Here is a 144,179-nt window from a genome sequence, read left to right as displayed (position 1 = left end):
GAACACTTGATCACGGATCTCCTAGATCACTTCTTCTTCCTCTTCCAGTTCAAACTGCAGTTTCCAACCTGTCAACAACGATCACGACATGCTCAATTTCGTCAATCTATCTTTTTTATGAAAAATATCATAACTAGTTGAAAAAGCCACTTGCTTTTTACATGCCATCCTAATCTAGAAGCTTTTCTAACTTCTTCAAATTTGTATAATAAATAATATAAAAAATAAGCTAAAATTATCCAAAAATCTAGTATTTTTGGATAATTCATGCAACTCACACTAGTATTAATGGCTCAGATCACATTAACTCTCTAGATCAATAAAGAAGTCAGATGATGATGCATTCCATGCTTTTTCACATTGTGTCCACATAGCGTCACAACATCCACCCCCTCTAAACCTGCACATCCTCCGGTATGTGTCAAAATCCTAGTTGTCAATGAATGCTAAGTCATCCTCATCCTCTTTACCCTTATCCTTTGCTTCTTCATCTTCCATATCTTCCTAGCTATCCCCTATATCATGGCCATCATTTTCTTTCAATTCTGGTAACTCATAGGTAGTAGATTCTTGACTCTTGAATAATTTGATTATTTTCCATGCTACCGAAAGTTTTATGGTTGTCCCATCCAATTCATTTAATGCATAAGTAGCATTATCAAACACCTGTCTTACCACATAGGGTCCAAACCATCTTTTGTAAACTTTACACATGGCACTATGTTGGTTGTCTAAACTGCTATCATAAACCAATACCCAATCCCATCTTGTATGGTTTTTGGTCTCAATCTATATCTTTTGTCGAACCGTTTCTTATTATGTATCCTTGCTGCCCTTAATTTTGCAACTGCTACCTCTATGTCTTCTAACTTCTTTCCAACTATCTAATGCACAAGGCCAACAACTCCTCTTGATTCAACTCCTCCTCCCAAGGTAGCACACTCCATGTGACTGTCATCTCTTCTATTGGCATGATAGGTTTTTGACCATACATCAATTCTGTTGGCATATGTCCTATAACAACACTATAAGTTGTTCTGTTAGCCCACAAAGCATAAGGGAGCAATCGTGGCCACTCTTTTACCTTCTCTCCACATACTTTTGCCAATGCCTTCACAATAGGTGGATGATCTCTTTCATTTTTCCATTTCCTTCAGGGTTATAGACTGAAGTTAAAGCAAGCTTTATCCCCAACCGTGCAAAGAAATCATGAGCTTCATCTACATCCAACTCACCCCTATGTGTTGTAATTTTTCCCACACAACCATACCTACAAAAGATCTCTTCTAAGAGAAAAGTACACACAGCATTTGTTGTCTTAGTACGTAAATCTCTCCCTTCCACTTGATTAGTCAAGTCTTCACGGGCAAGCACAAGATACCTCATTTGCCAAAGACCTGTAGGCATTGTGACCAAATCCACCACCCACTTAAAATGAAGAGACAATGGATATGTGGACTGCAATCCATCCCTATGTCTCACAAATGAATACATTTGACATGTCGTACATGTTTCCACAAAGTGAGCAACATCCTTATACATACCCTGCCACTAATATCTTTCTTTGATCTTTGCAAAAGTATCCCAAACACCTCTATGACTAGCCCACAAGCTTTCATGAAATTCTTGCATAACATTTACTTATGAAGCTTTGTCATCCAAAACTCGCAATGGCATATCCTGTTTCTTTTTAGCATGTTTCCATAAGTATCCATCTTTTAAGAAAAACCCATAGGCTTTCCTCTTGATATTCTCAAACTCCTCATTTGACCGTTCATCTCTCTTTGTTAATGTACTGAGGTATTGACCAATTCTCAGCCACTCTCCTGCATATTTGTCTTCCAGAAACACTTCTACACAAGATGCAAAACATCTAAAGTGTCTTCTGTTTGTTGTCCAAGCTTCTATTAATGTTATAGCAACACCTTGCATTGCTAAATTCACTCTTGCAACACCATTTTCAGCCGCAAGAAAGACATGTTCTTCCTCCTCATCCATCATCCCATCTTCATTCTCGCATGCTCAAGATAACATGTCTGCCACTAGGTTATCTCTTCCTGCAATATGTTGAAATTTAGGGTTCAAAGATTTAATGTATGCAATCCATCAGAGCATAGCAATGTTCAGGGTAGCACAACTAGTAATCATACCCAATACTGGCAAACAATCAATCTCAATGACTACATGAGCACCCATAAAATACTCCTTATCACATTTAAGGGTTGTCACAATTCCCCATAATTCTCTTTTAACCTGTGGATACCTTCTCTGTCGTTTAGTCAATACTTTAGCACCAAAGCATATTGTATATCTTTGACCTTCCTCATCATCTTGCCCGATTGCCCATCCAATCCCGATTGGACTTGTATCCACAGTAATAATGATAGGCTTTCCATGTGAATAGTCAGCCTTTCTCAATGTAGGAGCAGATTTTAAGAGTTGCTTCAATTTCTTCATTGCTTTCTGATGCTTCCTTTCCCAATGAAATCTCTAACCTTTCCTCAGAAGTTGATATAGAGCATCGGCTACATGTACGCTACATGTGCAAAGTGAGGAATCCATATCAAATAGAACACACATGCCCCCAAGAATCTACGCACCTCTGATACATTCATGCATACATCTTGCATTCTATCAATCCCATCTATTTTTGGTGGTGATGGTATTCGCCCATAGGGCCCACACATATGCCCAACAATCAAAACCTCTTCAACTCCAAAGACAAAATTTTGTCCAGAAAGAGCTAAATGCACCTCTTCTAGACATGTCAAAATCCTTTCACAATCCACAATATGATCTACAACAAACTATTTGCATCCATGAGCATCCATCTTTGCATTCTTTTCATCCATTGCACACCCTTTGATTGGAACATCATCCAAGAAGGGCATTGTCAATTGTGGTATAAAATCCCTGAGTACCCTATTCATAGCATTTGTCATGTGTGCCACTGAGTTTGTTGCGCCCTCTGGGAGAGTACACATCCGTACTAACCCCAAGGGAATCTTCATGGTTGTGATATCCCTGCTTTCAATTGCAAGCTAAAATTGATCATACCCCGAGTAAAGATCACCCAAAGAATAGATCACTCTGCCTTCAAAAGCCTATGCAAATTCATCAACCACAGGACTTGCACCCACATTTCTTATGGTCACTTTATTGACCGGTTGCATGTCTTGAATAAATCTCAAAGCCCCATTCTTTTTGGACATAGTAAACTAATGATTTGAGCACAGGGCTGAAGAGGGCTCCAAGATCTTCATGCAAATCTTTTCATTTAGCAAATCCATCAGCTTTGGCAAGTAAGCTTTAGGCACTGGAATAGGCCTCAAGTTCTATGGTACATGTGGCACAGTAAATATGACCATAGGAGAGACAATATTTGGATCCATACAACCTATTTCACTTGGCTGAAATGCAAATGCCTTTCCATGCCTAGCCAACATCCACATAAAATAGTCTCTCTCAGTAGGCAAAAGAAACCCTTCTGCACCAACTTTCAATTCATGTAATGTTTCAGATGTAAACAAATGACCTATATCTTTAGGATCCCATAAGCTTGGCTGCCTTGACACTTTTTCATACAAACCCTCACTCTCTGGTGGAAGTGGCAAAGCAATTGGTGTCACCTTTTTTTCAACTGTCTTATACTTTGTCTCCACAAGTGCTTCAGCCCATTGTAATCCTTCCTGCTGAGCAAACAATGCTATAACATCATATAAATCCAAAGAACATATTGACAACGCTCTGTTTTCAGCCTCATTTTTTGCATGTATAGTTGCTGAAATTTCAGCTATAGTGTCATCAATATTCAGCCCATAAAAGATACCTGAAATGCCTTGATTTTCAGCTAACGGTCCCAATGCTTTCAGTTCCTTAATAGCATGTTTCATAGATATGCGTTCAGCCTTGCACATAGCTTCCATAGGCTTAAACCAACATGGACTATTTGCTGTAAAGTGAGAATAACCAATAGTAAATACATGCTTCATTCCATCAAGAGGTGAGTACATCCTGTGAACAACACTACTATAGCCCCGCATTACAGCAGTACTTAATGAAATTTCAAGTCTTTGAATTCCCTCGCATTTGGAGCCAAAGGAGACTCTCGAAGTGTATCTCAATTTCTAGGACGATTAACACAAACAATAAGAAATTGGACTGCTTTTTTCCCATCCTTGCTTCTGACTCTTGCATAAGCAAAACCATCATCAAGCACCTTTGTTTCCATATGCACTCCTATAATATAGGGTTGTCCCAAAATCACTGCATATGAGGAATTATCTTGCACAAAGAAGTGTTGCTCTTCTTGTACATCACCAATTGTCACTTTTACATTAGGACATGCAGCATAGAGCTCTCCCGAAGAATTATTTGCAGCCCTCATACACCAACCATGATCAGTGTCTACAGGCCATGCACCATTTTCATACAATCCACACTCAATGACATTTATCTTAGACCCATGGTCAAGTAAAGCAACACAAGGAGTTTTACGTTCCCCTATTTTCACTACCGTTTCAGTGGTAGCCCTAGCCTAATGATTTCTTGTGTAATGACTTCGAGGAATAAATCCTAGAGTCTCTTCCCCATATTGTTGCATCTGTCTTACTCCACCATACATATTGCTACAAGATAATGCATTTTCAGCCACTTTCTTCTCTTTTTCACATGTTGTCCCACTGATTAGTCTCATCTTGCATAGATAATCCAATATTTACTTCATGCTCATATTTAGCCCAAATACCCAACAAACCGGTTTCCTCTTCAAATTACAGTAATGCACTAGTGGTATCACCAAGAAACTGACGCTTGCTCTTAATTATATCAATGATCTCATCATGAAATTCTTGCTTGGCGATGCCAAGCACCTCTCCCAAGGTTAATTCCACCTGACTGTTTAAGATCCATTCTTCAAGAACCTTCTTAAGATTTGTGGCTGTCTCAATGTCGGATTGCAACTTATATCATGGTTGCTTGCATTTCTTTTTGCTCTCTTGTTTGCTATCCTATTTTTTCTCCTGACTGACCTCTTCCATAACATGCTCGTCAGGAGGTGGCTGATTTGTAGCTTTAGGCTGATCCACACTTCTTCTTGTCATTCTTTTAGATGTCCCTGCAATATCTTCATCTCTTTTTCATTTTTCTTCCACAAGTACATCCGTGTTTTGTACCTTTGCTAAATATGCATACACTGAATATGCATCTACTGGTGATTCCTAACCAATTACACCACGAATGTCTTGCCCTACATGAGACATTTCACTATCAGTGACCTTTCTCCTTTCAACTGCATGTAAAGCATGTGTCCATATTTCAGCCTTTGGACCAACATCACTTGGTCATGCATTCTATCCAACTATAGACCGAAAGTAGAAGCATGTACCACTGCATAAGCATTTCGAACTGCCAAGTCTTCCAACAACTTCTACATACCTCCCTTTTCGAAATTCAAAGTAAGAGGCAATCCCGTTTCTTGTGCATGGATCTTGCCATCTTTCCAAAAGATGAGCTGTTGTGCCAAGGCCTCCTGATAGGCAGCACAATCCTTTCTCTCATGCTGCAAACTATCACATATATCTTTTTCCTGGCTTAGGTTCTGCTGCTCATCTCCTTTCCTCTTGTCCTTTTTCATCAAATTTTGCAACCTTCAATTGAAGATCCTGCATGCCTTTGACCAATTCATTTAAGACATCTTTTCTAACAGAGGGAACAATAGCACGTATAGCCATAGGGTTAGCCACAGAAGTAGGTGGCTTACTGGATACATCAACTGTCTTACCCATAACAGTGGGCAAGCTAGAGACATACAATCTTTCTCTTCTTCTATGCTTCTTCACAAGTGCAATAACAGCTTCCTTGACATGTCTCCACTCTGTCTTCAGACCTGTATCTGCAGTTTGATCCTCCAGCAAATCATCAAGCTTCTCTTGAAGCTCAAGATCAGCTGCCTATATAAACAATTCAAATTTCTAACTTGCAAGAGCTTGTTGTTCTGCAAGTTCCAACTGCTCAAATCGACTTTCAAATTCTCTTAACAATTTTGTAGCCAGAAGACCCTTATTGGGTTGTAAAACCCACTCCTGAAAAGTCTTGCGCATAATCAAACTAGTATCTTCAATGTAAAATTATTCCTTGAGTGTCTTGTTGAAAGCTACCCAGTCAACATCTTGCAAGTATAATTCAGTAATCCGTGCTTTCAGTTCATGTATAGTAACACATACAAAATACCGGCTCCATGCAAGTTGAGCCATTCCAAAGAATTCCGTCTTTTGAGCATAATGCAGATACATTTCTACCATTGAATAACTTCACCTCATGCTCAATTGCTTGCAAAGCATTCATCACAACACTATTTGAGCAGAAGCTTGCATCACCTGTTGTTGTTGTTGTACTTACATAAGCATATTCATGTTTTGCACCAATTGTTGCAAAACATCATTGGAGATTGTGTTCAAAGGTTCTCCCATCTTGTCTTTCCTTCTTCTGACGACCTTTCACATTGGGTTCACCAATGTTGGAGGGGTTTTTCTTGAGAGGTCGAATCCACTGGGAATCTAAGGTAGAAGGAAGTAGAGATAGGAGATGGAAGAGAAGATAAAGAATGCACAAGAGATAAACACAACAATGACAAAGAACAATGAATCAAATCAATATGTATTGATAGAACTTGAAATCCTTTGTCTGGCACTACTTAGAAGCACTCTCCAGGCATTAGATCTCCTGGAGCTCCCTCGTAGAACAAAAACATGGATCAGAAATAACAACTCCTTCTCTATTGCTCAGAACCCAAATCTGATGGATCAGAAATAACAACTCCCTTGTAGAACAAAAACATGGATCAGAAATAACAACTCCTTCTCTGTTGCTTAGAACCCAAATCCGATGGCTCCGTTGGCTCCGAAAGGGGGGTAAAACTTCAGGACACTTGACCACGGATCTCCTAGATCACTTCTTCTTCCTCTTCCAATTCAAACTGCAGTTTTCAGCCTGTCAATAGTGATCGCGACACACACGATTTCGTCAATCTGTCTTTTTTATGAAAAATCTCATAACTGGCTGAAAAAGCCACTTGCTTTTTGCATGCCATCCTTATCTAGAAGCTTTTCTAACTTTTTCGAATTTTTAGAATAAATACTATAAAAAATAGGCTAAAATTATTCAAAAATCTAGTATTTTTGGATAATCCATGCAACTCACACTAGTACTAATGACTCGGATTACATTGACTCTCTAGATCAATAAATAAGTCGGATGATGATGCATTCCATGCTTTTTCACACTATGTCTGCATAGCATCATGACAACGGACCACGGCATATCAACCATGCAATATCCAAGTGAAGAAGATCCTGATCTCAGAAGACTCAAAACTCAATAGCATAAACCACCTACTCAATGTATGTCAAACATCCAACAATACTCCCACTGGCACAAAAGCCGTATGGATCAAGCCAAGAAGCTCAAGAAAGGCATATGAGAGTACCAGTGGACAAAAGATCCAAGACCAGACATCAATAAGTCATCATGAGCATATAGGCTATATAGCCTCCAATTAGAGCATCCATAGATATCAATTGTATCCCAAATACAACTCTAGCATGCCAAGAAATATCCTAAGTAAGTTCTGGGATGCCATATGCAAGCCAAGACAAGGCACTAGTAGCAATCAGCTCCAAACAATGTGACTAGCATGTAGTAGTAGCATAGGCCAAACATGTCAAGACAGGTCAAACATAGGTAACACACATGCCATATGTACATCCAAGACGGAGCATCAAATGCATTCCAAAGCCGAGCTCCTAGGGGTAAAGGCGCCTTTGCCTAGTCGCTCGTGTATTACTACACTAACAGTACTTGCCACTGCACATTGCAGGTGGCGGGCGCCCGTCACTGTCACTTTGTTCTTTATTCTTTGAGTGACAGTTTGAATAAAGGAAGGCCCAGTCACACATTGTGACTATTGGAGTTCCCATTGGTGTCTCTCTCTCTTCTTGCTTTTGCTCTCCGCCATAGCTCACTTCCAAGCAAGCTTCGATCCTTCTCACCTTTCAATTATTAGGAGCATCGGAGAGAGCATGTATCAGATTATGTCTAACTCTAGGAGCACAATCCATAGTAGCTCTCTATTGCTTATCAACATTTTGACCATGTCTCTTGGTTAGCTCAATCATGGCCTTATTGCATTCTAGCCAAGCCTCTGATGGCTCTAGGGAGTTCCTCTTAATCTCATCCCTCACACTTTAGTCTCATCATACAAAGGGTGGTGACTCTAGAAAGGACCTATTCATTTGAGATAGAGGTGGGCTTTCCCTTGTGCCTAAGGTAATGATTGGCGAAAAGGAAAATTGGGGGATGGTGACTAGGGAATGAGATTTCTATCACCAAGCTAAATTTGAGTCAAGCACTACTCACCGAACACTATCATTGGGGTAAACTCTATCTAAGCAACCGACCCTCCACCACTCGCCTATTTGGTGGTTGTGCAAAGTATACAACTTGTCCCTTTTTCCAAAGGTGCATGCTACATCAACCAACCCATGCATGCTCTGTATGTTCTCCCAATTCCATTTCTTGTCCACCAACATCACTTCTTTTCCGTGAGAGCATCATCCTCGTCCATTGTCATAACATCATAAAATAAGACCAGAAGCAAACAATCACCATGCATTCCGCCTCCATGGCAACTAATGAGCCATGCTCATTGGCCCAAGTCAGTTTTCAAGGCCATGTAATCTCAAAAACCATTATCATGGAGCCACCTCTCCCTCATAGACAATTCTTTGCAAAGTAGATGTAACCAAGGTAAGTGAGACTCATGGCCTCTTGGTCCCCTACTTTGATCCCTTGAAGCATCAGGACGTTTGGCCTCAAGCACCAGAGGACCCCATATAACATCTCCTTCCTCCTATCTGAGCTTAGGCCTTGAACATTCCAAGCCAAAGATGTGATTTTCTTCATTCTTCCAATGAGTTAGGTTGGCCATGGCCATAAGCTCGACCTCTTTACCCAAAACTGCATAGCAATCGTGATCCACTACCAGTGAGCTAGCTAAATGTTTGAGAGATACCTTACTTGGCTTCTACATCTTGCTCTTCCAACCTCGAGGATCAATATTTTCCTTCTCCTTGCCTTCGCTCTCCTTTGTGCTCAAGCTTAGAACTAGGTTTTCTTTGTACTTGACCATGCATCCTAGTACCCAAGCTCTATTAGCTAATGAGCTAAGGAGTGCCATGAAGAAGCCCCTTCCAACAAATTCAAAGTGATGAATGAAGGCTCTCTCTTAATAGGTAGTTGTAAACCAACAATTGAACTCGTCTTCTGCTAGGGGACATCTCATGAAATAAAAGAAAATACCATAAGAAGCGTAATCATCATATCTCTGGAAAATCCATTGAATGGATAATGGGACAATTGCCTTGAAGCACTTTTCTTGCCTGCCACCTTTGCCTCTACTCTTCTCCAAGTGTTGATGGTAGCTTGCTCATTCTTGACAGTGTGCTCCAACTCTGCCATGTCTTGTCTCCCTAATCTAATGGCCAAGGTATAATCCGTCTCCATCCCTCCTTCATCATTGGAGTTTGCTACCCTATTCACAAACTAGTTCTCCTCCCCATCACACGATCTAGCTCTCTTCCTCACCCCAAAACCCTCTTGCATGCATGCAAGGGGGAGGGAGCCACCACGTGCTAGTTGGCCTTAACAGCCCTTAACAACATGCTAGGCCAATTAAAAATGTTGTTGCTTTAACGATGTGTCAGCTCATTGATGTTTACCTTGTTCTTACCACCAAGAGTTTCCAAATGATGTGTATCAATTCTTTTCTTTCTTGTAATTTGCGTTCTCTTCAATTTTGAGTTAATTTATGCAATTGTATATGGAAGGACTACAATAGCTCTATCCAAGTTTCTCTTTAATTTTCGCCATATTGGTGTTCCCCAAAATGAATATGCCATTGTTTCTTCTTTTCTATCACAAAACAAGCACAACACGGTGATACTTTTAAACAAACTTACATCGATTCATCTTAACAAGAACATTAACAAGAAACTTATCAAATCAATATGTGCCATCAAAATAGAATGTGAGTGGATGGAGTTGATAACCATACCCTAATCACTCTCTTTCTCCATTGCTCCAATGAGTCCTTAAGTTTCATTTAGGCTTCCCCACATTTTAGGATCCATCCGTGTGACTCTTTTGTTGAAATCCGCCCGCTTTTTGAGCTTCACCGAGGGCTTTTCTTTATGGTTCTTCCTGAACCACAAGGGGTGTCTAAGGGTAGCCGTGCGGCGCTACCCTGAATAGTCACATCATTGTGCAATATGTCTATTGAAATGTTTGCACACTTAGCATGCCTAGGGAGAATACAAAAGGACGAATGGCTTAGTGGATCTAAAGCTTTCCCTCCGTGCTATTGGCAAGGGACTCAAACCCTACAGAATTACACACGTACTTTTTCGTAATGAAGGTCTTGTTTGTAGTGGGTTGGGCACAAATAAAGTTCGAGGTGGGGAAAAGTGGCCATCACTTGACAAAAGTGGACCCAATGAAATTGTGACACATCACTTGAGGGAAACCTCCATTTTTTAGAGAACTTTGTCCTAGTGGTAGTGTGTGACTGGCCTAATGTCCTAGTGGCAGTGTACTGGGGGCCGACCCCTGCCTGCCCTCAAAACAATCCAATTACATGTTTAAACGTTAAATGGCACCCAAGTCATCAAAAAGTGTGTCCATCCATACTTTCTTTCTTCGTCTGTCCATCCGAGCTGGTGTGTAACTGGCCTAAGTTATCGTTCAACTTGGGAATGTTATGGCCTGCCCCGATATGGTCTGGGAAAGGCCTGCAGCCACCATAGCCAGCCCTTTGACGAGCTCCCTTGTCCCCAAAACGAGCCTTATCCATTCGGCCTCCGCTTCGTCTCCTCCATTGCGCCTGCCCTCCTCGCACAGAATCGCATTCCATGGCACCCTCGCCACCACGAAGCAGCAGCAGCAAAAGAAGAAGAAGGGTTCCACAGCGCGCGACTGGAGCTACGAGCACCTCATGGTCGTGTGGGACGAAGTGTTCGAGAGGTGCTGCTCCGACCCCGCCAAAGCGTCCTGCATCCAGGAAGTGTCCCGGAGAGGCCTTGCCGAACATGGCCGTGGCTGTGTGTTCGTATTTGAGTCTGTGCAGACCAAGCTGCGCGGCCGCGCAACTGGCTTCACTTCCAAGCCCCCCAGGACTTCCCTAGAGGTTCCCGAGTTCACCACCATATCGTGGTACGCCCTGTACACACCGAGACATTTCCTTCTTGATCCGAGACAAGCCCCCACTAACAGCATCAAGCCTCATGATGCAACTGCTATAGATGTATCATCCAGCATTGTGTCTTCAAATGTGTCGATCGAATGCGGTGAAGAACAGGTTAGTAGTCTGTCAAATAACCTTTGGCATATGCTAACCAGAGTCTCCAGGTTTGCATGCTGTACCTCCTTCCATCCATATGTGCACAGGCACATCACATAGGAGTAGTTTTTTTTCTACTCAACATACAATTGCTTAATAAGAGAGCATGGAAGCATGATTTTTTTCTGTAATTATTTTTGGATGGTCTGGTTATCCTTGCAGTCTCAAAGCCACATGGCTCCTCACCAGATCCTAACCTAGTAAACTTACGACAGGATGAAATATCACCTTGTAGGCATGTCACTGAGACCCAAGGTTGTTCTGAAATGTTGAAAAGCGTAGATTGCCACCCTTGAGAACTGCTCTAATGGCTAAATACCTGTTCCAATTGCTGCTAGAAATGGTCCAACTGCTCTTTGACTACTATGGCCATGAACTTGCCCTATGTCAGTCCTATTCATCCCCTACTGGAGTCAACTGCTTTGTATTAGCACTCGATACAGTTCGATAGTACTGTTTGGCTGAGCCTATTATGAAAATAGACAATTGTGCACCTAATCTGCCAACTTGATAGCTTTATTTCGGAGAGTGGAGGTGCTAAAGATAAAAATAGGGAGTTTTTAATGGTGATCTTTTCTTTTTTAGGGGTTGTCATTACAGATGAACATCATTCTTGATCAAGGGAAAGTGCGTGGTGGAGGTGGCAAGCATGTTCAGACATGTGAACATGGTTAGTATTATGTTGTGAAATCACAATTCAGCCGCCTTGTGTGTGGAAGATATAAGGCTTTTGAAATGTCCACAGTCCATCTAGTATCCAACTTGCACACGACACTATTCGTATCCACAAACATAAGAGGAATGGACATCAGACTCACCTCAAAGCCATAGTACCAAACAGGCTCATTGCCAAGCATGTAAGCTAGCAACAAATCGGGTAATGGCCACATCCTAAGAGTTGGCATCCCATATCAATAGCCCACACCACTCGAGTGTATGGATGCATTGGCTTATAGGCCAAGAGTCCTAAAGTGGTGATCACACAATTGTGCACAATAGGGCCTTGAGTCCTATAAGTATGACCAATTGTCCTAACCTTGAAGCACCCCTAGTGCATTCATATAAGTCACCCCATAACCACTATGACCAACGTTGCTAGCACCCTTCTGGATGTGCAAGGATGTAACAGCCGGCTTGCAAGGTGCACACCACACGGAGAAGAAATAGTGATGGGAAACTTATACTTGTGTAGCAGAAAAGAGAAGTGAAGGTCCTAAATATCAAAACAAACCATCTGTGCTACATACATAGTCTCTAGCAATCTCTCCCTCAAATAGATACAAGATTGCAGAATGTAGAACCAACTAGGACTAGTAGGTCAATCCATCTTATTGAAGATTTGTTGAATTACCATGTGGTGCAGTAGGTAGCTTAGTGGTCCAGCTACACCTCGCCTCATAGAAGTCCTCAATGTTGAGAGACAGGTCCCAAGATCATGCTAGTAGGGACCAGTAGTAGGACTAGTGCCAACTGCAAGAATCCAACCCAAGGGTGAAGGCTTGAAGTAGAGGGCAGAGCATAGGGATTAGGAATACTCCAACAGGCAGCTTGAGGGCTGTGAGCAGCTTGCTGCAGTCGTATGCCACAAACAGTGGGATAGAGTGTCGTCACTCACATGGCTCTTGCAAGAGAGAAACAAGTCAGCACCTGAAAAGGATGCTAGGATGTCAGACCGCACAAGTGAGTGCTGATGCAGAGGGAGCTGTCTGAGAGCAGCAATGGCTCTGCTTGATGGCATAGAGGCTGTTCTCACTAGCAGGGATGGCAGGGTGAATGGCGGAGCAGCCTCACGGGCAGCACATGTCTTTGCACAGGTGTAATGGCTGCATTCGATGGCACAAAGGCTGTGTTCACTAGCAGCAATGGCAGTATGAATAGCTGCGGCAGCTGCATGGGCAGCAAAACCTGCATTTGGCACAGGCAGCTTTGTGGACTTTTGGAGCAATAGTGTGGTGGCTGGAATCAGCAATTTGACCTGGTACAGCAGGGTAGACAGCTGGCACAGCACTCCAATCAGGAAAAACTGCATTTTGGGCATTTCACAATAGTGTGACAGCAGTTGGTGATTATGTGGCAGCTGGAGAAGGCATCATGAAAGCCTTGGATCAGTTGTGCAGCAGCAGGGTCAGGTTTGGTAGCAGGATGCATCATGGAGAGGCAGATGATAGTGGTGATGGAAATTGGGTGCCCAAATGTGAGTAAAAGAGATGAAAGTGGGGTTGGGCAGGTGGCCTAATGGAAATTCTTCAATGTTAATGTGCTTTTTTGGGGGTGTATGAGAGCCTAATAATTGGCCAACAATGGAAGAATTTATTGAGGCCTAATTTTTATTCCTTGCAGCAACAAGTTACAACACCTGCAGCAAGGGCTGGGGCCACCAATGATGTAGTCAAGACTTTTGATAGATGTGCTATTCAAGATGTATCATGCCAAGTTGTTGGTTATGATCAGCAATACAAGGGCGAGGGGTTGAAACATTGCTGTGCAATGCTCAAGAAGAATGGAACTTGGTGCAAGAATGCACACTGCTCCCACACCCATCCGGAGTTGCTGCTGGTCGATCTTAGCCTGCTGCCCATGTAGTGGACATCGCTAGTAATGGGATCTTCACACGACCGCTGCAATATGAGTCTTTTGCAGTTAATGACATGTCCTAGCTGCCACAAGCTCTCAAAAGGCTGCCAGAGCATATTGACAGCATCTACAGCCTGGTGATTAAAGTCAACCTGATTGGAGATTGTGTTCACCATTATCAGAGAGCATACTAGTTGATTCCATCCAGCCAGTCATCTACCCTTTCCAGCTTGTGATCTGTGCTGATACAGGGTGCCTGGCTGTCAAGAAGCCTTGTGCCATCATTCGGAGAGCTGATGTCATCAGTGAATTGATCAGGATTTTGTTTTGCACCTGCTGGACCTGTGTCTTCTGTTGCCATCTCATTTGACATTGATAGAGACATTGGTGGATTGGTGCTGTGTTTCAGGATTGTCTCAAGTATGTCACACTCTGATATTGCTCTTAGACACCTTTTTGTCTTGATATGGTGGTTGCTGCACTCCGGATCTATCATTGGAGTACGACGAAACCCGAAACCCTAGGCGCTGACGCTTCTGAGTCTTTGGTGGCCCATAGGTTGTAGATTCCAAAGGGAATCTAATAAATTTGCTACACCCTAGACTTTTCCTTCTCCTAGAGGTTAGAATCATTGGGATTGCACACCACCAGCATGTCTTTGTTTGTATTTGTTTAGAGGAGTTGATAGGAAAGCACTAAGGTTTGCATTATGTGATGGTATTTTTGACTTTCAAACTAGTAGTGAAATTGAGTAAGTCATTGGACCCTTGGAGTTCTTTTTGGATGATTTAAAGAAGTGAGCGAGTTTATTGTAGTGTTTGTTGAGCTTGGATGATGAATTCATATGCCTAAAGCACGGTCTTCTTTCAATGGTGTAGTACTGAGCAAGTATTGTGTCACATTTATATGTGACTACCAATGGACTGATTGGCAAGATGAAGTCTGTGCTTCCGTCACAATGATTGCATATTTCTATGTATTGTCTTGTTTTCAAAAGTCTAGTTAGTGTTGGTTGGGGTGGAACCATATGGACTGAATGGTACATGTTTGGTATGTTAGATACGTGATTTAGGTTAGTCTGAGGTTTTAGGTACATAGGTACATGCTAGAAAACATAAAAACATAATATTTTTAGTATAGAGCATGCGCATGCTTTCACAGAGACACTAACCCGGAGAGACATGCATGCATGCGAAAAAAAAGAGATTAGAAATATTCAAAAACGTTAAACCAATTATAGCAGGGGCAAAGGGGCAATTTTCTTAATAATTGAGTGATCAGCTACAGATTCTTCTGTAAGGGTAGATAATGTACTGTACATAAATACATTCAGAAAGGATCCATATGCTGTGCAGATCCTACCTTATCTTGGTTTCTAGGTGGTAACATTTTTGTGACACATCAGCACAATCTATGGGCCTTCTTTTGATTCTCACTGGGGTATACATGACCAAGAGTTTTTTGGTAGGGATTTTTCCCATAAGAGATGTCAAAAGTGGCTGCCCAAAGTTGCTAGCAACACCCAATCCTACAGGAGTGATCAATAGAGAACTAAGACTAAATTTTTTAAATGAATGTACCTAGGAAAAGCACCATGTTTGCTATCTTTCTGTTAATATTACTTCTTTGTCTTCGTGTCAATACATATTTTTTTGCCTCAAAAATGCTTATGGGTGCCATTTTTGTTATTAGCTTGTATGCTTGCTCACAGCTTTTGGTTGCTAAGGAAGATCATTATGGTCTACAGGAGGAGCATGTGGAGCTTATTAACCAGGAAATACTTATCCCATCTCTCAGAGGAATGGACGTGACAAGGCTGCTAAGCCTAACTGCCAATTTTGATCCAGAAGTGAGCGAGTTTAGGTCCACAAGCAAGGCATCCTTAATCAACTCAAGAACTGTGGATGCTGGGGGCGAGGATCCTTACAATCCAACTAAAGATGAGCTGGTTTTGTTGCTTCATTTAGTTGTAGATGGGAGACTTGCTGTTGGGGCAGATGTTTTAGTAGCTGAGAGTGAGCTTGATGCTAATGGTCTTGAAATAGAAGGCAGGTGCAAATTGAGGCTGAAGTATTCTTTGTAAAAAGCCCATATATCAATTTGTTGAAGATAGGTGGAGTTTGTGCAATCCAACTATACATTTGTTCTTGAAAAGCTCAAAGAATAATAACCAAAACGTTTCTGCAAATCCAGCTTAAGCTATTTGTTAGTATTATGCCTACTGTTGATTATCTCGAGTGACAAGCATTAATAGGGGGACATGAAAAATCATGTAAAATTAAGCATAACTAGAATATAACAGATGAAGAGAATGCCAGGAACCTGTTACTTGGCAGAGCTGTATCCCCAAGAAAGTGAATCCCTATTATTGCACTCAAGCAAGAATTTGAATGCTAGTACCAAATAAGCATTATCTCTAAGGGATCATTTCCCTCGTTGCAACTTTCAGGAGTAATGCTGCAGTTGTATGCCACAAACAGTGGGATAGAGTGTTGTCACTTACATGGCTCTTGCAAGAGAGCAACAAGTCAGCACCTGAAAAGGATGCTAGGATGTCAGACTGCACAAGTGAGTGCTGATGTAGAGGGAGCTGCCTGAGAGCAGCAATGGCTCTGCTTGATGGCACAGAGGTTGTGCTCACTAGCAGGGATGGCAGGGTGAATGGCTGAGCAGCCTCATGGGCAGCACATGTCTTTGCACAGGTGTAATGGCTGCATTCGATGGCACAAAGGCTGTGTTCACTAGCAGCAATGGCAGTATGAATAGCTGTGGCAACTGCATGGGCAGCAAAACCTGCATTTCGGCACGGGCAGCTTTGTGGACTTTTGGAGCAATAGTGTGGTGGCTGGAATCAGCAATTTGACCTGGTACAGCAGGGTAGACAGCTGGCACAACACTCCAAACAGGAAAAACTGTATTTTGGGCAGTTCTTCACAACAGTGTGACAGCAGTTGGTGATTATGTGGTAGCTGGAGGAGGCATCATGAAAGCCTTGGATCAGTTGTGCAGCAGCAGGGTCAGGTTTGGTAGCAGGATGCATCATGGAGAGGCAGATGATAGTGGTGATGGAAATTGGGTGCCCAAATGTGAGTAAAAGAGATGAAAGTGGGGTTGGGCAGGTGGCCTAATGGAAATTCTTCAATGTTAATGTGCTTTTTTGGGAGTGTATGAGAGCCTAATAATTGGCCAACAATGGAAGAATTTATTGAGGCCTAATTTTTATTCCTTGCAGCAACAAGTTACAACACCTGCAGCAAGGGCTGGGGCCACCAATGATGTAGTCAAGACTTTTGATAGATGTGCTATTCAAGATGTATCATGCCAAGTTGTTGGTTATGATCAGCAATACAAGGGCGAGGGGTTGAAACATTGCTGTGCAATGCTCAAGAAGAATGGAACTTGGTGCAAGATTGCACACTGCTCCCACACCCATCCAAAGTTGCTGCTTGTCGATCTTAGCCTGTTGGCCATGTGATGGACATCACTAGTAATGGGATCTTCACACAACTGCTGCAATATGAGTCTTCTGCAGTTAATGACATGTCCTAGCTGCCACAAGCTCTTAAAAAGGCTGTCAGAGCATATTGACAGCATCTACAGCCTGGTGATTAAAGTCAACCTGATTGGAGATTGTGTTCGCCGTTATCAGAGAGCATACTAGTTGATTGCATCCAGCCAGTCATCTACCCTTTCTAGCATTTGATCTGTGCTGATACAGGGTGCCTGGCTGTCGAGAAGCCTCGTGCCATCATTCGGAGAGCTGATGTCATCAGTGAATTGATCAGGATTTTGTTTTGCACCTGCTGGACCTGTGTCTTCTGTTGCCATCTCATTTGACATTGATAGAGACATTGGTGGATTGGTGCTGTGTTTCAGGATTGTCTCAAGTATGTCACACTCTGATATTGCTCTTAGACACCTTTTTGTCTTGATATGGTGGTTGCTGCACTCCGGATCTGTCATTGGAGTACGACATTCTCCAACGTGATTCATTTGCTATTGGATCGCTCTACCTCTGAGGATTGTGTACATTTATTCATTCATTATTTGACTCCATCATTCATTTAGTGTCATCTTCTTTCTTGAGTTTTGCCTTTTGCGTCAGTGCCTTTGTTTATTGTGTTTCAGTCATGTTCATACACTTTGTGTTTTGCTTTTGCGAACCCTAGCATATCTCCACAGATTTGGCTTTAGGCCCCATTCATTCTCTTGATGAGCAAGAACCATGGAGTGATTGGAAATGTAGGGATTCAAAAGCCCTCATGTGGTGGATCTTATAAGGTGATTTATGTCATGTTGGTGTGAAATAAGCATTGGCTAAGTAACAAAGCAAATATGACTAGGATGCTCAAATGTCAAGCATTCTTGTATGTAGATGCATTTGAATTGGCATATAAGGTCACACAAGGGAACCCTTTTGATTGTTGTAAGAGGACTCCAAAGAGATAACTAAGGGTCACCTTGGCTACTTGCAACAAGCCAAAGTCCCCCAACAAGAAACTCGAAACCCTAGGCGTTGACGCTTCTGAGTCTTTGGTGGCCCATAGGTTGTAGATTCCAAAGGGAATCTAATAAATTTGCTACACCCTAGACTTTTCCTTCTCCTAGAGGTTAGGATCTTTGGGATTGCACACCACCAGCATGTCTTTGTTTGTATTTGTTTAGAGGAGTTGATAGAAAAGCAATAAGGGTTGCATTATGTGATGGTATTTTTGGCTTTCAAACTAGTAGTGAAATGGAGTAAGTCATTGGACCCTTGGAGTCATTTTTGGATGATTTAAAGAAGTGAGCGAGTTTATTGTAGTGTTCGCTGAGCTTGGATGATGAATTCATATGCCTAAAGCAAGGACTTCTTTCAATGGTGTAGTACTGAGCAAGTATTGTGTCACATTTGTATGTGACTACCAATGGACTGATTGGCAAGATGAAGTTTGCACTTGTCACAATGATTGCATATTTTTATTTATTGTCTTGTTTTCAAAAGTCTAGTTAGTGTTGGTTGGGGTGGAACCATATAAATTGTATGGTACATGTTTGGTATGTTAGATATGGGATTTAGGTTAGTTTGAGGTTTTAGGTACATTTTAGAAAACATAAAAACATAATATTTCTAGTGTAGAGCATGCACATGCTTTCACACAGACACTAACCCGGAGAGACATGCATGCATGCAGAAAAAAAGAGATTAGAAATATTCAAAAACCTTAAACCAATTATAGTAGTGGCAAAGGGGGAATTTTCTTAATAATTGAGTGATTAGCTACAGATTCTTCTGTAAGGGTAGATAATGGACGGTACATAAATACCTTCAAAAAGGATCCATATGCTGTGTAGATCCTACCTGATCTTTGTTTCTAGGTGGTAAACATTTTTGTGACACATCAGCACAATCCATGGGCCTTCTTTTGATTCTTATTGGGGTATACATGACCAAGAGCTTTTTGGTAGGGATTTCCCATAAGAGATGTCAAAAGTGGCTGCCCAAAGTTGCTAGCAACACCTAGTCCTACAGGATTGATCAATAGAGAACTAAGACTAACTTTTTAAATGAATGTAGCTAGGAAAAGCACCACATTTGCTATCTTTTTGTTAATATTATTTTTTGTCTTCTTGTCAATACATATTTTTATGCCTCAAAAATGCTTATGGGTGCCATTTTCGTCATTAGCTTGTATGCTTGCTCACAGCTTTTGGTTGCTAAGGAAGATCAACATGGTCTACAGGAGGAGCAGGTGGAGCTTATTAACCAGGAAATACTTATCCCATCTCTTAGAGGAATGGACGTGACGAGGTTGCCAAGCCTAACTGCCAATTTTGATCCAGAAGTGAGCGAGTTTAGGTCCACAAGCAAGGCATCCTTGATCAACTCAAGAACTATGGATGCTGGGGGCGAGGATCCTTACAATCCAACTAAAGATGAGCTGGTTTTGTTACTTCATTTAGTTGTAGATGGGAGACTTGCTGTTGGGGCAGATGTTTTAGTAGCTGAGAGTGAGCTTGATGCTAATGGTCTTGAAATAGAAGGCAGGTGCAAATTGAGGCTGAAGTATTCTTTGTAAAAAGCCCATATAGCCTTGATATCTTGAAACTTGTCTCAACTATTTCAGGCATTTTGATTTAATTAACCAACAAGATTGGTATAAGCCAGGAAAATGCAATTCAAGGAAGCCCATCCAATGTTAAGAAAAGTAAAATTGACTTTAATCTTGTGTGTGGATTCGGCATTATAAGTAGTAAAAGTTACAAAATTAGAGCTCTAAGCAAAAATGAAGAATCTATTTTCAACTTGTTGAAAAGGTAGGTAGGGTTTTGATATCCATTAAATTTGGGATAATTATCTTGTATGTATCAAGTTCTCAATTATCAATTCAAAACTTTTACAAATTATATGCATGCTCTCTCTCTCTCTCTCTCTCTCTCTCTCTCTCTCTCTCTCTCTCTCTCTCTCTCTCTCTCTCTCTGTGCACACAAATTGGGGATTTGATATGTTGAAGCATGTCTTGAAGCTTATGATCTTTTTATTTAGCATTTGAGAAGCAAATGAACAAGTGAATCTCTTCAAATCTTGATAAATAATTGAAGGCAAAATCTCAGTCATATGGAGGAGTTTAAGAGTTTTTGCTTGCACAAGGTTTGTAAAATTAATCATTTTCATATCCAAATTTAGTATGATGTGAGTACCATCAAGTCTCCCTAAATATGAGGAGCATTGAGTTTCCATTTTCTAGGAACACGAAAGAAATAAAATAGTTCTTTGCTATTGAAAACTATTAGGTGACCAAACCTAGATGCCTTCTTATGTATTTCTTATTAACAAGCCAACTATTGAATGTAAGAAAAGATTATGTCCTTAGTTTTTTGTTGTATGAATCACACACACACACACACACACACACACACACACACACACACACACACACATACACACATGTATGCATGCATGCACACCCTTGAAATGGACATGGAGATAAAAGAATGAGTACTTTAGGAGAAGAAGACGAGTAGCATTGAGAAATTGTGTAAGGTACTCGCCCATTAGCTGTCCAGGCACGCTTTTAGCGGTCTATCGAGAAACGAATCTAAGCGTTGTTGCCTGGCACTCCTAGGGAATGTTTCGAGTTTTGTCGCCTAGGATTTCTCGAATCCGCCTCGCAACAGAACGTTCTCGGTTGAAACCCACTAGGATCTACCTAAAATTTAGGCTCCTAGTGGCCAATGTCTCCTATCAGCATTCTAGCGTTGGATCTTGGACATCCTACTTTACGTAGAGATATCCAAGCCGAAGCAAACCCATTCTGCAGTTGGTTCAAAGAGAATGGGAAACAAGAGGAATGCGCCGCTCAACCTCTCCGTGCGTAAGGCATAGTCCCATTTCGGTCCCCTAAAACGGCATGAATCGAGTTCTAACCTAACAATACCTAAAGGTCAAACGACGATAAAATCTTGTGAGAAGCCTCCCAGTTCTCTGGGACCACCCTGTCGTAGGACAGACCCGTCGCGGATTCCACCCACCCGCTTCCCTTAATAGCTTTAGTTTTCTAATTAGGTCCTATCACATTTATGTGTGACACTTAAAGTCAGCTTCATTAATTAAGCCTTTTAGGGAACATGGTTCGTTCGCATAACTTATAGCACAAACACGAAAACATAGCAAGCAATCTATTGACAAACAAGTTCAAACAAGTTCCTTAACTTATCTTCAAGTTAATCTTTGTCTCCCGCCCATACAAGAGAAATTATGTATCCCTTCTGTCCAATAGAAGTATCTCTTCTGCCCTTCAAAAGTAACTGGTCTAAATCTCATGGCACTACAAATTCAATCCTTTATCTAGAATAGGATCTTCCAATATACCCAGACGTTGGGGGCCATGAAGGTCTTCAACTCCATTCTAGACCTAGCAAGGGGTGTTCAGATCTCCACCTGACCCACAAGCTATCTAGGAGCGAAACAACATTCCCGCGGTTGGCCTTTTCACCACTCGACCTTCAGCCCATGAATCGAGCAGTGCTCTCTTTGGGTTAATCCACGGTGCGATCATGGAGGTGATCCACCCGTGCAATATATCGTTCCTTAATTAAATCCTTTAGAAGTCCAGCACAACACGGCATTCAACCCTAATATCATTTTTTAGAAAAACATTCATTTATCTCCTTGGCAATTTATCATCACAGACCCTTACCATGCATTTAGCATAAATCACAAGCACTTGGAACAATCATCCAAACAACAAACTAACAACTAGTTGAATGTAAAAGCATTTAGGATGTTGTTAGATCAACCAACAAAAAAACCAATTGTATTCTTGCCAAACAATGCAAAAATAGTCATGATAATATTACCATTGCATATATGTTCTTCCCCTTGGGATCAAAGGGCGATTCTATGTAAAATTTACTTAACACTTGTATGCATAATTTTTAATGTCATGATTATGCCATTCATAACCCTTGACCGATTCCTCCTTGTAATTGCTCTATCAATGAACAAGCCATATGCAACTAGGTGCAATTAACTTTTCCTGATGCATGCACTTTGCAAGCTCGATCTTTTGAATATGTGAGATAAAATTTATCCCTTCCGATGACCTATACTCGAGCATCATAATATGGGGCCTAACGTATCTCATACGAGAATCAAAACAAGCATCTATCAATTTGGAAATACATTACTTACAACTGGAACCGCTGTTGGATTGATAATGATGCCTTTGCCCGAAGCTTCGTTGCTGGTTGTGGAATTGCCATCCACACGTGACATTCTTCGCTTGGAGAGCATCGTCCACAAGTAGATTCAAGAGATAAAGAAGGTGGAATAGATTCGAGATGGGAGAGTGTAAGAGAAGATGGTTAAGTCGAGGATCGAGATAGAGGGAATTGAGCTAACTCTCTTCCTTGCAGCCTCTCGGGACAACTCTTCTCTCTCTCTCTCTCTCTTTCAAGCTCTCCCTCATAATCTCTTGGAGAGGTATCATTCTCTCTATCTCTCTCTCGCAGCCTCTTGAGGTCTCCTTATGCTCTTTGTGTCTCCCCATGCCTCATATTATAGTGAATTAGAGAAGAGGGCTTGTGGCTGAGAAGTGGAGCTCTATGGAGGGGCATCTTGGAAAGATCAGTGATCTGATACTTAGATCATAAATCTGATGGCTGCATTGGCTTCGAAAGGGGGGGGGGGGGGGGGGGGTAAAACCCCAAGACACTTACTTAGAAAGCTCTTAGTTCACTCCTTTTCTCTGTTCGAAGTGTTGTTTTCTATTTGTAGACTACATCACGACGCGCGCGATTTTACAAATCCCTCTCTTTATTTTTCCTTTAGAAAAAATCTCCAAAACTAACTAAAATATTACTTGTCTTTTCTTTTAAATAATATCCAGTTCTAAAAATCTCGATATCTTTTTAGGATAATATCTAAAATATACTAGTTTTGCCTAAAATTTAATATTTTTGGACCATCCAAACTATACACATTCATACTAGTGATTAATATAGCTCATAAGTCTCGTTCACGTTGTAACTTCCGTGAAGGGTGGTTACGGTCCTTGTCAATCCGAGAAAAATATTAGATTTATGACTCTTGATTTTTTAAATACATATTTTTAATTAAATAAAAATCCTTAATTATTAACGTAATTAGTTTTTTTTTTAAAAGTTAGTAATCTTACTAACTTATTAATTGACTAACTAACTTTCGAACTAACCAACTAGCTTTTATTGTGTGGAAATATTACATCCTTCTCCCCTTAGAGAAATTGAGATGTCCTCATCTCGAGAAAAACTGGGGGTATCATTTTGGAACATGTGGGTTATGGGCCCACCATGCTTTCGCTGCGCTACTCTGATCACTCACAGGCATACAGTCTTTTGAAACAACAACCTATTGTATTTGATATATGCAAGTCTTGAGTACAAGAGAAAATTTATTGTAGTTACATCTTAAAAGTATCAGATAATTTTCTGGTACGTTCTAGATCACTTGAGCTTGTATAACTTCATTCCTCGTAAGCTCGTTCTCTTCGAGCTATGTTGGGACAATTGATGTAGTTATGTCCAATGTTATGGCACTCGGAGCATCGGTGTTTAGGGTGCTTTGGACATTTCCTTTTGAAATGACCTAACTCCCTACAATAGAAACATTGCGGAACTTTATCACTTGTGGTCACAAGGTTCTTAGTTGTCCTTGGCAGGATTTTCTTCTTTAGACCAAAGTGTCCTAGGATTCTTTTAGCAGATTGGAGTGGTCATTTATCTTGGAAACTATGTTCCCAGATTGTCCTCTTCTTAGTTCGGGACTGAGCTCCTTGGACTAAAGAATACTTCCAAGCTTCGACATTCTGGTAAGACCCAATCTATATTAGTTGAGAAGGAACGACTAAATAAAAATTCATTGTAAGTTATAACTGTCATTTACTTGCTAGAGTATCTCTAATCATTTGCAAGTTCTAGGCTCAAAATAGATGCAACTCATATGATACAAATTAATTGTAGGTATAAGAGTAGGATTTATTAGGGTATTCTCAATACCAAATGTATTACATTTTTGAAAGATATCTAGAGTTTCTAATCATCCTGAAGAGGTGTTGTAGGTTCCAAGTCTTCATCTTCATCTGATTCTTCTATATATCCGAAGACTGCACTTGTGTACCTTCGTTTTCTTGGAGACTCAATGTCTTTCAGACTTAGATCAGGGCAGTCTGCTTGGATGTGTCCTAGCTCATTACAATGGAAGCATTGACGGTAGAGACATCTCCTACGGATGTGCCCTATCTTTCTACACGTATGGTATCTCTTACCATGATCTCAGGAGTCATCTTTGCTACAATTACTCGATTTAAGTTCTTGGATGATTGGATTCGCTCGGAGTAATGTATCTTGCAAGTTCATTGGACGCATTACTTCAAGACGGTGGTTCAGAGGAGTGTTTAGGCCATGTCAAAACTTGGATACATCCATTGGTGGCGCATATTTTAGTAGGGTTATAAACTTTGAGTAGTAAGCTTCCAAGGTTAATTCGAGCTGCTTGAGCTTGAAAAATTCATTCATCCTCAATCTATGGTAGGTTGGCGGAAGGTATCGTCCATGTACAGCATCTTTCAACTGAGCCCAAGTGATAGCGGCTTCGAAAATACATTGATCCTTGCACCATTCCTTCCACCATAACCGAGCCCGACCAACTAGCTTAAGTTTGGCTATCATTGCTTGATTGGTAGAAGCAGTTCGCAAAGCAGCAAAATAAGCGTCCATCGACTCAATTCATATCTCTGCCTCAGCTACGACCTCTATTTCTTCTCCATTAAACTCGGGTGCCTTAATTTGCTTAAGAAGAAATTTTTTCTCTCGCATGTCGCATTTGTGGATGCAGGAGGTGCCTAGCAATCAAGTCATACCATTTAGGTTATTCTATTTAGGATATGTCTATGAACCGTACATTAATCGATCACGCATCATTACGAAGTTTCGCTCTGATACCAACTGTAAGGTGCCCGCCCATCGGCTGTCCAGGCACGCTTTTAGCGGTCTATCGAGAAACGAATCTAAGCGTCGCTGCACGGCACTCCCAGGGAATGTTTCGAGTTTTGTCACCTAAGATTTCTCGAATCCACCTCACAACGGAACGTTCACGATCGAAAGCCACTAGGATCTACCTAAAATTTGGGCTCCTAGTGGCCAAGGTCTCCTATCAGCATTCTAGAGTCGGATCTTAAACATCCTACTTTACGCAAAGATATCCAAGCCGAAGCAGACCCATGCCGCACTTGGTTCAAAGAGAATGGAAAACGAGAGGGATGCACCGCTCAACCTCTTCGCTCGTAGGGCATAGTCCCATTACGGTCCCCTAAAACGGCATGAATCGGGTTCTAACCTAACAATACCTAAAGGTCAAACTATGGTAAAATCTTGTGAGAAGCCTCCCAGTTCTCTCGGACCACCTTGCCATAGGACAAACCCGTTGTGGGTTCTGCCCACCCATTTCCCTTAATAGCTTTAGTTTTCTAATTAGATCCTACCACATCTATGTGTGACAAAGTCAGCTTCATTAATTAAGCCTTTTAGGGAACATGGTTCTTTCGCATAACTTATAGCACAGACACGAAAACAAAGCAAGCAATATATTGACAAACAAGTTCAAACAAGTTCCTTAACTTATCTTCAAGTTAATCTTTGTCTCCTGCCCATACAAGAGAAATTATATATCCCTTCTGTCCAACAGAAATATCTCTTCTGCCCTTCAGAAGTAACTGGTCCAAATCTCATGGCACCACAAATTCAATCCTTTATCTAGAATATGATCTCCCAACATACCCAGACGTTGGGGGCCACGGAGGTCTTCAACTCCATTCTAAACCTAGCAAGAGGTGTTCAGAGCTCCACTTGACCCGCAAGCTGTCTAGGAGCGAAACATCATTCCTGTGGTTGGCCTTTTCACCACTTGACCTTAGGCCCATGTGCCCTCTTTGGGTTAATTCGCGGTGCGATCATGGAGGTGATCCACCCGTGCAATATATTATTCCTTAATTAAATCCTTTAGAAATCCAGCTTAACAAGGTATTCAATCCTAATATCATTTTCTAAGAAAACATTCATTTATCCCCATGGCAACTTGTCATCACAGGCCCTTGCCATACATTTAGCATAAATCATAAGCACTTGGAACAATCATCCAAACAACAAACTAACAACTAGTTGAACGTAAAAGCATTTAAGATGTTGCTAGATCAACCAACAAAAAAACCAATTGTATTCTTGCCAAACAATGCAAGAATAGTCGCGACAACATTACATCGCATATATGTTCTTTCCCTTGGGATCAAAGAGTGATTCTATATAAAATTTACTTAACACTTGTATGCATAATTTTTAATGTCATGATTATACCATTCATAACCCTCGACTGATTCCTCCTTGTAATTACTCTATCAACGAACAGGCCATATGCAACTAGGTACAATTAACTTTCCTTAATACATATATTTTGCAAGCTCGATCTTTTGAATATGTGAGATAAAATTTATCACTTCTGAAGACCTATACTCATGCATTGGTATGGGGCTTGACATATCTTATACGAGAATCAAAACAAGCATCTATCAATTTGGAAATACATTACTTATGACCAGAACTGTGTTGGATTGACAATGATGCCTTTGCTCGAAGCTTCGTTGCTGGTTGTGGGATTGCCATCCACACGTGACATTCTTCGCTTGGAGGGCATCGTCCGTAAGTAGATTCAAGAGATAAAGAAGGTGGAATAGATTCGAGATGGGAGAGTGTAAGAGAAGATTGTTAAGTCGAGGATCGAGATAGAGGGAATTGAGCTAACTCTCTTCCTTGCAAACTCTCGGGTTGACTCTTCTCTCTCTCTCTCTCTCTCTCTCTCTCTCTCTCTCTCTCTCTCTCTCTCTCTCTCTCTCTCTCTCTCTCTCTCTTCAAGATCTCCCTCATAATCTCTTGGAGAGGTATCATTCTCTCTACCTCTCTCTTGCAGGCTCTCGGGGTCTCCTTATGCTCTCTTGTGCCTCCTCATACCTCATATTTATAGTGAATTAGAGAAGAGAGCTTGTGGCTGAGAAGTGGAGCTCTTTGTGGAGGAGGATCTTGAAAAGATCAGTGATCTGATGCTCAGATCATAAATCTGATGGTGCCATTAGCTCCGAAAGGGGGGTAAAACATCACGACGCTTAGTTAGAGAGCTCTTAGTTTACTCCTCCTTCTTTTCTCTGTTCGAAGTGTTGTTTTCTATCTGTAGACTGCGATCGCGGTGCACGCGATTTTCGCAAATCCCTCTCTTTATTTTTTCTTCTGATAAAATCTCCAAAACTAACTAAAATATCACTTATCTTTTCTTTTAAATGACATCCAGTTTTAGAAATCTCGATATCTTTTTAGGATAATATCTAAAATATACTAGTTTTGCCCAAAATCTAATATTTTTGGACCATCCAAACTATACACATTAATACTAGTGATTAATATAGCTCATAAGTCTCGTTCACATTGTAACTTCCGTAAAGGGTGGCTACTGTCCTTGTCAATCCGAGAAAAAGATCAAATTTACGACTCTCAATTTTTTAAAACATATATTTTTAATTAAATAAAAATTCGTAATTATTAACGTTGTCAAGTGTTTTTCTGAAAACTGAAACGCCCTAGTCAAATTGTAGTTAGGTTTGATTTTTGCCAGCTTAGTTATTTGCATGACAGTTTATTTTGATGTTTCGTAATTCGATTTCTTGTGTTTGTTTAGCCTAGGATTTATTTTTGACATTTTGTTTGATTTGTTGAGTGTGAAACTTGATAGCCTTGGTCGAGCTTGGTATTTTTTTGGACAGGATGAAGCTTGTGTTTGTCAATAGCTACTGAACATTGAGGAGCTAGGCATGTTTTCTTGGCGAGACTTTTGCACATCACGGGGATAATAGGTTCACGAGCACTTTACGTTGCACTTGTTGATACACTGTACTCGGGGGTCATCTCCTGTTCTTATCAAATACTTCCATGCCATGGGGTGAAATTATGCACGTTTTGCACCATCATTGAGCACTAGCACGGCATGAGATCCGCTGCAACTATATGCAGTAAATCTTAGATACACGCGCACATGAGAAAGCACCTGTCATTGAACACGCACATTTCTTGCATGCACAATATTTGGGATGCTCATCACAAAGTTAAGAACCTCTGGTTGAGTGTATAAGGAGGTTGAGTGAGTTAGAGGGTTGTGAAGGACACCACCAATTGTGAGATGGGTTGTTCTTATCTGGTCAACATCTTAAGGACCATCATTTTTTAGAGTGATTGTGAGATTTTGGATGGGTGGAGCGGAGTATATCATATCTTTTTTATGAGAGTTAAGAGGTGAATATAAGGAATTTTAAATTAATCAAGAAGCTTTGTTTGCATTTTGTATGACGCACAATCACATGTAGATAGATTAGACACAATTTCTTCAATGCACACATTATTTTTGTGTGTAGCATCGATTGATTGGTTGCATATCATGAATCTAACATTGCATATTTTTTCAAATCATGAATGATTGGGCACGAAGTTCATTTCAAAAAACCATATTCCTGCTAGGGCACATTGCATAAAAAACAGGTTTATATCCAGAGAATGCTTATTTTGAAGACTTGAGGATCAAAGGAAAAAATCGTACGTTTTACATCGTCATCAAGTATTTCTTGAAGGAAAAGAGGACATGTGTGGTGAAAGTGTGTGCAATTACAATAACAATAGGCCAAGAAAGGGAATAAGTCGTCCAAGATAAAAGATGGAGAAAAATGATGTGATTTACGAAAATCAATATTTTTGTCTATTTTTTATGGATTTTCATAATTCTGCCCGTACTGGCTTGTCGACCAAATGCATTTCGATCGTTTTAAGTACCCGAACAACTATATTCGGAGTTCAAATGACGAAATTATGATCCAAACAAGTTGCAAACAGACATAGGGCAGAAAAAACGAAAATAGTGAAAAGCAGTAGAAAAGCAAAAGCCAAAAGCTGAAAGCAAAAAGCCTAATGTATGTGAGTATGGATAGAAAACTATATAAGGAGATGAGAATGGAGAGTTAAGGGCCTTCCCCCTTGATTACAATTGTATTTTGTGAGAGAGGAGAGTGGAGGGTCGCATGCTAGAGTGAGCTCTTGTCATGCCAATTTGGAAGTTGGAGCTTTTGGGTGTCAAAGCGCCGAGCATCGGCTCAAGGTCGTTAAGGTACGAAAATATATCTCAGTTGGTTTGTTTTCGAATTGTTGGTATTTTCGTTGTGTTGTAGTGTGATGCTCTACCCACATTCGGATTTTTAGTTGCTTTGAGTTTCAAGAGGCATTGTGTTTTATCTTGTTTTTATATGTAGCTTGTGGCATGTTATCGAATATTTGAATTTTTCAAGTTGTGTTGTGCATTCGACAAAGTCAATTACCCCAACTGGCACTCCTTAACATCTCGTTATCAGGTTGTGAGTGAGGCTTGCTCTCAATCACCGCTCACGTAATATCTCTTTTTTGGTGCCCTCGCTGAGGAGTGCCAAAATTGACATTGTTGTTATTTTGAATGGGAGTTCGTTTTGATTTCTTGTGATTGTTGAAATGACTGATGAATTTCCTGAGTTCCATGATAATCATACTGAAGATCCCGAAAGATTTTTAGAAAAAATAGAGCTATGTTGTTAGAGAGAGTGACTAATCTTGAGGATAAACTCTAGATTCTTAGATATCAATTGCAGGGAGAAACACGAAATTGGTTACTTGACTTTGAGAGAAGCTTGAAATTTAGGAGACAAAATTTGGACTATGAGACTATTAAAAATGCTTTTCTATCTAGGTTAAAAAAAAGAGAAAGTCAAAGTGAGATTTGGGCGAAAATAGAAACTTGTGTTCAAAAAGATGATCAGTGTGTTGAGGATTTTGCTAGGGAGTGTGAAAGATTGTGGAATCGATGGAGTTTAGCATTGTTGTTAGGTGAGATAGCCCCAGTTATGTTGAAGATAATGTATTTTGTAAATGGGTTAAAATTAGAAGATTGGAGAGTGAAATTAGATGTAAAAAACCCTAAGACTTTTGAGGAAGCGGTGAAGATAGCTCAATATCAAGAGAGGAAGACCAAAAGAAAAAAAGAGTTAGCGTTTGATGAACCAAGGGAAAGGTTGAGTTCAAGGCGAATTGAGAGAAAAGTTTTTGAGGAGAAAAGAGTTAGTTATGCCTATCCTGAGAGAGGTATACTATATTCTCTGTTTAGAAGAGATGAGTTGGCTTGTGAGAAATCAATTGAAGTCTGTGAGGAGAAACTCCCTAGGGTGGTTGAGGAGAAAAATACTTGTTTGACTGATTGGAGTGAAGAGTCTAGGAGTGTGAATTCATACCCATTGACCACGAATACTTCTAGTTCAGTTATTAGTGATTTAACTAAAGAAGAGGGATCGACTTATGATACTTTGGAGCTTGAGGACTATAGAGATGAGCTAGAGATGGATCTGAGTTGTAAAGAAGAAAATGAGAGACCATATTGTTTTAAGAACAAGAGTTTTCATGTTCTTTGGGAGAGGATGAGAGTCTAGAAAGTTTTGATATTTCTGATGAGGGAAGGTGTGATGAAAATTCTGATAGTCATGGCAGTGTTGAAGAGAGTAAAGACAATTTAAATAGTGAGCTTGTTTGCCTTGGTGATAGTATAGATGGATCTGATTGTTTGAAAGATGAAGAGAGAATTAAGGATGATTTTTTGAGTCTTTTGGAAAACTATGAAGGGGAGGGCTTAGAAACTATAAGTTTTTAAGATGAAGTTAAGGGTTCGAATTTGTTGCCTAATGAGTTTGTGGAGATTTGTTGTGAGTTTGGTTATGAGTTTGTTGATCAAGAGAGTATTGAGGTTTTAAGTTCTGACTCTTGTTGTGATTCTAGTATTGGTGTTGTTGACTTTGATGAGTCTTGTGAGTTGGTTGTTGATGGTTTGAGTAGCCCTGGAGAGGCTTTTGTTTGTGGTGTTGATGATGTTGTGTTGAGTAGACCTAACCTCATGCTTCTTGATAGTTGTGTAGATAATTGTTTGGTTGATTTAGGCAACAATGACGAAGAGAAAACTTCATTTGATAGTCTTTTAGTTTCTTTGAGTTCTCTTAAAGGTTTTGATATTGTTCATGATGATTTTGATTGGATCTTGAGAGTGACATTGATGAGGATATGAGAGAGAATTTTAGTAAGGCTTTAAAAAGGATTGAGAATTTGAGGAAAGAGCGGATTAAAATCAAGAAAATAGAGTTGGAAGAGGTTTATGAGAAGGTAGTTGGGGATTTGGTAGTTAAGGAGTCTTTGGCTGAGGTTTTAGACCCAAAATTGTTGTATTGTGAAGATGTTATTTGTGATGATGTAGAGGTGAAAGTTTCTTCAGTTTCTTGTGAGGTTTCTTGTAAGGATACTATGGAAGGTATTTACCACTCTTTGTGTGTGAAAGACTTGATGGAGTCTTGTATTATTGATGAGTTAAGTGATGTGGCTGGGTGTCCTAGAGTGACCCCATTTGTGGATGTTGTTGGTTTTTGTGGTGTTATGAGTCCGGAGTTGACTCCTTTTGATGTTGTGTTTGATTTGGATATTGAGTTGGGAGATCCTTACATAGTATCTTTAGGAGAAGTTGTAGATGAATCAGCGGATGAATTTGAGATTGGCAACAAAGAAAGGGTCAAAACTTTATTTAGAGACTCTAGAAGTAATATGGTTTTTCCTAGGGAGGATGGGTGGGATATGAAGATTTTGGATTATGAAGAATTTGGAGAATGATGTATTTTTCTTAGATGGAGAGGATTTTCTCAAGGATTTTGATGAGAATTTCATGGATGATTTTTGTCTACCTACAAAGGAGTTGTTTGAGAGAAATGTACCATTTGTGTTTATTGAGAAGATCTCAGAGATAGATCGTTGGTTTCGATTTTTGATTGGCTTATAAATGTTGCATCGTTTTATGAAAACAACTGCTGCACATGAATGTTTATAAACTAGGGGAAGGGCTAAATATGTCAAGTGTTTTTCTGAAAACTGAAAAGCCCTAGTCAAATTGTAGTTAGGTTTGATTTTTGCCAGCTTAGTTATTTGCGTGACAATTTGTTTTGATATTTCGTAATTCGATTTCTTGTATTTGTTTAACCTAGGATTTATTTTTGACATTTTCTTTGATTTGTTGAGTGTGAAACTTGATAGCCTTGGACGAGCTTGGTATTTTTTTGGACAGGATGAAGCTTGTGTTTGTCAATAGCTACTGAACATTGAGGAGCTAGGTATGTTTTCTTGTCGAGACTTTTGCGCATCACGGGGACAATGGATTCACGAGCACTTCACGTTGCACTTGATGCACTGCACTCAGGGGTCGTCTCATGTTCTTATCAAATACTTCCATGCCATGGGGTGGCATTATGCATGTTTTACACCATCATTGAGCACTAGTATGGCATGAGGTCCGATGCAATTATATGCAGTAAATCTTAGATACACGCACACATGAGAGAGCACCTGTCTCATTGAACACACACATTTCTTGCACGCACGATATTTGGGATGCTCATCACAAAGTTAGGAACCTCTGGTTGAGTGTGTAAGGAGGTTGAGTGAGTTAGAGGGTCGTGAAGGACACCACCAATTGTGAGATGGGTTGTTCTTATCTGGTCAACATCTTAAGGACCATCATTTTTTAAAGTGATTTTGAGATTTTGGATGGGTAGAGCGGAGTATATCATATCTTTTTTATGAGAGTTAAGAGGTGAATATAAGGAATTTTAAATTAATCAAGAAGTTTTGTTTGCATTTTGCATGACGCACAATCACATGTAGATAGATTAGACACAATTTCTTCAATGCATACATTATTTTTGTGTGTAGCATCGATTGATTGGTTGCATATCATGAATCCAACATTGCATATTTTTCCAAATCATGAATGATTGGACACGGAGTTCATTTCAAAAAACCATATTCCTGCTAGGGCACATTGCATAAAAAACAGGTTTATATCCAGAGAATGCTTATTTTGAAGACTCGAGGATCAAAGGAAAAAATTGTACGTTTTACATCGTCATCAAGTATTTCTTGAAGGAAAAGAGGATATGTGTGGTGAAAGTGTGTGTAATTACAATAATAATAGGCCAAGGAAGGGAATAAGTCATCCAAGATAAAAGATGGAGAAAAATGATGTGATTTACGAAAATCAATATTTTTGTCCATTTTTTATGGATTTTCGTAATTCTGCCCGTACCAGCTTGTCGACCAAATGCATTTCGATCGTTTTAAGTACCCGAACAAATATATTCCGAGTTCAAATGACGAAATTATGATCCAAACAAGTTGCAAACAGACATAGGGCAAAAAAAACGAAAATAGTGAAAAGCAGTAGAAAAGCAAAAGCCAAAAGCTGAAAGCAAAAAGCCTAAGGTATGTGAGTATGGATAGAAAACTATATAAGGAGATGAGAATGGAGAGTTGAGGGCCTTCCCCGTGATTACAATTGTATTTTGTGAGAGAGGAGAGTGGAGGATCGCATGCTAGAGTGAGCTCTTATCATGCCAATTTGGAAGTTGGAGCTTTTGGGTGTCAAAGTGCCGAACATTGACTCAAGGTCGTTAAGGTACGAAAATATATCTCAGTTGGTTTGTTTTCGAATTGTTGGTATTTTCGTTGTGTTGTGGTTTTGTGATGCTCTACCCACATTTGGGTTTTAGTTGTTTTGAGTTTCAAGAGGCATTGTGTTTTATCTTGTTTTTATATGTAGCTTGTGGTGTGTTATCGAATATTTGAATTTTTCAAGTTGTGTTGTGCATTCGACAAAGTTGATTACCCCAACCGGCACTCCTTAACATCTCGTTATCGGGTTGTGAGTGAGGCTTGCTCGCGTAATAACGTTAGTTAGTTTTTTTTCTTTCTTTAGTTAGTAATCTCACTAACTTATTAATTGACTAACTAACTTTTATTGTGTGGAAATATTACAAATTGATATACATTTGTAATTTGTACAAGAATTAGGGTCCCTTGGATCATGGAGCATGGAGGCATAAGCATGGAAGTGTGTCTTGAAGTGCGTAGACATAGGGGTGGGAGACATGGACCATGCTAAAGGAGGGCTTGTTAATTGACATTGGACCAATTGCAGACTCCAAGGGATGGAGGATAAAGAAGTGTGTGATGGTGAAGTCATGCATGAGTAGCACATCTAGGAGTGGGACAAGTGCTTCATCAACTATCCTATCAACCAACATACAAGAGATGCTAAAGGGTGGGAGGCTAGATTTATCTTGAAGGCCATCGTCTCTCCTGTCCCTAGGTGGAGGGATATTGCGATGGTTATATAACAAGATGAAGATGAAAGCAACTATAATCACCGAAGATCAATGCAAGTACCCATGAAAGGTGATAATGTAGAGGAGAAATAGTCAATGATAGTACGGGGCTTCCCCTAAACAATATCAATGGCAAGGATTTTAGAGGTCTAGAATGCTTGGTTATCAATTAAGATCGGAGACAAATGAAGGTGTTCAAGGCTCCACGCTATAACTCAACTATGTCGGAAAGGATGATGTATGAACAATAAATAATTCAGTAATACTATGGCGAGAAGGAAAAGGCGAGGTGGTGGAACATGAGGATGATGAAGGATCTCCATTGAAGGAGGGGTGGTATGCCTTGATCACTTCATTGAAGATATTACAATGTCTATGATATGCTCATGTTTGCTTGGTCTTGCAAGTGGCTACCTGCGAGTTCAACCTTTGGTGTGATGGGCTTTAATTCTCTCCTAGCTTTCTTAAGAAGAAAGATTAATCTACTGTCAAATTGTGCATCAATTAATCTCCTAGGCTTGTATTTCATGATAAGATATTTTATTAATTTTGTAATGGTTCTTTCTAATATCATAGACATTGAATATATTTAGAAGACATGAATGTGTAGGTGTATCTTATAAATTGAATGCACATACCTATGACACAAGTTTGACACACAAACATATGAACAAACAAGCATATAGACTAAAAGATTTGGAACCCATACTGACAAGTAAAATTCCTCCCCTTCCCTACTAGCAATTTTTTTAAAAAAAAGACACCCTATAAAGTAAGTCTATGGTTGCAAATGCCATCCACATCGGTAGCAACAAAAAAATGTACATAGTGCCATAGCCACTTTAGCTTTATTGCCCCGACAACCCTCTCCCATGAGTTCAACCAAAGCCCTATATGTGTAATGATGATGAATCCGAAATTTTCTTTAACTAACAACATATTCTTTAAATAAGGCTTATCAAACGAAGGCCATATCTTCTTTAATGAAGCCCTATCATTAAAATTGACATTCAAATCCATAAAAGCATAATTTCGAAGCACCAAAACAATTAAAGGAAGCTACTTACTTTTCTTTCAAAGAGTCATAAGGCTGAACACTAAGCCCTATCTCACCTTAACTTTATGAACAATGAGGTGAGGCTAATGGAGACTCAAGCAAGCAAAGCCTTCATAAAAGCACATGTAAATATTCTAATCCTCTAACAACATCAAATCTTATTCCAATGTTCCTTTATACTCTAAACTAGATCTAGATTTTGCTCTCAAATTTTATTAAACAACAATAATAAAATCTTGGAATCATTGAATTCTAAAACTTATTTTGATGATACTTTAATTAAATAAATACATAAATTTATTATAATATTGTAAGGGGTGTGTCAAGTCAAATGTTTGAACCTGGTCTGCTAAATACCCTTATGTAACTTGGAATAAGCAACATCGAAGGACTTGCCATACTAAGGACTCCCTATTCGTGTCCCATCTTGGCCCATTACATTTAGGTAGGCGATGGGCAATTGTCTCATCCTTTGTTTTTGTTTCTTTCTTGCTTTTGTGATGGGTTTTCCCTTTGACACAAGATACATAGTCCTTGAGATGTAGAATTGTTGTATGTTGGCATAGCCACTCAATGCTTCATATGTATCCACATTTGAGATGATGCCAATTTTAGATACATAATCCCTTAATTATTCACATGTAAGAAACACATTTTCTCCCCTAAGAGGGGAGGTGCAAGGGGTGCGGTCAAAGTCAGGTGTCAATACCCTTACGTACCTTCCAATGCACTAATATAAGGAGAGGCCCTCCCATAGTAAGGACACCCTGTTTCCATTTCGTCTTAGCCAATTACAATATTAAAAAAAAAGTTACAAATAATTACCTTAGGAGTTAAAATACCCCCTAAGAGAAAAAAGGTTAATTTTTGAATATCTTAAACAAAGATTAATAAGAGAAAAAATAACATGCTTATTTTTTAAAAAAATTATTAACTTATCAAATTGGATTTACTTAATAGTAATTAATAAAATATTGATATTGTATTATTTATTTTTTAATAATTTAATCATTTCAATCCATGATTAAAAAAATTATGAACATAAATAATAGTTATTATTTAAAAATTATGCATTTAATTTATTTTAGTTGAACCTAGGAATAAGCTAAGTAAAGCCACGAAGAAGAATTGACGACAATAATTATTAGATTAAACTGAGCATTTTATACTTGACTCTAGAGACTACGTTCTAGGAAAACTAAGCCTAAAAGTTATTAACTAGAGAGATGGTGCATTGCGGAGTAAAACAACATAAGAACACTAGAAGAAAAAATACCCCGATTGGAGGGAAGAAGCAATGATGAAGACAATTAAGAAGCTTTGGTTTGGAACCCCCTTTCACAGAATTGATATTTTATTTTGTTAAGAGGGTGACCTTGAAGAAATCATTTTTTCATGATGTAATCACTTGGACACAAGCACTTTTAAGAGTCAGAAGGTAGAACGTCCCTAGGTTTTACTTCATTCTAAAATGTGATTAGAGGAGTTATCTAACTGCCTATTTGGGATGTTAGGAACAAGAAGATCTTCAATGGTGTTGGCTAAGTACTAGTAAACCCAATTGATAGGTTTGGTTTAATGACTAACTAGTGCCTTAAGCTACTAGTTAATATTTTTCAATACTATCAAGCTTAAATACTTATATTTGTTTCATGATTCTAGCACCATTATGGGTAAAAAAAACCCCCTAAATATCTTTCTTCTAATGTTATATCACATCTCATGCCTTCTTAGACTACTAAGTTAGTCTTATTGAAATTTGATATATTAGATGACCTCATTGAACAAGACCATTTATTCATCTTACCTCAAGTCCAGGGCATAATTATTAAAATCTAGCAATCCTACATATCTTCTTCGACTTAGAAGAGTTTCATATTGAAAAAAGAGGAGGCTAAAATATTTTAAAAAACATCTAAAGATACATGAGATTGAAGGCTATTATGCATTATTTATAAGATCAATGATAATGCATGCAGATTGGGCATTCCTTATCATTAGCAAATTCATAATCTGTTCTATAGTAGTCTAGTAAGACCTTTAAAGGGAACATCACTTGTGACTTCAACCGTAGATCATTCTTCATTGCTAGAGGAAGATATTGAAATCCTAGTGCTAAAACTTATCCTTAAATCGCACGAGGTAGTGTTTCAAGAAAATCTATAGATGCCCTATTTTCATTGGGTATATATAGATTCACCACATGAGACAATTGTCATGTGGCTAGCCACCCATGTTGTTTGTTTTTCATCAATTGAGGACAATTACTTTTTAACCCCCACGATAATTAATTTATTCATTGCTATAACAATAATGTGTTTTTTTTTTAAATTTGATTTTTCTATTTGTCTCGCATGATTAATAACATTATGCAAGGTATCATGTGTACACTGGTCACATCATGCTTGGTAGATATATGGCAAAGAACTAATGTGTCTTGTGTTTTTGGTGCGCAGATTATCAAATGGAGTTATGCATATATTTTATAATAATTATTAAAGCACATTTTGGGACATGGAATTATTATAATTGGATGCTACACTTCCATGAATCTATTTATGTGCACACAAATGAATTTCTGTATTATGGGTATATGTGCACATGTGTAGATATATTTACTACGGTTGTAATCTTTGTATGAAAGCCTAAGTGTTAGGCAATTATTTTTGTAGCATTGAATAGATTATTGGATAGGAGTTAGAAAAATTAGGCCCAAAAGCATGTCCTTCATGCAAGGAAAACAAAAAGCAAAAAAGAAAGTTTTTCATGATTTTTGAGCATAAAAGGTAATAATACAAATTCACAAATAGATGCATAAGGGAGGTGTTCACTCATACATAATTACATGTACTAAGCTGGCTCGCCCATGCATGAGGGAGGTGTTCTCTATTGCATTCTTGAGGTTTTGCACAGAATTACACGTACTAAGCTGGCTCACAACAATGAGAGCAAGGCCCATATATTTTATGTTCAAAAGGATAAATTTTTTCAAAAAGATACTAAGACTCCCTATACAAGTGAGGTAGATGAATCGGGTCTATCCTTGGGAATAGAACGCGCACACACATTGCTACTGAAAACCACTCGCCCCCCTTGAGTTCGTTTTTAAAAAAAAAAACGACAATTTTTGATATGCTTTATTTTTTATTTGGCAAACCCACCCGTCTCCGTTGGCGCATATGCAAAGCATCCCCCATGCTGCCCAGCCCAAGAATGGAACTTGTAATTGCCCAGGGCAGACCCAATATTTCTCCCAACTTAGCTGCCCTTCAGGAAGTCCTTGGTAAGGCCCTACCGTAGGAACTACTCATTGGGACACTTTAGAACAAAGGAGGTTTCAAATTCAAGCATTGGAAGCAAAGACGGGAAGAGACATGGATCAATGGATCGCCATCGCTTACATTGGCATCATAGTCCTCTCCCTCATGATATTTTGCTGCGGGGATTGGCCAATCTTTGAAGGGACACTCATCCAGTCGATCAACCATTGCTGCACTGGCGGAGGTTTTGAGTTGCTCGAGTAAGCCCTCCCTCTTCCCTGTAAACACAATGGCGGTCCTTCGTTTGTAATTCGTTGAAAAAATTCCGCCTCCCTGCATGCAGAAAGGTCGCGGGCCTCGTCTGCGGAGAATCAGGCAGACGAGCTGTCGTTTCTGCGGAGCATTACTGCTGTGAACGTCCTAACCCGATCCTGCAGGTTTAGTATCTTCATCACCTGTTGCATTTTTTCATTCTATGAGCATCTTATTTCCCTTGGCAGCATCAACTACGAGTAATCTAATGGATGCCTTATTTTCTTACGGATGGCTTATTTTCTGAGTGATCTTATGTATGCCTTGTTTTGGAAACTGGATGGCTATGGAAGGAGAAAGATACTATTCACGATGTCTACTACTTCCAATCAACTCTATTGAGCACACGACTACTTGACAGCATCCAATACGTCATTAATCTCGGTACTAGGAATGTATTTAGGGCTTGTTGAACCATTCGCACATAGAATAAGTTAGAAGGGGAAGAACTTGAGCTTACTAATCTTTTTCCCCAAAGTGCATTGGCTTGTTCCATGTTATTGATCCTCTTTAAAAAAAAAAAACCGCGTTCAAGGCAAGAATTGGTGTTTCATATAACCAACCCACACTATTTTGATGTATTGATGAGATTGTCAAAGTGGCTAGAGTTTGCTTTACAAGAAGGAGATTGTGTGTGGCTAAAATTTGACAAGCTCATCTAAGAAACTCTAACAAGTGTTTATCACAAGTTACTAAGCTGGTAGCTAGATATTATGGGCCATTTCAAGTTAGTGAAAGGATTAATGATATTTGTTTCAAGTTGCAATTGGTAAAGCATTGGCAAATCCACAATGCTTTTCATGTTCATCTTTTGAAGTCTTATGAAGGGCTTTCGCCATTGGAATGTGTAGTAGAGGATCCATTTGAAGATAGAAGTAGATGAATATGAAGAGATACTTCCACTAGAATAAAGAGTTTTTCATATGACTAGGAAATGAGAAATAAACACTTCCAAAAAGTTCATTTTGAATTTTAAAAATTACTCTAATTTAGATTCTAAATATTGGGTATTTTACCATGCTGCCTCACTTACGCTTACGCTCACACAGTAGTGTCAATGATGCGTAGGACACTTGGGCACTTTTTACTCTCGGTAGGAGGGGTTTTTTTCCCCAAACTTGTGGTATTATTTCGTATATGCTTATGACACATACTTACGGGCACTTACCGTGTTCGGGTACGAATATCCTCCTACAACCCTAAGGTTTAAGGGTTGTACCTTGTACTTTCAGTTTACACTCTTTCAGTCTATCGTATTGGGTGTCGTGGTTCACTCTCATACTATCTACTAGTTTTTTGTACTGAGCTTCGATCCTGTCATTCCTTACATTTGGTATCAGAGCAGCATTGGCTCTGCACAGCTTAGCTCCGCTCAGCATTCGGGAGATTCTTGCTCAGTCCAACTTTGTCTTGGTTCTGTTCAGTCTTTGTGGTGCAGCTTCTGTCCTTACTTAGCTCGCCAGCACTAGCGCTACCCGTCTCCTGCAGCTCCTCGCTCAACGCCACTGCCCTGCTTGCCCTCTGGCCATCGTACCTGTGCCTTGTTAGTGTTCCGCCACTAGTCTTGTTGCGACACCCCAGCCCTGTCAGCGCCCTCACACTAGCTATTGCACACCCCGCCATATCATCACCTGTCGTGCCGCGCCAAACGTCCCGTCAAACACATCGTCCGTGTCACACGCTAGTCGTTGCGTCCGTCAAGTCGCTAGTCGTTGCGCTCATCAACCGTTGCTAGCTCAGCTTGATTGAAGTGCCGCTAGTAAACCGTAATTTGTATGGTATTTTTTAATTTTTAATTTCTTGCAATTTTTGAAAGCAAGGGTTCCCATGCCACAAACACAGAAGTCAGGAAATGTGTCTGGGACATATTAAATGCAATTTTTGGACACATCCATAGATTTTTTTTGAGGCTTTTATGTTTTCTAGGAACATTGGCATACGCACTGCAGTTACAGTCATTGACAGACTGTTTTGACAAACCTGAGACAATAAATTTTGGGGATTTTGCTGGTACAGTGTTGCTGAACACTGATTGTACGTTGGACTGTGTGTATAACAGACAGTTTTGATAGAGTGCACCTCTGTACACTAATTGCAGAAAGTTATTTTTTGCAAATTTTAAAAATTTTCAGATTTTCAATGTAGTCTTGTTTCGACATTGCTCTTTTGTATTTTTTGATAATTGAAAATCATGGCAAATTAGGGAGGAGATGTTTTCACCTATGTATCCAAGGAGAACAGATTGGATGGAAAGAACTATTCACTTTGGTCCTTCATGATGAAGAATGTACTTGTGGCAAAAAATCTTTGGGATTATGTCAGTGGAAAAGAAGCTCGACTTGGAGTTGTGGCTCGAGCTATTCCTCCTCCAGGAGGATGTGCACCACGGGCACCTCAACCGCTCCACTTCAGCCACTTTCCCAAAGAAGAGCAGCTCAAAAAGCATGGGATACACGGGATGCATATGCTTTGTCATTGATTGCATTGGCAGTTCAGTAATCAATCATCCCCCACATTCGTTCAACAACTTCTTCACGAGAAACTTGGCTAACTTTGGAGCAGATGTTTGCAGGCAAGAATGAGACTCGCATCTCTTTCTTAAAGAAAGAGCTAGAGACATTGAAAATGGATGAAGGTGATTCTATTCAGGATCACTTGAACAAAATTCAAGACTTGCGAGAGCAACTCATGAATGTTGATGAGTACTATTCGGATGCACAGATGATACCTACCACTTTGAACTCATTACCTCCTTTGTACTTGGCTTTTTATACGGCCTTAAACCTCACCATGAGGATTGCCGCGTAGCCAATCACTTTTCTTCAGTTAGTCAGTTTGCTTCTAGAGGAGGAGCAAACACGGAGGAATAGTGGTGTGGATACGATAGCCTCTGAGCAGGCTTTTATGGCTAGATAGAAGGTAAAGGCAGCCAAGTGAAGAATGCTCCGCAGAGTTTTGAGACTTCTGGCATATCACAGGCAAACAAAAAACAAGGGGACACGCAAGCCAAAAAGGGCTATAGTGATATCTTATTTTGAAAATTATACATAGCATCCGACCTATCCTATCGATGCTCATGTATCTCTACTTGTAAACATCTGTCATTTGTAAATATCCCTTACTTGTAACAATCATAGCTTATAGCTATTGATAATAAAAGATAACAATAGTTAGATTTTGTAAAAATATTGTGTTCTTTGGCCCATCATTATTTTACAAAACTAGTAAGATATGTTAATGTGGAAACGAAGCTAAAAAGTTTGAGCACTAAACTAATTCGTGAAACTTATGATAACCCAGGGTAATACAACTATCGCTAGTTTGATTGAAATTCAGCAGAACAAGTATCTCCTTAAGCAGGTTAAGCCACTGGAATTTGATGGCAAGGGCAAATTTGAAGAGCTGCTGCCCATTACATTTGGTGATTCAGCTAGAGTTTCAGCAAGTGAACTCAATGTTCAGCCAGCTACTCCTTTTGAAAATGCAGAAAATCAGCCATTGGCTGATCTGAATATTCAGCAAAGTGCTGAAACTGAAATTCAACAAGAGCTTATGCACAGTTAGGAGGCAAGACAAATGCCTAGATGGTATTTACAGACTATGAAAGATAGTCATCTGGATGCACCCATGGCTGGTCGTACTAGAAAGCAAGCTTGTATACATGATACTGCACATACCATGGAGTTCGTTATGGCAGCAAGTACCTTTGATGATGAGGAGCCTGAATGTTTTGAAGATGCACAACAGAGTGTGCATTGGTTGGCAGCAATGAAAGCTGAATTGGATTCTATCACTAAGAATCAAACATGGGATTTGGTGTCTTTGCCATTTGGGAAGAAAGCCATTGGAATAAAGTGGGTCTACAGGCTGAAACAGAATGCAGATGGATCCATTGACAAATACAAGGCAAGGCTTGTAGCTAAAGGCTATGCACAGAAAAAAGGCATTGACTATGAGGAGACATTTGCTCCTACTTCCCGTATGATGACCATTAGGTCTATGGTTGCTTTGGCTGCTCATTATGGATGGATTGTGCATTAGTTGGATATTAAAATTATATTTTTACATGGGGAACTTCATGAGGAAGTATATGTATAGCAGCCCATTGGTTTTGCAGAGTTGAGGGCTTGGAACACTTGGTCTGCAAGCTGAAAAAAGCTTTGTATGGTTTAAAACAAGCTCCTAGAGCTTGGTATGCAAAGATAGATGCTTTCTTGCTTAGCCAAGGGTTCATAAACAGCTCATCTGAGTCTACCCTTTACGTATATAAAGAGGGGGGATCCATACTGATCATTTGTCTTTATGTTGATGATCTCTTGCTTATAGGGACACATGCTGATCAGATTTCAGCATTTAAATAAAATTTGCAACAAACTTTTGACATGTTAGACTTGGGGTCTTTGCATTATTACTTGGGCATTCAGTTCATACATGATGCTAGAGGTATTGGGTTATCATAGTCAAGATACATTGGTAAACTTCTTGAGGAGTTTGGCTTACAGGATTGTAAGCCAGTTTGTACACCAATGGAACCTGGACTTAAATTGTCATTACATGATGCCAACGATTTGTTTGATATACACACATATGCTTCAACAGTTGGATGTCTTATTTACTTATGCAACACTAGGCTAGACATACAGTTTACAGTTTTAGCCTTGAGCAGATATATGCATAAGCCACGCATGTCACATTGGCAAGCTGTTAAGCGTGTTTTCCGTTACTTATAGGGTACTAGATCTCTTGGATTGCTTTATGCCAAGGGGGGACCACTACAGTTATATGCTTACAGTGATTCTGATTGGGCTGATAATTATGATTCATGTTACTTCACTAGTGGTAATTGTTTCTTTCTTGGTTCGTCTTGTATATCATGGCTTAGCAAGAAATAGTCCACTGTTGCCACACCATAATGTGAAGCTGAATACAAGACAGCTTTCACTACCACAATTGAATGCGTATGGATTAGACGCTTGCTTGCTGATTTGGATGTATCTATTACGGAGCCTACTCCTTTGTTCATTGACAGTCAGAGTGCCATTGCAGTAGCACGGAACCCAGTGTTTTATGCACGCACAAAACACATTGAGATACATTATCACTTTGTTAGAGAGAGGCTACATGCAAGTGATATCAGCCTTGTCTATTGTCCTACCACTAGTAATGTGGTAGATATCTTCACCAAAGCTCTTCCTCGTGAAAAATTTGAAGCATTTCGCCATGCTTTAAATTTGATCTCCTTTGGTGGCAGATGATCCTTTTACTCTTGATCACTCTTTACTCTAGGGGGGTTTGTTGGGTATTTCACTCACGCCTTACTTACGCCTACGCTCACATAGGAGTGTCAGTGATCAATAGGACACTAGGGCACTTTTTACTCTTGGTAAGAGAGGTTTTTTCCCCCAGACTTATGGTATTATTTCATATGTGCTTATGACACACACTTACGGGGACTTACCGTGTTCGGGTGTGAACACCCCCCTGCAACCTTTAAGGGTTGTATCTTGTACTTTCAGTTTACACTCTTTCAGTCTATCGTATTGGGTGTCGTGCTTCACTCTCACACTGTCTACTGGTTTTCTGTGCTGAGCTTCGATCCTATCCTTCCTTACACTAAATAGATACCAAAAGAGTATTTTAAAGACTACTCAAAAATACTTGTAGCTTATGAAGAAGCTGTAGGACTAGAAGTACTTCAAGCAACATCTTGAGGATAAGATGGATTTCAAGAGAGAGAATGTAAGCACCTTTTGTATATAGATATTATCAAGATGTATTGCCTCAATGATTCAAATGAATATGATGCTTATAGAGCTTAAAATATGATTTGTATATACTTTGAGTATTTATGAATTATGATTAAATGCTCATCTTTATTTTCAAGGGTAGTTGATTGCTAGAATGCCATGTATTGTAATTGGATTGTCATAAATAAGATGCCCAAGAGAATCAAAGACTTAGTCGGATGTCAAATTGACTAGAAAGCCCAAATGACTTTTCAACTTAGGTGGTCACATTGATTAGAAGTCCATAGATTGAGTGGTTTTAAAAGGTGAAATGAGATGGCCATGATCAAAGAGACAAACCATGAATCGGGGAACTTATATGATTAAGCTCTCTTGAATCCAAATTTGGCGGCTCCTAAAATATAGAGGTTAATGTTTTTGGGAGTTATTCTTATGGAAATTCTATTTGCATCAAAAGCTTTGGAATTTTGCAGGGAACAATCTTGTCTTTAGTAGCCATTTTCAAATTTTAACCACTTGAGATATTTCTAGAGTGGAAGGTTTAGAAGTTTCTTTTATTAGGAAATTGTCATGTGGCATCTAGAATGGAATATTTGTCTTTTTGAAAGTGAGAAGTGTCCCTATACTTATCATTTTCGTTTTCAGCAGTCACTTGTCTTTTGTAGCCTCCACTTTCCACTTTTGAGCACCTAACAAAACTTCTATATAAATGGAGGTCTCTTTCTTCACTTCCACAAGCTCTATTATTAAAATTTCAGCCACATGTTTTGTACGCTCCTATCTAATATTGAACCAATAAGCACTTTTTGCTTGACTTAATCATATGAAAGCATAAATAAAGAAAATTTACTTGTTGCTTAGTATATGTAGAAATTAAGATTTTAAAATCTTAATTATTAGATCTATAACAAATTACTACCATGGTATATGGTTTAGGTGCTATGTGCTTGTGGTTTGTTTAAAAATAAAGTCCTATAAAGGGAGAGGGGTCGGTTTCCCTCTCATCGTAGTATCATCTTTCTTTGTTTGTTCACCTTGTCACCATGGAGTTCCTCATCAGTACATGTCCCATCCACCGTCCACAACTAGCCAACAATCCAGGTAGCCTAACCTCTCTCTCTCTCTCTCTCTCTCTCTCCCCCCCCAACCCCCTTCTTTTTCCTTGTAAAGAAATGCTAGTCTATAAAATACAAGCATAATTATATGCTCAAACACATAGATTGATAAAGAAACATAGTTAGGGTTAGGGTTAACATAAAGACAATGAATACATAAGATAATGAAATCTAAATATTGAATGATGCAACAAATACACTATGCAAGGTGAAAAATGATTCCCAAACTCCAGTGTCTTGTGAGGACTAGGTAGAGAGTATGAGTGGAAGAGTGTGTTATACTTTGGCAGATCCCGAAATGTAGCAAATAGCTTCCATGAGTGTTTGGTAGCAGCAAACACAATAGTAGGATGTTGAATCAACAAAGTAATGGAATTCAGTCAGTAGGATCAAGGCGGTAGACAGCTAGCAATAGTAGTTAATGATCATATGTATGCAACAAGTGATGAAGAACAATAAAACATGGCTTGGGATAGATGTCTGGCAGTGTAGGCTGGCTAGTAGTAGTCACCAAGAGTAGATGGAGGGTTGAAGACAAGTGCATGGAGGTAGACAATAGTGTGTAGTAGCTTCAGCTGAGATATCCTCCACGAATAGGGTGTGGACAGCAGTGAGAAGGCACATGCAAGTTGGTCTTCCCGAATTAGGGTTCGGCTTACGAGACACTTGCTCTAGAATTGCGTTTCGTTTGATGAAAGTTTCGGTAATTAGATTAATTAAGATTGTTTTGGTATTGTTTTAAGTGGCTAATTAGCAAATAATGCATTTTTAGCTTTACACCACCTCTTAGGCTCAAAACTGGAACTAGAAAGGGATTGTACTAGCCCAAGCCCGTATACTATCTTTTTCCCAAAGCGTCTCACTCTAACGTAGCTATGACATTGGACAAAGGGTACATGTTGGCTACCCAATGGCCTAGCGAGACTACAAAGGTGATGGTTATCTTACCAAGGGAGCCCAAGTGATCATCTTAGAAAGGCTAAGGCATTGGACAAAGGGTACTGGTCGGTTGCTTAGTGGCCTACCATGACTTGCAAAGGTGGATGGAACCACAGTGGACTTGCTTTTTGTTTTGTTTTCTTTTCTTTTTGGAAGGGCTTTTAACCTTTGATTTGATTTAACATTAAGTGTTTGTTTTCAATCAAATTTTGTTCTATTGAGTAATCTATGTTCCTAGGGGAGAATAAAGGGATTGTCAGATCAAATACATCACAAAACGGACAAGCTAGCCCGACCACCATTGGATGCCAATTATCAAGAAATCTATACAGAGTATGCGGTGAAGCAAAAAAAAAAGGTGAAAGCAAAGTGAGACTACTCTAGGAGATTGCTATGTGAGTTACCATGAATATGGTGGATCCAGAGTTGATCACTTTTTGACTAAAAATGAAAAAATGCATATAGATTTTTACGTACAAGAACAAAATGCCAATGCATGGGGTTATTCAAGAGGCAATGCAAATCATTATACTTATGTAAAATTCTATACAATGGTGCCACTTGGATAGTGCGCTCGCTAGGTAATTGTTCACTTGCCCGAGTACCCCTTTATAATCATGGATGCAGATAATTATATAGTATACAAATAATAAATGTTTGTGAGGCAATGATGAATCAAAATCCTGTCACCCTCAAGAAAAAAAGGCTACCCTCTCTTGAAGTAGAAGGGAAAACTAGAGGGGATTACCCTCTCTTTGTTAATCTAAAGAAGTAGGGGAGGGTGTACCCATGGGTAGTAAGTACTAAAGAATCAATCAGTTGATCACCTTGGTCAATATGTCTACAAAATTGTTTGATGTAAACACAAACTTGAGGCGGATGGTTTCTAGCTCAACCTGCTCTTTGACGAAGTGGAAGTGAACATCAACATGTTGTGTTTGTGGATTGATAATTGGGTTACAAGCTAGTGCAATGGCACTCTAGTTGTAGCAGTAGAGGACATTCGGTGAAGCATATGAAAAATAGAGTGCTGCTAATAATTTCCTCAAGAAGATAGCCTCTTTGGTGCTGTCAAAAAGGGTCCGATACTTTGCCTCGATTGTGAAAGCAACCATCATCTCTTGCTTATAGGTTTACCAAGAAATGGGAGTTGTGCCAAAGAAAAGTTGAAGATGTCGTGAAAATGCTAGGTGTTGGGTATTGAGCTAAAATTGCATTAGTTTTTTTAAAATAGCTCCAAAACATACTTAATTAGTGAACTTTACTTAACTTTATTTAAAGAAACACGACCTTAGAGAGTTTATTTCCCACCTGCAAACCCTAATTTGGGAGGCCCTAAACTTTCTATAAATAGACATGCTGCCCTCCATTCAACCAATCTCATTTTTGCAGTTTGTAAGTATCGGAGCTTTGCTATCCACACCCCGTTCATGGAGGATATCTTAGTCAGAGCTATCCGTCGTCATTATCTACCATTTGGTGCTTGTTTACTAGCTTTCTCTTGTAGTTTGCTACCCCCATTTATTGTCGCTTGGTGTCTACCAAACCAAGAAGTTGCATTTGTTGTTGGCGGCCCATCTATTGCTGCATTCACTGCCTTGGAGGAGTCCCCAGTACTGGTTGCCTTTTCACTCTTGAGCTGCTACCTTTACCAGATTAGTTGTCATTCTACTTTAGACACACAAAATTTGTGTTTTGTTGATTTGACACTTTGGCAAGTTGCCACGTCATCTTCCACATTTGCGTTTACATTTTTCTATCTCTTCTCATTGCCAGTCTAACATTGATCTAGCTTCACTCTATTGCGTTTGCTGCTGCCAGACACCTTCGGAGGCTGCCTTGTTGCGTTTTAGATGCTTTCTTGCACATTACACTGTCAGATAAGCCTCCACCAGGTAATGCCCCACAGAATGCCTGGTATGATGATGAGTGCAAAGAAACACAAGTATGTTTTTAGTAAGAATTTGCACTTGGCATATGTACACAAAAGCATGTTTGGACACTCTTTAGACGATTGGTATGCAAAAAGAAGTGGGAATATCTGAGCTGACTAGAAACAGAAATGTATTCCATGTTCTTGGGACAGGACAGGAAGAGAGCATGGAAAAGGATGCATGAGAGCCATCTACCTATACAGATTACTAGACCGAATGATTGGCATGGATAGGCTTGCACACTTTATGATGTTCGCGGCAAAGAGTCAATGCTACTCTCCTCAACCCCAAGACCAACAAATTGCATATTTTTCACAGAAAAAAAAGTAAGGAATGCCATATGGAAATTGAAAAACGGGAAAGCCCAAGATCATGATGGTTTAGTAGCAGAACACTTCACTCATACTTGTGATATCTTGGCACCAATGCTGGCTCACATCTTTAATAGGCAGTTTGTGAGGGATTTCCAACCAGTTGATCAGACCATACTATTGTGCCGCTCTTTAAGAATGGAGACCTCCCGTTACTTAGTAACTATCGAAACATCATGATTGGACACGCCACACATGTTGGCCAAAATATATGGCTCTATTGTGGAACAAGCATTGAGTGGATGGACCGAGATGCATGGCCTGAGATCAAAAGGTTAGGTTGGCTTTGGGAGGGGATATACAACTCTAGACCATATCTTTACATTGAGGGCAATTATCGAAGAAGGCAAGGCATTCAAGAAAAAGATCTATTGCTGTTTTGTGTACTTTTGCAAGGCCTTTGACACAATGTCACGTGCTAGACTCATGCGAAGAATGCAAGACATTGATGTGCCCATAGAGATACAGTAGAGTATCTATGCCTTGTATGAGGCAGTGACAGGCAGAGTACAGATACCTGACGACATCTCAGATACAATCAATAGGACCATTGGGGTGAAACAAGACTGCCCACTTTCATTGACACTATTTGGGTTGTACATAGATGAAATTTCGGAATATGTGGACAGAATTGGTGGGGCCGAGGTGTGTTGATATCATTACTGCTTTATGCAAACGATATTGTACTCATATCTGACTCACCTGAGGGACTAAATAGACACTTGGATGCATTATCAACTTTTTGTAGAGACGGAGACATTAAGGTGAACCTTCGGAAAACTGAAGTTATGGTACTTAACACTTCAGCTGCTTGGGCGATGAGAATTGAGCACCGGTTTACTTTTGATGGAGAGCAAGTGGAGATGGTTAGGCAATAAGTTTATTTGCGGGTCACATTGAAGGGATCACAGTTCTCTTGGAGAGAGACTGCTGACATTAGAGGCTCATTTGGTAAAAGCATATGCAGTCGTAGGTGCATTGGAGAGGCAATGTGCTCACATACAATTTCATGAACCGTGCACCAAACTATGGCTTTTTGACACCGTGGTTACACCCAGACTTTTATATGGGGCAGCTATTTGGGGTCTGAGTCTCTTCCATATGAGGAGACAGCCTTTGGGAGGCCAGGATAGACTAGAGAAGAAATATTATGACGGGCAGAAGCGTATGGAAAAACCACTGGTCATGATGATCTTACGTATGATATGAGCAAAGAGCTTAACCCCACATGAGATTATCAGAGTTGAGTTGGAAGCATCGCCCATGGTGGTTGAGGCCTTGGTCCAGGCAGCAACGACTTTCATACATAGACTATGGTGTTGAGAAACCTTTCACCCTTCACCCGCAGTATGCGTTTCTGTGTTTTGCGTTTAGGGTTTGCAGCCCCAAAAAGGGGTGTCATCCTAGACTAACTGTGCCTATTTATAGGCCACTCTCTCATTCATTCCTTTGTTATGACAGAGAGCGCAAGGATCGAGACACACAATGCTTTCTCACCACAGAGAGAGAGAGAAAAAGAAAGAAAGAAAGAAAGTTATATTAACGTCTACAATAGGCCAAGTTGGCCTATGAGACCAAAATGTTGCATACAAAATGTTTGGGAGATTTCAAAAGTCCTAGTGAAGCTAACGTTTATGCTATGTTGAACTAAATTGAGTAGGTACAAAATGATATCTAGACTAGATACAATCTAGAGGTACTCCTAGCGCTGTGTGGAATTGCTCTTGGGGTGTTCATCCTAGGCGCATGGGTCGGTCTAACATGGAGAGACTAAAGCGGTGGGGCAGGGCCCTCCGATGGCGGCGTAGTATTCCTTGTATCTTCGACATGTGTCTTCTGCGGGGACGGGGGCCGGCGGGGCGTGGGCGCCGGGCTTTACCTCTCGCTGTGGCTATTTCGAAGGTGGTCCCCGGGGGTCGAGAGGCCGGTTGGGCTGGTGGGGGCTCGGTGGTGGGGAGGGTAGCTGGTATTTGGTAGAATTCGTTGAGTGTGCGTTGGTTGGTGGCTCCTTGTCTTTGCTTCGTGGTTCGTAGGAGGTGGTCTCTGTGGCGTCGTATTTCCAGTAGAAAGAGCCCCAGGCATCTCTGGTCTTTGAATAGAGAGAGAGTATAGAGTAGTAGAAAGGAGAGTGTGAGCATGACATTCTTGGATACACCATACAATGAAGAGTGTACCTCTTTAGGTTTTTGGATAGATATATATATAAAACTACAAATGTGCTAAGGGATGTATTCACACTCGTGCACATATAAAGGCACGATGACCCTTTATTCCCAACAACCTCCCATCTAAAGGCAATGTGCCTTAAGAGGAGAAAAGAATAAGCTAAGTCTAGGTATGTACAAAGTTGAAATACATATATCTATCCAACTCTCAGCATGTGTCGGCAATGAGCAAACCACTCTGCTGGAAGACCCTTCGTGAGAAGGTTTGCAGGATTATCATCTGTATGCACTTTGACAAGCTCAATGCTCTTGTTGTCAAGTACATCTCTGATTAAGTGATACTTCGCCTGTATGTGCTTCGTCCTTGCATGAAATACGGGATTCCGTGCTAGCATGATAGCACTTTGACTATCACAATGGAGAATAGGTAACTTTGTAATGCCAAGCTCTCCCACCAGTCGTGAAAGCCATAAAGCCTCCTTGCATGCCTCAGTGGCAGCCACATACTCTGCCTTTGTAGTAGACAGTGCAACACACTTTTGTAGCCTGGAGATCCAAGAGACTGCTCCTCCTGTGAAGGTAAACGCATACCTAGAAGTGGACTTTCTGCAGTCCGCATGACCAACATAGTTTGCATCCGTAAAGCCAATGACAGATGCATTCTGCTTTCCAAAGCAGACGCACAAATCCTTTGTGCCTTTGAGGTGTCTCATAATACCTTTCACTGCTTCCCACTGCTTCTTGCAAGGGTTTGCCATGTATCTGCTAACCGCTCCCACTACAAAGGCAATGTTAGGACGTGTAGCGACCATAGCATACATCAAACTGCCAAGAGGTGAAGCATATGGTATCTTGGCCATTTCAGCCTTCTCATCATCAAATGTAGGGGTGTCATCTGCACTGAGTTTCACATATGGAGGCAATGGAACCCCAATTGTTTCCCCCCCCCTCCATATTGAAACACTGCAAAACCTTGGAGATATTCTCTTGCTGAGATAGATAGAGTAATCCTTTTGACCTATCTTTGAGTATTCACATGCCTAGAATGTGATTTGCATCACCAAGATCCTTCATGTCAAAGCTGCCATTAGGACTTTGCTTCAGCGAGTCCAAGGCATGAGTATCCCTGCCAACAATCAGCATGCCATCAACATACAGAAACAAGATAATCAGGCTGCCATCTGTTGCCTTTTTGGTGTACAAGCAGTGATCCACGTGACTTCTATAAAAACCTTGGGACTACATAAATGTATTAGACTTATGATACCATTCTCTTGGTGCTTGTTTCAGCCCATACAAACTCCTTTTGAGTTTACATACCATCTTCTCTTTCCCTTGTGCCATAAACTCTTCAGGCTGCTGCATATATATGTCTTCATGCAGATCACCATGTAAGAATGTAGTCTTTACATCCATCTGGATGAGCTCCGTATCCTCAGCTGCAACCAAGCCCAAAATGGTTCTCAATGTAGTCATCTTGACTACAGGAGAGAAGATCTCATCAAAGTCAACTCCATGTTCTTGCTTGTACCCCTTCACAACCAATCTTGCTTTGTACTCTGGCGAGGAACCAAAAGTGACCTTCATCTTGTAAACCCATTTGCATGGAAGGGTTTTCTGCCCTTTAGGCAACTGCGCCAAGTCCCAAGTACCATTTTTCTCAAGAGATTCCATCTTTGACAACATGGCTTTATACCATTTCTTGCTGTCCTGTCTGTCCATTGCTTCCTTGAAGCAGGATAGTTCAGCATAGTCTGTCAACATGACATAATCAGCCACATTGTTCGCACTAGGAACGAATCTATCAGGTTGTCTAGTAGCCGTAGATGATCTCCTAACCCAATGATCATTGTTTGCTGGGTGTCAAGTTTGCAAATTTCCATTTTCAGCTTGTTGTCCTGACATTTCAGCCTGCAAATCAGCATTAACAGCTTGCTGTCCTGGCTGTTCGTGCACATCCAGTGGCTCATCATTATGGGCAATGGTTGGCTGATCATTTCTAGCATTATTTTTTGCATTTACAAGCTCATTTACATCAGGTATTTGCTGCTGTACAATGGGCACATTTTGCTGTGCAAAAGGTATTTCTTTCCGGAATACAACCCTATGGACTTCCTCTGTTCTTTCGGGCTGTTTGTGCATGTGATCTTCCCGGAAGATAACATCATTGCTGTGCATTACTTTTCTTTTCTCGAGATTCCATAATCTATAACCCATTTCACCTTCGTGTCACCATATCCTAGGAAAATGCATTTACAGGACTTTCGCTCAAGTTTGCTGCGTTCTTCTTCATGAATGTGTACAAAAGCCTCATAGCCAAACGCTTTCAAGTGTGCATACGAAGGTGGCTTGCTCGACCACGCTTCTTGGGGAACTCCCTCTCCCAAAGACTTGTTTGGCGACCGATTAATCAAGTGTACGCCTGTTATAACAGCCTCTGCCCAAAAACCATGGGGTAATACAACATGAGACAACATCGTACGGACCTTATCTTGTATGGTCGGATTCATACGCTTTGCTACTCCATTTTGGGGTGGATTATGAGGGGCAGTGAGCTCCCTCTTTATCCTTTTGCTGTCACAAAATGCTTGAAAGGCTTTGGACACATATTCCCTATCATTGTCAGAGCGAAGACACTTAAGTGTCTTATCAGGTTGATTTTCAACCAATGCCAAGAATTTTTTAAACTTGTCAAGCACTTCGTCCTTGCTACGAATAGAGTAAACCCATACCTTCTGTGTAGCATCATCGACAAATGTGACAAAGTATTTCATTCCCCCTAAAGATAACCCTGGCATTTGACATATATCAGAATGTACTAACTCTAGAGAAGATTTCAGCGAAAGAGACTTTTTATGAGACGCCTATGCATGTTTACCATAAACTCAATTATCACAATGCTCAAAATGACCATAACGAAGACAAGGCAAGTAACCCAAATAAGAAAGCACTTTCATTCTAGTTTGACTCATGTGTCCCAACCGGCCATGCCATAAAGAAACACTTGGCTGCTCGGTCACGGCAACAACATGGTCACACACACTAGATACATGGAGAGGATACAAGGTATCACTTTTATAACCTCTGGCAATCACTCTAGATTCCTTACAGATCTTCCATTTCCCATTACCAAAGGTGGTATGAAATCCATCGTTATCTAGTTGCCCTGTGCTAATCAAGCTCTTCTTGAGCTGAGATACATGTTGTACATGTTGAAGTTGTTCCCAAGATGGACATAATGTTGAGTCCTTGTATAGTTAGAAAACCACTCATGACGAGGGGTGACATGAAAGGCAGCACTTGAATCTAGAATCCAAGTGTGCACGTCATCATCCATATTTGCAATTAAAGCATGTGTACTAAAGTGTGAAGAGACAAAGAGTACGTCATTCCCACTGTCACTATCATGAGTGACTACATTCACCTCTTCAATTTTGACATTGCTCTCCTTAGGTTAACTCTCTTTTTTCTCTTCCTTGCTATCATCCGTCTTCTTGTCCTTTCCTTTCTCTTTCTTCCATTTATAGCAGTCACGTTTAAAGTGACCCTTCTTGCCACAATGATGGCATTCAACATCCTTACCACGTGATTTACTGCGTCCCTTGCTATAAGATTTGCCTTTCTGTTGTGATTTACCCCTAGTATGCAAAGCAATGGAAGACTTATTGGATGCATTGTTCCGATTAAGACCAAAGGGGCAAAGCTCGCAAATATGGAACCGGAAGATTGGGATGAGTTAAATGAGCTTGCACGCTCAACCATTGAGCTATAGATTTCTGATGCCTTGCTGTTTAACATTGAAAGTTTGGATTCTGCCTATACTATTTGGACTCGATTGGAAGAAGTGTATGCACAAAAGAGTGCCGCAAGCAAAGTTTATTGGGTGAAAAAGATTATGGATTTGCGTATGAAAGAGGGTACATCAATGTCTACCCACTTGAGTGAGTTTAACTCCATTTTCAGCCAGCTGGTTCCCTTGGAGTTCAAGATTGATGAACAATTTAAGGCTATGTTCTTGCTTTGCACTCTAGTGGAGAGTTGGGATACGTTCAGTACTGCTATGAGCAATTCTAATGCAATGCTTTTGTATGGTGATGTAGAGAGTGCTCTACTCATGGAAGAAATGAAGGAAGATTGGATAAAGGCAAGGAAAAATTTCTTGATGATGTTACTGGTCCGCTTATGACGCCTAGTGTAAGGCAGAAGCAGGTACGTGCCGCCTCATGAGAGGCAATCGTATAATGAATAGCAGTTGAGAAGATCTAAAAGGGTCACAAAACCAATTGATAGGTTGACATGCAGTGGGTATTTAGCCAGACATAATTGTCAAGCTACAGAGAGTCTACGAAATTCAGTGAGGCAGTTAGAGATAAAAACTAGTGTGCTACCATGGATGAGGAATATGCAGCATTGACTAAAAATAACACATGGAAATTGGTCAATCTGCCTGAGGGCAAAGTACCCATTAGCTGTAAATGGGGTTGCCTGCTTCTTTTGCAACAAGATATTATAGCACTGTTTTTGCCAGACTGCAAAGTTATGTGCTCCTAGCTTCTTAATGTGCATGAGATTACTGTTGTCACTGCTGCCAGCCATGATTTTCAGCTCAAATGTGACAAAAAAATTCAGTAAATCCAGGCCCAAACTATCACACAAGTGACCAAGGTACAGACAAGTACCAACTAGCAATAAATAACCACGTAAAAGCAGAAATCTTAGATCTGCAGATAAATTTCGAGAAGCACTAAACCTTGTGCTACAGCACTCCACAACTGATTACAGCTGTTCCAAGGACAAATACATCACATTACATGAGAAGTCCCAAATTTTAGCTGCAATTTCTATTGTACATATACCCATGGGCACAAAATTTGACACACACGGTCAAAAGCCCCAAAATTTTTGTGCTCAAAGCATCAACCATACATCTGCATTGTCTCTGATATGCTTAGAATAGGCCAATTTTGCCAAAATAGAGCAGTTTCAGCAAAACCCCCAAAATTTTCAATTGCTAGGTGTCCAAATTTCATGGAATTAAACCCACATGTACATGAAATGACCAAATGGCACACAAATTTTGCCCAAACAGCAAAAGCCCCAAATTGCACAGGGTCCAAAGTGCATCAATGTCGAGGAATTGGGTAAATTTCAGTCCAATTCTTGCATGTACATGAAAAGCCCCAAATGTCAGAGGCAAAATGTCACAAATTCCTGCAATTTTTGAGACAAATATCACTATTATGTCTTGTTCGCATCAAATTTGGACAAATCCCCAAATTTCTGGCACAAATCTGCCCAAAATCTTGAACTGTGCTTACATGCACGAACGCTCGTCAGTGAGCAAATTGCTTGCAGGGAACCTTTGAAAAATAAAAAAATAAAATTTGCAAAAGAAAAAAAATGCAGCCTGTCGCCTGCTCGTGTGACCTACGCTTGACGTTTTGACTTACGTGCAGCGTATCGAATCCAGTCCGCTGCGTCCTTGCAGCTTGTTCTGTCAACAATGTTCGTCTTCACAGAATCTATCGACTACTTCTCTTGCACACGAGCCTGCTTGCGACTTGTCTTTTACGCTTGCCTGACTGTACGAATGATGTTTTGACTTGCTCGCTACCTGGAACTATCGCCTGGTTCTGCCCAACTGCCACTCTTCTCCTGTTTGCCGACGGTCACACACTCAGCAGCTGTACGTGAGCTGCCTTTGATCTCGGGAAGCTTGCACTCTGTGCTTTGATACCAGTTTGTTGTGATAGAGAGCGTGAGGATCGGGACACACAATGCTTTCTCACCGCAAAGAGAGAGAGAGAGCGAGAGAGCGAGAGCATAGTAGAAAGGAGAGTGTGAGCACGACGTTCTCGGGTACAATGAAGAGTGTACCTCTTTAGGTTTTTGGATATATATATATATATATATATATATATATATATATATATATATATATATATATACAAATGTGCTAAGGTTGTGTTCACACCCGTGCACATATAAAGGCACGATGGCCCTTTATTCCCAACATCCTCACGGTTGATTCATTTAGTCCGTCACCTCTTCTCTCCAATCTCTCCACTACCCTCACACCTCTTCAGGAGGACAGTGTGGTTCGTGGTTCGTGGCTGTCTTCATCATCTTTCTTGTGCTACGGCACCCTTGTTCCCTTGTATCACATTCACTCTATGATTCAGAACTTCATCATTCCATTCATTAGAGAACCCTACTGTCTTGCTGGTACGCCATCTTTTGACATGGTATTGGAGCTGGATCTGCTCAAATGGCGGTAAAGATCCTCCCCTCCAGTGACGGCAAAGATCGGTGCGGGTTCTCCATCCACTTCTCTTCTTTTTCCACTGCATCAAAATGTTGTTTTTGCAGGTTTCAGGTGTTTTCAGCTTGCTGCCCACACCCCTTTTGCGGAAGACATTGCACTCTCAGTTGTCCCTTGCTATCATCTACAGTTTGGCGCCTGTTTTTAGCCTTCCACCCGTAGTTTGCAGCTGTTTACAGCAGAGCGACTATTGTTGATCACTCTCCATTCAAAACACAATCTCGTTTTTGTAGATTTCAGGTATTTCAGCTTGCTGTCCACACCTCGGATGCGGAGGACATCGCGGTCCAAGCTGGCCATTGCTCTCTACAATAGTGTGGCGCTTGTTTTTAGCCTTCCACACACTGTTCGGAGCTGATTTCAGCATATTGACTGTTGCTGCTGGTTTTTCCTGCGTTTTTAGTCTTTCTCTCTCCTCACTTGCGTTTTTCTACTGGTTGCAATCTCTTATTGCTAGTTGCATCCTCCTCCCACTGGTAGCTCACTTCCAGCCCTTCCACCCCCTTGCCGCAAACATTGCGGTTCGTGCTTCACATTGCCCTCATACCCCTTGAGGCGGACATTGCGGTTCGTGGTTCATGGTTGATCTCTTCCTTCTTTAGCAAGGCACACTGGTACCCATGGCTTCTTTACCAACTGATGACCAGACTATTGGGTGCTTCTACTGTGGCATCACCAGATACACCACCAATGCTTGCCGACTTCGACCTTTGCTCCCCACCCTCTCAAAGTATATGTGTCTTCCACCAGGCACTCCTTGTGCCACCTCTCCTTTTTGGGCCATAGAGATTGTTCTATATTGGCTATCAGAGTACTATGCTCATGGCAATAAGACGCATTCGATGCGCACCAAGTCATTTTCGAGCACATGGAGGATCAATTGACACTACGACCTCTTGGAGATCGCCGCAATGCTAGCGGCAATCTTCTCCCATCTATTTTCGGGTGCAGTGGCTACCACGGCCCGTTGTTCTGCAGTCCGCTCCATCGAGAGACAATGATTGTTTGATACCGTCTCCTCTTCAATTTGCTCATTTGAGAGAGAGTGGCTGCTCGAGTCCTTTCTCTTCTTCAGCTTTCCGGTCTGCTCCATCGAGAAGAAGCGACTCATTGCTCAGTCTAAGCCCCACCCTTCACCCTTGCCTACTCAGGTTCGAGAGGCCACCTTTGGGAGTTCTTCACTACCCCAGATACCTTCTTTGGTGTGACCGGTGGCACGTACTTCATCCTCAGACATTTTAGAGTCCGTGATCCATGAGTTTTTGGATTTCCTATCTACCTTAGAGAAGGATTCAGAGAGGGATGATTTTTCTTTGCCCTCCGAGGGGCATCTACATCTACTGCGACTTTAGAGGGGGCTCCTATATCTCCAGTTTCTAAGGGGATCCCCACCTACTGCTCCATTCTTTGCACACCTTGGTGGAGGCCTTTTACCTTCTTCTTCTACCCTTGGATGGGGTGGCTTCCTTCCAGTGGTCATCTCACCTATTGATACCCAAGATTTCAAGGATCTACCTAGATCGGGGCCTTGAAGGTTTAGCTGCCGCGACTTGGTGATGAGGCCTTCGTATTCCTTCCCGCATGGATGAATGGAGCTAGTAGCTTCTCTCCCGAGGTTGAGTTTCGGATTCTCTAGTTCACTCTGTCTACTGTTCTTTACTGCAGGTTATCTTTTAGGTGGAAATCTTGGATCTTAGGGATTCTCTACATCTTCTTCCTCCTCTTCTTCTTGCCTTGGTCACTTGGTTAGCATGGAGCCAACTCTCGAGATCAAGTACGGGCATATCCTTATGGTTCTCGACACCACACAAAGTCCGACATTCCTCTTATGCATTGCATGTTTTCATGATCTTTGTATTAGGGCGCTTAGGCAAGTGAACAATTTCCCCACGAGGGACATTGTCCAATTGGCACTTGATGCATGAGCGTTCTTTAACTTGTAGCATTGCATCTCCACCTCACTTTTCTCTTGTTCCCCTTTTTGGGTCTGAGAGGGGGTGTTGAGAAACCCTTCACCCTTCACCCTTCACCTGCAGTTTGTGTTTTTGTGTTTAGGGTTTGCAGCCCCAAAAAGGGGCGCCATCCTAGACTAACTGTGCCTATTTATAAGCCACTCTCTCATTCATTCCTCACGGTTGATTCATTCAATCTGTCACCTCTTCTCTCCAACCTCGCCACTACCCTGACACCCCTTCAGGAGGACATTGCGGTTCGTGGTTCGTGACTGTCTTCATCTTCCTCCTTGTGTTATGGCACCCTTGTTTCCTTGTATCACATACACTCCATGATTCAAAACTTCATCAAAGTTTCTTCTCTCTTCTTTTCTCTTCTCCATGTTTGCCGAGTGCACTCCTTGTTCCTCTCCGTAGACCCTACTCTCTCGCTAGTACGCCATCTTTTGAAAATTGACATATGGGAGCTTCCCCAAGATAGATACCCATATCTAGCCCTAGCCTCTTCTAGACGGCTAGGAGTAGATGGTGAAAGACATTGTTGGTATGCTCCGATGAGCACATGGATGAGTTTACATGGGTTGCAGATTGATAGACTACCCCCTACCCCCCTTTGACTATAGCTTAGATTGCCCTATACTTTGACTTAAGCCAGTCAGAGCTGAACTATGTGATCAGAGTAGACATATTGAAGCTAGATATGGAGAAGACTTGGATATGATCCCCCTCTCCCCATGGCATGAGGATGGCACACTACTAGAGCCACTTCTGAGGATTGTTTCATCACCTGACCCAATTACATTGATTCAAAGTTTTGCCTCATGGATTGCATATAGTTATTGGTTAGATCCGCACCTCATCCCATCACTTGAAGATTGAGACAGGCAGATGGGAGGGCATATAGATAGAGGAACACATATGCCCAATGTGCGACAGAGAGCCAAAGACAGAGGAACACTACATCTACTGATGCATGGTATATTATGATATATGAGGCAGATACCACTGTCTCTTTCGAGAGGGAGTAGGACAACTCGGCTCACATAGACAGAGAGCGGTCACTGACTTTTTCACTGCTACATGACGGAGTATGGCACATACCACTACTACTACCACATAGCCTACAAGAGTACATCATCATTGGACCTCATCTTCTGTAGGTGTCCCTTTGAATAGAGCAATGACATTGAGCCATTCTAGGCACCCACGTCCACTTAGACGAATGCCTAGACATCACTAAAACTATAGAATCTACTCACTAAAACTATAAAATCTACTATAGGAGAAATGGCTGAAATGGTTGAAGCATTTTGCTCTATGCAAATAGAGCTACATTCCCTGTATAAAAGCTTGAAGTGCACAGTAAGAGCCCAAAAGCACATAGCACAAGCCACAACTAATATCCTAAAAGAATTAGCCACCTCATTACCTTCCTCATCTGGCATGGATTCATCCCCAAAACCAATCAATCCCATCAATCCTATTCGTACCATAGGATCTAGACACGTTGTTAATGCTCACGTGCTGAATTTGCTAGAAGGAGGTTCCATTACTGTGGATCTCTCTAATAACAAAAGGTTGACTTTGACTAAGATTGTCAAAGCTTTTCTCGATCTAGGAGAAGTCAAATTGACCATTGAAATCCAATTAATGCACCAGATACGCTATGATTTGCTCATTGGAACTGATATCTTGCAACGGCTTGCCCCTTATACCTCCTGACAAGATCATATAATCTTTTCATTTCAAGGGTAGAAAACCCATGTTTCCTTATTGGAAAAGTTTGGTAGAAGTATCTATTCTATTACCCCTTCTACTTCGTCATAGAAAATCCAACAAATAGAAGAGTGGCTTCAACAAGAAATGAAAAAACAGCAAGCAGAAATCCAATAGCTGACTAACAAACTCAAAATGTTCATGCATGATAATCCGTTAATGTTTCAGGAGAAACGGCAAAGATTCTTTATTGTTTTGCCTCTAAAAGAAAATGCTATTCCTACCAAGGCAGTCCATAAAGGAATGAAAGAAGAAGATATGGCATTACGTAAGGCTGAAATAACAGAGTTCCTCGACAAAAGGCTTATTGAACCCACTACATGAGAATGGAATTGTCAAGCATTTTATGTCAACAAACACTTTGAACAAAAACGGGGTAAGAAGCACTTGGTGATTAACTATAAGCCCTTGAATAAATATCTCCTTGGCCATGGTCATTATATTCCTCTAAAAGATGTATTGATCAAACACATTAAGAAAGCTAAGATTTTTAGCAAGTTTGATCTTAAATCTGGGTTTTGGCAACTCCTTATTAAATAAAAGGATAGGTACAAAACTGCCTTCTGCATTCCTCAAGGAGACTACCAATGGACAATGCTTCCTTTTGGCATTAAAACTGCACCAACATATTTCCAGGGGTGGACTGACTCGGTGTTTGCAAAATTTCCATTTTGTCTTGTATATATTAGTGATATCCTAGTTTTCTCTGAGACCATCAAATAGCATTTAGACCACCTAACGTGTTGGGAATAAAGGGCCATCGGGCCTTTATATGTGCACGGGTGTGAACACACCCTTAGCACATTTGTACTTTCATATATATATCTATCTAAAAACCTAAAGAGGTATACTCATCATTATACCCACAAGTCGTGCTCACTCTCCTCTCTACTCTGCACTCTCTCTCTCTCTCTCTCTCTCTCTCTCTCTCTCTGTCTCTCTGGTGTGTGAAAGCAGTGCATGTCTCGATCCTCACACCACAGGGCTTAACAAACTGGTATCAGAGCAGGCAAGGAGTGCACGCTTCTCGAGACGTCAAGAGAGAGCCAATGGTTCACACAAGTATGCAGTCGTGATGACTGGCAGTCACCGTTGACTGTACAGTCGTCATCATTGGACTAACAGGCGGCAGTTGTGTTAACGCCTGATGCAGGCATAATGTTGGTGATGAGTGACACGACAAGTCAAGCGTGACTGCACAATGGATCAGGCGGGCTTTTGGGGAGTAGGTGATAGGCATAGGTCAGGTGACAGGTCGACAAGGGGTTAGGTGGGACCTGCACGCGACCAGGACCAGCGCTCGGGACTTGGACGTGACCAAGAAGGTCGACAGCGCTATGACCGGATGTAGCGAGCTGGCACCACGCGACGGGCTGGTGACGGGCGACGACTTGCACGGCGAGTCAATGGACCCCCCATCACGTTTCTTTTTCAAAAAAAAGAGAGGGGAAAATTAGTTTTTACCCCTCTTTCTTGACGGGGGTTCGCGCGCATAAGCACAGAGTTCAGATTTGTGCAATGTTGGCAACAGAAATTTGGGGCTTTTCCCAAATTTGGGGATTGTGATGCAGAACAAGACCATTTGTCTCAAAAATTGCAGAAATTTGTGACATTTTGCCTCTGACATTTGGGGCTTTTCATGTACATGCAAGATTTGGGCTGAAATTTACCCAATTTCTCGACATTGATGCGCATTGGACCCTGTGCAATTTGGGGCTTTTGTTGTTTGGGCAAAATTTGTGCACCATTTGGTCATTTTATGTACATGTGGATTTAATTCCATGCAATTTGGACATCTAGCACTTGGAAAAATTTCGGGATTTTGCTGATATTGCTCTATTTTGGCCAAATTGGCCTGTTCTATGCATGTCAGAGACAGTGCAGATGTATGGTTGATGCTTTGAGCATAAAAATTTTGGGGCTTTTTGACAGTGCGTGTCAAATTTTGTGCCCGTGAGTACATGTACAACAGAAATTACAGCAGCTAAAATTTGGAACTTCTCATGTAATGTGATGTATTTTCCCCTGAAATAGCTGTAATCAGTTGTGGAGTGCTGTAGCACAAGGTTTAGTGCTTCTGAAATTTATTTGCAGATCTGAAATTTCTGCTTCTATGTGGTTATTTTTTACTGGTTGATACTTGTTTGTACCTTGGTCACTTGTGTGATAGTTTGGGCCTGCATTTGCTGAATTTTTGGTCACATTTGGGCTGAAAATTATGGCTGGCAGCAGTGACAGCAGTAATCTCATGCACATTAAGAAGCTTGAATCAGCGCATAACTTTGCAGTTTGGCAAAAACAACACTATAATATTTTGTTATAGAAGAAGCATGCAAAGCCGATTCAAAGGGGCAAAGCTTGCAGATATGGAACAGGAAGACTGGGATGAGGTAAATGAGCTTGCACGTTTAACCATCGAGCTATCAATTTCTGATGCCTTGCTGTTTAACATTGAAGGTTTGGATTTTGCCTATGCTATTTGGACTCGACTGGAAGAATTGTATGCACAGAAGAGTGTCATAAGCAAAGTGTATTGGCTGAAAAAGCTTATGGATCTGCGTATGAAAGAGGGTACAGCAATGTCTACTCACTTGAGTGAGTTTAACTCCATTTTCAGCGAGATGGTTGACTTGAAGTTCTTGATTGATGAAGAATTTAAGGCTACATTCTTGCTTTGTACTCTTCCAGAGAGCTGGGATACATTCAGGACTGCTATGAGCAATTCTAATGAGATCCTTTTGTATGTTGATGAAGAAAGTGGTCTACTCATAGAAGAAATGAATCGGCAAAACAATGCATCGAGCAAGTCTTCCAGTGCTTTGCATACTAGGGGCAGATCACAGTAGAAAGGCAAATTTGATAGCAAGGGACGCAATAAATCGCGTGGCAAGGATGTTGAATGCCATCATTGTGGCAAGAAGGGTCACTTTAAACGTTACCGGTACAAATGGAAGAAAGAAAAAGGAAATGGCAAGAAGATAGATGATAGCAAGGAAGAGAAGAAAGAGAGCCAGTCTAAGAAGAGCAGAGTCAAAATTGAAGAGATGAATGTAGTCACTCATGACCGTGAGAGTGGGATTGACATACTGTTGGTCTCTTCACACTTTAGTATATATGCTTTACTAGTAGATATGGATGATGACATGTATACTTGGATTTTAGATTCAGGTGCTTCCTTTCATGTCACCCCTCATCATGAGCGATTTTCTGACTATACAAGGGGTCAACATGGTGTTGTCCATCTTGGGGACACAATTGTTAGGTACGAGAGGTACGATAAGGTATGGTATGATAAAATACGGTACTAATTGATACCTTATGATTTTATAAGGTACGGTACGATATTAGTACGAAAAAAAATTAAGATGATTTTTTAAATAATAAGAACCATAAATCATTAAATGATTGATTATAGAATACATGTTTAAAGTGGAACTAGCTGTTTCATTATAGAATAAGATGAATACATGAGGGTGATCATCGCGGTCGCATGGGCTATGCAAAACATGCGATACAACTACAGTCGAGTATATCTGATACAAAAAAAAAGAGAGACCTATGCCATATGAATGATGAATCTATGATGAGGTATCACTATAATGATGATGATGATCATTATCATAACCATCTGAGTGCTCATCAAGGGAGTCTGCAGGTGACTCCTCGGTATCCGATGATGAGACACGCTCATACTCATCCTCACTGATGAGATTACTATCATTATCAAATGATGGCTTCCTAGGTGGCGGCTGTGTGGGCATGGGGGGGATGTCATCATGAGGCATAGGATGTGAGCTACTAGAGCCCTGGCTTGCATATATTTTCAAGCCACTCGAACCACCCCTCCTCGATGATGGAGGGTGTCGAATGACCATGCCCCTGCTACCACCTACTTAAACTCCTCGCCCATGAGGAAGTTGACTGCGAGTGTCACGAGTATCTGCTACTATAAGCTCTCTTAGAGCTCTACAAAAATCATCTCCTCCTCCTCGTCCACCTCCTTATGTATACTTGGAAGAGTGTTGCTTGTCAACTTGAATGTATGAGCATTTACCTACACAATGTAGTGATGCACGCAAGATTGATCATTGCAAATGCTAAAGTCTAAATTATAAAGTATAATGTTTAAACTTCAAAGTTTAAAGTTTAAAAGTTAAAACAACAAATTTTCAATGTTATGGTCAAGTGTTTAAACTTTACTTGCTTCGGACTACCCATGCTCATCATAGCCCTCATCATGTGTAAGTTGATGCAGCAATAGACTAGCTGCTCTAACTGTCGTGTGCTAAGCCGATTGCGAATCTTTGTGTGAATGAGAGAATAGGCACTTTGGTTTTCTCTCACATATACCCGAAGAGCAATCCTGGGCAAGGATCCTCATGGCTAAGGGCTGAAGGGTCTCCAATGTGTATCCAAAGTTTTGCTACCAAAATAAAGACTTCACAAGTGACTCTCTCCTCCAACAAGTGGGAGAAGCAAAAGCCACATGCCCTCTCTGATCTACATAGCATCCTAGCTCCTCTAGTATTGGATTGTGGCCATCAACAGGGACCACATGAGTCAAATAAGCAAGCTGGTCTAAACAAAACTCTCTATCATCCATGACCGCTGGTGACTTGTAGGCCGGATGTACCAATGCGGCAAAACTATGGATGGGCTTATGCATCCACGCCCATGTCCTCTCTGCTATCTCTAAAACATGTGGACGTTGTCTCTGTGATCATTGTACAAGCACGTGCCTCCGCCAATGCCGCTCTAAAGAAGTGAATGAGAAGGCCCATGGTGGACCCTTGGCAATCATTCATATGTAACACCCTATAAAAGGGAGTCACGACAATGACAACGGCACGGACTTTTTGCCAAAATTGCTCATTAAGGCACAAGTGCTGCATGGCTTTGGCCTCCTCTGTCTCATGCTCATCCTACTCATTCCATAGAGTGGACACCATTGTCTGGCGCAAGGCAGATCGCACCTCATAAAGGTGCTTCAACAATAACCACATGTAAGCAAAGCGAGTTGAAGAAGGCTTCTTCAACTCCAGTGTGCTATGCTTACGATACATCGCAAGCACCTTTACCTTTACCGTGAAGAATGTGACAATTGATGTAGCTTTGTAGACTACCCTCTTCACCCACTTGAGCTTCCCAATGTCCTCCATGAGCAAGTCCAAACAATGACTTGCATATGGAGTCCACACAATTGTAGGGAACTCAGCCTCAAGCAAACAGCCCATGCGTCGACAATTCGATGCATTGTCGGTAGCAACTTGCACCACATTTGAGGGACCCACCTACAACCACAATTTACAAATTACAAGTTATGTATAAATCAAATTTCAATTATGAATCATGATATTATCATAATGAAAGAAAGTGAAATAAATTTAAAACGCAAATTGCAATGTATACCTCAATGATAGCTTGTCGAATGTGGCGGTAGATGAATGCACCCGTCGTTTTTCTCCCCCTCTTACCAGTATCTACGGCCTGCAAAAAGTAAGTGCCGAGTGGAAATGAGATGAGTATGTTGATGATGTCCCGTTTCTTACGATTACTCCATCCGTCGGTGAGAATGAAGCAACCATATTTTATCCATGCAGCCCGAATAGGATCAAGGGCTCTATCAATCCTTTCCTTCTCTTCATCAATCTTTCTTGTCTTCATGTCGTTGTATGTGACACCGGTTCATCCTTCACATGGACCCACATTGGCAATGGCTTTTACCGTCTTCTTCCATTGCTCTTGCTTTAGGACATTGAATGCAAGATTGCACTTAATTACCGTGCGTGCAATTTCAATGTCCGCAAGTTGTTGCCTTTCTCTAAGAAAGGCAACCGATCCATGCACATGACCAGGAGCTTGAGAGAGAGATGACTGTCTCTCTAGCACTGCATGAGCCTCCACTCTTTGTCTTTTACTGGAGCTGGATGCGAATGTGGAGCCCCCACCACCAATGGTAGAGGCCTCTCCCGCACCCGTTGAAGATACGCCCACATTGGATGCTTCCTCGTTAGTAGGCATAGGAGTTGGTGCTGATAGGCCACTTCCTCCTCCTCTTGTGGATCCCCTCCTCATCTTGGTGAGAATCTCCTCTGCAATGTTTTGAGGGATCTCTTTGTATGGAGCAACTTGCTCCCTTGTCTTGGAAAGATATTGGAGAAACCGAGTTGCACCACTTGTACAACGCTTCTCGCAATACTTGCATGTCCAATGGTGGGAGTTGGACTTCTTTGTGTCCCTCTCCATATGGATCGCATACAAATTGAAGGCCTCGTGCTTCTCCATATGGATCGCATACAAATTGAAAGGGAGAGAGACTCCAAAGGCCGGAGGGTTGGGGCAAAGTTGAAAGAGCAAGAGTGAGAGAGAGGGAATGGGAGATGAGAATGGCAAATGCTTTGATAGGGTGCGAGATAGAGGGGATGGGAGATGAGATTTGAGAATGGAAAATGCTTCGATAGGGTGCGGGAAAGAGGGGATGGGAGGTGAGATTCGAGAATGATAAATCACAAGTCCATTCAAGAATCAAGATTCAAGAGAGGAAGATGAGAATGGTAACTTGTAAGTGCTTGGTGAATTGGTGTGGAAGCATGGAGGAGAGCAGCACCTTTTGTAGATGAGAGAAGGGTCAAAGTTCAAATAGTCAATGAGAGAGGGGTCAATGGTCAAAGAGAGGGCTGCAAGCTAGAAGGAATCCAAAGAGAGGATTGCAAGCTGGAAGGAATCCAAAGAGGAGCACCTTTTGCATAGCTGGAATTTGGAAAAGGAGGTGGGATGAGGTATCTAAGGCTTCCCACCCCTCCAAAAAGTGCAACAGTGTAGGAAACGCAGAATGAGGATGTGCAGGCCAGGTGGCCCAAATAGGCCTGTTTTAACGTATGAATTCGTACCGTATGGACTGTTCCGTACGTCGTATAGAGGCAACTATGCTTGGGGACAACTATGCATATGACATTGCAGGTATTGGCAGTGTGCATTTGCAGTTTCAGCATGGTTTTGTCTTCACACTTCAGTATGTACGGCATGTACCTTAGCTCAAGAGGAGCTTGATTAGCACAGGGGAACTAGATGACGATGGATTTCATACCACCTTTGGTGATGGAAAATGGAAGATCTGTAAGGGATCTAGAGTGATTGTCAGAGGTTGTAAAAATGATACCTTGTATCCTCTCCATGTATCTAGTGTGTGTGACCATGTTGTTGCCGTGATTGAGCAGCCAAGTCTTTCTTTGTGGCATGGATGGTTGGGATATATGAGTCAAACTAGAATGAAAGTGCTTTCTCGTTTGGGTTACTTGCCTTGTCTTCATTATGCTGATTTTGAGCATTGTGATAATTGTGTTTATAGTAAACATACACAAATGTCTCATAAGAAGTCTCTTTCGTTGAAATCTTTTCCTCTAGAGTTAGTACATTCCGATGTATGTTAGATGCCAAGGTTATCTTTAGGGGGAAAGAAATATTTTGTCACCTTTGTCGATGATTCTATACGGAAGGTATGGGTTTACCCTATTCGTAGCAAGGACGAAGTGCTCAAGGCATTGATTGAAAATCAAACTGATGAGACACTTAAGTGTCTTTGCTTTGACAATGGTGGAGAATATGTGTCCAAGGCCTTTCAGGCATTTTGTGACAGCAAAGGGATAAAGAGGGAGCTCACTGTCACTCATAATCCACCCCAAAATGGAGTTGCAGAGCATATGAATTGTACCATACAGGATAAGGTCCATACAATGCTGTCTCATGCTGCATTACCCCATGGTTTTTGGGTAGAGGCTGTTATGATAGGCGTATACTTGATTAATTGGTCACCAAATAGGTCTTTGGGGGGGGGGGAGGGGAGTTTCCCAAGAAGCGTGGTTGGGTAAACCACCTTCTTATGCACACTTGAAAGTGTTTGGTTGCGAAGCATTTGTGCACATTCGTAAAGAAGAACGCATCAAACTTGAGCGAAAGTCCTGTAAATGCATTTTCCTGGGATATGGTGACGAGGGTGAAATGGGGTATAGATTATGGGATCCTGAGAAAAGGAAAGTAGTACGCAACAATGATGTTATCTTTCGGGAAGATCGCATGTATAAACAGCCCGAAAAGACTGAGGAGGTCCGTAGGGTTGTATTTCAGGAAGAAATACCTTTTGGACAGCAAAATGTGTCCGTTGTACAACAGAAAATACCTGTTGTAAATGAACTTGCAAATGCAGAAAATAATGCTGGAAATGATTAGCCAGCTATTGCTCATAATGATGAGCCATTGGATGTGCAGGAACAGCTAGGACAACAAGCTGTTAATGCTGATTTGTAGGCTGAAATGCCAAGACAGCATGCTGAAAATGGAAATTTGCAGGAACAGCCAACAAACAATGATCATTGGGTTAGGAGATCGTCTAGGGCTACTAGACAACCTAATAAATTCATTCCTGGTTCAAACAATGTGGCTGATTATGTCATGTTGACAGACTGCGGTGAACCGTCTTGCTTCAAGGAAGCAATGGACAGACATGACAGCAAGAAATGGTATAAAGCCATGTTGTCAGAGATGGAATCTCTCGAGTAAAATGGCACTTGGGACTTGGTGCAGTTGCCTAAAGGGCAGAAACCCTTCCATGCAAATGGGTTTACAAGATGGTCACTTTTGGTTCCTTGCCAAAGTACAAAGCAAGATTGGTTGCGAAGGGGTACAAGCAGAAACATGGAGTTGACTTTGATGAGATCTTCTCTCCTATAGTTAAGATGACTATATTGAGAATCATTTTGGGCTTGGTTGTAGCTGAATATATGGAGCTCATACAGATGGATGTAAAGAGTGCATTCTTACATGGTGATCTGCATGAAGACATATATATGCAGCAGCCTGAAGGGTTTGTGGCACAAGGAAAAGAGAAGATGGTATGTAAACTCAAAAGGAGTTTATATGGACTGAAACAAGTACCAAGAGAATGGTATGATAAGTTTGATACATTTATGCAGTCTCAAGGTTTTCATAGAAGTCAAGTGGATTACTACTTGTACACCAAGAAGGCAGGAGATGGCATCTTGATTATCTTGGTTTTGTTTGTTGATAACATGCTGATTGCTGACAGGGATACTCATGCCTTGGACTCACTGAAGCAAAGTCTTCATGGTAGCTTTGGCATGAAAGATCTTGGTGATGCAAATCATATTCTTGGCATATGAATACTCAAAGATAGGTCAAAAGGATTACTCTATCTATCTCAGCAAGAGTATATCTCCAAGGTTTTGCAGTGTTTCAATATGGAGTGGGGGGAAACAATTGGGGTTCCATTGCCTCCATATGTGAAACTCAGTGTAGAGGACAGGCCTACATCTGATGATGAGAAGGCTGAAATGGCCAAGATACCATATGCTTCACCTCTTGGCAGTTTGATGTATGCTATGGTTGCTACATGTCCTAACATTGCCTTTGCAGTGGGAGTGGTTAGCAGATACATGGCAAACCCTGGCAAGAAGCATTGGGAAGCAGTGAAAGGTATTATGAGATACCTCAAAGGCACAAAGGATTTGTGCATCTGCTTTGGAAAGCAGAAGGCATCTGTCATTGGCTTTACGGATGCAGACTATGCTGGTCATGCGGACTGCAAAAAGTCCGCTTCTGGGTATGTGTTTACCTTCACAGGAGGAGCAATCTCTTGGATCTCCAAGCTGCAAAAGTATGTTGCATTGTCTACTACAAAGGCAAAGTATGTGGCTGCCACTGAGGCATGCAAGAAGGCTTTATGGCTTTCACGTCTGGCGGGAGAGCTTGGCATTACAGAGTTACCTGTTCTTCATTGTGATAGTCAGAGTGCTATCATACTAGCACGGAATCCTGTCTTTCATGCAAGGACGAAGTACATACAGGTGAAGTATCACTTCATCAGAGATGTACTTGACAGCAAGAGCATTGAGCTCGTCAAAGTGCATACAGATGATAATCCTGCAAACCTTCTCACGAAGGGTCTTCCAGCAGAGTGGTTTGCTCATTGCCGACAGATGATGGGAGTTGGATAGATATATGTATTTCAGCTTTGTACATACCTAGACTTAGTTGATTCTTTTCTCCTTTTAAGGCACGTTGCCTCTAGGTGGGAGGTTGTTGGGAATAAAGGGCCATTGTGCCTTTTATATGTGCACGGGTGTGAACACACCCTTAGCACATTTGTACTTTCGTATATATATCTATCTAAAAACCTAAAGAGGTACACTCGTCATTGTACCCACAAGTTGTGCTCACTCTCCTCTTTACTTTGCACTTTCTCTCTGTGTGTGTCTCTTTGCTGTGTGAAAGCAGTGCATGTCTCGATCCTTGCGCCATAGGGCTTAACATAATGCAGTTCATGTTAGCTGTGGAAGAAGTTGGCATTGTGCTATCTCCCACTAAATCTATTTTATTTTTCACACAAGTGGAATTTTTAGGTCTACGTGTGTGTGTGTATTCCATAAATTTTCTCTCTCCTCTCTCTCACATAAATCTCATGGTGCTAATTGATCAAATTGGATAGTTCAAAGTATTGTCATTATCACGTTCCTTCCAACATTTACACACACACACACACACACTCTCTCTCTCTCTCTCTCTCTCTCTCATAAATCTCATGGCGATAATTGACCAAGTAGGATGGTTCAAAGTATTGCCATTATCACATTCCTCCCAGTGTGTAGAGTACCTCTTTTGGGAAATAAATGTAGTTTTGTGAAGACTCTCATGAATAAGTTTCCCACAAGAGAGATTGTGCAAGTTAAAAACAATGTCACCTTTGTGTATATTGTGTAAGAGATGAGATGAAGGATCCTCTACATAAATCCAGGATGCATTCAATCAATTGAGTTACATATTACATATAGAAGACTTCCCAGGTCATTATTCTTGTTTGTTGTTTTAGTTGGATTTTAGAAGCCCTGAACTGCCTATTAATGTTCATTGACTTTTCTTCTGAGCAAGTTACAGTATGCTCAATTGGACATCTATCTACTCATCTTGCAGCCCAGAGATTAAACTTTTCAAGAGTCGTATATTTTCTAACAGTGATGGCCATTATTTGTCTCTCAAAATAGGCATTATTCTGGTCTTCACAGCATTATGAATAAAAGAGCATTGCTAGATGAATGAAGTGGGGATCCAGTACATTGAGATTTGAAGGACATGTATAGGCTACTATGCCTCTAAAATTCCTTGTGCTTTTCTAATTATTTAATTGTATTTGGAAAGTTTTATTAACTGAATTTGTGAAACTTGCAGCTGTTCTACTTTACAATTCTGGGCGGAACTTTTATTGCTGTTGTGAATACCTCTTTTGGTTATATACCAGGGCATTATGTTTCATCAGTGCACAGGTCAGGATGGCTGTATGCAGATGGTCTTTGTACAATAATCTGCACTGACATGAATGGCTGTGGCATAGCGATCTGTGACACTGGTGAATGCGCTGATTGTCACACTTCGAAGCAAGGTCTGATATTGTTTGCTTCATATATTTTAAAATCTCATTTTCTGGTTGCAGATACTTAGGAACCTTTGGTGTTTTTATTGGTGCCCTCCTATTTCTGGCGACAAGCTTTAGCGACCCTGGCACTATTACGGCTGCAAATGTGTCTGATTATTTGTCCATGTACCATTATGATGGTATTCTGTATGAAGAAAAAATATGTGCCACTTGCAACATAATTAGGTACAAATCAGGCTGGTTTTTTTCTTGCTTGCACCTGTTTCATGTTTCATTGTTGCATTTATGCAGCTCCTCAGAGTCACTTGTCTGTGTTGTGGTCATAGGCCTGCTCGATCAAAACACTGTAGTATCTGTGGGCGGTGTGTTGCTCGATTTGATCATCATTGTGGTTGGACGGTTAGACATCTATGAATTTTATGTGATTTTATTCACTGGGAGTGGCTTGCTCTTTTTTCTTGCAATCCTGAGTAGTTCTATGGGTTACATAAACCTATCACCAATATTTTGCTGGAAGTGGTTTGCTCTTTTCTTGGAATCATGAATAGCTCTGTGAATCACTTAAACTTATGACCAAGCTTGTTATGATATATTGACAGTTGACATTTGTGGTTTCTTGACAGAACACCTGTATTGGGCAGAACAATCTACGCTTCTTTTTGATGTTTCTTTTCTGGTAAACTGTTTAACACCCGAGTCATTGCAGTTGTTGCTTTAATTCTTATTATTTGCATATTTCTCTCCCCCTCCCCCTGCCCTCCCCCATCCCCTCTCTCCACCCACTGAACAAAATCACCACACCACTAAAAAACACACACACACACACACACACACACACACACAAACTCTGGCCCATTCGAGTGCCAGCAGATCATGCTTACCTGGCTCTGTTCCTTGCATGTACCACCATACTTGCAGTAGTGCAGTTCTACCTTAATACTCAAGGATCCATCTTTCATGAGTCACTAGCCATGTATCCATTGACCACGTATACAGGGGTATCTCAGATACACAGATTGGGTCATGGCCACTATGTGGAACTGCATTATAGCATAGCTGGTATCATGACGAGTACCACACCATGTGTACACGACTTCACAAAGAGGTGGAGATGGGGCAGTTCATACACCGTGAGTCATGCCGCATCTTTTGATGCCTCATTAGGAACAAGAGACACATCCATAGTGTGAGATTGAGGAGTTCTACCAGGTCTTCAGAGTCAAGACTGCAAGGAGGCTTGGAGATTTCAGGAGCACCATCACGTGGTCCATATCACCTCATGAGAGGTCTGGCGCACACATATGTTCACTCTGTCTACCATGCACCTGATCAGGCCCCCGTTCCATATCCCCCAGTGCCTGCCCAACCCATTCATCCTTCTTTCACACCAGTATGATAAGGGGAGCTATTGATTGTCTACAATATGGTAAGGCTTAGGATCATGATGGACTAGTTGTTGAGCACTTCTCACATGCTACAGACCTGCTTGCTCCCCTTCTAGCACACATGTCCAATAGACTTGTGGGAGGGATTTCCATCTAGTTGGACAACCTACCCTATTATGCCCATTCACAGAGCCCATTGAGCTAAGCAACAGCCAGATAATCATATTGGCCATGTGTTGGCCAAGATTTTTGGTTGTATTCTTGAGCATGAGTTGAGCAAATGGGTTGAGAGCCATGAGCACAGAGCATGGGTAGGCTGGCTTCAAATGAGGATACTCCCTCCACCCTTGATCATATTTGCTGGTTTGGCGGAGTACTTCTTGGCACTAGATCAGTGGCATGTTCTTTGAGCCTCTGGAGTGGTGGTTCTCCAGGCAAAGACTGGGAAAAACATTCCTTACATTGTTGCAAGAAATTAGTCCTGTCCTTATGTAGCTTAGACAAGTTTGCTTCAGCTTGCCACTTCTGTGTGGTACGTAGAAGAAATGCAGTTGGGTCATCGCTCCAAAAGCAGTTCTAGACCAGTACCTCCCAAGTACTGAGGCACATGCTCCGTCACTTGGTTGCAGATGACCTCTACCACCCTCACCTCAGACCACACATGAAATCAGCCTTTGGGAACCTAGAGGGCAAAAGCACGCATTTTAGCAAACACTCAATTCAGCATGACAGTATTCAGCAAATGAAGCCCACACACAACTAGAGTTGGAGTGCTCTTGCACCACACATGACACTTGTTGGCCCCAAAGCTTGATGCCCCTTTTTGTATTTCTTTAGATTATTGACGAATGGTCTGAATTAGTTACAAATGGTTGAATTTTCCTCGATTTCTCGTGACACAACAGATCCACATGTGGTCGGTGATTTTGTCAACTTTGATGGTGGTCTCCAACCAGCTTTGGACTGTCCAAAAATCCACATGAACACTTCAGCCTGCAAAACCCTAGAAATGACAGCCTTTAGTTGTCCACGTTTGAGGGATGGGTCAACTTGTCTGATCCGTTTTGTCTAGTAGTACACGTTCGATCACGTCCGATGGAAACAGTTGACTGTTTCAAAGTGTGTGTTTGTGACCATTTGGGGTAAATTGTAGGTGTTGTTTCAGCTTTCTCTCCACAACACATTTGGGGTAAATTGGGGCATGGCTTGCCAAGAGGGGAGAAGAAGAGCTGCCAATGGCAATACATGCATTTCTAAATGCATTAATCTTCCACACAACACATGTGGTGCATTAGATGACAATGGGTTTGCTTGTTAAAACACAAGCGGGATGCTTGATATGTAATAGCTGCTCATTGGGCAAAACTTTCAATGCAACTCAATTCTAAGGTCCAAACTTTCGATTCAATGAAAGTTTCACATTGCATATTTTTCCTTATGCCTTGCCCTTGTACCGCATAGCTTGTTCAATTTTCCATGATGCATGCCTAGTGTCAAATCCTTCACTGCCTATGCAATGGTCACCATACCAAGAGCTAGGGGTACTAGAATTAGAGTTTATTTTAATTAAAAATCTCAAGTGAAGTTTCATTAAATCATTAAGTTCATTTCTCATTTTAGTAACAAATTAGGGTGTGTAGTCTATAGAAAGAAGGAATAGTTTGGCCCCTTCTAGGGGAGCCAATATGCGCACCTTGTCATTTCAAGATTTGTGAGTCATGAAGTTTCCACCTCCATTGAAAGTAAGAATTCCTCATGACGTGCAACTCTTATGTGTGACTAAGGCCTAGAATGGTAGAATTTCTATGGAAGGAGTTGGGTGTGGTAGTGATATGCCTGGGTTATTGAGGAGGACACGGAGCCTCCCGACAGATAAGATGGGTTGCTTTGGTGCTATCAAAGAGAAGCCATTGGAGTGTGGAACATGTCACCTCTTGGAGGGGAGGAGGTAGGGCAGGGGTTGGGGGTGGGAAGATTTGTGAGGGGAGGAATTGCTATTGTCTACTATGGGGCTGGTTATGTTAGGGAGGGGGAGGGGAATGGGGGGAACGAGGGCAAAGGTTGACGACGCTCGTGATGGGGGGGGGGGGGGGGGGTCTACTATTGTGGAGGTAATACTGGTGGTATGTGCCCCTTCAAAGGTGCCCCATTTCAGTTGGGACTGTTGGGGGGCTGTCTGGCCCTTACAGTGGCGATGTTGGACTTTGGTTAATCTGTCATCATCCATTGTAGGGTGGTACTCCATTGGTGATTTTGTCTCCTAGTGGGTGGGCTTCCATCCGAATTGGGTTTACTATGTGGTATGATGCCCAAGGGCATGGCATCTGAGACATTGGCCAAGTTGCCTTGTCGTGATGATTAGTTGACTGATTGAGGGGTTATTGTTAGCCTGCATCTTTCGTGCTCCATCAAAGTTTGACAGAGTGGAAGAGCTCTAACTGTTTCTAGCCCTTGCATTAGTGTGCATTTCAGGTTTTTAGTTAGTTTTATTGTGTTCACAGTGGCTATTAGTGATCTAGCTCAATGCAGTCCAGTTTTATGCTGCCTAGAGGCTGCGTTTACACTGGATTTCTCTGTTTGTGGCTGATGGCCAACTTTTGATCAGGCAGCTGCATTAATTGTAGCTGCCAGATGCAGTCAACCACATTTATGGCACTATTTTGCAGCAGTCAGCCAGTTTGGGGGTTGCTCCTCTATTAATAGCAGCCTCCTCCACACTTGACATCCATCTTGTTCTGCAGATGAGCACTCTACTTCTGTTAGGTGCATGCTCCTCCATCATCAGCTTGATCTAGTGTCGTCACTTATGCTCCATTTTGCATGCAGGGACCAATCAGTCCAGATTGTATTCAACATTCCATCTTCAGATCAGTGCAGATTTTAGCTTCTATTTTTTGTGTTCATATCAGTCTCTCTCTTCCCTTGTCTCTTTGTGTTTGTGTTCTTCTATTGCACACTCACATGGTATCATTGCCAAAAGAGAGGATCCAGAGGCTCTATGAAGAGAAGACCACACTTATTTTGCTGTTTTTGTGCAGACTTACACATCAAACAGCCATTTAATAGTGGGCGATTGCTGATCACTGCTGGTGACAACATTTTCCAGCCCTGGCTGCATCAAACACAGGCTTTTTTGCACCCTTCGAGCTATTTCTGGTGTGTGCAGAGCATCCACATCCTGTTTTGTAGCAGTGTAGCTGACACCCCTCCATTTGGGCAGCCCAATGTCAAACCCAATAGATTCTTTGTGTGTTTATGCATATATATTGAAGGATAAATGGAGCATTGGTTCTCTTGGTCTGATGATAGTGATTAGAATCGTCAAAGCTCAATGGACCAACACTCCCATTGGTCAAATCGTTGTTGTGAAGACAGTTACAATCATGAAGATCGCAAGGATCATTTGAAGAGAACTGAAGATTGGAGAAATGACCAAATAGAGGTCAGCAGTTTGATAGGTCCAGAAAATTGGAGTGGTTGAGGCCTCATACATCTCCACCTTCTCTCTTTGTTTCTACTCAAGGTCCTACTGAAGAAACTTGCCTGGCCATTATGGTCTCGTGTGCAGGTGCTTCTTTTTCCCATACTATTGGAGAAGGATTGTTTGGATGGCACAAACTACTCCCTTCGGTCTTGCAAAGTGGAGTGCATCTTGGATACTTTTGATCTTTGGGATTTTGTTACTGCTTCTTTTTGCCATCCAGTGGTTTGAGGATCCTAATAATGGATCTATTGTCGATCATGCGGCTTTTTGAATAGGCTCAACTCTTGAGCTTGTTCTTTTCTATTTATGAGCTACTAGAATTCAATCCTTGTACATGTTTGCACAATCTGCTCCACAGTGGGGGCTTGGACCAAGTTATCTTCAAGTAGCAAGAAACAGCCTACCATGGCCTTACCTTCTAAGAAGGCCGAGTATTGTGTCCCCTACTCCACGTGGATAGGAGGTAGTATGGCTTCGTGGGATGTTGGTAGAGATTGGCTTTCCACAAATAGGATCCATAGAGCTATGTGTGGATAATGAAAGTTCCTTGACTATGCAAAGAACTTTGTGTTTCATGCCTATAGGAACACATAGAGGTTCAATACTATTATGTTTGGGAGTGGATTGTGGATTTTGAGCTAGCGTTGGTTTATAATCCCATGGAGAACAATGCAGTAGATCTCTTCATGAAGCCTTTGTCTCAAGATTCTTTCCTTCATCACATGAGGATGTTGGGTCTTTAGACACTCCCTAGGATTTGAGAGGATGTGTTAGCCTGTATTTTTCATGCTGGTCATCTCTTGGTTGTGAGCTCCGTCAGAGTCTAATGAAGATGGAGAAACTTTGACTATTTCTAGCCCTTGCATCAGTGTACATTTCAGTTTTTAGTCTGTTTTAGTGTATTCACACTGAGGCTGTTCAGAGGCTTGTTCACATTGGATCACCCTATTTAGGTTTGGTGATCAGCTTTTTTTATCAGGTGGCTGCATCAATTGCAGTTGCCAGGTGCAGTAGGCCACATTTATGGCACTATTTTGCAGCAGTCGACCAATTTGGGGGTTGCTCCACTATTTATAGCAGCCCCTTCCACACTTGGCAGCCATCATGTTTTGCAGATCAGCACTCTATCTCCTCCAGCCTGCATACTTCTGCGTCATCAGCCTGATTTGGTGCCCTCACTAACTCTTCAAGTTGCATGCAAGAACAGATCAGTCCAGATTGTATTCAGCATTCCAATTCCAGATCAGTGCAGATTTTTCCTTCTATTTTCTATGTTCATATCAGTCTCTCTCTTCCCTTTCTCTTTGCATTTGTGTTCTTCCGTTGCACACTCTCAGAGTTATTGGTCACAATTTGCAACTCTTTGGGTATTTTCTTTACATCTACTTTGCTACCCATACCTTTGGTACTCTTGCTTGTGTCATCGTATCTGCAAAGTATGCAAGGAGCTTCATGACAAAAAGGCTCCAAAAATCCTCCACCAATTGGGATACTCCACCACAAGGCTTGGGAAGAGAATAGTAATTGGGTAGGGAGGAAACTTGTGATACAATTCAAAGCTGGAGATAGTGAAGGTATTGTACCATGTAACCATGTAGGTAACCCCTCTCCTAGATGCCACAATGAGGTACCCATTAGTTAATGTGCTACATCGGCAGGTGGTAGAGATGAGGTGAGCCATGAAGATACTTTGCCCCATTAGCACAACCTTGGCTATGCATGATGTGCTGATGTGAAGGCTAGAGTGAAGCCAATCATGGAGATGTGCTCCAAGAGATGAGTGGCTCACATCTTGTCCAAAGATTGTAGTCTCCTCTAACTCCTCCTTTGTGGCCTAGATGCTTTGGAGTTGTTCCTTTGGAGAGAACTATATGCAAGGTGTTTGTTTGGGGTACTACCTCAATCGCATTGGTGTGAGTGAGCTGTTGATCAATCAAAGGAAAGATGGAAAACTGCTACAAAGGGATGGAGAAGCATGAACACAAGTGGGGGGATGGTATTGAGGTGAGGAGAGAAGTAGTGCTATAGGGAATAGCAAATAGGATGTGATAGCGAGGAGGGAGGGTGAGAGTTGGAGAACAAGTGGGGCAGGCAGGTGGGCGAAAGGGGGAGGTGGCATGGCAAGGGACGGAACACGCAGGGCAAATAGTTCAAGCATTGGAATGGCAATGGACTGAACATGCAGGGCAAATAGTTCAAGCATTGGCATGTGGTGGTAGCCTAGAGTTGCGTAACAATCAAGGTGGTGACTTCGGTAGTAGGGAGGGTGTGAAGAAGCAAGGCAAAGATGACAATCAGGCAAAGGTGATTGCGATGGTGGGGGCTTTGGCAGTCGTGAAAGTGGGGGGTTCTAGCTGTGTGGCAGTGATTGCAACAAATTCTAGTTGGAGAACAAGTGGGGCAGGCAGGCAGGCGAAAGGGGGAGGTAGCATGGCAAGGGACGGAACACACAGGGCAAATAGTTCACGCATTGGAATGTCAAGGGACTGAACACGCACGGCAAATAATTCAAGCATTGGCATGTGGTGGTAGCCTAGAGTTGCGTAACAATCAAGGTGGTGACTTCGGTATTAGGGAGGGCATGAAGAAGCAAGGCAAAGATGACAATCAGGCAAAGGTGATTGCGATGGTGGGGGCTTTGGCAATTGTGAAAGTCGGGGGTTCTAGCTGTGGTGGCAGTGATTGCAACAAATTCAAGAGGAGAAGGGGCTCACTCAAACTTGCCATGACTACAAAGAGAGATGGAATTACAATCAACTGAAGTTACTTGGTTTAATGGAGAGTACTATGTTGCGGGGAGAGATGCAAAAATGGCAAACAAAGATGTATCTAGCAGCCAAGAATGAAAATGCAGGTCTGAATGGATGCTGTGAATGCATGCAATAGCTACTGGGGAGGTATGAACAGAAGGGTGGCAGCCTTGGTGGCAGGACAGCAGCCTCCAGCAGCAGGGCTTCAGCCTAGATGAAGAGGAGATGATACTTGAAAAAGGAGAGCCAGACTCCAGCACTGGAAGAATGGGATGAAGGGATGAAAGTGGCATGCACATCAAATCCCTTTCTATAGGACATTCTGAGCCAGTGCTTGCTGAACTGCACAGAAGCACACAAAGCACGTCCTATTGAATATTTAACAAGTCTTGTTTTCATTGACTTAATGCTGTTTGGGACTGTTTTAAGAGCCAGAAAAATACAATCAATCTAGTGAAAGTTCTAAGTGGCATTACAAATTATGCCTTGACTGAAAGGTGGAGGCAGTGCAGCGGTGTTTATTGGAACTCACATGTAGATGGATAGGAAACTTTGACTTATGTTTTGTGTTCCTAATTCAAATCTTCAAGAGTACATATTGAGTCCACTTAGATTGTGGAATCCTTTTTTTTGTCTCACATGTAGATGGATAGGAAACTTTGATTAATGTTTTGTGTTTCTAAATCAAATCCAAATCTTCAAGGGTACGTATTGAGTCCACTTAGTATGTGGAATCCTTTTTTTTTTGTTAGTTGGCTTTCTCTCTTTCTGTGTTATTAAATCCCATGGGATCCAGCCTACAGGTGTATGATTTTTGTGCTCTTACAAATGCTTCTGGATTTATGCAAATGATAATAATGGAGTTCTATTTTTTCTGTATCCCTTCTGAGTGTCTCTATTTTTGAAGAGAACCTAGATACTAGTTTTTGAACTTTTTTTTTCCCTGACAATGTCACTAACTTGATTGTGTTGCAGGCATTGCTGTCTCACTATTTATGGGACGTGTGTCATGGCAGCAATTTTGGCAGGGGAAACAAAAAGACAAAATATCATCCGTATCTTGACATGTAAGTATTCGTTATAACACCATTAAAAGATTTCTGAACTATTAAAATGATAAATGTATGTTACAAGGCTAGTAATTAATCGTATATTTGCAAGTACAAGAACCTGGATTGTGGAAAAACTGGCGAAATAATTTGAGGGTTTGGGATTTACCTGTTTTGCCTAGCCCCACATGGATGAATGCAGGCAGCTTATAGAAAATCAGCAACTCTTCTATGAATTACATGCTAGAATTGTATTGACTTCATCAGGGTCAGTTCTTTAGTCTGCTAGTTGAGTTTCCTTTTGCAATTATAGAGTAGAACCATGTTCTAGATTAATGTCGTGACCTGTAGCAAGGTTTGACTTTTTAGTGCTCCAGGTGGAGCTACTCTGCCATACTGAAAACCAAAGCTGCCTGTTCCTCCCACAAAGTTCTTTCCAAGGATGTTTTATTACACAGGTTAGCTATGAAAGCTCAAACAACACTCCATTGTCCACAAGAAGTGGCTAAAGAGCCTTTCCCTAAAAGATTCATGAAGAGAAAATCAAGGCTTTAGCTCTTGTTGGTCAATGGACTCAACACATTTGCGTTATGCAAACAAAAGTAGCTGCATAAGAACCTACTATGCCAGCCTCACATCCAAAGCACAAGGCTGTTAGACTGGCTCATAATTCAAAGCTGTTAGTCCTACAAGAATGTGTGTCAAAAAGTGCAGCAACATACGAATCTTGTAAGGTCTTGAGCACTCAGATAGTGGAAACTTGTGAAAAGTGTTTGTCTTCATGTTATATGGATGTGGAGTTGGTTTAATACGAATAAGGGAAAACAAAAATTAGCTTTGATCAAAATAAAGCTAATAGAAGGATGTTAGGAGAAAAGTTAGTGCAGCAGGAAATTGTTGAAACCATATGCCATAATCCATGCATGATTGAAAATTCATTGTAAATTGGAGGATGAATTCATTTATTGGTGAGCTATTGTGTTCCTCAATGTCAAATTTGAAGATGCATTTGTTTGTTTCATCTTAAATGCTTAAAAAGAAATATTGGGGCAGCATCAGATGAACAATAATGGGGCATTTAAACCTCAATCATTCCTGTCCTTTATTTCATAGCACATCTGACAACTCAAATATGAAATGCTGAAAGCCCCCTTAACATGATCAATGCATGTATCTTGGGCTGTTTATACTCAATGTATGTAGATGTGCTTGAGGCTGAAGGGGGTTCAAGTGATAGACAAAAACTAAGATTTGTTGTGCTTGCTTGTAAACACCCTGTTGTGGTCCTTTAGATAGGCACCTTTGGAGTTGTGGCTAAGCTTTGCTGATTAACATAACTCGTGGTGTATTCTGAAGCAGCTTATTGTTTTTAGCTATCTCTAGCATATCTTGCGTTTTCTACAAGAAATCAAGATGCTTCATTTGAAGAATTGCCTTAAATTTGATTTCATTAGATACACATCATAAGTCATACTGTCAGAAGTCGAGAAAAGATTCTTTGGTAAATTTTATTGCCTTTTGAGCTGATTTATTTTTAATTTACTCGAGGGTCACAGATAATGTCTTAACAAGATGAATTTAGGTATGCAAGAGATTTGAGATCTCTGAATTCGTAAACTGCCAAAAGTGGTTAAAGTAACTCTAGTGGTAAAAGTACCTTATAAAAGCAAATCTTTTGTTAGGTGAGGTAAACACAAATATCAAAAGGGGGATCATGATCATTAAGGAAACTTTAGTGAGGTGCACAGATCAATAGAGAGCTTGTTTTGAGATGTACTAGCTGGGGCATACTTTGTGTGAGACACTAGAGTGGTGCCATGCTTTTGATAAGCTCATTTCATGATAGGTACGTCCCAATTTATTTGATGATTTATCTATCCAGGACTAGATATTATTTTCATGGGTCGTGATTTTAGGGTTTTTGGGCAGACTGGGTGGTCTTGTCAGGCATACGGGGGATAGATTAGCTCTTTGAGTCTGTTGAATCATGGCCCATCTGAAACTATGAATTTTGGACTTTGAGCTCTGAACTGTGTGGGGAACAAGAAGAGAAGTTAGAAGGCCTTGAGACTTTTCATGTGAAGCTTGAAAATAAGGGGAAAAGGGATGATATGTTGGTCTTTGATCAGAGAGATTAAGAAGTACTGGGGTCTAAGAAAGAACGAGACCCAAGTTGACTGAACATTGACAACTGAGGGATGTGGGTCGTTGATTTGCAAAATGCTGGAAAGCAGGGATATTTGGCCAAGTTTTTGCAAGCAAACCTTTTGAAGAAGGGTTATACAGAGAATTCTAAAGCATATGGCATAAGTTGAGAAGGCCTTAGGAGTTGCCATATTGGCACATGAAGCTGAATTGTGTAACCTAGGAGATAAGGGGTGGAGGGTAGACAAGATAGAGTCGGGCCTAGAGTGGTGGCTTGTGCCTTTGGTCTGATGGTGAGAAAAGAAAATGTTGGGTACTGCTGCTGTGTTGAAATATTACGCCACAGACACTATGCAAAACATGGAACGGGGGGAACCTTTGTCAAGAACAGTTGAGAACTTGCACTTTTGGGTGTTGACAAACCCTTCATCCGCAGTTTTGCATTTTGTGTTTAGGGTTTCACAGTGGACAGCCCCTTTTTGGGTGTTGACAAACCCTTCATCCGCAGTTTTGCATTTTGTGTTTAGGGTTTCACAGTGGACAGCCCCAAAAAGGGATTGGGCGTCCACAGTGAGGCACCACCCTAGACAGTCGGCACCCTCCCTCCGGGTGCCTACCTTGATAGTCTCTTGCCTATTTATAGGTTGCCTCTGTCACTCATTCTTCATGGCTGATTCATTCAGTCTATCACCTCTTCTCTCGAGCCTCTCCACTACCCTCACACCCCTTCAGGAGGACATTGCGGTTTGTGGTTCGTGGTTGTCTTCATCATCTTCCTTGTGCTACGGCACCATTGTTCCCTTGTATCACATACACTTGATGATTTAGATCTTCATCATTCCATTCATAAGAGTTTCTTCTCTCTTCTTTTCTCTTCTGTTCTCAGTGTTTGCCGAGTTCACTCTGTGTTCCTCCCTGCAAACCCTACTGTCTCACAGGTACGTCATCTTTTGACATGGTATCAGAGCCGGAGGTGCTCAGAGAGCCGCAAAGATCCTCCTCTTTAGAGAAGGCAAAGACTGGTGGCGGGTTCAGCATCAACATTTGATTTCTCTATTATTTCTGCTGTGCATTGGGAGATATCATTTTTCTCCCTCCCACTCTCCCTTCTCCAGTTTGCCACACTGGTACCATGGCGTCTCCACCGACAGATTGCTAGTCTACTGGGTGTTCCTACTGCGGCAATAACAATCATTCCACCGATGAGTCTCGACATTGACCTTTACTCCCCACCCTCTCGGAGTATATGTGTCTCCCACCTGACACTTCCTGTGCCACCTCTCCTTTTTGGGCCACAGAGATCGTTCTGTATTAGCTATCAGAGTATTATGCTCAAGACAATAAGTTGCAACGGACGTGCACTAAGTCCTTTCGAGCACACAGAGGCTCTAAGACCTTACGAGGTGATAAGCCCTCATGGAGATCTCCCCACTGCGCGGAGGTTTCCCCCATCCACTTCCGGTTACAGTTGCTTCCACGGCCCACATCTCCTCCATAGTTAACTCTCCTGAGAGTCTGCGACTATTTTCCACCCTTGGCTCATCCTGAGCTTCCTTCTTTCCCACCCTCTTCCACTCAGGTTTAAGAGGCCACTTCTGGGTGCTTTCGGGCTTCTTCTTTTGAGCCCCAGATACCTTCTTTGGCACGATCGGCGGCGCTTCCTTCGTCATTAGATGCTTCGCAATTCGTGAGCCATGAGTGGTTGGATTCCCTTTCTCTCTCAGACTGGGATTCAGAGGGGGTTTTTCTTACTTTACCCTTAGAGGGGGCTTCTAGTGTTGACCTAAAATATGCATTACTTGCTGATTAGTCTCTTAAACAGTCCCAAAACACACTAAAAATGCTCTTTTAGAGTAAAACCCCAAAACGGGGAGTGGTTCGAGAGAGTTCAGTGGAAACCCTAAAATGGTGAGTGGTTCGAGAGAATTTAGTGGAAACCCCAAGTTTTGGGGTGCCCTTTCACATCTATAAATAGACAGGCTGCCCCCATTCAGCCATGATTCTTGTTTGCAGGTTACACTAGCCCACACACCCTCTGCTGCTGTTGGCGCGTAGTTTCTAGCCTGCAGCCCGCTTCCATTTGCTGTCCAGCCATCATCGACTGCAGCCACATTATCTTCAGCCTGTCCATTGCTGTAGTCGATAGCTCTCAACTGCTGGCAATTGCTCTAGACTGTTCCAGACTGCTATTCAGCTTGCTGTCCATCATCTCCAGGGTCAGCCAGCCTGCGTTTTCAGCATTGCAGGCCTTGACACTCTCAGACACTGTTTCAGCCTGCTGTTTACAGACTATTGTGCACAATTTCCAGCCTCCGATCGGTGGTACACTTATGTGTTTACCAGTTTCCAGCCTCCAGATTGCTGCGTTTTGGTGATCAGGCTGCTGCCATTCACTATTCAACACTCCTACACTCCAACTGGTGGTCACAAACTTGGGATCCGTCTTCGGTGGATGTCACACTCCGAGATTGCTCTACCCTTGAGCACACTGTACACTTACATTCATTTACAGCATTCGTTCACATCAGAGTTGTGTTCTCTCTCTTCCTTCTTCTGTTTGTGTTTGAGTTTTGAGTTTTGCATTTAGGGTTTGAGTTTTTGAGTTTTGCATTTAGGGTTTTAGTTTTGCCCTCTGTGTCTGTGTTTGTCTCTTTGTGTTTCTGTTGTGGTCGTACACTCTGTGTGTCCTCACAGTGTAAACCCTAGCAATTTCCTTCACATCCAATTCTTCTTCGGCTTCAATGGAGGCTTCTATTTCTACTCTAGATTCAAAGAGACCCTATGTGCCATGAAGTTTTTCACACACCACCACCTTTCACTTTCGAGGAGTGGCTCTCCTTTGAGCAATCATTTTCTCTCCTCATAACCAGGATCTAGAGGATCTACCTAGATCGGAGCCCTTGGGTCTTCAGCAACAACGACTTGGTGGCTAGGCCTTCGTATTCCTTCTAGCATGGAGCCATGGAGCTAGTGGCTTCTCTCCCGAGGTTGAGTTTCAGGTTCTACGGCTCATCCAGTCTCTTGACTATCTTCAAAGGTCTCCTTTCAAGTGGTATTCTCAAATTACAGGGTGGATCTTCTTCGTCCCTTGGTCAGCATGGAGCCCACTCTTGAGATTGAGTATGGGCATATCCTTATGGTTCTTGGCACCACACAAAGTTTGACATTCCTTCCATGCGTTGCATGTTTTCATAATCTTTGTACTAGGGCACTTGGGCAAGTGAACAATTTTCCCATGAGAGACACTGTCCAAGTGGCACCTGGTGCATGAGCATTCTTTAACATGTAGCATTCCATGTCCACCTCACTCTTCTCTTGTTCTCCTTTTTGGGCTTGAGAGGGGGTGTTGAGAAACCTTTCACTTGCAATTTTGCGTACTACATTTTGCATTTAGGGTTGCATTTTGCGTTTAGGGTTTCACTATGTACAGCCCCAAAAAGGGATTAGGCGCCCATAGTGGGGCACCACCCTAGACAGCCAGCGCCCTCCCTCTAGGCGCCACCCTAGACAATCTCTTGCCTATTTATAGGCTGCCTCTGTCATCACTCTTCACGGTTGATTCATTCAGTCCGTCACCTCTTCTCTCCAACCTCTCCACTACTCTCACACCCCTTCCGGAGGTCATTGTGGTTTGTGGTTTGTGGCTGTCTTTATCATCTTCCTTGTGCTACGGCACCTTTGTTCCCTTGTATTACATTCCATTCATCTTCCTTGTGCTACGGCACCTTTGTTCCCTTGTATTACATTCCATGATTCAGATCTTCATCATTCCATTCATCAGAGTTTCTTCTCTCTTCTCTTCTCTTCTTAGTGTTTGCCAAGTTCACTCTGTGTTTCTCCCCGCAAACCCTACTGTCTCGCTGGTACGTCATCTTTTGACATTGGGCAACTTGCCTACCACCTTGGATCCCTTTGAATTTGTGTAGATTTTGTCCCTTTTCAACTTGATATTGGCTCATGCATCCTTTTGAAAGCTTAGTATATTAATGGTACTAGGAGACTTCTTGTCGAAGCTTCATGCTGAATGTGCCTCGATCAGTGAGCAAAGAATGACCATATGCTGCTGTGTATTAGACAGTTTGGCTAATAGTTCCTTCAAAGCAGAAGAATCTTAAATCTAATTTGATGTGTGTCATTTTTCAGATGTTTGAATTTGTAAACCTGGTTTACATTATGCCAGTGTATGCTGAAATTCTTTTAATAAAAATGCTGGAGATTTTGAATTTTAGGCCTAAATGCTGGTATACATTTTGGCAGTGTACTTTGGTGTTGAGCGCAGCTTTCAAAAGATGTTCCCCCATATTCTTGAGGTGAAGGTTTTAATGTATAGGGATGGTGCAATCAATTCACATATTTATTTGCAAGCTGATGTCTAATCGATAAAAGTACACAATGTGGCAGTGGCTGGTGGCGTTTTATAATGCGCAGCTGCTAATAATATTTTTCCTTGTGGTAATATCACTATTACTCATAGGCTTCCTCAGTTACCATCTATATCTGGTTATGACCAACACAACAACAAACGAGGTAAGTTGACCATCAAGAGTCAGGTTTACATTCACTGCAATTTCGTGACATGCCATTTTATGCATGTTGTGGATTCAGAAAGTTGCATCATCTTTACTTACAGTAATTAAAGTTAATGCAGCTCTTATGATTTGACAGGCAAAATTTAAAGCCTGTAGTGATTGATTTAGAAGTGTTCCTAAAGGTGGCCACATTTTATAGTGTGGAAAAACAGACACAAAAAAGTGTAACTTTCTTTGTGTGTGTTTATATCTTCCCATAGGAATGTGTCATACTGCTTTTCACCTATTTTGTGTTTGACATCTGATGTACCCAATATTCACGTCATCCATGGACCATAGATTGGACATAGAGGGAATCACTGATAATTTCTTTTGCATAGTCTGACTAAAAACATAAACTGTTTGTGGGATTTTACTATCTAAGTTTGAAGAAGTAAAAGGGTGAACTAGGTTTGCTAACCAAAACCATACTCCTTGAGAGCTCCAAGAGGGCATGGGGGGTCTACCTTAGTCCCAAAGGACTCCCATTTGATGACTACCAGCAAGTGCTATAAGTTATTGTCACAGTATTGCCGACAATTTCAAATTAGAAAGAAGATTAGTAGTGTCTCTTTCTAGTTGGATTTATCTTTGGACATGTGAATTTATCTTGTGTTCCACATTAGTCATTTGAAAGAATGATTGGGACAAAGTGGATTGATTGCCCTAATTGAGGAAGTTGTGCACCCAGAAGACATTGCTTGATATGTTCCACCCAAACCCAAATTGACTCTAGACTATAGAGACAAAACAATCCTATTAGACTACTTATCCCAAGTATTTAGCCAAGTGGAAAAATGTTTGAAGAGGGAAGCAACTCACCAATTGGTATACTCTATTGAAGAGTTGTTTTTCTCACTTTGTCCGTGAGGGTATTGCTGAGGATAGCAATCGTTCATTACAAGGGGAAATTGTTATGTCCTTGGACCATAGTTGCCTTCGTACATCATATGGTACTAATCGTACCATACGGTACCATACGTATATGTATGGTTTCGTATGAAAAAAAGGGCCCTCTTTGGCTGCTGCGTCTTTTCCCATCTCCCCACATTCTGCCTATGCGTTCCGCTTGCATGTGTGTCTTGCATGGTGGCACTTTTGGGAGGGTGGGAAGCCTTGGATACCTCATCTCACTCCTTTTCCAGCTATGCACTCCTCCTCTAGCCCTCCTTGGATTCCATCTAGCTGGCAGCCCTCTTTGACTATCGACCCCTCTTTGACTATTTGACCCTTCTCTCATCTACAAAAGGTGCTCCTCTCCTCCATGCTTCCACACCAATTTAGCAAACACTTGCCATTCTCATCTCCCTCTCTTGGATCTTGAATTGATTTGTGATTTGTAAAGCTCTAGCCTCTCACTCTCTCTTCTTTCCCGCACCCTATCAAGGCTCAAGGCTCTTCCATCCCCTCTCTCTCACTCTTGCTCTTTCAACTTTAACCCAACCCTCTCCCTCTCTTTCAACTTTCAAGTTTCAAGAGTCAAGACTCAAGCATCTCACTCTCCCTGTCTCTCTCACATGGAGAGGGATACAAAGAAGTCCAATTCCTACCATTGAACGTGCAAGTATTGTGGAAAGTGCTACACAAGTGGTGCACCCTGGCTTCTTCAATATCTTTCCAAGACAAGGTGGCAAGTTACTCCGTGCAAGGAGATCTCTCTAAATATCACGGATGAGATTCTCGCCAAGATGAGAGGGAGATCCACAAGAGGAGGAGAAAGTGGTTTATTGGCACCAACTCCAATGTCCACTAATGAGGAAGCATCAAATGTGGGTGTATCTTCAACTGATGCGGGAGAGGCCTCTACCATTGGTGGTGGGGGCTTCACATCCACATTCGGCTCTAGTAAAAGACAAAGAGTGGAGGCTCATGCGGCATCGGAGAGACAATCCTCTCTCTCTCAAGCTCTCGGTCATGTGCATGGATCGGTTGCCCTTCTTAGAGAAAGGCAACGGCTTGCGGATATTGAAATTGCACGCACGGTGATTGAGTGCAATATTGCATTTAATATCCTAAAGCAAGAGCAATGAAAGAAGATGGTAAAGCCATTGCCAATGCGGGTCCATGTGAAGGATGGATCAGTATCACATATCTGATATGAGGAAGAAAAAGATTAATGAAGAGAAGGAGAGGATCGATAGAGCCCTTGATCCTATTCGGGCCACATGGATAAAATATGGTTGCTCCATTCTCATTGATAGATGGAGTGATCACGTTTCATGTCTACTTGGCACTTACTTTTTGTGGGTCGTGGATACCCGCAAGAGGGGGAGGGAAACGACGGGCGCATTCATCTACTGCTCTTCCTCTCTTTGTGTGCCAAAATTTGCTCTGATACCAGTATTTCATCGGGCTCTTTAACCTCCGGCTGAATTTCAGCAGATATATCTTTTGGCACATCTCCATGAAAAGGTCTAAGCAAGCTCACATGAAAGGTATTGTGTATCCACTAGTGTGGAGGCAATTTCAGCCTATAGCATGCATCACTGATCCTCTCCAACACTTGAAATGGCCCATAGTTTCTCATAGACAGCTTTGGATACAATCGCTCTTTGCCCTTCATCTTTCTCTGTAATTTGTTCCTCTTTCAAGCCCTATTTTCAGATCTCCTCTGATTTTCAGTTTTATTTTCAGATTTACCCTTTTTCTCAGCCTTTGCCTCTTTGACATGTGACTTGGTATCATCATTGTGGAATCTTGCATCCTTTCCACATAGCAATGTGTCGGCTGTAGTAGCAGTTTCTATAAGCAAGACATGTTGGAAACAGTGGACTTAATGCAAAAATCCCGAATACCCTTTGGTAAACCACAAATATACTTCTCCACCTGCTCATGGAGGGATATTGTGCGATAAGAAGTAATCAGCAACAACGCATCCCAAAACTTCTTATTGTATTGATCCAAGTTATTGCAATCTTTGGAATTCAACTAATTCCAAGCTGTCATAATGTCTACTTCAAAGGTACTTGTCAACCAATTTGAAGCAAACATTTGCTTGAATTGGACCCAAGTGGTAGGTGACTTCCCTTGAATAAGAAGTGTAGATCACCACTGCAATGCATTTCCCGTCAAAAATGTGGCTGCCTTGCGTTCTTAGATGCCTCTGTGAAGTTGCCTCCAGAATAGGCTACATCAAACTGCTGAATAAAAACAAGTGCTTTCAGCCTATCTTGTGCACCACTGAAAGGCTCAAACTTCACGCTTTTGCCACCTTCATCATAGTCCTTCAACGGACCTATGGGAGTCAAGTTATCATAAATGGGCTGCTGTAAAAAGGGTGCATTGGTTGTATTTGCATAAAAACCAGCACTATCTGAAGCACCTACATGACCGGCACGAAATCCTTGTGCTCCAACAGTCCTTGGGGGTGCCGATACATATCCATATGGCCTGCTTTGTGCCCCAAGCATCATACTTATGCTGCCATACATGGGATTAGGCATTCCACTTGCATTTCCCGGATACATTGGGTGTTGTGAGCCATGCATTGATTGCTACATACCATAGGGATTTGTGCCATACATTCCTGTATGCGGTGCGTGCCTATCCATAGCATGAAAAATGGTACCATCACCAAAGTATCATTGTTGTCCCATGCTTACATGTGCATAATTGCCTTGCTGCCCATGTTCCCATGGATTGGCACTACCAAGTTGGCCATGCATTTGCACTTGCTGCTCCATGGATACCAACTGTTTGTGCTCATTAGGCATTTTGGGCTCTTCTAAAGAAGGCTTAGGCATTTCCTTCGGTTCTTGTGCCTGTCCCGAAGTTGTAGAAGGTGTCTTCTTCTCTTTGCCTTTGCTGTCCTTCTTTGGGGCATTCAAGAATCAAGTAAACTGGGGATCCTTTGCCAATTCAGTAAAAAGATTTGCTGCTATATGCATTCAATCTTTGAAGCTATCATCAAATTCTTCAGCCCCTTGTTGGTCATCAGCCTCTTTATGCATTGAAGTGCCAACATTTAGGTCATTTTTCACATTTTCAGCATGCTGTCCATGTTGAGAACCATGCCCAACATCAGTCATTGCATTTCCCCCTTCACCATTTGATTGACCAAGGAGTGATACGTCCTCTCCACTTGATCCCGTATTACCATGTGAAGACATGCCTGCTGTAATTCACTACTGATTTTGGACAATGCACACCCGATTGGTCCTAAAATTGGCACTCCTTTCGGTATTTCTTTAGCTTTATTGAAGAAAAAATTAATTTACAATGGGATTCTCCCGATCCCTTCGCAATCCAAACTCCCCTTGCTGTCCAAAGCGACTAACAAGTCTTCAATTTGATTTGCCCCCCTTGATTTGGGCACTTAATTGGCCTTCACCCACTTTATAGACGATGAAAATGCCCCAAATTCAATGGCTCGCTAGTCCTCCATGTGAATTTAGCTGAAATTCACATTCAGCCCTGAAAAATCCAAGTCTTGGAGCTTCCAATTTCTGGCATGCTTCCCGAGGTTGTTGCTAAACTCTAATTTCTGTTGTAAATTAGGGTTTACAACAGAGAAATTTGCAATTTCTCAACCTCCAAGGGTCCAAATGCTGAGATCTTCGGAGCAAGGTTATGAAATGGCTGGGAGATGAGAGAAAGCTATAGAGAGAAAATCTATCATTTACTGCTGCTGCCCCTGTCTCAATAACTTGTAGATGCAAAGAACTGAAGAAAATTAGTCATTTATTGTTGCTACCCTGTCTCAACAGCCTGTAGATGTTGTCATCTGCTGATGTTGATTGGTCTTCTCCAGCCCTTGGCTGCCTCAGAAGGTCCTCAAATGGCTGCAAATCAAACCAACAACGTCTCCTCTTTCTCTCTTGCAAGCTGAATATACTAAAAATGCCTCTCTCCAACCTCTAAAGACGTTTTTCAGTCTTGCATGGGCATTTTGGACAAGTGGCAGCCTTCCTAAATGGTTTTTCCAGCATTATCCATAAATAAATAATAATTTTCAGTCTTTAAATACTGAAAATTAATCTAATAATTACTTCAGTGCCCTGAAAAATAATATGACTAGCTAGGCAACTTCCATTCCCGAGTGTCATTGCGCCTTCTTTGACCATTAGATTGGCGCTAGGTATCATTAAACGCCACTTCTCTAGTGTCACCAACTGACACTTATGGCCAAATGAATGACCTAGGCCAACAATTGACACCAGATACCACCAAGTATCCATGCAACATAACTTATAGCAGCTTTTTCCTTTGACATCCCGTGATTTCCTCGGGTCTTGGGCTCGTAAATTTACTCTAATCCCAGTTACACCTCACATGTGTAACATTTACTTAACCATGTGATAAAAAATTAATCCACATGTTGGGTTTGCACTAAGAAAAAACAAAATGTACAAACATGACTAAAATACAATAACTTAGACAAAAACACAAAAACACAAAAATGCAAAATATGATATGTACGCAATTGTCGAAGAGAGAGTAGTCTAACAGCCAATGACTCTCATAGTAGTGGATTGAGGGAGGTGTCAGAGTGTGACGTCAATCAAAGATGGATCTTGTGTGCAACAACCACCAATCGAAGCAGAGGCTGATGGAGAAAGTGCTAAAATGCAAAAATGGCATCTTGTAGATGCAAATACAAGTCATTTTGATGCTGTGAGGTGTTGGAAAATTGAAAGTGCAGCAATTGGCAGGTGGAGTGATGATGTGGTAGTTAGCGTGACTTGATCAATAGTCACCAAAGTAGACCAGAAGTTGGCGAATTTGAGAAGTAGTTGGAGATCGTAAGTGTAGCTTGGCTTGATGATAGCCACAGGCTGCACAAGTGACCAGCAGGCTGGGCGGCAGTATAAGAAGCCAAATGTAGTAGTAGAAGACCTCCAAGAGTTGGTGAGAAGAAGTTGGCCTGCTCTAGACAACAAAAGTAGCAGTTTGAAGAATGATGACAGAGTGTTGAATGGCCGCTGAAGAAGTTGTGGAGGCTAATGGAGATGATGGTGACGAATGGCAAAGGGGATGCAAGTGACCTACCACACTCTCTATTTATAGAGATGGAACTAGCCAAAGCTAGTGGGTTTGCTTTTGGGACACTAAGTGCATTGAGTTTTGGGGATATTTAATGAACTAATAAAGGTTTACTGTGTGACATAACTTATTAGTTGAACACCCAATCTTGAGCCCAAAGTGTGAATTGAGGGATTTGCTAAGCAAATCTCACCAAATTTACCTTAAGAGGTCTCACTTCAAAGTAGCTAGGACATTGGTCAATTGGTGCACATTGGCTATGTAGTGGTCTACTAGGACCTACAAAGGCAATATAGAAACCACTTTGAGCGTTTTTTTGTGCCTATTAGTAGAAAGGGATGGTTGGCTTGCAAGTCATAAAACATAGTATGTACACAGCCATCGACAAGGGTACCTATGATGAAGTATGGATTAAGAGGTATGAAGGGATATGTAGGCAATTGAATCGTAGGTAGAGACTACTCAAGATTGGAGTAAGTAGGGTGCTCATGGGTGCTTTGTACAATGAGATGCATAGAAGAGTGCTATACAATTCAAATGAGAATGCTCATGCAACAAAATGGCACTTGGACAGTGTCCCTCATAGGCAAATTGTTCACTTGCCCAAGTGCCCTCTTACAAAAATGACATGAAGATCTTGTAATGCAAAGGAGAATATACACAAAAAAGGGATGCCAATGTTGAGGATAAAAAGACAATGTTGAAACTTGTACATACAAAATAAAGGGTAAAACCACCGCTCAACCATGGATGTCGATGCTAAAAGAAGAGAAGCCTAATGTCAGTCTTTGTGTGGTGTTGAGAACCATGTGAAGAAGGATGAAGAATCACTCCAATTGGAAGAGCTAGGGAGAAGCAATTGCAATGGTGGCAAGAAGAGATGCTAGAAGATTTGTCTCAATGGATGAAACCTCCATGTGAGTAGAAGAGCAAGGCTCAAAAGAAGATGAAACACAAAGGAATGGGCAATAACTTGCGTCTTTAGCCTAGTAAGAACCATTGCAAACCAGCCATTTTAGCCCTTAATTGAAATACAAAACGTAGCATGTAAGTACTAAAAAAGGCTAGAACTTACATTGGTGCTTCGTATCGAGATGGCTTGATATTGAGCACAATAAAATAATACAAAGCTAATGTGAGAGTAAGGTGCACTAGAAGATTAAAATAAATGACTAAATGTTTGTGTGCAATGGAAGATAAAGAAGGTTGTAGAATAGCGTAAGGACAAATTAGTTGATGGCCTGACTTAATTGGCCTAATGTGTTATGTTGTGAAATTTTGATGCTTTGCTTAGCATTTGATTAAGTTGTTAATCAAATGTGCAAATGTGAGTTGTAAATGTGATGCACAAGTTAGTTATTTCATAATGATAGCCCAAGAATTCTGAGATGCCAATGGTTGTCAAAGGAATAAGCTGTAATAAGTTATATTGGTCAAGTACTTGGAGGTACTTAATGACAGATTTTCACATAGAAGATTTTATGAGCCATTAATGTCAATGGTGACATTAGGAACTAGGCATTAATTAATTAATTAATGTCAATTTAGGGTTGATAAATGCTCAAGATTGCTTGGATGACAAATTGGCTAAGGCAATTTAATCGTTTGTTGGTAGAATTATTTTTTTGAGCAAGAATTTGTGATTAAATTAATTTTCAAAATATTACCATTGGTGATCAGCCTAGCCATTGGAGGTTGTCAAACCGACATTGGAAGTTGAAACCTTGTGGTATTTGAGTTTTGGTTGAGAGTAATTTTTGTCGATTTAATATATAATGTTAATGTTATTATTAATTCCAATGTTAATGTAACATTAAATGTTAAGAAAATGATAGCATTTAATACTCGCCTGAATGTTAGTATTGATTTTAATCTTAACATTATGTTTAATGTTAAGATAAACATTGTTGTAAATTCTAAGCATTGGGGAGAGAGAGACTATGATGGTGGGGAGAGAGAAAGGTGTCTTTGACGAGAGAGAGAGAGAGAGAGAGGGGGGGGGGGGGGGGGAGATTGCGACTAATGTGGCATCAAGCAAACCCGATCCTGTTGAGCCTTGTGGTGGGGCCCGTTGTGGCGGCTGTAGTGTAATGGCTGTAGCATGGTATTGAATGGGTGTATTGAGCGATTGACTTGAATAGTCTCGAAAGGACTTTTTGGGGGGGGGTAGGGGGGTGAGCTGCTTGAAAGGTGGAGGCCTGAGTGACTAAATGGTCTACGTGGCCAAAGCCTAGTGGATTTTCGTTTTTTATAGGAGGGATTTGATAAGAGAAGCAAACGAAGTAGGACTCCTATCATTACACTCCTTTTCTTCTTTAATATTTAAGCTATCCCCTTGCCTGTTCCAAAAAAAGAAGAAGAATAGATTTGCATTAAATAAACTGTCTTCAGTCTTACATGTGAGAATGTGCAATGGAAGAAGGAACACAAACATAGAGAGAAAGAGACAGCAAAAGATGAAGGAAGAAAATCTGCACTTATTGAAGAAGAATGCCGAATACAATGGGGAGGACTGATCAGTCCTTGCAGGCAGCCCACAACATCAGTGAGGGCACCAGATCAGGCTAATGATGATGATGATGGCAGCACCGAATTCAGAGAGTGTTGGAGATGGAGAGTGCAATCAGCAAAACCTACAAAAGAGAATGAGCTGCCCAATTGTCTCTGCTATATATAGAAGAGTACGCACAAATGCATAAATGCAGTTGGACTGAAATAAATGCAGTCGCCATGCTGACGTGGCACAACTGGTGCCCATTGGCACTGGTAGACACTGACAAGCACTGACATAGGCAGCATAAACCTAGCAAATGCACACTCAAATGTGCATAGATAGAGAAAATGCAAAGAAATGCACACTAAATTGCCAAAGCTCCCATGTCTCTGTTACACTTTGACTGAAGCTCACAACCACAAGATGATAGACTAACATGGTCAAATGAGGCAAGCTAACACTTCATTCCAATCTGCCTTGTCTCTCTCTCAAAGTGATCAGCATACGTTCTCATAGACTCTCTTCATTCTCTTATTTTCTCTCGCCTTATACATTCCCCCTTATCATCATGGCTTCCCATAGTGTATCTCCTTTTGATGTGCTTGGACCCATTGAACCTCAACACATGGAGGATGCCCGTTTGTGGCTTCTCTCGAACGTGAACACATGCATGGGCAACATGATGAAGCCTCTTCTTCTTTCCAATCCTATGGAGATTCGTCCCTTGTGGCGATTCTTCAAGCCCAATTCAAAGAAATGCAACGACACTTGGTTGAGCTGCACACTCCCTATTTTCCATTTGTGATTGCAGCCATGGGGGTGTTGCCTCTTCAATGCTAACCCGATCCCTTTAAGGGGAGGAGGAGAAATGTGATGAAATGAACATCGATTCATGGCTGGCCAAATGGATGGCGTATTTTGATTTGTATCAATTTGATGACGCTTAGTGCATCAGGCAAATACAAATCATGTTATTGGCAAGGCGTATGCTTGGTGGGTGGGGCTACGCCCCAAGCTGATGACATGGGTTGATTTTCAATCCGTTTTTGGGAAATGTTTCATGATTGATGATCAAATTTAAAATTGTTTGAACTTGATAAGGGGAAGAAGAGCTTGGATGCGTATCCATAGGAGTTGTAACAAACCTTTTGTATATCAATTATTACCAAGATATATTGACTCAATGATTCCAAATTAATTTGATGCTCATGTATTTTGAAAGGAAATTTGAATTATTTAAGTATTTTAAGATACGATTAAATATTCATCTTTCTACTCAAGCTTGTTCTAACCAATGACCAGAATGCCCTATAGTTATATTTGGGTCGTCATTGACGAGATGCATAAGAGAAATTAAAAGTTTTAGTCGAGCGGTCAAATTGACTAGAAAGCTTAGATGACTAAGACTTTTACACTCAGATAGTCACATTGACTAGAAGCCTATGTAATGAGTGGTTTCAGAAAGTGAAACCAGATGCTCATGATCGAAGAAACAAGCTATGAACCGGTGAACCTATATAATGAAGCTCTCCAAAAGCTAAATTTGGCAATTTCTAAAATTTAGGAGGTTACTATTTTTGAAAGTTGCTCAAATAGAAATTTTGTTCTTGTCAAAGGCTTCAAAATTTCACAATGAACAATTTTTGTATTTAGAAGCTATCTCAAATTCTTAACCATTTGAGAGTTTTTTAGAGTAGAAGGTTTGGAAGCTTTTTCTCTAGAAAAGTGACATATGGCATCTAGATGAGAACATGTGTCATTTTGAAGAGACAAGTGTTTCTACACACACTAGTCAGTTTCAGCAAACACTTGTAATTTGTAGCCTTTACTTTTCACTTTTGAGCACCCAAGCCTCACACCTATATATTAGAGGTCTCTCTCTTCATTTGAAACAAGCTCTCATGTTGAAATTTTAGCCGCATGCTTTGTATTCTCCTATCTATCTCTCATCCAAGAAACACTTTTTACTTAGCTTGATATAATTCAAGTAGTAAAGAAGAGAATCAACTTGCTACCCAGAGTTTGCAAAAATTAGGGTTTCAAAACCCTAGTTTTCAGAATTGCAACAAATTAGCTCTTTTGCATATGATTTGGGCGCTTGGTGCCCATGGTTTTGTTTCAATAAATTCCTGAAAAATGGGGAGGGACCGGTTCTCCTCTCAACATGATGTCTCTCTCTCTCTCTCTCTCTCTTCTAATTTTTCATGGTGATAATTGATCAAGTTGGTTAAGTTCAAAGTATTGTCATTCTCATGTTCTTCCCTGCACTTATATGTAAAAGATTTGTTGCACAAAACATGGGCCTTGGATAATCCTCAAGTGCTGCTCTATATACAATATCTTTTTGGGTTGCCGTCGGACTACTAGAATGAGGTGCTCCTAAATCCGCTTCATTCGCTCGAGGATAGGTTGGCTTCGAGTAGGGGTAGCCAATCGACGGGGGGTTCCCATCCTTGCCTAGTGCTATAGTAATAATCGAGCTAATGCAAGGGTTACTTTCTAAGTTTTACTCACAGTTACGACACTTACCCCTAGTATTTGATTGTTGGAGTCATCTCATTTACTACTACATGGTAAGAGATTGAACTCAATGTATGAATCTTGATCATGAGGTATAAGAGTTCTCCATTAAGGAAGACGATGATGTGACATGAGCAAGTGTAGACTGTTATTTGTTGAATTCGTGACCACTAGCTCACCAAAGTTAGATTATACTCAAGTCACATTATTCCTAAATAAGCTGTCTCCTAAATGCTTCCACTTCATGGAGCAAGTGACAAGTCATTTCGTTGCCTTGATTGCCATGGTTTATGAGTTCGAATGCCAACTCTTACATTATGTGATGCTATATAACTAAGTCCATAAAAGGCCTCCCCTATATTGTCCTCTTCAAAGGGAAAATCTTGAAGATCGTAGAAATGTCAAGGAGGGAAGGCAACTCCTAACAAAGGTGACAACCCTTCTCGAGACAAAACCAAAGAATTTGGATCTATCTGGCAGTAATTCCCTTAAAAGATAGGCTTTGTACTCATTGTTAGCACATGACTCATATAGATGAGAAGTGCCATAACAAGCCCCGGGTTCTTTCACCTAGATGCACTCCATAGTAGACCATGACTCCACCCATGAGTAATACTTAACCTAGGCAACTAAGAGGTGGTCCTCCAACACCTATATCTATAGGGAAAACCTTCTCTAGCCTCACCTTTTAGGACAATTGGAGTTATGGGTGATTGGTCTATCACTCCTGCCGCTACATTAGACTTCACACCATATGATTATCTAGCCGCTCCTAGGGAGGGCTCTTAATGCAACCACATGTAGATCTATTTCTCCCCTCCAGATTTTCATTAGCAAAAACTCGCTAACAAACATGCATGTTGGTGGCCACTCTTTGGCTAGCATCTTCTAGGTTCCTGAAGGTACACAAGGCTAGTATATCCTTAGGCTAGCCTAACATTATCATGGGAGAGCATGGGTTCTATAGTAGGTAAAAATTTTTCTCATTTAGTTAAATATGCTACAAACATATCCTTATTACTCTTAGCTCATTATGAACCCAACCTTCCTTCTTGGATAGGGTGGTAAATAACCTCATTAAGAACTATTATAGCAAGCATAAAGTTCACATAAACTGAAAATGCGAATATAACCACTATTGCTTTTGATGTGGAGGAGTTGTCACCTGATGGAGGAAGATGTTGCTTGGAGAGAAGACACCAAACACAAGCTGTAGATGCAGTCGCTAGCTACCAGTAGGTGATGGAGAGGTCCAAATGCAGCAACAGAAGGTCGCCTGATGAGAGAGATGGGTCGCTAGCTATCGCCTACACATTGGAGGTGTAAATGTAGAAGATAGATGATTAAAAGCTCCACTGAAGAGTGAAAACCTGCACCAAACAGAGATAGAACTTAACAGGAGCAGCGTATCTATTTATAGATGAGGATGGACCCTCCTAAATTACAGTTTTCATTGAACTCTCTCGAACCACTTCCCGTTTTAGGGTTTTCATTTAATTATGCTTGTTTTAGGGCTGTTTAAGTGGCTAATTAGTATGGAATGAATTTCTTAGCTCAACACTCCCTCTCAGGCCCAAAACAGGGTGAGAAAGAAAGGCCAATCCAATTTGCCCAAGGCGTCCCATCCCAAAGCAACTAGGGCATCAGACAAAGGGTGCACGGTGGTTGCCTAGTGGTGTACCAAGACTACAGAGGTGATGGTTATCTTACTAAGGGAGTCAAAGTAGTCACCCCAAAGAGTAGAGGGCATTGGACAAAGGGTACTCGTCGGCTGCCCAGTGGCCTAGCAAGCCCTACAAAGGCGGATGGAACTACAATGAATCTTTTTTTTTTTTGTTTATATGAGAGATGGTTTGCGTTCAATTGAGTAGAAGACAAGAGGAGGAGGGATAGTTAGGTCCAATCCATCACAAAGCAGACAAGCTACTCATCCACTCGAGGATGTTGATGACGAGGGAATGGTGAGGAAGTAATGGCGGTGTGATGGACAAACCGCTGGTGGAAATAACTTAGGATCTATCTAGTGGTGCTTTTCACAATGAGTATATGCTTGGAAATGCTCATGCAGTATATGCCACTTGGATAGTGTTTCTCGTGGGGAAATTGTTCACTTACCCAAGTGCCCTAGTACAAAGATGATGAAATCATGCAATGCAAAGGGTGAAGGTACAATAGGGGGGAAAGGCCGTTGTCGAAAAGACAAGTGTCAAAACTTGTAGAATACCAAGAGAAATAGGAATCCCCTCTCAACTTGGAATGGTGATGCCGAAGGAGGAAGAGGAGCCAAATGTCGGTCTTTGTGTGGTGTGAAGAACCGTGATGAGAAGAAGCATTCCGACTAGAAGAGCAAGCTAGAAGTCACCACCATGATAGCATCAAGAGAGAGGTTGGACAATCTGCCTTGGGAGGAGAAGCCTCCACACTGGTAGAAGAGGAAAACTCCTAGGAAGATGAAGCCATGAATGGAACGATGCGCATCCCGTGTGTCCAGCCCAGGTAAACAAACCTGTATGTTAGCCCTGCACTAAAAACAAAATCTACAAAAGAGAGTAAGATATGCAATCATAGAGGTTAGTAGTGAGATGCTCGAAAAACAAAACTGAAATGGAAAATGAATTGATCGAACAAGTGCAATAATGCAAATGTGTATGTGTGGGTAAAGGCAGTGGAAGACTTGAAAATGAAAGGTTGAGTGTGTGGCCACCAATGCATACAGCAAGGTGGGGAAAAAATCCTAGGTGCAATGGAGGTCCTAGGAATGGATGCATAAAGTGCAACGGGATTAGTGCTAGTAGACCAATTAGTCAACCCCTCAGGAGTAGAGTAGGATGGCCGCTGAGGTTGTGCGTGTGCCACATGTCCAGCAGCCATGGGGGTTGAAGGAGTAGATGGGGCAGTAGCAGGAGGTGTAGCCCCACTAGACTAGGTAGTCATAGTAGTCTATTGTGGTTTTCTAGGTGGTAAACCTTGGGCCTTGGTACCACACTTCTCATCCACTTGGCTCGAACCTTTGGTAGTATATGCAAATCTTATTTTTCTTAGGAAATTGCTGCTAAAGGGGCTGTTTCTTTGTTTCTGTTAGAGGAAGTGGTGTCACCCTTGTTTTAACTAGCCCTCGTATCTTGCGAGTTTTTGCTACTGTTGGTTTTCGCTCTCGAAGAAGAGGCAACCAATCCTCACCCCTCTGAATAGATGTGAGTGGAGGACTTCTTGTGGACTTGATCATGTAGCCTCGCGTAATGCAAGACCGGACATTCAAACTCGTTGAAGGTTGGCAATCTAGAAAGTGAGATAATGTGCTGGATAAAATGGAAGTATTTGTTGGGCAACTTGTTCAAGAAGAACGTGACTTGATCATCATCTGACTTCGGAGAGCCGGTAGTGGCAAACTTGGCTAGTAACCGTCGATATTCGGCCAACTTGACTTTTAGATCATCCCCTTAATGGAAAACTCTTGAAGCTCAAAGTCGATGTTTATATGCCGAGTACAATCTTTGACCGCATAGCAATCGATGAGATGACTCCAATGTTTTGATGCAAGAGAGAAGTGTTGTAATTGAGTGAAGCTCAGAAAGCAAACCTTGCATCAGCTCGACATTGGCTGTGGCATTGCGAGCTTGCCATTGACAAATATAATCAAGGTGGGCTAGATGACAGTTAGGCATAGGCTCAAGACCAACAATGAGGTCCCAAAGACCTTGAGACTCAAACACTTGCTGCATATAGTTGAGCAAGTAGTGAAATTTGACCCGTTGAAATGAGTCTTATCCACGAAGGCATTCTTGGTCGAGGCAACGAGAGTGGTGCTTAGATAAGGTGGATAGGGTGGGTATTGTTGTGGAAAGGAGTACACTGGGGAATGGGTCCCAGAGTGCCCACCAGGCATACAAGAAGTGTGCACGGTGGATCCAAATGTTTTCATGGGATGACTAGGCATGGATAGTGTCACTGCATGAGTACCCCATGGTGGAGGGATAGGACACGTGGAGCAGAGGATGGAAATTTTTACGTTGGAGTGACCCATGGAAAGTGTGATGATGCACCATAAGCAGAGAATGTTGTAATAAAGGTCTAGGATCTAATAAAATCTTAGAAAGGCTTCATGAGATATAGTAAACCTTACACTTGCGATAAAAACTGCTTTATAATGGCTATTCTACCTTGTCCATGTAATCTTAAACTTTCAAGTATTGTAGGTGGTTAAAGTAGTGTAGCAGAAGCATTAATGAGTCTTAGCCCACAAGTTCTATGATTTCTGCTTTTGCTAAGATCTATGGCTTTCAATGGCATCGTCAATCTCCTGGTTACCGGCGTATTATGAAACACCATTGTTAGCCTTAAGCTAAGGCTGTAAAGCCTTAGCTTAAGCCCAAGGCTTAGGCTAATACTTTTGTTTTTTGCTGCCACTTGTTGTATGAGAGAGAGAGAGAGAGAGAGAGAGAGAGAGAGAGAGAGAGAGAGAGAGAAGTGAAAAAGGAGGGTAAGAAAGGGAGAGGAGAAGAGAAGAGATGGAGAAGAAGAGAAGAGGAGGAGGAGAAGAGAGGAAGAGGAGAAGATGGAGAAAAAGAGAAGAGGAGGAGGAGAAGAGAGGAAGAGGAGGAGAAGAGGCGGAGAAGAAGAGAAGAGAATGAGAAGAAGAAGCAAAGAAAGGTAGGAGAAGGAAAAAAGAGAGAGTGAAGGGAGACAAAGAGTGAAAAGAAGAAGAGCAAGAGGAGGTCATTATTGACAACCCCAAGATGTATTGCTTGGCCTACGATAATTCCATCCTATTATCGACAACCCCAAGATGTACTCCTTCAGCCTATGATAATCCCACCCTATTATGTTCGTCAAATTCCCAACATGTGAGAAATCCCCATAGTCGTTCTCGAGACTCCCGACAAAGACTGTCAAGATCCAATGCTAGCACACGCGGGCTTCCTACTCATGATGGCCTCGAAGAGAGAATATTTTGGAGTGGGGAGCACGGGAGCTACAAATACGGTTGCGAACATGGTCAACATGCCGTCACATGCAACACAAAACCAGGTTTTAGTGTAGATTAACGATCATTTATTCATACTTGAATAAGAATCTAAGTAGAAGAGTTTTATTATTCGGCAAAGAAGTTATTGCTTAATGGAAATTCAATAAGAAAGAAATGTTAGAATAATTAGAGGTTATGAATTTAGAGTTTTAAATTCCAAAAGGTAGGATAAATTGCATGACATTGCAATGCATTGAATAAATTATCTCTAGCTACATATAAATAAAGTACATCAAAGAAATAAAGAATCGTTAGAAAAGTCCACAATAAATTTTAGTAAGAATTAGGAAGTAAGAAATTGCACCAGAATATTTCTTTAACTATAGGAAAAGTGAAAATTTACATCAATGGTATTTCTTTAGAATTTTTGAATACATGAATCCAAAGAATTATTCTAGAAATAGTTTTCTTTGGCATTCATAAACCATATAAAGTAAATCAAGATAATTAAAGTAGGTAATTAAAATGGTTGAGTACCCTCTTTAGAGAAAAATTCTACCGTTATAAAATAGATTAAAATTATTAAATTGCATACATAGTTCATTAGAAATTATTGAATCGAGTACGTAACTATTAGAACCTAGGATATGTAAACCAATTCACTTTACCAACATGACAAAGTGGAATATAAATCCTAGGTCATGAGATAATGAAAAATGATGATATAATTCTTCTTTGAGAAAAGTAGAAAGTCTAAAATTCCTAGGAAAAATACTGGCCTTGCTGACTCACGCAGTTTCCAAGGAAAAATCGGGATTCCAAGTCCCAACTTAGTTTTCATAAACTAGGACAAATTTTAACTAGTCAAGACTTGTAATGAGGTCAAGCGGCCAACATTTAACAAGGGTTACAAGCAAGATTTCGAACAAAGACTAATGATAACCAAGGAAAAATCCACCGAAGAAAGTCTAATTGGAATTAAGATATCGAAAAGGGGACTTAGAAAATAAAAATCTGAAGGGAACTAGAATAAATCCAAGAAGCTAGGAAGAGGGCCAAGTCGAAAAGAATATCCACTAAGTTAAGATTTACTTTGATTGCCTCCCTATTTGTGTAGAAATATTACTTGAGGAAGAATTGCTTGTGCTTGTAACGGTGCATACAAGTTTAACTTGATGTACTTAGGAAGTTAATTGAATTGAATAAAAAATTCTTATGTACTAAGTTTGCAACATGATAAAAATGTACTAAGTTTGCAACATGATAAAAACGAAAGTGCGCTAGACCTCCCTCAAGGCTAGTTGCGAGTTCCTTTTGCAAGGGGCATTAGCTTGTCGCCTTGGAGAGTTCGGATCGACCTCAATGGCGAGAGGTTGCTCCGTAGAAAGATCCTTGGGCAGGAGGAGTTAAGGGTACCATGGGGGCTCTGGCGAGTAAACTCTTAGACTCCTAGGAATCATCTAAACCCCTACGTGAGTCAGAATAGACTTCCTAAGGCCTCGGCACTAGTTAGGATCGGAAATCTTGGAAAAGCAAAGGCCTTTGTGCCATTCTTTCGCATGGGCGGAAGATGAACACTTGTAAATGAACATTGTGATTAGGGCTTTGGGCAGCAAACTCTTAGACTCTAGGAATCGCCCAAATCCCTACGTGACTCAGGATGGACTTCTTGAGGCCCCGGTACTAGTTAGGGGTGGAAATCTTGGAAAAATAAAGGCCTTTGTGCTGTTCTTTTGTATGGGCGAAAGGTAAACACTTGTATAAGAATCTCTATTAAATAAAGAAGTTGTTTTTCAAAGAATTATTTTCATTGTTTGTGTGTTGTGATTTAAATTATGTGAACGAACATTGTGATTAAAAGGATTAATTTAAGTAAGGTGATTTTATGTGCACAACTTAAATGTCAGGTAAGTAGACAACTTAAACTATCTAATTGAAGGAAGTGGGAGGGTGTGATTCTTGACGAATCTACCCTAAGACAAGGTGGTCTCGATAAGCCAAGAGCTTCTTTACAAGTTTGATGCGTTAGAGTATAAGAAATATTGACCTATAGAATCAATTAGAACCTTGATTCCGTATCATTTTAGGGAAATGGAGTGAGACTTTGCCTTACGAGTAGAGGGGTTGACATACTTATACTCTCCCTTGTTTCTCTCTTTCCTTGAACCGAGTGCAGTACGAGTGGGCTTCCGTCAGGCAATCTAACACAAGCAGTTGCTCGAAGACCGACACTAGTTAACCCAAATAGGAGACCTTAATTTACTTAGAGCCTGAAATTCAGATCAATTCTTGTGGGAACCGCTAAAACCTTCAGTTGTGAATTAGACTCGAGAGAGTCTAGGTAGCAAACCTTGTGTTATTCAAAAGAGTACCGAGGGCCATCACCTAAAAAGTCATCTCGGTGGACCACTAAATCGTGCCGCTAAGGATGTCGTAGAGCGGGCATGCCACATGAATGCTAGATACTAAGTTGAAATGGTGAAGTTGAGAGTGAAACTCAAGCAATAAGGCTTGCATAATTTTGACAATAGCACATTTTGACTGCACCTTTGTAATGTCTGCAGCTGTAGTCTCAAGGAATTTCTGATCTTAAAAAGTAGTGAAGAATCTAGACAACAAGAAAAACATTTATCTGTTAATACTGAAAGTTACACTCACTCTGCATGTTTGCAGTTCTCTGAGTGTCCCAACAAGCTTGACTGATACTGAGCTGATGTTGATCTTGCACATCTGTAATCACATAATATTGTCTGTGCTACACTATCACGAGGTACTTGAGATTTGCAATGCAATCCTCAATGTCTGAAATCTCTACTGACATCTCGATCAATGTAGTCTCAAGGAATGTCTGATCTTAAAAGGTAGTGAAGAATCTAGACAATAAGAAAAGCATTGTCTGTTAATACTGAAAGTTATGCTTGCTCTGCATGTGCACAGTTCTCTGAATGTCTAGTAGTAGGCATACTTTGAAGCATAGTACGTGCTGACTTTTGGCCCAAGATGTTATATAATGTTGACAGTAGGTGTTTCAGAAGTATTCAGTAGTTCATTTGCAAATGTGTACTTTTGAGGCAAAGCATGACATTGTAGGAATGTTCTAGTTAAATGGCATAATACCATACAGTGTGATGATATTGTAGGAATGTTCTAGTTAAATGGCATAATACCATGCAGTGTGATGTGTTCTCTTTCTTGATACACTTTGAAATTAGGATATTTGGACTCTAGAATGCTTTGGACGAAGGTTTGTCATCCTAGATATTGCAATTATGTTAGTGCTCTGTTCATGTTGCAGACATTCAAATGGGAGAACTACAAACGATTACAAAGGCAATTGAATGTTACACAAGCCAATGACAATCCAACGATAAAAGATGCTACATCAAATGTTACAAAGAAGAGGTTCCAAGTTTCATGTAATGTTATGTTGTGTTTCAGAAAGTTTGCTCCCCAACAAAGAACAATGGCACGCAAGAAAAACATGTATGATAAAGGCATTTTCCAAAATTTTGTTGAGGTGTTTTTCCCAAGTTCAATCAAATCTCAGCCTAACATGCCCTCAAATCCTAAAGAAAATTGATTGTCATTTTTCTCATTTCAAATGATGTGAAAGTTGAGCCTTAAGAAAAGATCACAAGTTTCCCGAATCAGGGCTTTGTGAACAAAGCTTGCAAGCTCGGGGTGGCATGGGGGCCTGCTGTGGGCGGGGAACCTTCGGGGGGGGAGGAGGAGAGATAGGCTTGATTGGTGTTAACAAAGTGAATCTCTAGAGAGTGAGGTTAATGGTACCCAAATGTGCTCATCTTTGTAAGCATCCAAAATTTTAAGCACCAAAACCAAGAAATGGTTGTCATGGAGATATGAGCTTGAACCATTGTAATTTCTTTTTCATATGGAACTTATCAACATGGATTTGTATGATTGTACTTTTGAACCTTGGCAATTTCTTTATCATTTGTAACTTATTTAATTGCGCATAGGTGTTGGTAGGCAAGATTGTGATGACAATTCGCCAAGATAGTGTGTTGCGAGTAAAGTACTCCTTTACACCAAATTTTTTGACTCTCCTACATGATCTAGCTTAGAAGAAAAAGAAAAGTTCATCGTGCTTATGCTTCGGATATTGTTTGGTTTTATAGAGTGGAGAATTAAGAAGATGCCTATTGAGGTTAAAAAAATGGATAAGCAAGCAAGGTACAATCTTAGTTAGATAGAATGAATGTATACAATTAGTTGGAAGTAGGAAATAACAAGTGACTAAGGTTGTGCCCTTAGTGATTGATTGAGTTATCACAACCTCTTTGAAGGTATTGAAATCCATATATAAAGGTGGATTTCAAAGTCAAAGAGGCAATTATTTGGAGAAGATCTTCATTTGTATGTTAGAAGTATCTCATAGGAAAGAAGAGATCTAGGGTCTTACACCTTAAATTGATCAAGGATAACCCCTATAATGCTTTAGGACTTGTAATGCATATCACCAAAGCTTCTTTTCGATTTCTTTCGTTTAGTTAGCATAAGACAATCTAATTAATACAACAAACATAATAATGCAATGAGCTAATCAACCATAGTTTATTTGACGGCTTCATAGATAAACAAGATCAAGATTGAAAAGAGTGATGGTGTGTGACATGGAAATCATATAATTAGATGTTATGCTTTAAACAAAAAGTAGTGATAGACATGAAGTATTGTTGAGAGATCCTTTTGCAAACATTTTTATTCTTAATAGTTTTTGAAAATGCATGAGAATTAGACTAATGAATCAAAGATAAATCTCATCTAGTTGAAGTGAGAATTTGTGGCTACCTTTTAGAGTGCTTTTAGTATGTTGCTCAATGTTAAAAAGTTAAACTATAGAAGCTAAATCTTATATAGTTGAAGAATATGTGGCTAACTTCCACATTGCTTTTGGTATGTAGTGCAATATCAAAAGTCTCAAGCCTTTTGCTATCTGTAGGATAAGTTGATCATTAACATGCACTTGAGTATTGGGGTATAGACTTTGCTATATACTTGATATTAGTTTTGATGTGCACATCATGCACGCTTGATGGTATGCAATGAACCCATAGTTATTCCTAAATGATATAATATATCAAGTCTCATGGCAGAGGATTGATCACTTTCTTATGAGATGTAAATTTATAGCTTGAGAGTTTACACTACACATTATCAAGCACACTTTCAACTATGATTTGGTTGTGTTGATGTTGCATGGTAATATCAGCTCTTGTTGATACTCTATATGGCATTGTATGAAAGCATATTTTACAATTGTCATTAACTTTTGTGTTCTAAAGCACAAATAAGTTAGTTATCCCTTGGGAGTTTCTCAATTCAAGCCTTCAATGGTTATTAAGGCTACCATATTAATAGCACTTACATCTAAAAGGTTAGAAATTGTCCATATCCTTTAAATATTATTATTCTATAAGGCTTATATTTGTAAATCACATTAAAGTTCCACATCTAATTAGAGTTGAAGGCATAAATGAGAACCTTTGGCTATAAACGAAGTCCCTAATTTGTGTGCTTTTGGATTAGATATTAATTATTGTATACTTTAGATTAAGGGATCGTACGTATGCTTTGCTTCCATCTTGTGAAAGTTTACTCGTACTTTAGATTAGGGGATTGTGTAAGTTTACTCTTAAAGACAATGTAGTATTGGAGAAAGAAGTACCCAAGAACCAAGCTTTCAACTTGGAAAAGGAGGATGAGAAGGGTGTGTAATGGTAGACCCTCAATTAGACTTAATCTAATCTTATGGAAAGTGCTATTCACAAATCAACTGCACGACAAAAGAGTCGTGACCTAAGAGGGTTGCTAGGAGCTAGCAGCCTATTGGTCAATGTAGTTGAGTCTACACTTGAGTAGGAGGTGGACAAAGGAGTCTAGGAGTGCAGTAGATGTGCCTCAAATGTGGTATAAGTGGATTAGGTCCAAACCTTAGAGTATAGATAGGTATGTGTCTTAGGAGAGGTGTGGTTCTACTCTAGGTGTGGTTCAAACCTTAGAGTATAGATAGGTATGTGTCTTAGGAGAGGTGTGGTTCTACTCTAGGTGCCTAAAGGAGTATAGCCTAGGTTTACACGTGCATGTGCATGACTAAGGTGGTTATGTAGGCAAATGTGAGTCCTAGCCCATGATCCTACAAGTGCTATTATAGGCAAGGGTGTAGGTATCCATGTGCTTAACCAAGCTTCTAATGAGTTCGGATTTGTGCAAACAAGGATTAACTCCATCCTAAGCATGTTTGTAAAGTTGCCCTTTAGAGCTTGATTATAGAGAGGGCTCAATTGTTTGCTAGTTTGTGAGTATTTGATTGGTGATGGAGGATCAATGAGAAACCCCTCCCCTGCCTCCCTCCCTCCCTCCGTCGCCCCCCCACCCCCCCCCCCCCCCCCCCCCCACCCTCTCATGCACCTTTTTTCTTTTCTTTTCACCTTCCTCCACCCATTCACATAGCTTGCATAGGTATGTCATCATCTCTTCTTCTTTGTGCACTACAATATCAATATAGCTTTGATTAAAGATAAAGATAAAAATTAAGTGAAGTCTCTCTATCCAACAATCTCCATAAATTATATTCCATGCCCTAAGTTATGCCAACATGGATAAAGTAGTAGGATAGCATTATGTGCAATTCTAGGTTTTGAGAAAAAGCGCAAACTCTAGTAAGCTAGTGATCTAAAGGAATAACAATCCATTCCGTCATATGAAATATCACTTCCCATAGGGTAAACCTGTACTAAGATGATCTTGCCCAATAGACCAGTCCCTAAGAAGCACCCTAAAACCTATACCCATTTTGAGACCTTAGTCTTGGAGAAAGATACTTAGTGGAATCACCATATGAATGTGAGAAATAAATCTAAAATGGAAATAATCATGTTTTGTAGATCACAAACCCATATCACAACTAAGTAAATACCTCGTACATCTCTCAAATCTACTTACTAGAAACCAATACTCATTCCACATGCTCACCTGTGTAATTGTGATGTGAGGAGAAAGAAAGCCTTGGTCAAGGGCATTAGTGATGAGAGAATTTATGAGAGTATAGTTGGCAACTCAACTTTTAATAGATCCAATGTTAATAGTATACTCAATGAAGAAACCTTGATTGATGACCTTTGTATGGAGAGGAGTAGAGATAAGAAGGGGATGATGAATCAAGAGTCTCTATCTAGTAGAACCAACAGTGAGCTCAGTACAACGTGCAACATGGTCTCCTTGTTATGCCCTCTACATTTGAGTGAATGAAAAGTCGTTTGATGTGGGAATGTACTGAGGTGAGGAGACTATGGAAGGAAATCAGTTTGTGGATAGAGAAGGGCAGCTTTCCTGCCAAATGCAATGCAACAACGATTTTTTTCCAGGATAGCAGCTAACTAAATGAGCAGTTATTGGAAATTTGTAATGTGATAAGAGTACTTGTGATTAGGTTCATATGGAAGCATAGGAATGCAAGTCTTTGTGAGAGATTCATGTTTTATCCCACCCATTGTATCGGGTTGCAAGGATGAAATATTTATAGCTTTTAAAGGACTTGGGAAGAAGGACCCACTCTTCGAGGTAGTTGGCAAAATATAGCTTGGCTATGTAGCATTACCCACACTATGGTTGATGTATATATTACATATTTTTAATACAACTATGCATTATAAAAAACAGGCTTAAGAAGATTGAATTCTTTAATATAGGCTAAGCAACATTATCTTAAGCGACAATGTTGCCTAATCAAAATAGAAAATGGGAATGATTAGGTTGTTAAATACGCTTGAGTTACAAGCATTCCATTTGAATGGTCAAATTGATGGCATATGGTCGCAAAGCGCTTTGCCAAATGGTTGGTAAGACCAAGAGTAGAGCACTTGAAGATATCCAGGGTATGCATTCTCAATCTAAATTTAGAATATACAAGGTGCTAAATGGGCTCAATGGAGTAGGGACGCCTATCCTTTTCGAGCGTCACATTAATTTAATGTGCATGTGGGTGATTCCATAGCGGGTGTTTCTGCAAAATATATATTTAAATTAATGGGTGTTTATGAGTTTAGAGTGCGCACTTGTATTAAATTAAGGTTAGGACAAAGGTCCAACCTGTTTATTTATTTTGTAGCTGAAGACTGCTAGGTATTCACTTTTGTCGATTTAATTTTATTATTTTCTAACAATTGTGAATGCTTCAGTTAATGCATAGAGCAGGCGGTGTTGGTGTTGGGAAGCACTGGGCGATAGTGTGTATTCAAGTTACCTAGAAGAAATTATCTTTTTTTTAATGGACGCGCATCTTATCATTAAATGGGCGGCGCTAATATTTATTTAGGTGCACTTATTTATTGAAGCACTTGACATATATCTATTACTTTGTATGTGCATGGGTGCACGGTTTAAATATTCATTATTGGACATTGTATTTGGGCACAACCCCTGACTCTTGGGCTGCCCAACTACTTTATTCTTTATTTGGACAAAAGCAAACACAAAAGCTAAAGCATGCTAATTATAAAATTGGACTATTTTTAAGCTTTGAGATGAATAAATTTATAAATACATGCTTTGTGGAGCGCTCACACAAGGCATGGGGGGAGATTGTACCCAATTGGTCTTTTTACCTCGTGTCGTGCAAGTCTATTCTCTCAAATTTTTAGCTTAAAGTAGAGTTCTTTGTTCTTGTGACCTTCCGGTGCTAGCTACGTACTCATACAACATCTGATTCGCGTATCAGTGGTATCAGAGCGAAGCTGAGATCAAGGCCTTCCAATCGCTTACCATCTTGCACGAAGGTGACGCTCCTAGAATGAACGGGCTTTACAGTTAGTCTTGCGACAATCTGTCAATACCAGTGTGATCATGGTGATGAAGAACCCCCTACTGTGTTATTGGATCGCGAAGGACCAGTCTCTGTTGATAAAGGACCACCCGAGAAGATCCTTTGTAAGTCTCTTGGGCATAACAGAGAATAGAGAAGAAGCTTCATTAAGTTTAAGTTGATTAAGCTTAAAAAATCTTAAGAAAAGCTTAAGCTTTTCAAAAATTCGATGTCAATGGCGGCAACATGCACTCCTTGGCGGCGACGTTGACGTCAACATCCTCTCATCCTATCGCAGACCAAATGATTAGTTAAAGATTTTTTTCTTTAAAAGCTAAAGCTTAAGGCTTTAAGCTATTACTAAAGTTTCAAAATTTCAAGCTTAAATCTTCTCCATAATCGGCGTTCACACTAAGTCAATCCTGAACTCGTTTTCAACCTCCTTGCAAGCCTCTGTTTACACCCATGCTGTGACAGAGATAATTTCCAGCAAGCAGATTGCTATACGTAGTCTTCACGGGTAAAGTATTCATTGAAGAAGGATTTCATCAACTTCTGCATCTGCAAAAAAGAAAGATCGCAAAATGCTTTTTTTTTTCTTTTTAAAGCAAGCCTTGTAAACTCGACTTTGAGCTACGCTCATCCTGCTAACAAGATTTCGAGTGTGAGGTTGTTTAAAATTTTGTAGAATGACCGATCAAAATATGGAAGATTTTATGGCCGAAGGTGATTTACCGGAACCAACGATGGAACAAAAATTGGACCTAATTATGATGCAACTTCAAGAGGAATGAAGAGCACGTCAAACTTTGCAAGCTCAACTGGCCACTCTTCAACGATCTACTGCCGATCAAGATGGACCGCAACCCGAAGATGTTATACGACGCACGATTGATGCGATACTCGAAGCACAATCTATTCGAAAAGAAGCCAAGATAAGTAAAAGAAATTTCAAATTCTGTACTTTTAATGGGTTACGCGATGGAAAGACTGTTCTCGCTTTTATCAGTTAGTTTGTTGATTATTTCCATGAAGAACAGTATGCCAAAAAAGACACTCAAGTATGTCACTAATCACTTAGAGGACAGAGCATCGCTATGGTGGGATGTTGTCCACAAAAGCATTGATTGTCCTACTACTTGGGAGACTTTTCAAAAGAAATTTTTGCAGAATTTTCTTCCACCTCAATTCCACCAAAAAGCAATCAAACAGTGGGATCTTCTACAACAAAGAGATCGCGATCCTATTTCACAATATACCGAGCGTTTCTAGAATGCCTTAGTGTAGCTTTGAATGCTCGAAGATGTACCTAAGGTGACCCATAAGCGCAAGTTTATGTTTGGTTTGCTTGGTCACTTCTATGCGGAAGTGAACATGTTCAAGCCAACGACTCTCGAGGATGTGATTTCCTTGGCCCATGATGCTGAAGATAAAATTCGAGGATGAGAGAAGCGACCACAACAATTCCCAACTAACGGTAACTTTGGTACAAAGCAATTCAATTCTAACTTTCGAAGATTCAATCAAAATCGCTTTGTTCCATCTTCTTTTCGTAAATCTTGGATATGACCCCCTTCTTTACCATCAAACACAAATCCAAATCCTAAGCCATCTTTCCAGCCGAATCCCAATATTCCTAAACTTCCCGCTATTACCAATAATGTTTCCGAAGCCAAATCCATAGTCTGGTATAAGTGCCATCAACATGGACATTTAGCGGTGAATTGTCAATCCAAAAAGCTAACTATTCACATCAACTACTTGGAAGCGACTGAAGATGAAGATCGTGAAGAAATGCTAGATTTCACAAAAGATGATGACGATATCGGTACTACTTCAGATGCTTTACTATTTATGTCAAATCCCCACTCTTTATTAACAATGAAATGTCTTGTTCATGGTAAAGAAAAGATTGTTTTACATGATGATGGGAGCACACACGATTTTATTTCTACAAAATTGGTCAAAGAATTGAATTTACATACTATTTTGACTCATTATTGCATCAAGGTTGCATTCTTAGGCACTAGATACAATGGAATACAATAAGTGCATGACTTAGAAATTAAAATTGGTGATTATGTTGAGCGCAAGATTTTTTTAGTTGTGCCTTTGTAATCTAGTGATATTATATTAGGAATGCCTTGGCGTCATCAATATAATGTGGATATAGATTATTCCACGCATTCAATGAAGATTCATTCTAATGGGAAAAAAATCACATTGCATGGTATACACACCCTTGATAATTTTCCATTGCTTAGTCATACACAAGCTAAACGTGAATTTAGAAAAGGTAGCAAATCCTACTTAATATGGGTGAATGAAATTGAAGCTAAGGAAAATCAGATGCATCCTAGGCACGCATAATTTCTTTCACAATTTAAAGATTGTTTTGCTACTGACTTATCACCTAGCTTACCACCTACACATCCTAAAGATCATAAAATAGACTTAATTCCAGGTTCCCAACCACCATGTAAAGCACCTTATCGACATAATCAAAGTGAACAGAAAGAAATTCAAACCCAAGTTGAAGAAATTTTAACCCAAGAACTCATTAGGCCTAGTAGTTCTCCTTTTGGTGCACCTGTCCTATTAGTTAAAAAGAAAAATAACACCTATAGGATGTGCATTGATTATCGTGCCCTAAATAAGATCACTATCAAGAATAGATATATGATCCCTAGGGTAGACAACCACATGGATAAACTACAAGGGGCTACAATATTTAGCAAAATAGATCTTAAATCTAGATACCATCAAGTATGACTAGACACATTTGATATTTTCAAAACTGCTAGGACTCAATTTGAACATTATGGCTTCCTTGTTATGTCTTTTGGTTTAACTAATGCACCAGCCACATTCAGTCTTATGATGAATCACATATTTTTGAAGCATCAGCATTGTGTCATTGTTTTCTTTGATGACATATTGGTTTTCAGTAAAAAAATGAAAACGAGCATTATGAACATTTATCCTTGGTTTTTAAATTATTGAAAGAGAATCAATTATATGCTAATCCTAAAAAGAGTAAATTTTTCCAAACCCATATTGAATATTTAGGACATATTGTTTCATATGAAGGTATTAAAGTTGATCCTAAAAAGATAGAAGCAATTTTGAATTGGCCGATACCTGAAAATGTGCATGAATTACGTTCTTTCTTAGGTCTTGTTAGCAAAATTTGTGAGAAAATTTTCATTACTTGCATTACCTTTGACAAAATTATAAAGAAATGTATTGTGTATCATTGGTCTGAAAATCAACAAAAGTTTTTTGATTTACTGAAACATGCCTTAACACATGTTCCTGTATTGCAACTACCTGACTTTAATAGACCATTCTTCCTAGTAGTCACTGACGCTAGTGGATCTAGAATAGGAGCTGTCCTTATACAAAATTCACATCCCATAGCCTACTCTAGCGGCAAACTTAAACCCTTTAAACTTAAGTATTCTACCTATGATAAGGAATTGCTAGTACAAGCTTTACGACAATGGAAACACCATTTAATGGGATCTGAATTCATGATCAAAACTAACCAATAAAGCATCTCCTTAGTTAGCCACAAATCTCTGACCGTCATATTAAATGGGTTGCTTTTATTCAAAGCTTCCACCCACTTATCCAATATAAACCCGGAAAAGAAAATGTTGTTGTAGATGCCTTGAGTAGAAGACCAACTATTCGTAATATCTCTGTGATATCTTTTGATTCCCTTATCTCTATGCAAGATACTTATGACCAAGACCCCAATTTTCAAGCTAATTAGAATAAATTAATTTCAAATAACTGGATTCCAATAAATTCATTGTCTTATTCTGACGAATTTATGTTTTATGAGAAAAGGTTATGTGTAACTGTTCCATTTAGATCATTTGTGTTGCATGAAATTCATTGTCCCCCATACCAAGGCCATAGAGGTATTACTTCTACTTTACGTACATTAATTGAAGATTTTTACTGGCCACAGATGGAATCTAATGTTTCTAACTTTGTATCTGAATGTTTAATTTGTCAAAGAGTTAAGGGACACCATGGTAAGTAATTGGTTTGTTAATGCCTTTACCAATTCCAGCACAACCATGGGAACATATTTCAATGGATTTTATTACTCGTTTGCCTAACATCCAAGCTAATCATGATATGATTTGGACTATTGTAGATCAATTTAGTAAACAAGCATATTTCATTCCATGCAAGAAAACATTAATTGCATCTCAAGCTACTCAATTGTTTTTGAAAACTGTTTTCACTAACCATGGTTTGCCAAAAGTTATTATTTCTGATCGTGATTCTAGATTCTGCAATCATTTTTAGACTACTTTGTTTGCCAATTTAGGTACAAATATTGATTTTTCATCTACATTTCATCCTAAAACAAATGGGTAAATAGAAGCTACAAATAGTACAATTTTGGATCTTTTGCGTGCATACACAATTTTAAAACCACAAACATGGGATACACACTTGCATTTACTTCAATTTGCATACAATAACACATCACATGCATTTACACGAAAAGCATCTTTTGAAATCATTTATGGATATAGATTGCCTACACCTGTTACCTTATTGTCAAACAAAGTTAAAGTTGTTGATGATATTGCCAATATGCATGCTACTATTTTGGCTAAAGTTAAAAACATGATTGCGAAAGCCCAACAATTATACACAAAACAAGCTAATAAGAAAAGAAAAGCTATGAGTTTCACAGTTGATGATTATGTTTGGTTACACATTGAAAAGAGAAGATTACAAAGTGTTGAGAAACATCCTGTTGTAAAATTAGCCCCTAGATCTTATGGACCTTTCAAAATCATTCACAAAATCAATAACAATGCATTTAAATTAGAATTACTCAAACACTGGAAAATCCACAATACTTTTCATATCAGTTTGTTACGACCTTTTAAAGGCCAATTACCTATCCACCCTGTCTACGAAAACCCTCCTTTGTTAGAAGAAGAAAATGAAATCCTTGAGCCCGAAACTATTCTAGACACTGATTATATGACCACTAGAACTGGTCGTAGATATTCTAGATATCTGGTAAAGTTTAAAATTCATCCTGTTGAAGAGGCCCAATGGATGCATGCTGTTAGAGGGGTTTTTGTCCAAAGGTCGAATCCACCGGGGATCAAAAGTAGAAGGAAGTAGAGATAGGAGATGGAAGAGAAGATAGAGAATACCCAAGTGGTAAACACTACAAAAACAAATCACAATGAATTGAATCAATATGTATTGAAAGAACCTGGAATCTTTGTACTACTCAGAAGCAATCTCCAGGCATTAGATCTCCTAGAGCTTCTTCGTAGTACAAAACGTGCATAAAAATTACAGCTCCTTCTTTGCTACTCGGAACCCAAATTTGATGGCTTTGTTGGCTCCGAAAGGGGGGTAAAATTGCAGGACACCTACTCACGGATCTTCTAGATCACTCATTCTTATTCTTTTAGTTCAATCTGCAGTTTTCAATCTATTTACAGTGATCCTGACAAGCGCAATCTGTATTTTCTATGGAAAATCTCCTAATTGGTTGAAAAAGCAACTAGCTTTTTGCATGACATCCTAATCTAGAAGCTTTTTCTAAATTTTTCGGATGTTTACAATAAATAATATAAAAAATAGACTAAAATTATCCAAAAATCTAGTATTTTTGGATAATCCATGCAACTCACACTAGTACTAATGACTCAGATCACATCGACTCTTTAGATCAATAAAGAAGTCGGATGATGATGCATTCCATACTTTTTCACATTGTGTCCTCATAACATCACGACATCCACCCTCTCTGAACCTACACATCCTCCGGTATGTGCCAAAATCCTAGTTGTCACTGGATTCTGAGTCCTCCTCATCCTCTGCAACCATATCCTTTACTTCTTCATCTTCCATATCTTCCTGGCTAGCCCCTTATCATCAATGGACTATTTGCAATTAATATCTATCTTAAAGTCTAGCATATTTCATATTACCTTTACATGTTTATCATCATTAAGATAAACAAAGTTAACCATTCTTCTAGCATTTGCAATCACCCTCCAGTCACAAGAATGGCTATCATCCTGATGGGGACACTGCAACCACCAACACAAAGTAAAACTATAAAGAGGACAGATGGTAGTTCATAGAATAAACTCATGTTTCAATTATTTTAATGAATAACTTACCGCAACTTGTCTATATTGCATTGTTGCAAGCAAATCAGATGGCATAAGGGGACTTTTCTCTAGCTCTTCAATTAATCTTTCGGCACCTCTATATATAAAATATGTTGAAATTTAGAGTACTTACAAAAAAAAGAATTAAAATATCAAGGAGCCCTTGGATAATATAACTTACAATTTAGCATTTCCATGGCTTCCTTTCATAGAGTTGATTAAAAAACATTGCTTATCCACAAGGTCTATTGCAATCAAGCTCCAATGAGAACTAAAAGCAATTATATCTCAATAAATTAGTAGGATAAAATCTCAAAAACTCTAATAGAATATTGAATCACTTACTTTTTATTATATGGAATTATAAGGAGCTCCAAAGTATCGAAGTCAATCAGATTGAACCAATGCTCAATAAAACTTGTATAAAGCTCGTTCCTCATAAAGAATGAGATAGATGGATCAAGAACCTCAATTTTTTGTTGTATATCCAAAGGAAACTCATGCATTATACACCTAGAAAAGGCATAGAAATAGTGAGTATAAACAAGAAAAATCTTATTGTTAAAAAAATATCAAAAAGTATAAGTAATTATGGATGGATATACCTTAGGCCAACAAGAATAATACTATCATTTACTTCTCTTCTTTTATCCTTAAGAATCTGAACATATACAGCATCAAAGGAGATAACCTCAGATCTTTTTCCTAAGTCACCAGGTAAGAAACAAAACACACTGAATTATTTTGGATTAGCTACTTCAAGAAGGGTGGCTAGCTCATTTTCAAAGGACTCTAGTTGCTCTGTTTCCCTTTCTTCAACCCTTTGCCTCCTATACTCTCTCCATTTATCTGCATGTTCCTCTTTAGCTTTCTCCTCTTTTTCATGTTGCCTTGTATCTCCCTCATGGGTGACATCCTCAACCTTGAGACCAGAATCATCTTTATTTCTCCTAGCTGGGGGCACATTAAGGATATTAAATGTCTTCACATCAGTGAGGGGAATTGGCTCAAGGACCTTTGAAAATCTATATCTTAGCCTCCTAAGAATTACCATGTCCTTGTCCATGAGTGTGAGCCTATGAGCATGAGTAGCACAAATATAGGCATCTTGAAAAAACTCAACTAAAAAATCCTCTGTGGCTTCTTATATAACATTAAGAGCTGTTCTTGTCCATCTGAAACTATCCAAACTATATTTGTCACAAATTTCCCTGACAAGACTCTGAAAAGACAACTTTGGAATTGCATTGTCAAGAGCCTTTACTGCCTTCCTAATATCCCTTAGGCACCTGACAATTTGAGAAAACTTTCTCTTTGGCTTTGACTTTCTAGAGAGCTTCTGAGGCTCTGAAGACTGATGAATCTTTGATGTTAAATCCCTAGGATCAATCTTCTCCTTTCTTGCTGTTGCCTTAGTCCTAGCCATCTGCCAAAAAAAGATGTTACTTCTTCTCCAACATGTCCAGCGAAACGCGAGTCTCAGACAAGAGGTATCCATGCTGCATGTCGTTTTCGTGCTTCAGCTGAATTTTCATCGAGCATGCCCAGTGAAACGCGAGTGTCAAGCAAGGCGCCTCCTTGCAGCTACTTCTTTTCGCGTTTCACTGGACTTGTTTTCCATTGTGTCTAGTAAAATGTGAATTTAAGACAGGAGGCATCCTTGAAGCATGTTCTTTTCACGTTTCACCGAACAACTCATGAATAGCAAAGAAATCGACAAAACCAAGAAAAAAGAGCTTTGATCTAAGGAAAGCTTTTAAAATTACATAAAATATCCACAGAATTAGGGAATAAGTTTGAAGATTTCCTTAAATCTCCACAACATTAAGAAATGCTTCCACTATGGAAAAAATTCTTTTGTAGTGTTGATAAGCTCATAATAGCATAAAGGATTAAGGAAAAGTATCAAAAGAATGCATTGAATGGAGCCTGTTATTGAAAAGCAAGATGCAGAAAACCATACCTTCTTTTTAGCTTATTCTTCACAATCTCAGCCTAATGACGAGAATATGCTCGAAGGTTTCCTTTGTTGGGGAAGTAGTGAAATGCTTGGAGTGGAAGGAACACCAAAGGTAAAGGTGGAGTAGCAATGTTTTCTGCTTGCTAGAAATGCGGTGAAAGGAAAAGGTGGTGAATTTGCATGGACTCAAAGTTCTTGGCAAAGTGTTAAGTAACACACGTGTAACATATTCTCGCTTACCGGAATTTTTTTATCTATGGTACAAGCATTACTTGGAAAAGTGTTATGTAACACACGTGTGACGTATTTTCGAAAAAAGGGAGTGCGCACGTCTTCTGAGGAGTTTGATATGGTGTGTTAAGTGAGACACGTGTGCACGTATTCTCAGGGATTTCGTGCATGCAAAAATATTGGGAATTTCATACAAATTTGCGGTCCCGTTTATTTTTCCATCATTACACGAACTTTTTCGTTGGAACTATCACCACATGCTTAATGGTCAATATAAAAGCATTTCGAAGCCATTTCTCCGACATTGTCTTCTTTTCTGTCGAAATTTCATCTCGACTTCCCTTCAAGGTCCTTGCTTCCTATGTGAAGAGCAGTTCAACAATCTTTGATAGGTAACAAATTTTTTTTATTATAAGTATTTTAATAAAAAAAATTTGATTAATATAGAAATAATTTTTAATAACACTTGAATAATTACACATGTTATGTGCTTTGTATCTATTAAAAGCAGCATAGCTTTTCCAGAAAGGATTTTATCATAAATTTCTGTGTTTCCATAGAATTAATTTATAGTTCATGTTTCTCTTCTTGATTTGCATCTTTTGACCGGTGAAACGCGAAATAATGTCCATGTTAGTGATATTTGGCTAAGTATCGCGTTTCACCGGTGAGATATTGAAATAATTTTCATCTTCAAGGTAGTGTCCGGTGAAACACGATTTCTTCACAGGCATTTGCCTTGGACACTTTAATTTTCATGTTTCACTGGTCAACTAAAAAAATTTCTCATTTTTTGATTATTTTGTCTTGAAAAATGCAATTTTGGGGCCGCTTTCCATGGTTCCATATTGTTTTATTGGATATTGTTGCTATTCTGCTTTGTTTTCAGGGATAAATCTTTTCCTGGTCAAGATGACAAAGAGGAAGCTATCTCTGGAAGGAATGGATGAGGAGGAGCTAATGGAGACATCTGATGATAGGCTCTTTGATTTCTTACACACCACTGGAAATTCTTCCAAGTTTGGCTATATCAAGGAAATTTTCAATGTTCCTTTTGATTTGAAGGAGTTATTGGAGGATCTTGAAGATAAACTTAAGGAGTACAGATGTTTTTATGATAGACATGTGCAAGGTTTGGAAGTCAATGGATTTGTTCATTATAGTGATGTCATGGGAGCCACCAGTACATCCAAGTCAACTTTGCTAGGCAGATTCAACCTCATTGATGAGGAATTCAGAAATAAAGAAACATGTTGCCCTTTCCACAGGTATCAACACCAATGCCTTTTGTCCACAAGGACATTGGATTTATTGTGTATCTTTAGTACATGGAAAATTCTTCTCCAGATATAGACCAACAGGGAAAGCTAGAGGATATTGCAAGTATGGATAAGGAGGTCGAAGAGAAGGATGAGATGTTCCTAGAAGATGTTGAGAATCAACTTGTCCAAGGTTTTGATGTAGGTTTGTTCAAGAGTGACAATATCACAATGGTGGAAAAAAAGGAGATCGAGCCAAGTGCACAGGTTGATGAAGAAGGTCCTCTTGCATGTGTTCCAACATTTCCCACTTATCTTATCAACAAGAAGAGATATGTGTTGCTAAATGATATTCAACATCTTTTTGATCTTAGAGAAGATTATTGCTTAGCAATCCTTGCAGGTTGGGGCAAAAATGACATGAATTTTATAGGTTATGAACAAGAATCACTAGCAAGTCTTGATGTTGAGGGAGAGAATTTCCAAGATAGCTCTATAGCCTTACATACATGTATTAATCAGATCATAGAATACGAAAAGGGGGGGCTACCTACAGAAGAAGAGTTCTTGCAGGTCCGGAAGAAACTTCATATTGATGATGTAGGGTATGAAGAGAGATTGAAGTCTCCATCAGATGAGAAGCCCAAGAGTTCAATAAATCTTTATGATGATAGTCTTCTTGAAGAAGACGAACGCCCTAAGGTATGAAATATAATTCGAAGTTACCTATTGAGTTTATGTTAGACTTTATTATGCATTATAGATAAATATCTTATATCTTGTACTGTTGTGGTTTGTTCTGTAGATTGAGATTGAAGATCTGGACAACTTTCTTGGAAGGGCCAAGGGCTCTAGGCCAATGAAGCTTGGAAAAAATCAAAGCCTTGGCCATTATATTGGAAACTTAAACAATCAAACAATTGTAATATATCATAGTAGATTGTCAAGCTCTCCAAGTCTACCAATGATGGCTTTGAGAGCTATCTCAAAGGTAATTGGATCTCAATTTTTAGTAGAGGTTTGGACAAGATCATTTTAGTGGAGAAGGAAGAAGCCATAAGAGTTTTTGGCTTCATGCCTGGATACAGTGGATTTAGAGCTGGATATTTTGGAGTTCTTGGCTCCTATTTGCTCTCTTATGTAGGAGATAGTAAGAATTTGAAGCTTCTTCTAGGCTATCGGAAACAAAGAGTTTTTGAAATACAGAGGTCTTATTGAGTGGGATGAAACAAAAGATTCCTCTAGAGGCCCTGTCGAGCTACCTGAAACCAAGGACTCCTCTGAAGGCCCTGTTGAGGTGCCTGAAACTAAGGACTCTTCTGCAACACAATCAGACTAGAAGATGCCAAAGATTAAGGGTTTCTTGAAACCCATCTTTTCCCAACTCTTTGTTTGGTTTGTAACCATTCTGTAAATCTTTGCTTTGCGCAAGAATTTAAATATCTATCTTTTCTTCTTTGGGTAACAATTTGTATAGTCCTTGCTAAAGATGATGTATTGCTTGATGTGGTTGTATCTTTAAGCTTGAATTTATGCCAAATTTGTCGATAGAACCATTGAAAGACCTCTAATAAACTGTTGGCTTTGTGTCTTCCATCTCCATGTCTTGTGTGTCTGAAATATTTTGTTCTTGCTTGATAATGTGATTTTTCCATACCTTGGGTTGACCAGATAGATAGAGATCCATATTGTTTAATAAAGTATGGAGCATGGTTGTATAGAATATGCTGCATAGTCAACAAATAAAGAAAGTTATTAAAAAACATTATATGAGTTCGACAATGAAGAAACAAACTTATTACCATATAGTGAGTAAAGTGTTGATCACCCCAAGCTTCTGTCATCGCCTTTTTGAAAAGGTTCAATTGGTTTTTAAAGCCTTTGAGATCATCATCATTCCATTCAGTCTTATCACAATAAAAAAACACTTTGTCTAGTGTTTCCCAAACTTTAGCTTTTCTATTTCGAGCTTGTCCATTATCAGTTTGATCCTTAACTGCATTATGTAGGGATTTCCACTAATTAAATTTAATAGTTGAGCCACCATTTCTCGAGTTTATCTTTCCAAGTCTCCCATGAAAGCCTAGAAACCTTCTAGCCTTCACTCCACCAATAGATGGTTTTTTTGAGACACAATTACCATCCTTAGACTTTTGAAGATCTGGTTCAATAACAACATTGCCACTATGCAAACCAATTGTAGAGAGAACTTTTTCAACCTTTGTTATAGCATCTATTCTAGTTGATAATGGCTTCAGCTTCCATGCAAATCCTATATAGAGATGAACAAGCTTTTCAATTATCTTGCAAAGTGCATGAAGTGTACAAATATGGGTATTCGCTAAAGGAATGCCCAAGACTGGTTTAAACTGTGGATCCTTATTGTGCCTAGACTTCAGCTTTATTCCAATTGCTTGAGTTTAACTCCGCAGTTGGTGACATGCAGTATAAGCAAGGAGATCTCGAGTTAGCTCCCTTTGATACATTATACATACATTTGAGTGTCTTTAGGTCACCAACTATGTACCACTCAATCATGTAGTTCCCAAATCCTTCAACAAATAGCTCTTCTCCTGCTTGTTGCCTTTGAATAACATTAGGTATTGATGTTTGATGAAAAACCCAATATAGTATATCAAAATTCTCAGTATCTACCTCAAATGCTCCTAGCCACTAGATGTTATATTCAGATTGAACACTAAATGATGTTGAGTGATTGCAATGACTTGACGAAAGTGCTCTATTCATCAAGGTGATAGAGATTCTCTCCAATTTTTTACATTTCAGAATCTGACTTTCATCAAGTTTAATCACAAATCTAGCCACTCCCTATGCCTCTGCTAACCGACAAGTCATAAAATTTGATCACTAAGCATTGTAGGGTGGGCAAGTCAAGGAAAATATTGTTAAATACATTGAATGTAACCTCCTTTTTCTTGCCCTTGAAGCTAGCCTTGATATGAAAAGGCTCACCTAGAATCTCCATCACTTTGTTATTAACTCTCTGTCTGATAGTCCTAACCACAAATGGCTTCGGAAGTATGCAATTGCGTACCTGTCCTTGCTTCATATTTGATTGTAAAAGCTGGAAAAGTTGCATATAAGCATCTCGACTGATACCAATACTATCTAGTGTCTTCTGTACTAACTCAGAATCCAAAGAATGATCCTTTACAAATGACTCCAAGCATTGTTTCTTTGCCTTTTTAAATTTCTTCTCCAAAATATCCTTTGAAACTACTGAAGGAAGAAGATGATAATAAAACTGAGCTGCTATTAAAGAATCTCTTTCACTTGCATTTGGTTGTAGAAGAGATCTAAGCAAAATTAACAACACAAATCAATGCAAGTAGTTTAAATAAAGCCATTTTTAAGATTTTTCAAGTGAAAAAAAATATACCTTGCTGCTTGGATTCTTTTACCACAGCCTCCTCCTCCTCGTTTGAGATTCTCAATATTTTTAAGAGCTCTTTGTTGATTTCGAAGGCCTAATATAGTTTGCTTTCGTTGATAAGCTTTGATATGCTTTTCCAATGAATGAATTTTTTGTTGACAATCCTCTAGCTTCTGCAACAACTCTATATTGTGTTTCATCAAAAGATGATTCTCTAGTCCAAGGATATCCTTTTCTGCAACAAGATTAAGTGTATAACCTAAAAATCCATTGTAGCCATCACCAATAAACCTCATTAATGATGAGCTATTATAGAAAGGACGAGTGCTATTTCTGCTAGGATCTTTGGGATATAGCTTTCCATTTAACCAAAGATCAATATTCTTATTTCCTTCAAACCTCAGTATATGTTTCATAGACTCTATAATCGTGATAGATTTTGTTCTCTTTCTTATTGGTTCATACTCACTGTCCAACTCAATATGAAGATGATAGAGAGGTCTTTTATGAGAGCTACAGAGATCATTAGATGATTGATCCATAGCTGAGTTACAGAGATCATTGGGTGATTGATCCATAGCTAAGGATATGATTAGAATCAAGAACGAAAATAAAGAAGAGACTACTAAGGAGGAGAAAAAAAGAAGAGAGAAATGATGGAGGGAGGCAATTGAGTATCCACCAAAATTCAAATTGAATATTACTTTTCACTTTAATGAGGAGAGGTAAGATCTTCATTATGACAACCTTGCCAACTTTATGGCGACCTAGATTTCTAGGTTTGATGTGACCACGAGAATATCACGACAATGACTTATTAACGAATTTTGATATTTTAACTTACCAAAATATAAACCTTTTAAAATTTCTATAAAATGATTTTATTTCTTAAATTGTTTTCTCTCTCTAGAATCTCTTACAGGGCATTTTCGAGACCTCAAAACTCCCCTAATGCCAACGACTCCTCTCGATTCAACTCCTCCTCCCAAGGTAACACACTCCATGTGATTGTTATCTCTTCTATTGCCATGATAGGTTTTTGACCATACATCAATTCTGTAGGCATATATTCTATAACAGCACTATGAGTTGTTCTTTCATCCCACAAAGCATAAGGGAGCAATTGTGACCACTCTTTTACCTTCTCTCCACATGCTTTTGCCAATGCCTTCACAATAGGTGGATGACCTCTTTCACTTTTGCCATTTCCATCAGGGTTATAGGCTGATGTTAAAGCAAGCTTTATCCCCAACTGTGCAAAGAAATCGTGAGCCTCATTTGCATCTAGCTCACCCCTATCTGCTGTAATTTTTCCCACACTGTCATATCGACAAAAGATCTCTTCTAAGAGAAAAGTACATACGGCATTTGTCGTCTTAGTACGTAAAGCTCTCCCTTCCACTTGATTAGTCAAGTCTTCACGAGAAAGTACAAGATACCTCATTTGCTAAAGACCTGTAGGTATTGTGACCAAATTCACCACCCACTTAAAATGAAGAGACAATGGATATGTGGGTTGCAATCCATCCTGATGTCTCACAGTTGAATACATTTGACATGTCGTACATGTTTTCAAAAAGTGAGCAATATCCTTATACATACCCTGCCACCAATATCTTTCTTTGATCTTTGTAAAAGTACCCCAAACACCTCTATGACCAGCCCACAAGCTTTCATGAAATTCTTGCTTTACTTTTACTTGTGAAGCTCTGTCACCCAAAACTCACAATGGCATACCATGTTTCTTTTTAGCATGTTTCCATAAGTATCCATCTTTTAAAAAAAACCCATACGCTTTCCTCTTGATTTTCTTAAACTCCTCATTTGACCTTTCATCTCTCTTTGTTAATGTACTGAGGTATTGACCAATTCTCAGCCACTCTCCTGTATATTTTTCTTCTAGAAACACTTCTACACAAGATACAAAACATGTAAAGTGTCTTCTCTTTGTTGTCCAAGCTTCTGTTAATGCTGTAGCAACACCTTGCATTGCTAAATTCACTCTTGCAACATTATTTTCAGCCATAAGAAAGTCATGTTCTTCCTCCTCATCCATCATCCCATCTTCATTCTCATAACGTACTCGAGATAACATGTCTGCCACCACTGGGTTATCTCTTCCTGCAATATGCTGAAATTCAGGGTCCAAAGATTTGATATATGCAATCCACCGGAGCATAGCAATGCTCGGAGTAGCACAACTAGTAATCATACCCAATACCAGCGTCTCAATGACTACATGAGCACCCATAAAATACTCCTTATCACATTTAAGGGCTGTCACAATTCCCCATAATTCTATTTTAACCTGTGGATATCTTCTCTATCGTTCAGTCAATACTTTAGCACCAAAGCGAATTGCATATCTTTGTCCTTCCTCATCATCTTGCCCAATTGCCCATCCAATCCCGATTGGGCATGTATCAATAGTAATAATGATAGGCTTTCCATGTGAATAGTTAACATTTCTCAATGTAGGAGTAGATTTTAATAGTTACATCAATTTCTTCATTGCTTTCTGATGCTTCCTTTCCTAATGAAATTTCTGACATTTCCTTAGAAGCTGATATAGAGCATCGGCTACATGTGCAAAGTGAGGAATCCATATCAAATAGAACACACATGCACCCAAGAATCTACACACCTCTGATACATTCGTACATACATCTTGCATTCTATCAATCCCATCTATTTTTGTTGGTGATGGACTTCGCCCATAAGGCCCACACATAAGCCCAACAATCAAAACCTCTTCAACTCCAAAGACAGACTTTTGTCCAGAAAGAGTTAAATGCACCTCTTCTAGACGTGTCAAAATCCTCTCACAATCCACAATATGGTCTGCAACAAACTGTCTGCATCCATGAGCATCCATCTCTTCATTCTTTTCATCTGCAAACCCTTTGATTGGAACATCATCCAAGAAGGGCATAGTGAATTGTGGTATAAAATCCCTGAGTACCCTATTCCTAGCATTTGTCATGTGTGCCACTGAGTTTGTTACACCCTGTGGGAGAGTACACATATGTACTAACCCCAAAGGAGTCTTCATGGTTGTGATATCCCTGCTTTCAATTGCAAGCTGAAACTGATCATAACCCGAGTAAAGATCACCCAAAGAATAGATCGCTCTGCCTACAAAAGCCTCTGCAAATTCATCAACCACAGGACTTGCACGCACATTTCTTATGGTCACTTTATTGACCGGTTGCATGTCTTGAATAAATCTCAAAGCCCCATTCTTTTTTGGCACAATAAACCAACGATTTGAATACGAGGCTGAAGAAGGCTCCAAGATCTTCGTGCAAATCTTTTCAATTAGAAAATCCATTAGCTTTGGCAAGTAAGCTTTAGGCATTGGAATATGCCTCAAGTTCCATGGTACATGTGGCACAGTAAATATGACCATAGGAGAGACAACATTTGGATCCACACAACCTAATTCACTTGGCTGAAATGCAAATGCCTTCCCATGTCTAGCCAACATCTGCATAAAACAATCTCTCTCAGCAAGGCAAAAGAAACCCTTCTGCACCAACTTTCAATTCATGTAATGTTTTAGATGTAAAATGATGACCTATATCTTTAGGATCTCGTAAGCTTGGCTGACTTGACACTTTTTCATACATACCCTCACTCTCTGGTGGAAGTGGCAAAGCAATTGGTTTCACCTTTTTGTCAATTGTCTTATACTTTGTCTCCACAAGTGCTTCAGCCCATTGTAATCCTTCCTACTGAGCAAACAATGCTATAACATCATACATATCCAAAGAACATACTGACAACACTCTGTTTTCATCCTCATTTTCTACATGTATAGTTGCTGAAATTTCAACCATAGTGTCAGTAATATTCAGCCCATAAAAGATGCTTGAAATGCCATCATTTTCAGCTAACTACCCCAATGCTCTCAATTTCTTAATAGCTCGTTTCATAGATATGCGTTCAGCCTTACACATATCTTTCATAGGCTTAAACCAACATGAACTCTTTGCTGTAAACTGAGAATTACCAATAGTAAATACATGCTTGACTTCATCAAGAGGTGAGTACACCCTCTGAACAGCACTACTGTAGCCCCGCATTACAACAGTGCTTAATGAAAATCTAGGTCTTTGAATTCCCTTGCATTTGGAACTGAAGGAGACTCTTGAAGCGTATCACGATTTCTAGGATGATTAACACAAACAGTAAGAAATTGGACTACTTTTCTCCCATCCTTGCTTCTGATTCTTGCATAAGCAGAACCATCATCAAGCACCTTTGTTTCTGTACGCACACCTGTAATATAGGGCTGTCCCAAAATCACTGCATATGAGGAATTATCTTGCACAAAGAAGTGTTGCTCTTCTTGTACATCACCAATCGCCACTTTTACATTAGGACATGCCGGATAGAGCTCCCCTGAAGAATTACTTGTAGCCCTCATACGCCAACCATGATTAATGTCCACATGCCATGCACCATTTTCATACAATCCCTGCTCAATGATTTATCTCAGACCCATGGTCAAGTAAAGCAACACGGGGAGTTTCACGCTCCCCTATTTTCACTACCGTTTAATTTTTTGACTTGAAACAGCTTGATGTTCTGCACGATCCAATTGCTCAAATCAACTGTAACGTGTCCACCTGTTCACTCGTAGGACACATTTTAGCAGCCCATCGGGAAGAGATTCCAGAAAGCACCGCCTGGCACTTCCATGGAATGTCACGGGGTTTGCGATCTAGGTTTTCCCGAGTCTACCAAGAAGCGGAAGCATTCTGACCGCTCTCACTTAGGACCGACTTGAATTAGGGTTTTCCTAGTGGTCAAATTCCTAGAGAGTAACTAGCATCGAACCCCAGGCGAACTACTTTACGCAGAAACGTCAGGGTCGAAGTAGATTCATGTTGCACTTGGTTCAAGGAGAATGGAAAACGAGAGGGATGCAAAGCTCGACCTCTCTGCCCATAAGGCATAGTCCCATTCCGTTCCCCTAAAATAGCATAAATCGGGACTCTAGTATCCTAGATTCTAGGTCATCGCTCCTTGCTGTCAATTTTCTTCGAGAAAAGTTCCCAGCCAACCGGGACCACCCTTCCATAGGACAGACCCATGGCCACATCCACCGCACTTTCCTCGGGGTTGCTTTAGTTGTCTAATTACCTACCACATTTAGTTTGACATGCAAAAACCAGCTTCCTTAATTAGCCAATTTAATCACCAATTCCTTCACGTAATCTTAGCACTGACATAGAAAAACAATGTCAAACAAGTTCCTTTTCATCAACAATTGATCTTATTTATCAGTCTTTGGAATACATCATATAATCCAACCTGAACGCTAATCCATAATCCACCGGAAGGCAATTTCATAATCCGCTCGAAGGCAATCCAGCAATCCTCATGGATCGCTAATCCAAGTTTCCACCCATAAACTAATATGTGAGCCTCTAGATCCAATCCCTAGTCACGTTGACCTCTTGTGCCAGCATCTGCTTTGAGGCTTCAACCCTCAAGGTTGGATTCGAAAAGTTTAAAGGATTTCGACAATCGTGCCCATACAATGCTTGAAAAGGGTCATCTGAATACTTTGTTGGTAAGAAGCATTGTAGGCAAACTCAACCAGTGGCAAATATTGAATCCACTTTTTGGGTTCTCGGCTGCAGTGTGCCCTTAGCATATCCTCAATAACTTTTTTGACTCGCTCCGTTTGACCATAGTTTGGGGATGGTAAGCTATATTGAAACATAGTTGAGTCCCAATGGCTTCGAAGATAGCCCTTCAGAAATGTGATGTGAAGAGAGAGTCACGATCACTAATGATTCTTTTGGGTAACCCATGCAGTTTGAATATCTCCTTGATAAATAACCTTGCAATGTCTGAGGCTTTATAGTTTGTCTTAACAGGGATAAGATGTGCAACCTTGGTGAGCATATCAACCACAACCATAATGGAGTTGTATCCTCCCTGAACTTGGGGCAGGCCAACAACAAAATCCATACTAATGAATTCCCATTTCATTTGGGGAATGTCAAGTGGTTGCAACTTCCCTGGCATTTTGACATGTTTGGCCTTAATACGTTGACAAGACAAACACTCAATGACATATTTGAGAACGTCACCTTTAAGCCTCTCCCAATAATAGCTCTTTCTGATTGCATTGAGGGTTTTGGCATAGCCAAGATGTCCTGAAAAAGAGGAGTCATGAGCTTCCCAAAGTATCTTCTGCTAGGTTGGGTCATGGCATGCCTCTTCTTTAGCTAGCTCAAGAATTGGATTGTTTGGCATGGATACCTTAATAGCTAGGGATCTGGCTGTTGATGGATCTTGAAAAAGTAGAGAATTCAAAAATGCCTTGCAACAACTGAGTGCATCGGCAACTACATTCTCCTTTCTAGGCTGGTATTTGATTTCAAAATCATATTCCTCCAGCACTTCAATCCATCGATGTTGCCTCATGTTGAGCTCATTTTGGGTAAAGATCCATTTGAGACTTTTATGATCCGTCACTAAGGTAAACTTGCTTCCTAGTAAATAGTGTCTCCAAAGCTTGAGAGCATGGATGACAACTAACACCTCCAGATTGTGGGTAGCATAGTTCCTCTCATGGCTCTTCAGTTTCCTTGAAGAGTATGCTATAGGATGACCTTCTTGCATAAGCACACATCCTAAGGCAAGTGCACTAGCACCAATTATCACTTCAAACTCCTTACTAAGGTCCGAAAGTTTCAGGATAGGTGTTTATACCAAGCTTTACTTTAGTTTGTCAAAGCTGGACTGTTCAGCAGTTGATCATGCAATTGATGTTTGCTTCTTCAGTAGATCCGTCAGAGGTGCTGCAATCAAGGCATAATTTTTGATAAAGACCCTATACCATCCTGTCAATCCAAGAAAACTACGTATTTCTTTGATAGTTGTTGGTGTTGGCCATTCCAGAACGTCTTTGACCTTGGCCGGGGATCCACTAAGATTCCTTTCGCTGATATGATGAATCCCATATATTCAATCTGTCACTTGAAGAATGCACACTTCTTCTTTTTGGCATAAAGCTTGTGTGTCCTCATTGTTTCAAGGACAATGTGAAGCTAGGGTTCATGATCTTCTTCTTGTTTGGAGTAGACTAAGGTATCGTCAAAGAAGATGAGTATGAAGTCATCAAGATATGGCCTAAAGATATCCTGCATTAACATGTTGAAGCTAGCAGGAGCATTTGTCAGCCCGAATGACATGACTAGGAACTCAAAATGCCCATATCTTGTGCTGAATGCTGTCTTTGGAATATCCTCTTCCTTGATCCTTATCTGATAATATCCAGACCTGAGATCAATCTTGGAGAAGATCTTTGCACCTTGAAGACGGTTAAGAAGTTCATCTATCCTTGGAATGGGATATTTGTTCTTAATGGTTGATTGATTCAACCCTCTGTAGTCATTGCATAACCGAAGCGTTCCATCCTTCTTCTTCTGGAATAGCACTAGAGCTCCCCATGGTGAACTGCTAGGGTGAATGTAGCCTTGGTCTAACAGTTGCTTGAGTTGCTCCTTTAGCTCAATCGCTTCCGGAATGGACATTCTGTATGGCCTCTTTGTGATTGGTGCAGCTCCTGGCGCTAGCTTGATTTCATGATCAACTTCCCTTTGAGGAGGAAGTTCCGTCAGCTCTTCAGGAAATACGTCTATGTACTCCTTTAGCCATGAAGGTTCTTCACTAGACTCCTGATTCTGATCTAGCTTATTTAGCTTAATCAAATAGACAGGTAGCCCCTTTCTAACTCCTTTTTATTGTCCGAGATGCTTTGGCCAGTTGAATTTTTGGCTTCTCAGCCTCTCCTTGAGTTGTGACCAATTTTCCTTCAAAATTTTGAAAGGAAACTTAGCCCTTCCCACAGTGGATGTGGGCATCATTAGGTTTGAGCCAATCCATTCCAAGCAAACACTCATGGATACCTAGGTTCATAACCCTGAATCTGACCGAAGTCGACTTTCCTCCCAGTAGGAATTCCACCTTAGCAATTTTCCTGGTACAAGTGACCTCACGGCCATTTGCTAATTCCACAAGTAAGGTGGGTGCATCTTTTGTGGCTATTCCTAATCTTTTTCCACAAACTGGTGAAATAAAGGAATGTGTGCTGCCACAATCAATCAAGGTTCTGAAGCCTTTACCTTGATAATCCGATGGAGTCTGAATCACCAAAAATTGGCGATTCGGGCCTTTCTTATGAAGAGTGGCATGAACACTTGCCCTCTCAAAGTCAGCTTCCATGGTCAGGTCTTCTTCATCGCACATTTCCCTATTGGCAACACTGGCGGTTCTTCCTTTGGTCCTGACGGCGGCTCCTTGGCCACGGACGGTTCCTTGACGTTGTCCTCCGCCAAGCTTGGGACATTGCCTTTTGAAATGACCAGGCTCGTTGCAATGGAAGCAACGGAGATTGCGGCCACTTCCTTAGGTAGGGACAAAATTTTTGGAAGTGTTCGCCTAGCTCTCTTCCTTTGTCCCTGGCTTTGACCTTGCTTCGTGAATCTACAAGTCAACGTCTTGTAGATTCACGTCGATAAGTAAGTAAGAAAATATTCTTAACAGCAACATTTGCTTTACTTCTCTTCATTAAGTTTTCTTGTAAATATTAGTTCCTTGTTGGTTCGCTCTGATACCAACTGTAGCGTGTCCACCTGTTCACTCGTAGGACACGTCTTAGTAGTCCATCGAGAAGAGAGTCCAGAAAGCACCGCTCGGTACTCCCACGAAATGTCACGGGGTTTTCGTTCTAGGTTTTCTCGATTTTTCCACGAAGCGGAAGCATTCCGGCCATTCCCACTTAGAACTGACCTGAATCAGGGTTTTCCTAGTGGTCAAATTTCTAGAGAGTAACTAGCGTCGAACCTTAAGCGAACTACTTTACTCAGAAACGTCAAGGTCGAAGAGGATTCATGTTGCACTTGGTTCAAGGAGAATGGGAAATGAGAGGGATGCAAAGCTCGACCTCTCTGCCCATAAGGCATAGTCCCATTTCGTTCCCCTAAAACAACATAAATCGGGACTCTAGTATCCTAGATTCTAGGTCATCGCTCCTTACTATCAATTTTCTTTGGAATACATCATATAATCCAACCCAAAGTCTAATCCATAATCCGCCCAAAGGCAATTTCATAATTTGCTTGAAAGCAATCCAGCAATCCTCAGGGATCGCTAATCCAAGTTTCCGCCCGTAGACTAGTATGCGAGCCTCCAGATCCAATCCCGAGTCACGTCGGCCTCTTATGCAAGATCCGGAAGGCAAGGGATTTATGGCCAGAGCCCCCCTGGCACCCAAGCATCCTCTTGCTCCAAGTAGCACCCACGGAGAGACCTCTCACAACGGGTTCGGCCCACATACTTCAACACGGCAAATAACCCCCTTGGTTAGGGTCAGGTAGACATTCGAGGGTAATTGATGCTGCCTCTCCCTCCACGCCTTCAACCTGAAACATTAATTATTTTTCCATCTTTAGTTCATTGAGAAAATAAGTATAAACAATGCTCCTAACTGTACAAACACAATCAATCCAGTGGTTGTTTGTTTGGCCAACTGCTAAGGTGTAAATCCTCCTCTCCAAACGCATCCAACATTCGATCCGGGATCAATTGCGACTTGGCAAGATCCCCAAGGGTTTGTTTGTTTACCCTTCAAACACAAAATGCAAACTCATTCTCTCCATGTTGGATTTCTTGTGTGGCATTGGAAAGCTTGTAGTTTACTTCCACACATCCATCACATCCTCTCACTCACATCACTCATTTGCACCACCTCACTCATATCACTTATTCACAACACCCTAACTCACTTGCACCACCTCACTCGTATCACTTATTCACACCACCCTAACTCACTTGCACCATCTCACTCATACCTACCTCACTCACTCATACCTGCCTCCTCATACTCTCACTCTCTTATCCCTACCCAAACTAAATGCTGCAACAAAGAGGGACCACTTCCATCTCCCATTTCAAGATGAAATCTTGAATGAAGTAGCGGGACATGAGCGGTACACAGTGTGTGATGGCTACTTTGGCTACTTCCAGATTCGCATTGCAAAGGAGGGATGACTTTTGTATTTACAGCTCAAGGAACATATATCTGCACAAGGTTGATGAAGGATTTACTTGCTTAGCTAGGTTGGGTGGACAATTAAATAAGGATAAATGTCACATTGGGGAAGGCAAGGTTACACTATTAGGGCATGTAGTGTCAATTGAAGGAATTGAGGTAGATCCAAAAAAGGTAGAAACATTGCTAGCTCTACCTTCCCCAACCTCCATCAAACAATTAGTCTCCTTACAAAAGCTAAGATATTTGGGTAGATCTATACACTTACTCTCTCAGGCCATATATCCCCTGCAGCAATTGACATGCCAAGAAACACTTGTATGAAGTGAACAAAGTGAAGGACATTTTAAGGAGATAAATAAAATGTTGGGGTCACTTCCTATAATCCTCCAGCCTTGTTGGGAAGAAACATTCTTTGTAAACTCTAGCATGGGAGAAGAGGCCATTGGTGCTGCTCTCCTACAAAAAGATCCAAAAACATCTAGGCCTGTGTATTTTGCCAGTCACCTCATGAAAGGCTCAGAGAAGGCTTACACCTCCATGGAACAACTAGTGTTGGCCCTCATGTTTGTAGTAACCAAATTTCGTCCATATTTGCTTCCAAAGAGGTTTGTGATCATCACTGTGGAGGATATGTTTCCCTATGCGTTAAAATATATGGAAATCTCTGACAAAATAGCAAAGTGGGTGGTTCCAAGAGTTTGATTATACACTGCAAGTTGAAAAAACAACTCAAGCATGCCTAGCTGTTTTTTTAACAAACAAGTGCTATGAGAAAAATCTCAGGGTGAAAAGAAAGAACCTTCCACCACCCCCATCCATAAAGACTCTTGTAGATGCTTATAGCCTCTACTTTGATGGTGCATACAAGAGAACTAAGGATAAGGCAGCTGCAGGCATTGTTGTTTTCTCTCTTTTAGGAGAGAAAATCTATGGTGAAGGAATCATCTTGGAAGGTGTCCACTCTAATAATGAGGCATACTATCAAGCTTTAATTCATGGTCTTTGTTGGTGTCTTAGTAATTCAATAGAGAGGTTGAATGCTTTTGGAGACTCCATGCTATTGGTAAGGCAAATGCAAGGTACATGGGGCATGCAAAAATACAAACCTCTCTAGTAAAATGAGAGAGGCCAAATCTCTTATGAGAAGATTTAGGGAGGCACAAGAACATCATGTGCCAAGAGACCAGAACAAGGATGCCAACCATCTAGCATCGTCAAAGCTGAATGAATCAATGGTGGGAGCAGTGGCTATCAAACCGCCACTTCAGCAAGGCAAGGAAGACTTAGAAGATATTCTACACCTCTTAGAGCAAGGAGAAGCTCCCAAACACCTGACTAAGGGAGAAAGATAGTGGCTAGCTCGGAAGGCTACAAGATATCGCATGGTAAATGATAGTTTGTATTGTCTTGGTAAACATGGTGTGCTTAGGAAAGTGCCTTCAAAATGGGAAATTGAAGAAATCTTAAAAGCTTGCCATGATGATGTGTGTGGAGACTACTTTACACGCGACATCACAAGTAGAAAGGTTCTACAATCCGGCTTTACTTGGCCCAGTCTACACCGAGATGTCAAATATTGGTGTCAAACATGTGAAGAATGTCAGAAATCAGGACCACGATGGCTCATAGCAGAATCCCAAACCCCAATCAAGGTCTATGGACCCTTTGAGAAGTGGGGAATTGATGCCATAGGGCCTCTACCATGCACTCCATCAAGAAAAGAGTATATTATCATGGGAGTAGATTACATGACTAGATGGGTCGAGGCTATGCAAACTAGAAGAATCACTGCTAAGGAAGTGAATAAATTCATCTTTGACCACATTTGTTGTAGGTTTGGTACCCCTCTTGAAATACTATTAGATAGAGGACCAGGGTTTAGAGCTAATGTGGTGGGTGAACTCATGCAAAAGCTAAATATTCAACGACAACACTCTACCCCTTACTACCCTCAATGCAATGGATTGGTGGAGAAGGTAAATGGAATGATTTGTAAAATCATCAGCAAACAGGTACATTCAAGGCCCTGGGATTGGGACAAGCACCTTAGTGGAGCTCTATGGGCTTATAGAACCTCCTTCAAAACCATATTAGGGTTCGCACATTTTCATCTAGTTTATGGACAAGAGGCTCTTTTGCCTATTGAGGTGAAATTAGCTAGCCTTCGAGTATTAGGTGACACAATAGGCTCTCAAAAGAAGAAGTTACATCAAAGATTACTGGACCTAGAGAGGCTACAATTGGATCGTGAAAAAGCCATCAACCACTACTCCCAAGAAGTTGAGAAGTGTAGAGAAAAGTTCAACAAGAAGCTAACATATAAAAACATCAAGGAGGGATCTTTAGTGCTTCGATATGACAATCACTTTGATAAAAGAAAGGATGGCAAGTTTCTCTACTGGTGGGAGGGACCATTTTGGGTCACAAAAAATTCAACAATGGCTATTACAAACTTCAAGACATTGAGGGAAAAGTGCACAAGACCAAGGTAAATAGATGGCACTTAAAACCCTATCACATCATGGTGGGGTCAGCTCAAGATACCAAAGAGTGTCTAGAGGTATAAATACCTCTAGCTAGGTTTGGGGGGGGGGGGGGGGGGGGCTATATGATCCGAGAAAATCACAAAAAAATATTTGTCTAACACTTTGTTGATTTTTTGTACATTTATTTCAAACCTCCTTGATCAAAGCTAGATATTCCCCTCTTAAATCACCCTCAAATCATCCTTAGTTGTAGTAGTAATGTATGGATTCTCACTACTCTCTCTCCATTATTGCTAGTTATGATCTTATTTTATGAAGATTCTCCATATTTTTTTATAGGAGAGCTCTTGGACTCAAGCTATGGGGGGGGAGAATGGAGACAACTCACCTATGATGGAACTTGATTAAGTACAAAATTGATCAACAAAACATCTAGATGGAGCTTCCACATTGGTGGAATCGCCTTAATGCAACTTTGGTGGTGTTAATTCCTATTCTATCTTAACTGTCAAGATTGTGGGAGAGAAGGAAGGAGTCTCACTTGTAGCTTTCTTGCTTACACAATGGGGGAAGACACACAAAGGTGGAGGCTGAAAACAGTTTTCCTCTTCTTAGTTGTGTAAGCCAAAAGAACTCTAGTACAAAGAAATAGAAGAACCCTATATATCGGTCTCAAACCAAACTCAACTAACTAAGGTGGCATACTAACTGAGCCACGAACTAGAATAGATAAGGATAGCTATCATGTAGCTATTATTCATGGGCGGTGTACCAACCGCATCTGCAACTGACACGTCGGTGACATAAATGCACAACGGTCACCCTGGCGTATCACGAGTGGAGCTCGATATCTCAACACTCCCCCTCGAGCTCAATCCCAATTCCTGCATACCAAGCAGGTCTCTGAACTTGAGCAGCTTCTCTGCGCCCAATGCCTTCGTGAATATGTCAGCTACCTGATCCTCTGTGCTGACATAAACTAGATCAATAAGACCTAGTAAAACCCTCTCTCGCACATAGTGATAATGCACCTCAATGTGCTTTGTTCTAGCATGATAGACTGGGTTATTTGCCAAGTGTATACTACTCATGTTGTCACAATAAATGACAACTGGTCCATCTGTAGACTGATGTATATTATAAAGTAGCTTATGCAACCAAGCTACCTCGCATGCAGCCATTGCTACACCCCTGTACTCAGCCTCTGTGCTCGACAAGGCAACTGTAGGCTCTTTCTTGCTGCTCCAAGTGACTGCAGCACTCCCAAAAGAGAACACATATCCACTGGTAGATCGTCTATCAGAAATACTACCAGCCCAATCAGCATCAGTGTATCCATGCAACTGTATCTGAACCCCAGTCTCATAAAATAGTCCATACTGCAATGTGGACTTCACATACCTGAGTATGCGTCTAGCTGCATCCAAATGTGGTTTCCTTGGAGCCTGCATAAACTGACTTACCAATCCAACAGCATAGCTCAAATCTGGCCTGGTAATAGTCATATAAATCATACTTCCTACTATGCGTCTGTACATAGTAGGGTCTTCTAGAAGCTCACCTGCATCTGTGCTCAGCTTCACATTCTGCTCCAAAGGAACTGAAATAGGCTTACAGCCTGTCATCCCATATTTGGACAGCATGTCCAATCCATACTGCCTCTGCAAGAGCTGAATCCCACTTGGTGATCTAATCACCTCAATGCCCAAGAAATAACGCAGCTCTCCCAAATCTTCATCTCAAACTTTTGCTTCAATAGCATTTTCACATAAAGGATATCTTCATCACTGTCACCTGTCATAATCAAATCATCAACATAAATGACAAGTAGCATAATACATTTCTCTGTTTTTCTCACATAAAGTGAGAAATCTGCCTTGGAAATCTGAAAGCCAATAGTGACAAGATACTGTCCTATCTTGTCAGACCATGCTCTAGGTGCTTGCTTCAAGCCATACAAGGCTTTCTTCAACCTGCAAACAAACTCAGGATGAACAGCATGCACATAACCTGGTGGCTGCTCCATATAGACCTCTTCTTGCAAATCACCATGCAAGAAGGCATTCTTTACATCCATCTGATGTAAAGACCATCCCTTTGATGCAGCCATAGCAATGACTGCTCTTACGGTTGCCATCCTTGCAATCGGACTGAATGTTTCTTCATAGTCAATGCCATATGTTTGTGCATACCCCTTGACTACTAATCTTGCCTTGTATCTATTCACAGAACCATCTGCATTGTGCTTCACCTTATAAACCCACTTACAGCCAATTGCATTTTTACCTTTAGGCAAAGGTACCAATTCCCATGTAGCATTTGCTTCCAAGGCATCCATTTCTTCATCCATGGCTTTCTCCCATTTTTCTTTTCCCATGGCTTCCTCAAAAGAAGTGGGTTCTGGTTCCAGTATCACTTTCACCATATATGCATAGTGAATGGCTGTAAATCCATCATATTTCAGCCTATCCATAGGATACCTAGCTCTGGTAGACCTGCGCAAAGTAGGTTCACTCCCAGGTGCTCTCAAAACATCCCTGGTCTTCCTTACTCCAGGTGTAACAATAGAAGGAATACCCAACTCATCATCAATGCTCTGTTCTGAGCCACTGGATTCACCATCCACATAAGAGTGACCTGCATTCACATCAAACATGGGCTGATCAACCTTCTCTTTTCCTTTTCGTGATACCTGCATACCACTATCTGCATTACTTTGAGAAGATTCTCCTGATCTCAATCTGCCTGTCCATGGCGAAGAATGTGAACCACTGCTAGAGGACGCTCCAGGTCCACTAATATTTTGTGACTGCTGCTGTGAATTCTGTGCAGCATTACCATTTTGTGCATCTACATCATCAATCACATTTACTGGTTTATACCAGCTACTCATCTCATAAAAAACAACATCTCTGCTCACTGTAAACTTACGAGTAGAAGGGTTATAGCATCTATACCCTTTTTGCTGCAGAGAGTAACCAATAAAGATGCACTTCTCAGCTTTTGGATCCAACTTGGATCTCAACTCATCTGGCACATGTACATAGGCAATGCAACCAAAAATTTTCAAATGAGAAATATCTGGTTTCCTACCAGTATACCTCTCCTCTGGAGTCATTCCATGTATTGCTGCAGTGGGAGTCCTGTTCATTATGTAGACTGATGTAGCAACTGCTTCAGCCCAATAAAAATCTGGCAGGTCTTTTTCATTGAGCATGGCACGAGACACCTCTCCAATATGTCTGTTTTTTCTTTCTGCAATTCCATTTTGCTGTGGGGTATGACTGCATGAATATTGCTGCTTTATGCCATGCTCCTGCAGGAACCTTGCAAACTCATTTGAGAGGTACTCTCCCCCTCCATCTGACCTTAGGCATTTTATCTGCAGGCCTGTTTCTTTTTCAACCATAGCTTTAAGAGTTTTGAAATGCCCAAAAACTTCACTTTTCTTTTTCATAAAATACACCCAAAGTTTTCTGCTATAGTCATCAATAAAACTGACAAAATAATGACAGCCTCCAAGAGATGTAGCTTTAGTTGTCCACACATCAGAGTGGATTAATTCCAATGGCTTCTTACTCTCTTGAACATGTCTAGGAAATGGTTTCCTTGCCTGTTTTCCAAACTGACAGGCTTCACATACCTTATGCATTTCTGCAACCTTGAATTTCGGCAAACCTGCAACAATATTTTGGGCCTGCATTGATTTAAGTCGCTGTACATTAACATGACCAATGCGTTTATGCCAGATATCAATATCTGCAACTACACCGGTCCCATGTGCAAACATTGCTGCACTCAATTCAGACATGTCTGCATCCAATGTAAACATTCTGCCCTTCTTCTTTCCTTTTGCTATCAAGCGACCTTTATTTTTCATATCCTCAACAAAGCATCCATGAGGATTAAATCTGACCTGCAAGCCCTGCTCAACCATTTGACCAACTGAAACCAGATTCTTGGTGATATTCGGGACATGAAATACATCGGACAAGTATTTCTTTTTCCCATCCTGCATAGACAAAGGAATTTTTCCAATCTGCACAATAGGATGTGCAGTATCATCACCAGTCTCCACAAATCCTGGTTTTTCCATTTTTCTTGCATCCTCCATCCATTCTGCATGACCTGTCATGTGGTTTGATGCACCTGAGTCAACATACCATACATCATTGCTTTCTTCTGCACTTGTCACAGAATTGTTCATGTGCTGCACCATAAACAAGTGCTCATTTCTGTCATCACCCTGTCTACTAGAAGATGCATAATTCCCTTGTTGCAGATTTCCATTCATGATGTCATTCTGCTTTTTATAGCAGTCTTTAGCCATATGACCCATTTTACCACACTAGTAGCATTCAACATTACTATTTGCATTTTGGCCTCTTTGCCATCCACCACGACCTCTTTGGCTCCCCCTGCCTCTAGAGTTACCACGTCCTCCTCCATAGGACTGGTTTTCTTGAGTTTGCTGCATATTCTGATTTCTGCCACGGCCTCCAAATCGGCCTCCTCTACCTCTGCCTCTACCTCTTCCAGCATTTGAGTAGAAGACAGCTTCTTTTGAAGTTCCTCCTGAAGAAGATGCACCACCATTTCTCTGTTCCTCAGAAATTAGAAGAGCAATCAACTCCTCAAAATCAGGAAATCTTTCACGAACTGAAATGGATGTCCGAAACTGTGCATAATCCTTTCCTAGACCATTCAAGGTCACAGAAACTAAATCATCATCTTCCACTGGTGACCCAATGGAAGCAAGTGCATCTGCAATCTTCTTTACCTTCATGTGGTAGTCGTTGATGCTCATATTTTCTCTTTGCACATTGTGCAACTCTTGCTTGAGCTGCATTTTCCTGGCTTGCGTATTTGTGCTATACATCTTTGACAGAGTATCCCATGCCTCCTTTGGCGTACTTGCATCCTGAATATGCACAATCATGGAGTCTGAAATGCTGATAGACAACCAGTACATAACTTTCCTGGCTCTCTCATGCCATGCTTTGAATGCCTGCATTTGCTGTTGATTGGGAACATCAGGAAGAACTGGTTCTTCTTCATTTCCTGCAACAAATTCCCAATATCCTTTTCCCATAAGGAAATTCGTCATTCTAAACTTCCATGCTTGGAAGTTGTTCTTGTCAAGCTTTTCAGTTACAATCTGTGAAAGAGAATCAGACGCCATTACAGAACACTGCA

General features: G+C 40.5%; 2 protein-coding genes and 1 pseudogene across 5 annotated transcripts; 2 read left to right on the top strand and 1 right to left on the bottom strand.

Annotated features, from left to right (window-relative positions):
* The first annotated feature begins 10,726 nt into the window (after positions 1-10,726).
* On the top strand, positions 10,727-20,168 carry LOC148032245 (uncharacterized). The gene is made up of 7 exons (XM_087683895.1): positions 10,727-11,410; positions 15,774-16,096; positions 16,476-16,594; positions 16,729-16,867; positions 16,967-17,102; positions 17,259-17,339; positions 19,714-20,168. Exons 1-7 carry the CDS (start codon positions 10,814-10,816, stop codon positions 20,083-20,085), a joined length of 1,767 nt encoding a protein of 588 aa, XP_087540021.1. The 5' UTR covers positions 10,727-10,813; the 3' UTR covers positions 20,086-20,168.
* Positions 20,169-39,209: 19,041 nt separating this feature from the next.
* On the top strand, positions 39,210-108,541 carry LOC148032243 (DHHC-type zinc finger family protein). Of its 4 annotated transcripts, XR_015691593.1 has the most exons (11): positions 39,210-39,419; positions 39,503-39,596; positions 73,031-73,125; positions 73,293-73,460; positions 73,535-73,634; positions 73,859-73,911; positions 81,830-81,921; positions 88,306-88,358; positions 88,450-88,575; positions 107,252-107,348; positions 107,874-108,001. XR_015691593.1 is itself a non-coding variant. In XM_087682887.1 (10 exons), exons 1-10 carry the CDS (start codon positions 39,274-39,276, stop codon positions 108,156-108,158), a joined length of 1,212 nt encoding a protein of 403 aa, XP_087539013.1. In that variant the 5' UTR covers positions 39,216-39,273; the 3' UTR covers positions 108,159-108,538. The 4 variants fall into 4 exon arrangements, 3 of the variants coding, with proteins under 3 accessions (XP_087539015.1, XP_087539013.1, XP_087539014.1); XM_087682887.1 differs by lacking the exon at positions 107,252-107,348 and having other exon boundaries at positions 39,216-39,419; positions 107,874-108,538; XM_087682888.1 differs by lacking the exon at positions 107,252-107,348 and having other exon boundaries at positions 39,218-39,419; positions 73,562-73,634; positions 107,874-108,536.
* On the bottom strand, positions 66,451-67,377 carry LOC148032244 (uncharacterized; annotated as a pseudogene).
* Positions 108,542-144,179: the final 35,638 nt, after the last annotated feature.

The sequence above is a fragment of the Lygodium microphyllum genome, chromosome 8 (assembly GCF_053477565.2).
Source record: "Lygodium microphyllum isolate KBCC chromosome 8, Lygodium_microphyllum_v1.1.10, whole genome shotgun sequence".
NCBI classification, from domain to species: domain Eukaryota; kingdom Viridiplantae; phylum Streptophyta; class Polypodiopsida; order Schizaeales; family Lygodiaceae; genus Lygodium; species Lygodium microphyllum.
This window is presented reverse-complemented; position numbering and strand designations above follow the sequence as displayed.

Excerpts from the sequence above, each read along its gene's own strand:
- LOC148032245 (XM_087683895.1), top strand. The coding sequence starts at position 10,814 with ATGGCCTGCCCCGATATGGTCTGGGAAAGGCCTGCAGCCACCATAGCC. Across the intron at positions 11,411-15,773 it reads TCGAATGCGGTGAAGAACAG|GAGGAGCATGTGGAGCTTAT; the intron begins GTTAGTAGTCTG and ends TATGGTCTACAG. Across the intron at positions 16,868-16,966 it reads ACTTTTGGAGCAATAGTGTG|TGTGACAGCAGTTGGTGATT; the intron begins GTGGCTGGAATC and ends TCTTCACAACAG.
- LOC148032243 (XM_087682887.1), top strand. The coding sequence starts at position 39,274 with ATGGATCAATGGATCGCCATCGCTTACATTGGCATCATAGTCCTCTCC. Across the intron at positions 81,922-88,305 it reads TATCATCCGTATCTTGACAT|TGTACTTTGGTGTTGAGCGC; the intron begins GTAAGTATTCGT and ends ACATTTTGGCAG. Across the intron at positions 88,359-88,449 it reads TGTTCCCCCATATTCTTGAG|TGGCTGGTGGCGTTTTATAA; the intron begins GTGAAGGTTTTA and ends ACAATGTGGCAG.